We start from the raw sequence: 137,228 nt of genomic DNA on the forward strand, positions 1-137,228 counted from the left end.
AGATGCCTAGTCCACTGCCAGGCCCACCGAGAGCTCAGGATAGGTGGGAGCTGCTAGGGTCATGGTGACATCTGTTCTTTACAGTCTGTCCCCGCCATCCCCAGGGACCCGGGTCATCAGTCCAGGTCCTCCGCTTAGGCCCTGCTGTGGTTCGTCCCTAGCTCATCCCTGGGCTCCCTCTCACCCCATACCCGGGCTGCCTGACCTCCTGCAGCTCAGGTGAAACAGCTGCACCTGCTCCCTAATCAAGATACCAAGCCCCACCCCCACCCCCTGCAGGGCCCTGGGAGGCTCCTCGCTAATTCCTCTTCCTCAATCAACCAGTGCTCTCATGGCCTCTCAACTGATTGCCCCTTTGTTCCCTGCCAGGCCAGTGCCACCTCCAGGGCCCAGCTCTCCCCAGACCGCCCTCTGGGTGCCCTGCCCCACTGGCTCTGTCTCTTAGGCTGTGTCTAGAACTGCAGGCTGCTGAGGGGGCTGGGGTATGACTGGGGCATGTACAGACAAAACCACTGGGAGTGTATGATTGTGTACACACACACACAAGAGAACTATCACCTCATGAGCAGGAAGCAAAGCGCTCACATGCACATCCTTTTAAAGAACATCCACAGAAACCAGGAAAACACACACACTTTGGGAGACAAAAGGGCACAAATACAACCCCCCCCCCCCAGGGACCCACATACAAATCCCGCCAGGGACCCACATACACACTCCAGCAGGTGCTCCATCCACTCCAGACTGTGTTTCAGCTCCTGCCACCCCTCTGCTTCCTGGCCCCTCTCCACTTCTTAACTCCTTGGATGGGTAAGTTAACGCCCAAGGCCCTCGGCCTGAGCGAGCACAGATAACGACACAAATCTCATTTCCAGAGCTGGCTGTGTCTGGCTCCCGCCCCACACCGCTGCCTCGAGGCTACTCTCACACACCAGGCCCCAGACCCACCCGAAACATCAATAGGTGCTGATGGTCTGGCTGTCTGGACCTTTCCATCCCCCAGAGTCACTGTGCCCCTTCCTGGGAAGAGGAGGTGGAGGGGAGTCCCAGGGCAAGGCCAGAGTGGGCAGGGGATGGCCCGTCCTGCTCAGTGACCCCCGGCAGAGCCTCAACTCTCGCCATTTCCCATGGAAAGAGCTGGCCTTGCTCAGGAGGCCGGATAATCGCATCCCAGCCGGCTGGCTGTGTCCACTTCCAGCTCAGTGCTCAGGGTGCAGGGGGGTCCCCTGAGAGCTGGCTGAGATGGGGGGATGCAGGAGGAGGCAGGAAGCCTCTGGCACTCTGGGCTTGGTGAGTCCCTATGTGCCCTTCCTGGACTCACCCCCTGACTCAGTGGCCTAAAGGCCAGCGGTCATGCAGGGTCTTTGGGAAGGGGACCCAGACAGTGCCAGCCAGAGGGGAGAGAGAGGGAGCACGGGGCACTGGGGACCTGCTGCTGCCTCAAACCCTTGCTCTCCTCCAAGACTGGATTCAGCTGGAACACACCATCCTGCTATAGGGGATGTGAAAATACTGCACGGGTCCATTTACATGCAGATTTTTTTCAACAAGTGCATACTATGGTACCACCCGATCCACGATTGGTTGAATCTTTGGATGTGTCTTGAATATGAAGAGACAACCATAGTTATATGCGGATTTTCCGCTGCATAGACAGCGGGCGCTGCCAACCCCCACGTTGTTCAAGGGTCAGCTGTACTTCCAAACATATTGGTAACTAGATGCTGCCCCAAGCTCTCCAAGGACTGCCTCCCCCCAACACTGGTCCCTTCCCTGACTCTCTCCTCATCCCCAGAAATGAAAGAGTTAACACCTGGCACAGCAGGGGGGCCTCCAAGGACCTGCCCCCTCCAAGGGCCCTTCTGATTGGTCCCTGCACATGATTACAGGTGGGCAACTAAAGTTGCAGAACATCATCCAGGACCTTGGTCTTGGCCCTGATTCTGTTGCCCACACCCCTCACCCTGGACCGAACCCCACCCCCACCCCCCCATCCATCTGCCCTGTTCAGCTTGCCTTGCCTGTCTCTCTGACTCTGGGAGTCTGGAAGCACAGGTGTCCCAGGGCCTCCTCACAGCTGAGGGTCCTTTATCCCATTCTGTGGGTAAGAGTCTAATTGGGCAGGAGGCTTCAAAAGAGAGTTGGAGGCAGAGATGGGATAGAGCTGCCCCACACCAACCAAAGACCTGGGAGGGAAAGTCAGCAGGGTCCCCTCCCTGGATCTCAGCCAAGTGGGAGTGGCAAAGGCCCTCCCACCTGAGCCCCAGCTTCCTCTGGCCCTGGCACCCTTGCTACCGCCCACCCTCCCAGTGCTTCCATTGTTGTAGATTTATTTCACGATAATTTCATTTCATCCCTGACTCCAGCAAGATGGATCAGCCAGCGAGGTGATTGGGGAATCTGTGTTGGGCTCATAAATTTACTGCCCCGCTGTGAAGCCCCCATGAAGTCCCCTGCACTGGGGGAGGATGGATGGAGGGGAGTGTGTGCCGGGCTATCGTCCATCTCTCCCTGCCACCCTCGCTGGGGGCAGGAAAGGGGGCAGCACGTTCCTGGGGAAAGGGGAATTCCCCTGCCCTAGAACTACTGCTCCACGTTTGTTACAAACAAGGCTGATTGTCACTTGGCTGGCAGGATGACCCGCCTTCCCCTGCCCCTCACTAGCCCCCAGCCACGAGGGGAGGCCCGTCTCCTGAGTGGGCACTGGAGCTGGCCGAGGGGAAAAGGGGCAAGAAGCAGGGTCTGGTGCCCTCTCCTCTTTCTTTTCACTGGTCAGCAGGAAGCTTTGTGCTGGGTGGGAGTGGGAGGCTTGTGAACAGCTAGCCCCTTTCAGGAGGGAAAAGCACACTCATACACATACATCTAGCATACACACACACACAGAATAGTAGCACGCCCACACTAGCACCTGCTAGAGAAGAGAACACAAACGCAATAGCAGAATCAAAGCCTCATAAGAGAAAGGAGCATGGGATTTGGAATCCAGGGGAGCCAGAAATTGGATACGGGCTGTGCTGTGTTTCCTTGGGCCACTCACTCAGCTTTTCTGAGCCTCACCTTGTTCAGCTGCAAGGATACCTATACCCTCTCAAAGAGCTGCTGTCAGGATCAAATGAGATCATGTGTGAGAAGTGCCCAGCACATAAATGGAAGAATCACGATGACTACATACACACACACACACACACCCCACCCCTACCCCTACCCCTCTGCATTCTCCTTTCTGCATCTCCCCATAGCCTCACCTGGGACCTGCAGGAGCTGCCCAGAAGAGAGCCCTATGGGGCCACATTCAGGTCTTCTTCCTTCACCTCCCCTCCCCTCCCCTCAGCACACTCCCCACCCCCCCACCCCCCACCCCTGCCATCCAGAGCAGACACTCATAGGAAACTAAGGTCTAACCAGTGGTTTTCAGGCCTGGTAGAATGTTAGAATCACCCGGAAGCTCTTTAAAAAAATACAGACACCTGAACTACTACCACCCCAGCCCCCACCCCACGGACATTTTAATTTGTCAGGAATGAGGTTTGGGTCATCCTCAGGGTTAGGAACTCAAGCTTGGTAGCTAAGGAGGGCTGAGGCCAGCTCTGCCCCCCCCCCCCCCCCCCCCCCCCGCTGGCTCTGATCTGGGATGAATCGCTCATTTCCCCTCCCCCAGCCTCAGTGTCCCGTGGCTTAGATAAGGACCCTGCCACCCAGGAGGGCTGCCGTGAGGATTGTGGGCATCCGTCTTTAGCACAGGGTCTGGCCCTGGTAGCTCGGGAGCAAAGGGGATCCTCCTGGGAGCCAGCTGGGTCCCCGCAGCTCCAGGTGGGACTGAGGTTTCTTGCCGTCCACCCCCACCCCGGCACATCCCTCCAGGCACTGCAGTGCCCTCCTACATCTCTCCACCGGAAACACTAGTCCCCTGCCTTCCTCGGCCCCGAAGGCTCAGCATTTCATGTTCCCCAGCCCCCACCCCTCACAGTAACCCTTCCCAGGGTCCAGGATGGGATAGGGCCTGCAATTAGATTCACACGAGGGTTCGTTTCTCCTCCGGACCCCGGCTTCCCGGATGGGGGCGGCCAGGAGAGGCGGCTGCGTTCCTGATTTGATTCCGGCACTCCTGCCTAATTAATATTCCAAGGAGAACCGGCTCCACAGGCCCCAGGATTTGTTTGCCAGCCGGCCAGTTCCCTGTCTCCCCAGTTCAGAGTGAGTAATTCTGTCCCTCCCAGGCCCATTTAAAGGAGAGAATAATTAGTTACATTCAATTAGGCCTCGCGCTGCCACGGTGGCTCCTGCCTGCCTCACTTGGGGGGACAGGCTCACTAATGAGATGGCACATGTCTGACACGGGGGAGCCGGTGTTAACACAAGCGACCACCCGCCCCTCTGCAGGGGGCTGGAGGCTTGGAGGGAATGGGGAGAGCCGGGTGCTGGGGATGAAGGCAGGAGGGGAGGGGACAGTGAAAGAGGAAGTGGAGGAGGGGAGATGCCGGGGAAGCCGGAAGGGACTCAAGAGGAAAAGAGAGAAGCCACCTACATGTCCATCAGTACGGAGCCCTCACCTGAATCAGGTTCCAGCCAGACAATGGAATCCTATGCAGCAATTAAAAAGCACCCTGGTCGATCTATAGTTATTGGCATGGAGAGATGTCTACCGTACACAGCTAAGCAAAGAAGGCTGCTTACAAAACAGTGTATGTAATAATAGCCCAAGTTGGAAAACTATTTTTGGAACAGAAATCAAGGCTGGAAGGACCCGTAACTCGCGGTTGGTGGGGGTGGTGGGGAGGACTTACAGGTGGACTGATTTTCCCATGTATTGCTTGGATGCGGGACATGGGGACGACGCACAGGTATGACTTTTGTGATTAGCCAAAACAGTAACGCTTGTTCAAAAGAGAACCCGGACAAGATCTGAGAGCTGGGAGAAGGGAAAGGAGGTAGGTGGTCGGTCAGGGAGGCAGAATGCAGGGAGGGGGAGGGGGAGGGGCAGAGACTGTAGAGGGTAGGAGCGAGCGCGTCCTGGAGGGAGGAGGAGGCAGAGAACTAGCTGGGTGCCAAAGCCCAGCAGGATGTGACAGTCAGCAGGGAGAGAGGCAGAGAGCCCCCAGGGACTGGGAGAAGGGGATTAGAAGAGAGAAGCAGGGGGTCCCTCCGCCCCCAGTCCCTCCACCACCACCCACTGGCCCCGTCTGTCTGGGCAAAAGCTGCTCACGGACTTCGCTGAGCATGCCCCCCCCCCACCCAGCAGCAGTGCTGCACGTCCCAGAGGGCCCCCTCCCCCGCCCCAGCCTCATCTCATGAGCTTCTCGCATCCGCCAGACTTCAGGACCACAGCATGGTTTTTTTTTTCTTTTTTTTTACAAATTAAAACTGTATCTCCCCACCCCTGCAGGTGGGTTTGTAATTTTCTGTGCCAGAATCACTCTGGGGGAGAGAAATCCTTCGGGGCAGAGTCTTTAATAACTTCTGCTGCCCAAGGAATTGACTGCAGGGCCCTGAAGGCTTAAGAGGAGAGAGTATGTGAGTGCATGCCTGGGGGGCTGGGATGGGGGGTATCCTAGGATTAAGAGGACATCTACACCCAGCTCAGCCCTGGCCCCTCAGTCCTAGAGTCTCAGTGCTTTAGACCCAGTTAACTGGGGTCGAAGGGTGGAGCCTAAGCCCCTGGGAGCTCTCTCCAGCCTCCCGGATGGGGTGCAGAGAAAAGAAACAACCTGCCTAGGACATGTTGTCTAACTTGGCTCTGGACCCTCAGTTACCCCATATAGAAAACAAAAGTGTCAGACACAATGAAATTTCCAGTCTCTCTCTTTTTTTAAAAAATAAATTTATTTATTTATTTATTTTTATTTATTGGTTGTGTTGGGTCTTTGTTGCTGCGTGCAGGCTTTCTGTAGTTGCGGAGAGTGGGGGCTACTCTTTGTTGTGATGCACAGGCTTCTCATTGCAGTGGCTTCCCTGGTTGCAGGGCACGGGCTCTAGACACGTGGGCTTTAGTAGTTTCGGAGCAGGGGCTCATTAGCTGTGGCTCGCAGGCTCTAGAGCGCAGGCTCAGTAGTTGTGGTGCATGGGCTTAGTTGCTTCACGGTCTGTGGGATCTTCCAGGACCAGGGCTCGAACCCGTGTCCCCTGCATTGGCAGATGAGTTCTCAACCACTGTGCTGCCAGGGAAGCCCTCCTAGTCTCTTTTAATTCCAAACCTCTGTGACATGCTTTCTTGGGCTCTCACAGAGGATTTTTTCTTTTCTTTTTTTTTCTTTTTTCTTTTTCTTTTCTTTTTTTTTAATTTTTGGGATTGGTAGCATTTAAACAGTGGGAGATTTCACAAAGAAATATGGATCCCCAGCAATACATAACTCTCATCCCTGGAGGGCAACCATTGAAAGGAATCCATAGACACTGCCCCCCCAAGATGGGCAGAGCCTTGCCCTTTTACCAGAGTCTGTACCATCCTGACTCCTCCTGACCCAGCCTGCCTCGTTTTCCAGCTCCTGTGTGCTCCCATGAGTTTGCAGACCCTGCCCTCAAGGTTAGCTGCTCCTGCCCTGGGCTTTCCCTCTGCCTGAGCAGTCATACTACTGCCTTTTAATGGCCTGATAACATGTGCCTGTTTTTTAAGTCAATAAGTAGGTAAGAACCACAGGCTTTTGGATCAACCTAGTTAGGTCCAAATCCCAGCTCTAATTCTTCAGACCTAAGCTAGTCATTTAGCCGCTGAGCCCCATCTGTAAAATGGGTGTTAGAAGAGATGGTGCCTTATGCAGGGTTGTCATACTGACAGACAATGCACGTGAAGTTCTTAGCACTGTGCCTAGTACATAGTGAGCTCTCAGTCCACGTGCATTCTTAGTGCTGTCATGCACCACCCTAACTCTGGGAGAGGCCACAGTAGGAATGCAGCTGATGCTTGTTGAAAGGAAGGAAGGGAGACCTGGGGAACGGATGAAGTTGTAGGGTAGAGGTTGCAGGAGATGCAGGTGAATGGATGGAGAAGGGAGGAAATCAGAGTTGGCAAAAGCCAGACGCCAGGGTCTTCGAATGTTACTTTGGCGCCACCTTCTGGCTAATGTGACCCTCACACCTACCCTTTCATCCACAGGCCAGAGCAGACCCTGCTGATCGTCTTATTTTTAGAATTGGCAAGATCCTTAGAACTCGTGGAACCCCAGCCCTTCAACACATCTGTGGGGGAAAATGCTCAGAACAAGAGAGCAACTTTCCCAAGGTCACATAGACCGTTTCTGGCTGAACTCCAGAACCCAGAAATTGCTACAGCTGCCAGGAATAACAACCCCTTCTCTTCGTCGGGAATGCCAAGGTATACAAAATTGTACCTTCTCATGCTTGACCTCTGCTGACTGTTAGAGAGGACTTCTCCAAAAGCAGACTCTACACAAGGAAAGAATGCAGGTAGTTTACTGGGGAGTTGAACCCAGGAAGCACCAGTGGGGCAGTGGACAACGACACAGGGAAGGGAAGATGCCTGTGCAGAGGGCACCTGTGGCTTGAGTCCTCCAGGGAGCCTAGAAGACAATATAGAACACACCTCAGATTTGTCCCTCCCAAGGGCAAGGAAGCTGGGGCATGTATCTTCCAACGTTCACTCCTATTTGGTTGAGAGTATTTGGGGCATTAGCTCTCCCGGATACATCTGACCTGCCCTACACCTGCACCAAGCATGTTTTTTTTTAATTAATTAATTAATGTATTTATTTATTATTGGCTACATTGGGTTTTCATTGCTGCGCGGGGCAAGCAGGGGCTACTCTTCGCTGCGGTGCGCGGGCTTCTTATTGCAGTGGCTTCTCTTGTTGTAGAGCACGAGCTCTAGGTGCGTGGGCTTCAGTAGTTGCAGCACGTGGGCTCAGTAGTTGTGGCTCATGGGCTCTAGAGCGCAGGCTCAGGAGTTGTGGTGCATGGGCTTAGCTGCCCCGTGGCATGTGGGATCTTCCCAGACCAGGGCTTGAACCCATGTCCCCTGCATTGGCAGGCAGATTCTTAACCACTGTGCCACCAGGGAAGTTTTTAAAACCAAGGAAAGCCCCAAGGCAAACAACCCCAAGGGCTTGCAATAGGAAACTGACTGCTTATCAAGAAATGTGAATGCCAAGGGGGGTCGTTCTCAAAATGTGATCCCTGGACCAGCAACATCTCCTGGGAAACTTGTAGAAATGCACAGTCTTGGGCTCCATCCTGGACCTACTGAATCAGAAACACTGGAGGTGGGGCCCGGCAATCTGTCTTTTAGCAAGTCTTATAGGTGGTTCTGGTACGTGCTCAAGACTGAGAACGAAGGACCTAGGAGAGAATGAAGGAGGCATTCATGGCCTCTGCCCGTTGTGTTGTCTCCATTTGCCAGATGAGCAAACTGAGATGCTAAAAGGTGAAAGTGACCTACCCAAGGTCACACAGATAATAGGTGGCAGGGATGGGCCTTTTGCCTCTTTCCACCATAGTCATGTACAGAAGTAACACTAGCATTTAGACTCTAGGTAGGGGATAAAGGTGAGGTCCCAGAGGTCCCCTCCCCTCACCCCACAACACGACCACTTTGCCCTGCTTTCTAAACCAGACGTCTCCCCCACCGCCCCCCCCCCACCCTACCCCTGTACACCCAAATGGTTCTCGAAGCTCTTCTGGGAAGGTTGAGAAGCCAGGTGCCCCTCTCTTGGCCCCCTGCTGCCCTCACAGCCTCCATTGGGGACAAGACCTCTCCACCCCCACCCTCCAGGCAGCAGGACACATTGGGAAATCCAAAGCAGCTTCTTGTAGGGGGTGGAGGGCGCGGGCAATGCAATCCCCGGGTTAAACCAGCCTGGCCTCATCCTCACCAGGAATCTGTGCTGGGGCTTTGCAATCCTCTTCCTTCTCCTTCCTGTCCTACAACCTTCCCCTCCTCCCCCTCCCCTCCCCTCCCCTGTGCTCCCACTCCATCTGCTTCTCCTCCTGGCTAGGCTCCCCCTCCGTTGGCACAGCAGGAAAAGAGAACAGGACGGTTTATTTTTATCCTAAGATACTGCTTAGGGGGAAGGGGGCACCATCTGACCGAGAGGCAGCAGCTCCTGTAGCAGTTGGGAGGTCAAAAGGAGGTGGGAGGCCCAGGAGCTCCCCGGGGAAGGGGCTACAGATGTAGCCTCCAGAGAGCAAGCGGGGCTGGGAGAAGCAGCATAGGACCAGGAGTGGGGAGCTCTGAGGGGCACCACTCTGAACAGCTGTGTGACCACGGGTAAATTACTTCACCTCTCTGGGCTTCCATTTCCACCTCTGTTAAAGAGGGAGAGAGGGAGGGATGCTGGCCCTGCTTGCCCCGAAGGCTATTGTTGTGAATGTGAATCCAATGGGGAAAACCCTTTGCAAACACGATGCCTTGGAGGGGCAGCAGCCTGGGGATGTTCTTATTTATCCTCAGAAAGCGCCCTCATTCTGTGAGCCTGACAGCATGTGAAGCAGCTCATGTCACCCAGCACGTCCACCCCCATTTTTCTTTTTACATGTTTGATGACTTTTTAATTACATAAGCAGTGTGTGAATTCACTCTCCTTTTGGGGAAAAAAAATGAAGCATTATGGGAAAGTCAAATCTTTCTTTAACCAACCCTCCCCCGGATGCTTCTTCCCCAAGCAAGACGTGACAGTTCTTTGAGCTGTGTATGTTCCGTGTGTCCTTCCCTCTGTCATACTGATATATATAACATACTATGTTTATACACATATCCATAGATGATATATTGTTTTGGGTTACATGCTTTTAAAAAAAGTTTCCGTGCCCACCATTCTGCAACCTGCTTTTGTTTTATCCCCCATGACAGTGTTTTCAAGATCCTGTTGCATAAATATATTACAATTTTATTTAGCCAGTCCCCTGTGGATGGACAGTTAAGCAATTTCCAGCTGCTCACTGCCACAAACAATGCTGCAATGCATACCCGTGTACATGCCTCCTGGGCTCGTAGAAGCCACCGCGTTACATCTGTCGGCACGGAACCCCTGGGTTGGAAGGTTTGGTGGATATCGTTGTGTGGCCTCCCCCACGTTTTGTTACCATCTTTAAAAGCAGGTTGGAAGACGGAATGGGCCCCGGGGCTGGGGTGAAAGGGGCCCCGAGGTGCACTGTTTCTGGACTGCAGGGGTGCAGGTAGAGGGGGCCTGTCACCCTCACCCGCAGCAGCCCCAGGCTCTCCGACTACGTGCCAGTGCCGCCACGCTCCGGGGCACACACAGCCTCACTCTCTCTCCTGCACGGAGATGCGGCTCTCTTTGCCATCCTCCTGGGCCACCGGCTGACACCAGTGTAAGGTCTCCTGCACTGGAGGGGTGGGGTGGGGGCCGAGAAAATCCTCCGGATCAATTGTCTCCACAGGATCCTGCCTTTCAGTCTTAGGGTGCGGGGCCTGGGGAGACAAGGCTTGGGGTTACCCCTAACAACACTTCCAAGCCCTTCCCTGGAAGCCGTCTCACCACTCGCCCATCTCCCTTTCCCAGAGGGTCAGTGCTGATTCCATAAGTGCGTCCTGCCCCCTGCTGGCCCCACCGAGGGTGTCAAGAAGCTTCCATAGTAGGAGCCAGTGGGTTTAAGGAAATGTCCCTCCATCACCCGCCCATGGACCCCACGCCAAGGCCCCAAAGATGCAGTTCCCCCCTATATCAAATGCCAGGAAAGAAAAGCAAATGTCAGACTTTGCCAGTGGTGCTGGGGCAGCTCTGTGGGAAGGTGAGCTCGGGAGATGAAAATGGCCGGTGCTGAGGGAGAGAAGGGGAAGAGCCCTGGGGCACAAGGGAAAGGGGGAGGGAAGAGACCCTGAATCAATTGTGCTGCCATAAAGGCAACAATGAATCATTCTTTCTCTCCAGTCTGCCAAAACTCTGAGCCGGTTCCCCAGGGCGACCTACCTTAGTCTCCTGCTTCTTGGCCATCCTCCCTAGAGAGAGAGAAGAAAAAATTGGATGAGGAGTCGATGAGGCCAGATCAGGAAGCAGGTGACCCACCCACTGTACCTTCTGCCCCCTCCTCCCCCATCACATCCCCACCTGGGGACTCACTGATACAGGCAGATATGAACAGGACAGTGAACAGGATCACCATCGTGACGGGGACCACCACCAGGGCTCTCATCCGATTCCGGAAACCTGGAGAGATCAAGACTTCAGTGATGCCTCCCCGCCCCCCACCCAAAGCTGCTGGGCCTTGCTGGACTCTAAAATCCTTCAAAGCCTAAGCTCATCCACATCGGAAGTTTCAAACAGGTGGCCCCTGGTAAAATGTGGCCAGCAGATGTCTTTAGTGTGACGGGCATGGTGGGTTTTGGTGGGGTTTTTTTTAATATTTGCCAACATTTTTAAATTGAGAGATTGCATATTTAAAATCTGGATTTCTGATTTCTCTTGCAAATTTGGAAGATCTGGCGCGCACTGACCAGAACTGGGTGGTGACAGTTGTCTCCACTGGCTTACCACACTCCCCACCCCTCCCTACTCTTTGCCCAATACAGAGGCCCAGCATCAATTATGTCTGCACCATTGCCTTTGTTATAGAAGAATGGAGGGGAAGGGAAAGTATTTCTTGTGCCTAAGTGTCTATTCTAAATGGGAAAATGAAAAAAAAAGACCAAGAGGCAGGGAGAGGACTAGGGTAAGGCAAGTGAAGCAAGTGCCTCAGGATGAAATTTAAGGGGACACCAAAAAACTCACTTCCCTGGTGGTCCAGTGGTTAAGACTCCGCACTTCCAATGCAGGGGGCCCGGGTTCCAACCATGGCCAGGGAAGGTCCCACATGCCACAACTAAGAGCCTGCATGCCGACTTATATGCCGGAACTAAAGATCCCACGTGCTGCAACTAAAACCTGGTGCAGTCAAATAAATAATTTTTTTTAAAAAAACTCAGTAATCAAGATGTTATATTTTAATGTCATGTTTTGAAAAATCATATCAGCAAACTTTGGCCCAGAGGCCAGCCACCTGTTTATTTTTTTTTTGGCACACGGGCTTAGTTGCTCCACGGCATGTGGGATCTTCCTGGAGCAGGGATTGAACTCATGTCCTCCACATTGGCAGGCAGACTCCCAACCACTGCACCACCTAGGAAGCCCACCTGTTTATTTTAATAAAGTTTTGTTGGAACCAGGGCGGGAATTAGGGTGAGGCAAGTGAGACAAGGTTGTACAAATACAGGGTTGGATCCTGTCTTTATTTTAAAATGTTGCTATTCTGTTCCTTATGGATTTTTTGCATTAATTTTGATTTTCTTATATTGCATCAAATATTTATCTTTTTTTAAACAATTATTTATTTATTGGCTGCATTGGGTCTTTGTTGCTGCATGCAGGCTTTCTCTAATTGTGGTGAGCAGGGGCTACTCTTCATTGTGGTGCATGGGCTTCTCACTGCTGTGGCTTCTGTTGCGGAGCATGGGCTCTGGGTGCGTGGGCTTCAGTAGTTGTGGCAAACAGGCTCAACAGCTGTGGCTCACAGGCTCTAGAGCACAGGCTCAGTAGTTGTGGCGCACAGGCATAGTTGCTCCATGGCATGTGGGATCTTCCCAGAGCAGGGATCAAACCCGTGTCTCCTGCATTGACAGGCAGATTCTTAACCACTGCACCACCAGGGAAGTCCCCAAATATTTATCTTGATTATGGCATTTTTCTGGCACCCCCTTAAATATTGTGCCCAAGGCAAGTGCCTCCCTTACCTCATTCTAGTCCCAGCCCTGCCAAGAGGAAAGTGAGTTTTAAGAAAAAGCAAAGAGTATATTTTTATTACCCCTGATCTTTTTCACTCTTTAACATGTTCCTGCCTAATCCCTGTAGTTATGTGAGTCTGTGATCTGTGCTGTAAGCCATCCTTCTCATTCTAAAATTAAAACTGAGGCCCTGGACTTCACTGGTGGCACGGTGGTTAGGAATCCACCTGCCAATGCAGGGGACACAGCTTTGAACCCGGTCCAAGAAGATCCCACATGCTGAGGAGCAGCTGAGCCCGTGCACCACAACCATTGAGCATGCATGCTGCAACTACTGAAGCCTGCATGCCTAGAGCCTGCGCTCTGCTACAGGAGAAGCTATCGCAATGAGAAGCCCACGTACCACAACTAGAGAAAGCCCACGCCCAGCAACAAAGACCCAACGCAGCCAAAAAATAAATTAAAAAAAAATTAAAAACAAAACAAAACTGAGGCCCCGAGGGAGTTCCCTGGTGGCCTAGAGGTTAGGATTCTGGGGCTTTCACTGCTGTGGCCTGGGTTCAATCCCTGGTCAGGGAACTGAGATTCCACAAGCCGGTGGCACAGCCAAAAAGAAAAAACCTGAGGCCCTGAGAGGAGACAGTGTGACACAATATGCTGGTCCTCCACATGCAGGGTGGCAGAATAGCACTGAGGAATCACCTCCAGAGTGCCAGAATCCATGCCAGCTACTCCCACCACCCCAGTAAGGGAGGGGGTACTATCCCATTTTATAGATGGAGAAACTGAGGCTCAGAGACGGGGAGTAACTTGACCAGGCTCCACAGGTAAGTGGCAGAGCTGGGTTGCCACCATTCCAAACTGCCTCCTCCTCTTGCTTTACCTCCCCTCCCTCCTTCCCCACCAGTGCTTCTGGGTGCCCCAGTCTTCCCCTCAGCTCCCCACCTTCCCAGCCTCCTGCCGGGGCCCGCTCTCCAGGACTCACCACAGACGACATCTGTCTTGTTAGTCCCTGCGTGTTGTTCCACCAGGCCTTTGCTCTCACAGCTGTGTACAGACACGTGTACACACACACATGCATGCGCACACACACAAAGAAAGAAAGAAATATTAAGTTTCCCCAGCCATGAGATTTCCAACCCCAGAGGGAGACAGCCAACAACTAACAAGTCCAGGTTCACTGAGCACATATTATGTGCACCCTCCCGCGCTGCTTATTATGGGAGTGGCACAAACTACAGAGGAAAGATGATCTCACATCTTGAAGGATCAAGAACAGGAGAGTCTCTGATGAGTGCCAAGCTTTGTGATATAGGCGCATGTGAACTGGGGATTGTTTGGAGAAAAGGAAACAGAATCCACAATGGCTGGAATGGAGGGATGACAGGGGCTTCTCAAGCTCAGCACTACTGACAATTGGGGGCCACATAGTTCTTCTTCTGTGGTGGGGACTGTCCTCTACATTGTAGGATGTTTAGCGGCTTCCCTGGCCTCTACCCACTAGATGCCAGTAGCCTTCTCCTTCCCAATTGTGACAACCAACACGTCTCCAGATATTGTCAAATATCCCCTGGGGGAGAAAACTGCTCCGTTGAGAATCTCTGGTTTGAGGGTTGTCCAGAAAGACTTCCCTGGGGAAGTTAGAGCTGAGTGGGCCCTTGAGGGATGTAAAACATAGAGCATCAGTGTATTCTCTTTAAGCAGGACAACATGCTACAAGGGATTAGGTAGGTGACGTGCCAGATGGTGTAAGGAAAGTCTGGAAAATTGGGTCTTTAGAACCAGATCACTGATAATCAGCCACAAGGGTTTCAACTGGATTCAGCTAGTGGATCATGTCAGCATCCAACCAGATGACTTCAGTTGTGAGAGGACCTAGATGGGCAGAGAGCTCCCAGGAGGAGAAATGACAGTAAAAATGGCCAGCCAGGAGGCCACTGCCAGGGTCCAAACATGAGATGATGAAGACTTGGGCCAAGGCGGTCCCAGGAGGAATGGAAAGGGATGGACAGAGAAGGACATTGCAAAGGAAAAAACATCTAAAGCAGGAAAAAGAGAGAGGCTTCAAAGACAGCACATACACGAGAAGAGTGCTTAAGAATTTTCGAAGCACATTACATGTCTTTTCCTCGAACCTTGTAAATTGAAGGTCATTCCCATTTCCCAAATGAGGACACCGAGGCTCGGATGAGGGTCACACATCCACCCTTTCTAAGCTGAATGAGTTTGGAACCCAGTGCTCTGGTTCTACGACACCAAGGTGCCTCCCTTTCTCATTCAACATTTATCAGTAAAGATTTATTGAGCACCTACTCTGCATCAGGCACTGTTCTAGGCATAAGGGATGCATCCATGGAATAAAAAAGTTGTCTCTATAGTTAATGAGTTTGCCATCTACTGGAGAAAGGCAGGCAGTATACAAATAACAAAGTATATGTGGGATGCTACTATTTGTGTGAAAAATATGTTTGCGTGTGTGTGCATTTATTTGTTTGTGCATAGACTCTCTGAAAGGACATACATGGTCCAGTGGCTGCTGGATGGTTGAGAGTGAAAGGGAGACGTATCACTAGAGCCCCTTTTGTGCCATCTGTCCCTGTCCTGACTCCTGTCTTACTCATTTTTTCAAATTAAATGTAAAAGGTTAATTAGGCGTGTGTTTAAGAGTATCCCAGGCAGAAGAGATTGATGCAAGAGAATGAGTGATGTGTTGAGGGGGTTGCAAGCAGCACGATGTGGGAAGAGGTCAGGAAATGGACCTAGAAGGTCGGAGGCCGTGCACAGGAGTCAGGGTTTTATCCTAAAGGCACAAAGAGCCATGAAGCATTTTAAACAGGGAGTGCCGTGATCCAAAATGAATGGTGGCAAGTTTACTTTGGCAAAGGGATGGAGAACCAGCTGAAGGGGAGAGAGTAGAGGCAAGGAGGCTGGTGAGGAGGCTAAAGCATCATCTAGACCAAGGGATGAAGCCCAAACTAACATGGTGACAGTGGAGATAAGTGAGAAGGAGGCGGAATCCCAAAACATTTGGAAGGTCAGATGGACAGGACATGGTGACTAATTTGGGGATGGGGTGGAGGGGACCCTGAAATGGGTGCCTGAGGCATGCTTGTGCCTTTCCCAGTGGGTGTGGGGAGCAGGCAGGTGCCTGTGGGTCACCTGCATGGAGGTGTACCCTCAGCAGTTAGATACGACAGTCTGGGACCCAGGAGACAAATCTAGACAGGAGATATTGATTGGGAATCATCCAAGGGCAGTGGTAGCTGAAGCCATGGGTGTGGATGAGATGGTCCAGGGGATGCGGGCAAAGTGATGGGAGAGTAGAGCCTAGAACAAAGGCCTAGAAAACAAGTTACAGAGGAGGAAGGAGGAGCAGAGGCGGGGTACAAGGAATGGAAGAGAGGTGTTATGGTACCCCCAAGAAGGGAGGGCTTCACCAAAGATCAGAGAACAGCGGTGCCTATTACCATAGAGAGCACAAGCAAGAAATGTTGAAAAGTGTCTTTCTAGTTGGCCATAAGGTCACTCCAGAACTTCTACAGGTGTACAAGTGTATGTGGACATGGGGAGCGGGAGCTGAAGGACAGGTGGCCAAAGAGAATGGAAGCAGGTCCCATGCCCCTCTTGGGGCACGAAACACAAGAGATGAGTCCGTATACCTTGTCCAAGGGTAACACTTTTCGAAAGCAGATGACACATTGGAGAAGAAGCCGACTGGGCAGGGTTCACAGATGGTGTCAGAAACCCCTGTAGCTGAGAGGGAGGAGGAGGCGTTAATCATGATGGTGGACCACCTGTCTGGCTCTCAGGAGAACTGGAGGGCAGGTAGGACCGGGCTGCTTTAAGTACTCTTCCCCCCAGCATATACCTTTCCCTGCTGCAGGCAGCCCCTAGGAAGACTTTTCCCACTGCCCTCCCAAGGCAGATCCCCATGGCAGGAGGCAGAGGCAAAGGTTCTATTTCCCACCTGCTCTGGTGGAGATATCAACATAGGCTGGTCCCTCCGCCATTGGGGCTGAATGCCCACTGCCTAGCCCCTCTCCTTTGGCCCTCACTCCCTCTCTTCTGCCTCTAGAGCTGATTCCCAGACAGACCACTTACCGATCTGCTTGACCCCAAAGCCAGGAAGACACAAGCTGTGAGGGGTGCAACTTTCGCAGGTGTGACTGGTACAGTGTTGGCCTTCAACACATATGCAAGTGGTATCTGTATTCAAGGTGCCCTCTGTCTGGATCCGGAGCCCTAGGTCTGTGTAGAGATGGCCAGGAAGGATGGGAACCCCTTACTGGCCATGCGAGGGGACCCCCGATCCTCATACTTCCTGTTCTTTTTCTCTTTGACCCTATTCCAAGTAGGGATGCAATCAAGTTAGGTAACAACCAAGGCAACCCAGAGTCTAACCAATCAGAATAGACCCTGGCTATAAAAATCAGAATGGCTGCACTGTCGGCAATGAGCTGGAATATCAGCCCAGCTCTCAAGTGCCCCCTCCCCAGCAGCCCACGCACTGGGGTTGCAGTATCTGTGCTGGTGACAGTATTTCTCTCGGTTCCAAGTGGCTAGGAATTCGTCTTTACTGCAGGGAATGCATTCTGTTTCGGTGAGCTCTCTGCAGTCGTTCACCAGTTTCTGTCCTGGAAAACAACAGGAAATGAGGTAGCTCCAGCCAGCTCAATAAGTCAGACACAATTCAAAACTGATGAGGCTGGGTTTTATGGAGGGGTTTCAAAGATGACAGTCTCAGACCCTTCCAGCCTTCATAGTCTGGTAAGGGCCATAAAAAAGATAGGAACCCCAGTTCTGGGTAGGCAGGGAGGGACCCCAGAACATCCTGGGGGGCAGAGATAAGAAATCCCAGGAGTCTTTTAAGACACAAGTTTATAGTTGACACATGTGGTCTGCCTCTGCCAGCAAACCAAGAGGGGTCCCACTACGGGGCTAAAGAGTTGGCATCTCACCTGGCGGGCACATACTACAACACCGACTATTTATAAGGTACTGGTTTTCTTCGCAGACAGTGGGTGGTTCTGGGTGGACCTAGAAACAGAATTGAATTGGAAGAGATCCTGAAGTCTCTGATGTAGCCTCCTTGGCAGACAGGTGCAAATCAGCCAGGACAGAAGTTAGAACTGAAGTGAAGGTCCAAAGTAGAAAAACAGGGCCTGCATATTATTCATTGTGTTTGCTTTTAACTAAACTGCCAACTAGTAAGATTACAAAGGCACCCAGAGAATCATTCTGGTATTTTACAAAGTAAGTATGCTGGAAACTCACAATATTCACTGAACTAAACAGATCTTCCTTTTGGCTTGGCTCCCAAGTCCTTCCTCTACCCTAAGACCCAAAAGCACATGAGGACTCCACCATCTCCCCTGGAGTCCTGAAGCTGGCTGACTCCAGCCGGTCCTAGTCCCAGCTAGGGCTATATTTAGCACCTGGTCTCTTCCTTCTATTCTTTTGCTCCCCACCCTCTTCCCCTGTCCAAGCCTCATCATGTTTTCTCCCTCCAATCCCTCATCATCTGATCATCCACCCCCTCCCTCATGAAATACAAGGACTGAGAAGCTCGAAGGATAAAATCCAACTCTTCCACTTTACACATGGTGAGACTAAGGACCAGAAAGGCTGGGTCACTTGCCCAAGGTCACACAGTGATAAAATCTGAATGAGAACTCAGGTTTCAATACTCCCTCCATCAACTTGGGTCTCATCTGCACTATTTTCACTACATCCAGGTACCACCCATGCTATTCATTACTTCTGGTTCATTTAAATATGTTTATTTTCAATGTAAACCTCATGTCATTGCCATGAGAGGAAAACCAGTATCACTTCTCATAAGTAAAAGGCAACCCTAAAATAAATTCAACAGAAAGAGGACAACGTTATTAAACCCCAGCTGATTGTTTTGCTTACTGGCAGCCTCCACCCCAGGCCTGCTCCTGATTTTTGTTTAAAAAGAAGGATTAGCAGGCATTTGAGAGGTATTAACTATATTCTAGCTCCAGTGACTTCCTTCTTGAAAAAATGCAGAGGATTTTCAACAGAACTGTAAAGTGAATCTATGTTAATTCTATATCCGTGTGCTCCCTAAAATCATCCCACACTTTGGGAACAGCCAGTGAAAAGAACACAGCTTTAAGGGTCAAACAGCTTAAGGCTCTAATCTTGACTTTGTAACACTTAACTAGTTATTTTGCCTCTCTTAGCCTCAGTTTCTACATCTCTAAAATGGAAGCAATAATACCTGTCCCACAGATTAGGTTGTGAAGATGAGCAAGAATAGATGTGTATGGGCTGGCATAGTGTCTAGAACATAGTAGGTGCTCATTAAATGGCAGTTGTAACTATCATACGTATATGAGTATCTGCTGGGATGCCCAGCACCCTGGTTAACTGGCTGGCTGTCCAGGATCCTGCCTAGTTGGTGGCTCTCATTCAGCCTGGGTAGGCAAATTACTTACGGAAATGTATCTTACCCCAAATGGGGAAGGAAACAGCAAAGGCTACTGCTCCCACCATCACTTCACAACACACCATCCTGTGAATGTTCTCCCCACAAGCGTATGAACCTTCCCACACACTCCCAGAGCAATGAAAGTCCTTTACATCATTTTCAAACACACAAGAAATACAGCGCCTCCTCTGAAAATTTGTCAATCCCCAGTTCCCACTTCACAGCTTTGATCCTTCTGACACAAAAGAGCTCAGAACCAAGGCTTGGAGACTCTCACCATCTGAGAGGCAGGCTCAAGAATCAGGCAGATGTAGATTTACATGCAGGTTCCACCTAGCTATGAGGATTGGGGCAAGATATTGTCTCTCTCTGAGCCTCAGTTTGCTCACCTGTATAATGGGGGAGTTGAAAGAAATCAGGCCAAGAATGTGTTAAAGCATTTTGCTCAGAGCCTGACATACATGAAGCTCTCAATAAATAGCTCCAGTTATTGTTGTCACAGCCTAATCTCCAGCTGGAGCTAAAATTGGGAGTTTGCTCTTGAGAAACCCAGACCACCCTTCACCCTACCTCCCCTGGCTTTTCCTCCACTCCCCCTCCAAGAGCCCTCTTCCTGCCTCCTTTCCCCCTAAGAGCCATTAGCTTAGAGTGAAAATGAAAGCTCTGGAACCAAAGCAGTTTCCCCACAGAATTTCTTCCCTTGCTGCCGACCCCCTACTTCATGGGTCATTCCTGCCCCACCTTCATGCTAGAAACTACAGCCCTTGAAAGTTAGGGGGAGACCAGAGGGGTTGGGATGAGAGTGTCAGGTACTTGGGGGATTCCCAGCCTCCAGAATGAGGAACTACAAAAATACATTTGAACTAAAAGCGAGTCTAGTGTGGAACTCTGAAAATCCCGGAGATGTGCTTGGTTGGGCATATCTGAGCCCTTCTGGTGCCTAGAGAAACCCCTGCTGGTCTACTGACCCTTTCATGGTCCCATGAACTGTTCAGCTCCCCCGAGAGTCCCCTATGTCATCTTAAATTCAGAAGGCAGAGACACAGCCTTGGGTACTCCTCCTAAGTTGGATCGCCCAGGATTTGGGCTGGGGCTGGGGGTGTTCAAACCTCCCTGCCTTCTCAAAGAAGCACCTGGGCCTCTAAACTCATCCCTTGTTCCCACAAGATGCCCTGGAAGAAGGCAGCCCCAGCTGGCAAGGAGATGATAACCACACACAGAGGCTGGCATCTATCCACAATGGGAAGAGACAGGAAACTGGCCAGACCCGCCCCTTCCCTTGGTTGGCCTCCCTTCCAGCTTCTAAAACCCCTCACCGTCTCTTTGTGGCCAGCCTCTGAGGCGGACCCAGACTCCAGTCTTTCTTGTGGCTCCCAAAACCCCAACTGAGCTGGCTAAGCACGTTTCCTGCAGCGATCCCACTAGGCGCCCTCTGAAGGCTACCTGGGACCCCAAACTGGGAGGAGAGAGAGGCAGCCCACCTCATTCAGCCAGGAACAGGACCCAGCTTCCACCCACCCTCCTGTCCCCCCAAAATCAGCTCGGAAGGTCCGCTCCCCGAAGCATTGCTTCTTTCCCCATTCCCTACTTTCTAATCTCAAATTCCCGCCTCTGGTCGGAAAGGAAATTCCACTTACGGCGGTCAAAAAGCAGCCCCAGAGGAGACACTGCAGAGGCAGACGAACCATGGCGAGGCGAGAAGCAGGCGGCGGGAGGAGAGGGCGCCAGGACCCGGCTTCTTCCAGTTCCCCCGTCCCAGCCCGTGGACCCTCCCAGGAAAGGGGCGGGGTCTTCGGGGACCAATCGCTACCAACCTCGCTGACAGGGGGCAGAGCTCCCGGCGAGTCCCCTCTCTGGGATTTCCCCCAGGACATTCCCGGGTAGTCTAATTCCCCAAGGAGTTTAGGGACGCGCTTTGGTCTGGTGTGGGGGGATGTGGGGGTGGGGGTGGGGAGGCGTGGTTCCTAGGAGAGCCTTTCTTCGGGCTCCTCGACCCCTGGACTACAAAGGCTGAGCTGAATTGGGCCAGGAGGCAGCCCGCTTCCTGGTGTGTGTGTTGGGGGCGGGGGGGGGGGGGGGGGACGCGAAGGGAGTGGAGAGAGATCCCTATGGGTATTGGGAAGACTCCGCCCGATTCTTCCCCGCCGCCTCCGGCAATCCTCCGGCAGAACCGAAAGCGTCCCTCACAGCCATGGAGAGGCCTGAGGAAGTTCCCAGAAAACGGGAAGGCCACAGCTGGGTTGTGGGAGGAGGGCTGGGGAGGCCTTTCAAGGAAAAGAGTTTCCCAGCTTACAGTTTCGCTCTCTTTCAAAGGAAATTCCCTCGCGTGGGCTCAGCGTCCCAGCCTGCCCATCCATCCATCCATTCATCCATGCAGTCCCCACCAGATTATATTCCATCCCAGTTCCCATCCGCCCCCTGAAGACAGGCACTTAGGGTAAATCAGCCTTTCGTGGGATTGTAGGACCCGTTGAGAATCTTAGGACACTGGAGACCCCCTATTGCTGCAGAAACCCACGCACTTTTACCTATTATTTCCCCAGTTCAGATGCTCCAAGCCCTTCTTGAAGCAGTGTTAACACTCTCTGCTCTGCAACAGGAAACACCTGGGTTCTGGTCTTGGCTCTGCTTCTGATGGGCTGAGTTTCCTTGAGCCTCAACTTTCTTCAAGGAAACCTGAGAAGCTTCAGATAGACAGTGGTTGGGGTAATGCCCCTCCAGGCTCCGAATTTCTGGGCTGGGCTAAAAGGCCAAACTGCACGGATCAGTGAGGATGGGAGAGGAGAGGGCTGCTAACCCCATTTCTCCTGGCTTCTGCTGCAAAGGGCGCATTTGCAGACCTGTAGATTCTACCTCCAGAATCCATCCCCCCTTTTCTATCCCCCCTGCCACTACCCTAATTCAGAGGCTCAGCATCTTTCACCTGGGCTGTCCAAACAGCCTCACTCATTCCATAAGTATTCGCTGAGCCTCTACTATGTTCCAGGCAGCTCATTCCCAGCTCCCTCTCTCTTTCTATCTCTCACTCACTGTTTACATTGCTGCAGTTCTCTTTGTAGGCTCTGGTCTTATTGGGGCACTTCACTGTTTAAAAACCTCTTTGCATTCCCCTATGCCCTCGGGATGGTCCAAACTTCTTCTCCTGGCACAGCTGAGTCTCCACTCAGCCCCATCCTCCCTCCCCACACTCACACTCACACCCTGCCCTGTCCTCCCATGCACTCTGGCTTCAGCCATACTCGCCTTCTCCCCACTTTCCAAACACATAGTAGTTTTTTCTTACTGTGTCTTGCTGTTTTCTTCCTTCCTTCTCCTTCCCTGAATGAGTTTAAATTTTACCTCCTCTTTAGTTAAGCCTCTTCTTAACTCCCTGAGACAGAGATAGATACTCCACCCCACCTTCACCCCTGCCCCCATGTCCCCACATCATTAGCATGCTGGACTGTCACCCCCATCTGCCTGGCCCCGTTTGGTGGTGAGTCTGTTGAAGGCAGGACTGAATCTATCCCAGTCCTGGGCACCAATACACATTTGCTAAGTGAATAAATAAGTGAGCAGGTTCAGTAACTTCTCATTCTAAGCACAGCCTCCATTGGGAAGGAGGTACAAAGCTGATAGTCCCAACACAGACCTCAAGTTGATGGTTAGACACCAGTAGTCCCAAAACACTTGAAATCAAAGACCAGGGGGCTTCATGAAAGCCACACAAGCATGCCTGGGATGGAGAGAACATTAAAATATTTTTTCCCTTTTTAACCCACTTCGAAAAAAATAAGCACAGTTTTCATTCCTGGGGGGGGCGGGGGGGGGCGTTACTATAATAACTTCAGCCATTACTTATTCTTTATTTGCTTGATTCTAAAATTGGGCCCTTCACAAAACTGCCTTGGAAAGCAAGTACACAGAATTAAAACATTAATTATATTATATAAAACATATCATAGCAGCAATTAAAACAGCTCAAATTGTGTGAAAGAATAAATAGAAGCCTTTGGGTGGCCCCATGGGGCGAAGACCAGATGAGATAAAGAGAAGATATTTTAGTGTATGCATATCCCGAGGAGACATGGGCTGGAGGGCATGGGCCCAGAGAAGGCATCGAATCTTCTTGGGCTGCAGGAAGAAAGAGAGAAGATGACTTATGGGGAGGCTGGCAATATTTCAGAGTCCCATCAAAGGGTGGAACTATGAAGGGTTCAGTGATGGGAGCAGGGCAAAGGACATTCCAAAGAGTGGGGACCCAGGTTTCTGGCATTACAGAGGAAATGGCCTTTCTCAGGAAGTGGGGGTCCCAGGGCCAGGTGAATGGATGAGAAGCATGCCTGGAGTTCAAGTCCACAGCACTGCCAGAAACTGGCTACTAGATGGTTCTAAGATGCAAACTGGATTGCGCTGCTCCCAGGTTTAAAGCAGCTCCCCAGAGCCCTCCCTCCTTGAGCCCACAAGGCCTTAAGGCCATGAGTTTCCTGTCTGCATCTCTATCTGTCCTCCCTGTCTTCAACTTACTGTTCCAGACTGTGCTGTCGTCTCCGCCTGGAAAGCCCTTTCCCACTGCCCTTTCATTGAACCAACTCTTTCTCATCCTTCGAGGCTCAACTTAGGTGCCCCTTTTCTGGAAAGCTCTCTCCATCAGCCAACCTGGGATGTGCACATCTTACCTTGCCATGCCCACTCAGAACCCTGGAGCTGCTTGCCTAAGCAGGACTCCAGCCCAATCGTACCATATTTCAATTATTCTGTTTATTTACAGAACCAGTGTATTAAGGCAACTCAACTCGATGGGGTGTAATAGTGAGGCTTTTTCCCCCTAATTTCTGACTTCAGTCCTGCTGTGCTGAATCTCTGTTTTCCATCCCTTAATGACATCTTGGGCAGATTGCATTACTTTTGGATCACTTTCTGTTGTTAAACCTCCATCCTTGAAAGCTTTAGTCTCAAACTCAATTTGAATCTTATTTTATCTTCTCCCTTACTTATCCGAGGATTGACTTGAGGCAGGACCCCAGCTGTTTGGATAAAAAGCAGAAGTGGGGGCATGGCCTGGCTAAGAGACAAACCCTAACCCCCCCCCCCCCCCGCTTTATTGAAATTGGGAGGTGGGAGCTGGAACAGCCCTCTGCAATAGCCCTCTCCCTGTTGCCTGGCCCTCCTCCCCGGCCAACCCAGGGAGGCAAGTGCCCATACATGGTTCCTCATGGGGCACATAAGTAAGTTTCTTAGGGGCTTCTTCACTGCAAGGTTGTCTGACAGGAAGCATCTAGCTCAGACTCGAGCTCTCCTACCTCGCCCCACCACCAGGGCCCCTGCCACTGATGGGACCCTCTTGCTCAGCAGTCAGCCTGCTTGAGTGGGGTACGAGAAAGCCTAGCTAACTACTGCAGCATCCACTTGACCCATAGACACTCACACATCCTGGCCAGCTACCCCATTCCCGCCCCCCCCCCATCTTTCTTCTCCCCTGCTCAGAGAAGCATCAGCAAGTCCACTAACAAGTAGACCACCCCCCCACTGGGGAACAGCATCCTAGCATCCCCTTCTTGAAGTCACCCTTCAATATCCAGGAGGAACTCCCAATTAAATGTGTGGGGGTAGGAATTGTCTTCTGCCATAGACACTATATTCCTCAATAACACCAAAGAATTCCTCCCTCCATAGGATTATTATATGAGCAAGGGAAAGGAGAGCGAGGTTTTGGCTAGGGGGTGTAGGACCAGTTCTGCCCCTTTAGTAAATCTTGGAAAGTATCTGGCTCCCATTTGGAATGCAGGGTATATAGGGTCTGTGGCTTTTACCAGCTCCTACGTAACAGGGGACTCTCACTCAATGATATTTGGACTGGGCCATCCCTCATACCTAGCTTGGTTCCCGGAGAAAAGGATCTTTGTAGCCTGAGGCCCACATGGAGCCCACGCACATGCTGGATGCTGAACAACTGTTGAATGAATGTGGGACCAGGAAACGAGACGGAACAGGTCCATCAGAATCCACCTGCTCGTTCCCACACGGTCCAGTGTAACTGCCCATCTCCCCCAGACGACTGGGCTCTCTGGCTGGGATTCCCAGGCCCACCTGTGGACAAAAATCTTTCCCCTCAGTTCAGCAGAGCTGGGTTGGAATTTATCAAAGGGAACTAAGAAACTCAGGAAAGAACGCAACCAGAAAGTGAGGAAACCCACAAGCTCTCAAAACAGACAGGTGAGCTGACAAAGAAGTTCTTTATCATGATCTGGTTAAAGCCCCTTGTGGGCTTGGCTGATCCTGATATCCAGACAAGGGGACCTCAGGTCTGATCCTCAGCCTCCTCGGACTCTGGTGTGTGGAATAAGAGATGGCTTCGGCTGGGGGCAGGGATCCAAGTTCTTTACCATGGCCTCGAGATCCTGCGTGATCCGACTTCCGTTGACCCCCTCCCTCCACTTGCCCGCTCGCTGGCTTGCTACACCCCAGCCATTCAGACCTCTCAGCTCCCTCCTCAGAGCCATTGTCTGTGCTGCCCCCTCTGGCTGAAATGTCTGTCCTTTCACTTGTCATCAGCTGCCTATCTCAGCATTCAGCTCTCCGGGTAAAGGGCACCTCCTCAGAGAGGCCTTCCTCCTCCACTACCAACTCACCTTCCCCGCTGTTGTCCTCTCCTCTACCACCTGTGCTCGTCAGGGTTGCCGTTGCAAGCAAAAGAAGACAGAGTTGGCAGACTTAAATAGAAGAGAGTGTTGGAAAGTCATCGGGCGACTCATAGAATTGATGATGGGAAGGCTGAGGAACCGGACTTAGGCAGGAACCATAGGAGGCAGGATGGGTTTTACAAACCAGCTCTGTGCTAGCCCAGCTGCAAGAGCCCTCAATGATCCTGCTTCCTGGTCTTCCCACCCTTGGGCAGTCTCCTCCCTCGTTGCACCAGGGTTGGTCTGTGTGACCAACAGAAACCAGAAGTGATGATATGTCACTTCCAAGGTTAGTTTCTAAAACTACTCAGGCTTCAGTGGCATGTGCTCTGTTGCATATTCTCTCTGTGTCTCTCCTTCCTCTCTCCTTCTCTCTTTCTATCTCTCTGTCTCCCATCAGACCCTCTGGGAAGCCAGCTGCCATGTCATGAAGCTACTCAAGCAGTCTATAGAGAAACCTGCATGGATGGCGAGGAACCGAAGTGTCTGGCCATCAGCCACATAAGAGAGTTTAGAAGTGGATCCTCTAGGCCCAGTGAAGCCTCAGATGATTGCATCCCCAGCTGACACTCTGACTACAGTCTTGTGAGAGACCCCAAAATCAGAACCACCCAGAAGCTGCTCCTGGATTCCTGACCCACAGAAATGGTGAGATAATAAATGTTTGTTATTTCAAGTCACTAATTTTAGGGTAATTTCTAACACAGCGATAGTTAACTAATACAGTCTCTAAATGCCCCTGATGTTGAGCATCATTCCCTCAAGGTTCAAGGTCTTGGGAAGGGACATCAGAGTGGTCATCATGGCTTACGTTCCATATTCTTGTCACCAGGAGGTAGGAAAGGCTCTCTGTGTCCTCTTGGTCTCCTTGGTGGGTCCTGTCCCTTCCCCATTCCCCTCAAATAAGAAGGATGTTTAGAGGCTGAGCATCCAAATCAACCCATTTGTACTGCCACGGTCCTTCAGAACATTTATATTGAGTTGTAGTTCTCTATGAGGAAAGGCATTTTCTCCTTTCCCCTTCCTCCTCCTAAGTTTGGGCACACACCAGACCCCCCAAAACAAAGAATGCAGATACTTTCTTGGCCCAGTAATGTGGAGAATATCTCCTCAAAAGTCAAAAGTCTGATTGCCTTCAAAAATGCCAAACCCTGAGGAGAGATCTCTTCTTCTCAGTGAATTAATAAGGGAAGAAAAAAGTTTGGGAATCCGGATGAAGAAATACAGTTCTGCATCTTTTCATATAGCCAAAGCCCAGTGACTAATCAAATCTTTCCTGCTCACAGCATATATATGAAGCAGACACTTTAAAAAGACCAAAAAGGGGAGTTCCCTGGCAGTCCAGTGGTTAGGACTCGGCGCTTTTACTGCCATGGCCCACGAGTGTGGCCAAAATAAAAAAAACCAAAAAATTATCTATGGCCCCATCCTGAAATTAAATCAATATTTTTATTTATACATGTCACCTTGTTGTCCTTGTCCACAGATACCTTCCGACTTTTCTTTCCCAAGGATGTCATAGATAAATTTCCTGTTTTATACTTTCCTATAACATTATACCATACGTATTATTTCCACTTTCGTAAATGTCGGTTTTTTTCTCTCTTTACACCTCCTCTCCATAACAGCCTGTTAAGTATCTTTCTATGTATCTAAGGATATGTTTGCTTATTTCATAGAAAAAGAAATCTTCATGACTTTTCTGCAACCGCTTTCTCGCTTAACCACATATGGTGGAAGTCATTCCAGGCTAGGAGACACATTCCTTTTTTAATAATTGAGTAATAGTCCATGGTGTGGACTTGTCACAATTGATTCAACCATTATTCTGTTGATGTACATACAGCCTGCATCCAAGTTTTTACCACTGCAAAGCATGTGCCAATGAACATGCTTATACACATATGCTTCGGCATTTGTACTTTTATTTCTATAAAACAGATTTCTAGATGTGGAATTTGTGGGTGTGTGTATTGTAAATGCTAACGGATATTTTCAAATAGTTTTTTTTTAAATAAATTTATTTATTTATTTATTGGCTGCGTTGGGTCTTTGTTGCTGCACATGGGATTTCTGTAGTTGCAGCAAGTGGGGGTACTCTTTATTGCGGTGCGTGGGCCTCTCATTGTGGTCGCCTCTCTTGTTGCAGAGCACGGGCTTTAGGCACTCGGGCTTCAGTAGCTGTGGCACATGGGCTCAAGAGCCGTGGCTCGTGGGCTCTAGAATGCAGGCTCAGTAGTTGTGGTGCACGGGCTTAGTTGCTCTGCGGCCTGTGGGATCTTCCCAGACCAGGGATCGAACCCGTGTCCCCTGCATTGGCAGGCAGATTCTTAACTACTGAGCCATCAGAGAAGTCCTCAAATAGTTTTTAAAAATCTATGTGAAGGGACCTTTACTTTGCATTCTCACCATCACTAGATATTATCATTCATTTTACTATTTGACAGTGTGACTGAGGAAGAGATATCTCATTGTTGCTTTAATTTACACTTTCCCAGTTATTAGTGAAACTGAATACCCTATCAAATGTTTATCAACCATTTGAATTCCCTCTTCTATGAACTAACTGTATATATTCTTTTCCCACTTTTCTACCAAATTGTCTTTTTCTTATCAATTTCATTTATTCATTCAACAAATATTCTTTGAGTACTTACTATGTGTCATGTGTTGAAGTTATACTACTAACTAGGCAAAGTCCCATCCCTAATGAAGATGAAACTGCACAACTCAGATGGGATTTGAACCCCTGGGCCAAGACTCAAGCCCACCCAGAACCCAGACTGGGACTTGAACTCATTGTCTTTTAACCAAGATCACACATCTGGCCTCAGGACTTAATGAAACTCAGGTTCTTTATGTTTCATCACAGAAAGAATTCAGTGAGAGACAAATGGTAGGTAAGAAGTGGATTTATTTAGAGAGATACACATTCCATAGACAGAATGCACTCTGTCTCAAAAGCGAGAATGGCCTTGGGAGAAACACACTCCACAGACAGACTGTGGGCCATCTCATAAAGTGAGAGAGCCCAAAATATGGGATGGTTAGTTTTATTTATTTATTTATTTATTTATTTATTTATTTATTTATTTATTGGCTGCATTGGGTCTTCGTTGCTGCACGTGGGCTTTCTCTAGTTGCAGCGAGCATGGGCCACTCTTTGTTGTGGTGCGCAGGCTTCTCATTGCAGTGGCTTCTCGTTGTGGAGCACGGGCTCTAGGCCAGCAGGCTTCAGCAGTTGTGGCATGTGGGCTCAATAGTTATGGCTCTCGGACTCTAGAGTGCAAGCTCAGTAGTTGTGGCGCACGGGCTTAGTTGCTCCCCGGCATGTGGGATCTTCCCGGACCAGGGAGCAAACCCGTGTCCCCTGCCTTGGCAGGAATATTCTTAACCTCTGTGCCACCAGGGAAGTCCCAATGGTTAGTTTTTATGGGTTGGGTAATTTCACAGGCTGAGTAGGAGGATTGTTCCAACTATTTTGGGGAAGGGGCGGAGATTTCCAGGAATTGGACCACTGCGCACTTTTTGATCTTTGATGGTCAGCTGGCAACCATCATAGCGCTGGTGGGTGTGTCGCTTAGCATATGCTAATGTATCACAATGAGCATATAATGAGGCTCAGAGTCTACTGGAAATGGAATCTTCTGCCACCTTGGACCTAGTTGGTTCTAACCAGTTTACGTTGTATACTCAAGGGCTCTGTCATTCTTTTAGAGGTTGTGCCCTGCCCTCTTCCCTCCCATTTCAAAGAGGTCTTTTTATATCAATATTAACCCTTTACTGTGTCATCCATGTTGAAAATCAGCTCAGATGTCTAATTGTACCTCCAGGCTTTCCCTGTAAACATTTTCCGGCAGACTGTTAATCACTATGTTTTCAGATTTTATAATGTAAAAATACCTAATGCCAAGCTCAACTAGCCATTAGTTTGCTAGAGCAGAGAGAACACTCAGTCCAGTCTCCTATGTAGCATCTTGTTGGTACCCCATTCACACGCCCTCCACATACATGTTCCTGTTTCCTACTTCAAGCACCTGTGGCCTCTGCCTGGGGGGACTTGTATGGTTACAGAAGCTTGTTTAGCCCTTGAGGAGGTCAGAAGTGCCAGAGTTAATGCCGTTGGGAACAGCTATCTACCAATGACAAAGATTTCATGGATGAATATCCAGCTCCCTCAGTCCTTAGGTGAGATAACTCAGAGGTGTATATTCTGCACTGTCTCCTCCACCAAGATTAAGCTCCATTGCTCACAGCGGAACCTGGTCCTTAACCCACCCTGTAACAGCTTCCTTCCCCTCCCTGTTTCACTTCTCCACTACCTTATCTGTACTTCCTGGGGCCACCTCCCAAATAAACCAGTTGCACTTATGTCCTTTTCTCAGTTTCCGTTTTAGGGAGAATCCAACTGAGGGGCCTTCATTTGCATATGAGGAACCAAGCAGCAGAAGGTGGAGTAGTTAGGTTGGGTAGGAGTGTGGCCTCTGAAGTCGGAGGCCTGAGTCCAAAGCCAGGTTCTGCTCCTGACCATATGGCCTTGAGCAAGTCCTTAACCTCTGGTTTCTCCTCTGTTAAAATGGGCCTAATAGTGCACATGGTTATCATGAGAAGTAAGTTAATTATGTAATTTTCCTATAATATCTAGTAAAATATTTATATTAATCATTAATATTAGAAAACTGAGTCCTAGAGAGTATATGTGCCAGGTCACACAGTGGAACCTGGCACTTTTAAGTCCCACTTTAGAAGATTCTGCTCGTCTTCCCATGGGCTGGGGATGTTACAGTCACGGGGTTCTACTTGTTCTAGGCTTTGAGTTCTCCTAGACTTGTAGGTAGTAGTGGGTGTTTATTAGCACTATCCAATAGACCTTTCCAGGAGGAGGGAAACATTCTGTATCTGCACCACCCAATGTGATAGCCACTAACTACATGTGCCTATTAAACACTTGGGAGGTGGTGAGTGCAGCCGTGGAAGTGGATTTTTTATTTATTCCTAATAAATGTAAATAGTCACATATAGGTAGTGGCTGCCATATTAGACAGCTCAGATCTAGAGAACAGGGGTTGGGTGATGGTGGGAAGAATCTCTTAGTTCTTTTCTCCTTCTCCTATTTTCTCTCCTCCTGTCACCTTTCCTAAGCCCCAGCTATTTAGCCCCTTCTTCATAGCACTCTCCGCCTTTCCCTCCTTTGTACAGGCTATGTTCTGTAGAAGGAAGCGGTAGGGACTATGACAACCGCTGTATTTTCATACACCCAGCAAGGTGAAACAGACTCCTTTGTGATCCCCATGTTGAAAGACAAGACGAATACCTGCTATAAATAAAGCTGAATAAAGATCCTTTTCTAGATGGCTTCCATTGTTCTCTGTTCCCTTATGGTATTCGCGCTGAGATAATTTCCAGCTACTAAGATCCTCAGTAGCTATAAAACATACCATTACCTCATTTTCATTTCATAGATTTACAGGTCACAAGACTACTTTGATCTTTACCAAGTTCATCATTAATGGTTTCAAAATAATGGTTCTTCCCGTTTCAGCGTGAGCCCAATACGGAACTTCCTACTTGTGTATTCTTTTATCTCCTGCTTGCTACTTTTAACTCTCTGTCTAGACAATAGCAGCTAATGGAGTTTTCCAGATGCCAGTGTGCATTTCACATCCATAAAGATGTTCCCCACAGCGCTCTGTAACCCCATAGCAAAAGCAGTAAGAATAATTTCTTCCCAAACCATCTAATCCCGATGGGTGGCATGAAAATATCTGCCTGAGTCATATATCTGATAAACCATCAGCTCCCCAAGGCTACATTTCCATGGTACCTTTCATTAACTCTGCAGGGCACAGTGGGACACATGGGCTTTGGAGCCTGACAGACATGGGTTTGAATCCTGACTCTGTTGTTTCTCTGCGAGAAAAACATAACTTATCCTCTTTGAGTCTCAGTTTCCCCATCTGTAAAATGGAGGAATAGGATACCTACTTTGTAGGGTAGTGGATTTATATAGGAAAGAGGATGCTGAAGTCATTAAAAGCATGGACTTCACCACTAGTATACTGTCCCATGACCTAGGGTAATTTACCCACCTTTCTGAGCCTCAATTTTCTCGTCTGTAAAACAGGAATAGTAATACCTACCTACCTATTAGGGTGTTGCAAGGATTAAATAAGGATATGTATAAAGTCCTCAGCAAGTGACTGACTCACCTCTTGGTATACCCTGAGGAGAGCTCCTCATCCCAGTCATTGACTACTTTCTTTTTTTTATTGAAATATAGTTGATGTATATGTAACAGGTGTACAATATAGCGATTCATGATTTTAAAGGTTATACTCCATTTATACTTATAAAATATTGGCTATATCCCCCGTGTTGTACAATATATCCTTGTAGCTTATTTTATACCTAATAGTTTGTACCTCTTACTCCCCTACCCCTGTATTACGCCTCCCCCTCTTCCTTCTCCCCACTGGTAACCAGTTTGTTCTCTACATCTGTGTCTGCTTCTTTTTTGTTATATTCACTAGTTTGTTGTATGTTTTGGACTCCACATATAAGTAACATCATACAGTATTTGTCTTTCTCTGTCTGACATTTCACTTAGCATAATACCCTCCAAGTCCATCCATGTTGTTGCAAATGGCAAAATTTCATTCTTTTAATGGTTGAGTACTATTCCATTGCATATATAAGCCACATCTTCTTTATCCACTTATCTACTAATGAACACTTAGGTTGCTTCCATATCTTGGCTGTTGTAAATAATGCTGCTATGAATATTGGGGTGTGTGTATCTCTTCAAATTAGTTTTTTGGGTTTTTTGGATGTTTATCCAGGAGTGGAATTGCTGGATCATGTGGTTGTTCTATTTTCAGGGTTTTTTTTTTGGGGGGGGGGTTGTTTGTTTGTTTGTTTTTGGCTGTGCTGTGCGTCTTGTGTTCCCCAATCAGGGATTAAACCCAGGCCCTCGGCAGTGAGCGCACGGAGTCCTAATCACTGGACCGCCATGGAATTCCTAACTTTTAGTTTTTTGAGAAACCTGCATACTGTTTTCCACAGTGGATGCACCAATTTACATTCCCACCAACAGCATATGGTGGGTTTCCCTCTTCTTCACATCCTTGTCAACATTTGTTACTTATACTCTTTTCAGTGATAGGCATTCTGACAGGTGTGAGGTGATATCTCATTGTGGTTTTGATTGGCATTTCCCTGATGATTACTGATGTTGAGCATCTTTTCATGTGCCTGTTGGCCATCCGAATTCCCTCTTTGGAAACATGTCTACTCATGACTTCTGCCCATTTCCTTAATCAGGTTGTTTGCTTTTTTAATGTTGAGTTGTATGAGCTGTTTATATATTTTGGATATTATCATTTGTGAATATTTTCTCCCATTCAGTAGGTTGTCTTTTCATTTTGTCGATGGTTTCCTTTGCTGTGCAAAAGCTTTCAAAGTTTAATTAAGCCCCATTTGTTTATTTTTGCTTTTATTTTCTTTGCTTTAGGAGACAGGTCCAAAAAAATATTGCTGTGATTTATGTCAAAGAGTGATTGACTACTGTTTTTAGATCAGGATTCTTTAAATGTATTTATTTATTTATTGGCTGTGTTGGGTCTTCGATGCTGCACACGGGCTTTCTCTAGTTGCGGTGAGCGGGGGCTACTCTTCATTTTGGTGTGCGGGCTCCTCATTGCGGTGGCTTCTCTTGTTGTGGAGCACGGGCTCTAGGTGCACAGGCTTCAGTAGTTGTGGCACACAGGCTCAATAGTTGTGGCTCACAGGCTTAGTTGCTCCTTGGCATATGAAATCTTCCTGGAGAAGGGCTCAAACCCGTGTCCCTTGCATTGGCAGTTGGATTCTTAGCCAGTGAGCCACCTAGGAAGTCCCAGAATAGGATTCTTAAATTGTGTGTATGTGTGTGTTATGGACCCCTCTGACCAACTGGAGAAGCCTATGTATGCTTCTCAGGAAAATGTTTGAAGATGCATAAAATATGATAGAGTTACAAAGAAAACCAATTATATTGAAATACAGTCATCAAAATATTAAAAAGACGAAAGTGTACTATAGCACTGTATGTGCTTCTTTATTAATGGTTTAACTAATAAGATCTAGTGGCAAGTCTAAAATTTACATAATTTCAAAGTAATATGTGCAAACAATAATTCAAGACATCTCTAATAACTGTAATGCAATATGAAATATCTGTGATTTCTGTTGGAGACAACATAGCAGACTCTGCTAATACTATTGTTTGTTGACTACATTCCTAATTGAAAGAAATGCTTAATTTCAGTAAGAGGTAAATTAAAATAAGGAAGTAGGTTTTTCCCAGTTCATGAACCTCAGGTCAAGGGCCCCTGCTTTATAACCTCCCAATTTTTTTCACATCCCATTGCATGGCCTCTGATTGGAAAGGTAATTTTAAGACAGAAGAGCACAGTTCTATAAGTGTGCGATAGTCTGGCAAACTACTACCAGCTAATGCTCAGGGGGCAGTACATGACAGGCACTGTTCTAAGTGTTTTCGATATGCTAACTCAGCAACATTCACAATAAATCCCTTGAGACAGGTCTTTTTACTGTCTCCGTTTTACAAAGGAGGAAACTGAGACACAGAGAGGTTAGGCAACATGCCCAAGGTCACACAGCTAGTAAATGGTAGAGTGAGGATTTGGACCCAAGGAGTCTGAATCCATAGTCTGTTCTCCTAACTACCATGCTGTACTATCTCTCTACTCTGAATGGGGAGGGGGAGTGAGATTTAAATTAAAGCCCTCAGGATGAATAGGAGTTTAAGAGTTGGCAGAGAAGGGAGGAGGGGAGATGAGAATGGAGGAATGGGTTGGGAAAGGGAACGGGAGGGTCAAATTTCCTGAGGTGGAAAGAACACTGTGAATGTAGGGGCTGAAAGAATACCAATGGGGCTGCAGGTTGGAAAGCAAGGGAAACAGTGGCATAAAATGAGGCTGGATGGCAGCAAGTTTCCAGATCTTGCAGGGCCTAGAAGGCAGTTTTATCATTATCCTAAGGACAATGGGAAGTGACAATCAGATTTCTTATAAATATGTATATATACAAACTCCAGCTGTAGAAGAGAAGGAATTAGAGGGAAGAAAAAGTGGAAGCAAGGAGCCTAGTTTGGAGGTAAGCTAGGAGTGATGATAGATTGGACTGAGTGGTGGCCAGAGGGACATAGAGAAGTGGACAGATTTGAGAAAGACTTGGGATCTGGTACACTGGATGTGGAGACAAGGGATAACTCTGGGGCAGACAGTATTTCCCAAAGACAGCTACAGCTATATCTCCATCCACACACTCTTCTTCTTTTTCTAAATTTTTTATTTGAGTATATTTGACCAACAATGTGTTAGTTTCAGGTGTGCAGCAAAGTGATTCAGTTATACATATACATGTATTGATTCTTTTTCAAATTCTTTTCCCATTTAGGTTGTTACATAATATTAAGCAGAGTTCCCTGTGCTATACAGTAAGTCCTTGTTGGCTATCCATTTTAAATATAGCAATGTATACATGTCAATCCCAAACTCCTAACTATCCCTCCCTCCACCCTTCCCCACTGGTAACCATAAGTTCATTCTCTAAGTCTGTGAGTCTGTTTCTGTTTTGTAATTAAGTTCATTTGTATCATTTCTTTTTAGATTCTGCATATAAGTGATATCATATGATATTTCTCTTTCTCTGACTTACTTCACTCACTATGACAATCTCTAGGTCCATCCATGTTGCTGCAAATAGCATTATTTCATTCTTTTTAATGGCTGAGTAATATTCCATTGTATCTATGTACCACATGTTCTTTATCTATTCATCTGTCAATGGACATTAGGTTGCTTCCATGTCTTGGCTATTGTAAATAGTGCTGCAGTGAACATTGGGGTGCATGTATCCTTTCAGACCATGTTTTTCTCCAGATATATACGCAGGGGTTGGATTGCAGGATCATATGGTAGCCCTGTTTTTAGTTTTTTAAGGAACCTCCATACTGTCCTCCATAGTGGCTGTACGAATTTACATTTCCACCAACAGTGTAGGAGGGTTCCCTTCTCTCCACACCCTTTCCAGCATTTACTGTTTGTGGATTTTTTTTAACTTACTTCTTCCTTCCTTCCTTCCTTCCTTCCTTCCTTCCTTCCTTCCTTCCTCCCTCCCTCCCTCCCTCCCTTCCTTCCTTCCTTCCTTCCTTCCTTCCTTCCTTCCTGGCTGTGTAGGGCCTTAGTTTCGGCATGTGGCATCTATTGTTGCAGTGCTCGTGCTTCCCTCTAGTTGTGGCACATGGGCTTCTCTCTAGTTGTAACGTGTAGGCTCCAGAGTTTGTGGGCTCTGTAGTTGTTGCGCACAGGCTTAGTTGCCCTGTGGAATGTGGGATCTTAGTTCCTAGACCAGGGATCGAACTGGTGTCCCCTACATTGCAAGACAGATTCCTAACCACTGGACCACCAGGGAAGTCCCCGTTTGTGGATTTTTTGATGCTAGCCCAAAGGTGAGGTGATATCACATTGTAGTTTTGATTTTCATTTCTCTGAGAATTAGTGATGTTGAACATCTTTTCATGTGCCTCTTGGCCATCTGTATGTCTTCTTTGGAGAAATGTCTCTTTAGGTCTTTTGCCCATTTTCTGATTGGGTTATTTGTTTTGATGATATTAAGCCTCTTCACACACTCTTCTTACAGTGGGATCATGCTATTCCTCTTATTGAGAGGTGGGCCTACATTCCCTCCCCTTGAATCTGGCCAGCCTTATGAAACTATGTGACTTCCAAGGCTGTGTCATAGAAGGCGATACAGCTCCTGCAAGGTTCTTTCAGCCACTCTCTCAGAGCCCTGAGCTCCATTTAAGCAGCACAAGTCCTCTGAGACCGCCATGCTGTGAGGAAGCCCAAACTAGCTCATGTGGAGAGGCCACATGGAGATGCCCTGAGACTATGTGAAGAGAGAGAGCTGTCCAGCCAGACTGCAACTGCTCCATCCCCCTGCTGTTCCAGCTGCAGCCACTGTCTCACTAACTCTGAGCCAGAACTTCTCAATCAGCCCCTTCCCAAATTCCTGATTCCCAGAAACTATGAACAAGGATATAATAGCTGCTTTACATCACAAAGTTTGAATCTGGAACACTCATCCTTCAGATTCTGTCTCTACTGACTTGGCCAGTTATCCAGTTCTAACCCTAGTAAGAGAGATTTAACATTCTCATTTGGAGTTATTTGTGAGGGACTCTGAAACTTGCTAACTAACATTTACTTATGTTATCTCTGCAATTTTAATTACCCAGCCCAGTGGTTTGCAAACCTGGGAGAGCTTTTTTAACAAAAATATGGATTCTCAAGGTATACCCTAAACTCACTGCATCATAATCACCAGGAAAGAATGAGCCATTGACTCAGCTGAACTGCCTACTCTGTGACATTATCCTTAACCTTTTTTATGATTATTATACTTATATTCTGTTTCTATACCCCAACCTATGTAGGCAAATTAGGAGATGGATCCTTTGAGAATTTCAAGGGAACAGGGGCATTAATTAGATTCCCTGGTCATCTGAGCAACACAAACAAGATTCAATTACCTACATCAAAAATAATTCTCTTTAAATGTTTTCACAAGTATATTTCACATGGCTCTGGAAAGAAATATATTCCATGTAGAGTAACAATAACTGAAATGGTGCGAATTGCCCCAAAAAGGAATATTATGAAAACAATGAATAGCCTTTAATTTAATCCTCCTATAGAAAAGAATGTTATATTGTATAGTAAAGATATAAAAATGGCACCTACCTATGATATCATACATCAAAATCAATCTTAGTTGAATTAAAGATTTAGTTTTTCAAAAGGGGAAAGTAAATCATAGTAAAATTAGCAAAGGAAAATATATATTTATTAAGTTTCCGGAGGGAGGAAAGTCAAAAGTCAAAAATGGGTCAGCAAGGCTGTGTTCCTTCTGGAAGCTCTAGAAGGAAATCTGTCTTCTCACTCTTTCCAGCTTCTAGAGGTCTCCTGCATTCCTTGGCTCATGGCCCCATTCTCCATCTTTGATACCAGCAGTGCAGTAACATCTTCCAATCTCTCTCTCTCCTCCTCCCTCTCTCTATCTCTATCCATCTCCATCTCCATCTCCATCATCTCCATCTCCACCTTTATCTCTCGCCCCTGCTCCTGCTTTTGACATAACATCTCCTTCTCTGTCTCTGACCTTTCTACCTTCCTCTTATGAGGATCCTTGTGATTACATTGGGCCCACCTGGATAATCGAGGATTATCTCCCCATCTGAACATCTTTAGCCTAATGACATCTGCAAAGTCCTGGTGCCATGTAAGGTGACATATCCACAGGTTCCAGACATTAGGACGTGGACATCTTTTGGAGGACATTATTCTGACTACCACAGTTGCATAGAGCTATCCTGACGTGAATGGGTGTGTCATGGAGGCCAGGCTCCCTGATGGCTGGGAGGGACCTTAGGGTGACTGCTCTGCAGTTGTGGCGCCACCTCTTTAACTGTACAAGGGCACTTGCCAAGTGGGGGCAAACTCATTCTGATCTGCTTTGTGGGCAGAACCTTGCTTTGAGGAGCTGTTAGCTCTGTTAGGCTCACCAGGAACTCATTATCATCACAACAAAGTCCCCTCCACCCCCATCCCAATGTCCTGGGGAACAAGGACTCACTGACCAGCTTCCAGTGACACTTATTCCATCTGTGAACAGAGTAGTCCATGAAAAGCCAAGGGCCTCTGTTTTCTGGGGATGGTCTAACAACTGTTAGCACAAGCAAATCTACAGACAGGCATAAACCATGATGTCATAAAATAAACCTAGATGAGATCTATGAGCTGATGAGGCAGAGTGATAAGCCAGGCATGATTCTAAGAGCTTTATGCATGATATGTGCTAATTCTTTTAATTTAACTTACTTTATACTGACCTTATGAGGTATGTCTTATTGTTATCCCCAATTTACAGTTGAAGAAAATGAGACGGGATGCAAACTATTATAAACAGAATGGATAAACAGCAGGTCCCACTGTATGGCACAGGGAACTATATTCAATATCCTGTGATAAAGCATAATGGAAAAGAATATGAAAAAGAATGTGTATATATGTGTGTGTGTATACATATATATATATATAACTGAATCACTTTGCTGTACAGTAGAAATTAACACAACATTGTAAATCAACTATACTTGAATAAAATACATTTAAAAATGAATAAGAAAATGAGACATGGGAGGTTAAAGAACAAGCTCAAGTTTGCCCGCCTAGGAAGTGGTGAAGCAGAGTAGTGGACGTGGAACAGTCTAAGTCCACAGCCTGTGTTCTGATACAACAAGACTTCGTAAATGGTAAGCTCCTCTAATAGACAGGTAGATCTGGGGTGGGCCAGGGAGAGGGGTGTTGTGAAGTTAAGCTGCAGGCCTGTCTGCCCCCACTCTCAATGCCTCTCTCCCTGCCTTTCTGAGAGCATTTTATTGGCCAAGGACTCCCACCAAGACCAGCACAGAGGAATGAAGAATTTCTGGGTCTTTATTAGGTCATGTGAACCCTTTGAGATGTGGAAATAAGAGATATTAATCCTTTTGCCTGGAAAAATGCGTTTATGCACATAATACTGCAGAGTGTTCTAGTCGAAAGAAAATTACTGGCTGAGAAGGACACAGCATCACTTCTGTGTATTCCTGCTGGAAATGTATAACCTGAATCTAACAATGAAGAAACATCAGACAAGCCCTGATGAGGGATGTTCTATAAAATAAACGGCCTGGAATCTTAAAAAATGTCAAGGTCATGAATGACAAAGAAAGACTGAAGAAATGCTGCAGATTAAAGGAGACGGAAGAGACCTGAAAACTAAAGGCAACATGGAACCCTAGGCTGGAGCCGGGACCAGAAAAAAGAAAATTGTTTCTTTTGCTCTGCTGAACATTAGTGGGACAACTGGTGAAATTCAAATAATGTTTGATAATGCAAAGATACCACAGAGATAATATAGAGATACTAATAATTTAATCTAACACTGTGGATTAGATAATACAGAGATAATACTGAGAAAGTTACAAATTAAACAAGGCAAAATGCTCAGCATTTGAGGAATCTGGGTGAAGGACATTCAGGAATTCTTCATTCTACTTTTGCAACTCTATTGTAAATCTGAAAATATTTGAAAAATTTCAAAATACTTCGAAGAATCTTGAAGTCTAGAGCCAGGGGGTTTTGTGATGTAGTAAATGAGAATTGCACTTAACCTGCAGCCTGTCTGAGCTCTGCCCATCCTCCACATCTACAGAAAAAGACTCCAGGGGCTTCCTAGGTGGCGCAGTGGTTGAGAATCTGCCTGCCAATGCAGGGGACACAGGTTCGATCCCTGCTCCAGGAGGATCCCACATGCCGCGGAGCAGCTAAGCCCGTGAGCCACAACTATTGAGCCCATGTGCTGCAGCTGCTGAAGCCCAAGCGCCTGGAGCCATGCTCCACAACAAGAGAAGCCACAGCAATGAGAAGCCTGCGCACCACAGCGAAGAGTAGCCCCCACTCACCGCAACTAAAAAGAAAGCCCATGCACAGCAAAAAAGACCCAACACAGCCCATAAAATAAATAAATAAATAAATAAATTTAAAAAAAAGAAAAAAAAAAGAAAAAGACTCCAGAACTGCTCTCATGAGACAACTAGCAGAACAGGGTGGCAAGAGGTTCCTCAGCTGTGGAGTACAGTGCAACCCAGGGGGTCAAGAGCCCAAGTCACTCACCTCCAGTGTTCTGTGACCTTGGGCAAGTCATATAAGCTCCTGGTGCCTCAACTGACTCACCTGTAAAATTGACATACTAACAATATTTACCTATGAGAATAGCTACATGACATCATGAGAGGGAAGGAATCCTTAAACAAAACTATCCTAAAACAGAATGTTGCAAGCCATAAAGGGAAAGGCTGAAACATATGACTACATTAAAGTTTTAAACTTTTGAATCATGAGATATCATTAACTAAACTGACAAACCACAGAAAGAAGACCTAACTAACACAAGATCAGTATCCAGAATATATAAACTCCTATGGATCAATAAGAAAAACATAAATAAACCCATTAGGAAAATGGTCTGGAAATATCAACAGGCAGAAACCTAGATAGCCTGTAAGAAAAGATACTCAATATCACTAAATTCACGAAAATTAAAACTAAAACAACAAAGATATCATTTCACACCTATTGTCATAAGCAAAAATAAATGAATAAAGTCTGAAAATATCAAAAGTTGGCAACAATATCTAGAAATGGTACTTATACTTTGCTGGCAGGAGTATATATTAATACTTCTTTGAAGAGCAATGTGGCTATAAACCTCCTAAAGTTCAAGACGTGATATACTACAAAGTCATCAATTCCACTCCTAAGTGTGTATTCCAGAAAACTCTGACATGTATACACAAGGAGATATATACCAATGTGTTCAATGCAGCACTCCTTGTAATAGAAAGGAAATCTCTAAGTGTTCCTTAGTACAGATACATAAACTATGACTGATTCATACAATAAAATACTATGCTGCAAATAAAATGAATAATTCAGAACAGCAGTTCTCAAACTTTAGGGTGCATCAGAATCACCAGAAGGGCTTGGCAAAGGGCGAATTGCTGGGTCCTATCCCTAGAGTTTCTGATTCAATGGATCTTGGGTGGGGCCAAATTTTTACATTTCCAACAAGTTCTCAATGTTACTACTGCTGCTTGCTGGTCTAGGGACCACGCTCTAAAAGCTACTAAACTAGCTATATGTTTCAACACAGTTAAGTCTTGAAAACCTAGTCCAGTTTCCAGCAAGCTGTAAAAAGATATCTCTAAACATAGTAAACAATAGCATGCAAATTATAATATATATATATTATCTATCTATCTATCTATCTATCTATCTATCTATCTATCATCTGTCTATCTATATCCCTTTATGATAAAAGTACAAATATACCTGAAAATGTATGGAGCATATCTCTAGAAGAGACGGGAAGGAAATGGAAGGAGAATCTTAGTAGTGAATAGAAAGGTATACATTATGTTATTTTATGTAATTTAACACGTTTGAAATGCTAAGGAATTTTTAAAGTTTAAATTATATAATATCAAAACAGAACAGAGAACCCAGAAATTAAAATAAAAATTTTAAAATATATAGTATGTATCACACAGAGTTGTTGAGAAGAGTAAATGAGATAATGTGAAACTTCTTAGTGGGTAAAGACAGCAAGACGAAGTTGAGCCACAGAATCTCTGTCCCTGTATATCTACCTAAAAAGTAATAAGAAAAAATTAGGTTAAAGAATACCCCCTAAAATTAAGCGAATTCAACCAAACAATGAAAAGGGTACAGCTTTATGGCATAAGCATCAAAAAGGGGTAATCAAGGAAAGAAACAAGATTCTGAACTGAGTCAAGTGTGGTTTTTAACCTGACCCAGACAAGGATATCAGGAAAAATATCTACAAAATCCTGAGACTTCTCACCTAGAGTGAGGGAACAACCTGGGATAAAGAAAAGGGAAAATTCCTGGGAGTAGAAGTCCCTATCTGCCTTCGGAACCTCTCAGCGGAGGCAGGAAAAAACACACAGCTTCTGTTTTCCCAGGTGCCGTGATGAATTATGGGAAGGGTCTGAAGGCCAAACATATCTGATCACAGGCCTCGGACACACCCTATACTATTCACAAGGCGAAAAACTAAACCTGGGGTCAGGAGCCTTTTCTAACTAATAAAAAAGCCTACCTGATTCATATAGCCATCGCTGTGATTAACAGGGTGTATTTAAAATTGTGTGGGCACATTCCACTCCCTGTGACAAATATATTCTACAGATTAAATGAACAATGCCACATTTTATATGCTTCACGTTCAACAATTACATTCTAGGAAATTTATTTTTGACATTGAATGAATATTCCATGAAGAAATAACTCAAGAAGAATCTGTGACTATATCACCAGAATCCTCTGGCCTCTTGTCAGTGAAACTTATAGGATACACAGTCTCTTTAAAAATAAATTTAAATAAACCATTTTCTCTGCCTCTGCTCTCTTTGTTGCTTGTGATGCGGAGATTACGGGATATACATACTAGTCTCCAATACGCACATCTACAGGTGCTGAGTTTTATGTAAGACGAAATCCAAGTATTCTCGGATTTAAATGATCTATTGCCATAGTTAGAGAGGAAAGAAGGCACTCTGAAAATCAGAAGAAAGGCAAAGGCCTTTAGGGTGGATGGGACCAGGCCGGCGACCCATCCCCAGCCGGGGACGCCGTTACTAGGCAACCCCTCGCGTTCTCAACAGCCTCCTGGGCCACTTCCCCCCCGCCCTCATTGCTAAGGAGATCGACGCTCCAAATCAGCCCTGCCGCAAACCCGCGCGCTCTTGCGACATTGCCGCGCCTGCCGCTGCGTGCGCGCCCTCTGCCCCCACTCCCCGCCCCGGCCGCCATTGCCTCGTGCCCGCGCCGGTCGGTTGGTGGCGCCTTTGTCCTACGGCGGGCAGGTGGGCTGAGGCGGAGGCGGCAGCGGCGGGCCTGAGGCGAAGAAGCGGCCAGGAGCCCGCCGCGCTGGTAGCGGTGAGTGCCGGGAAGCGGTGGCCGTCCGCCGAGGCGTGGGGTTGACGAGCAGGCGGTTGAGGGGGGCCGGGGCCGGATGGGGAGTCTGAGGCGGGAGGGCCCGCTCGACGCGCGGCCGCGGCCTCGTCTCCTCTCCGGGTGCGCGCGGGGCTGCGCATGCCCGGTGCGGGGCGCGGCCTTCTCTGGCTCCTGTCGGGCCCAGGCCTGGCCAGCCCCGGGCGGCCGAAGGTGGGCTCGGAGCCGGCGGCGCCGCCCCGCCGCCTGCAGTCTGTTCGACCCGCCGATAATAGTCCTGTGGGCTCCTCTGTAGGCTAGGGCTGCACACCCCGCGCCCTCTTTTCGAAACGTGAAGTCGCTCGCCTGCGGCCCCTCAGCGCGTCGGTGGCGCAGCCGGGATCCGAACCCGGGACGAGGCGGCCGGCCTCACTGGGCGTTCTGCGGCGCGCGCGGCGCCGGGCGGCGAACCGAACGCCCTGCGCCCTGTCGCCGCCGCCTCGCTGCCCCTTGACAGCATCCTCGAGGCGTCTCGTTACGTGACACCCCCTCCACACACACACCCTTTTAATAACGCGGACCCGGGCCCAGAAAACGGGGAAAGCGACCGGGCCCGCGGTTCCCCTGGCAACTAGCGACCGAGCCAGCGTCCCCACCGGTTGGCTCTCTCCGTCTCTGGACTCCGGGCACTTTCCGCACCCGGACGACCCGCCGGGGGCTTTTTTTAAGGACGACGTTTCCCCAATTTCAGTTTCTCGCGTTGCACTTTTATGTCCGTGTACCCGTTGTATAGCTATTTATTTACCAAATGTTATTTTTCTTCTTTAAACTGATTCTTTTTTTCCCCCTCCTTTTAAAATGCATTTGTTTAAGGTGGAAACGTAAATCACCAACCGTATAATGGAAAGCCAGTTATTTTTCTAATGCTCATAAAGAAATAAATACTTGTGTATTAAACAGTGCGTCCTGATTCCTCCTGAAATTATTCTGCGTTCCACGTTTTGGGAAACGCTGCCCTAGGAGCGTGGGGTTAATTGTGGTCCTTCTGCCTTTAGCTCTGTACACAGAATTTTTCGCTGAGGCATAGCAGAGTCCATGAAATGCCCCAGGGTCTTCGGGGATAATAATTAATGTTATAAGCTTTCTCGTTGTAAACTGTTCTCGTTATTGACTTAACGCGGGATAGTCCTGGGAAACTGCAGGAACTGTGCGGTCAAGGGCACCCGGTGTGCCTCCTCGGTGTTCTTGTAGCATCGTGGTGTGGTAGCTACCAGACGGTTCAAAAAAGATGTTTCTGTAAACGCCGATGGATTTGGTTTTTGACAACTCTAGGTTTAATGTTTTCTGTATGAGTCAGTCTGGGTGTGAAAACTAACTTTGGTGTTGACTTTTTCAAAACAGTAAATAAAGCCCAAGCTTTGCATTGAATATTGAAGGTCACTTGGCTGTATGTCGACATCACTTTCTTCCTTCATTCTGGTTTCTTTGCCTTTCTTTTAGCTCATCTATCACCCTCCAGATATTCTTTGAAACCTCTGACAGCCTTAACCTAAAACAGAGAAACGGTGATTTTCCTTGTAGACTATGCTGGAGAAGGCCCAGTGGAAGGAATTTTTCTAGGAGCAGGCTGTTCAATGGCACAGGCCTCTGAACACCACGCTTTGAAAGAGGCATTGACAAATTAACTTATTCATTAGTTAACAGTCTGTTCTATCTGTAGTCTGTTCATAAGCTCTGATTTTGTGTGTAAGAGAACAGATTTACTTTAACTCATTGAGAGAAAACTTAGAAGAGTCAGCAGAGGCCATTCGAGGGTTTTTTCCTTAAGGCTGTGTGAAAAATCCATATTCCTTGGGATTACTTTGTATGAACACATTATAGAACTTACCGAAAGCTAAGGAAGTGTTCTTCACATTTCTAAGCAGCAGTCCTGTGTGGAGAAGAAATGAGAATTTTATTTTACTTCAGTCAGTTTCAGAACTTCAGCAAATGGAGGCTCATCTACCAGCGCTCAGAAGCTAAGAATAAACATTTTTCAGAAAGGCTTTAGAAGTCTGATGAGAAAGAGCACCTGATGGTTTAAAACTTCATTTTAAGTAACCATTGCAAGCACTCATTCTCTGTGGCCTGCAGATGGCAGTGCCTTTGTACAGCTTATTACTATTGTGCAAATTGTTGAAAATTCTGTTGTGCTTTTAAAGAATGGAAAACCTTTGGAGGAAGTTTATTTAATGTCTTGTTCAATTTACATTGTTTCTTTGTTTTTGACTCTCCACAAGAGGAATGAAACATCTATTCTTTACACTCACTATTACTTTTGGTAGTACTGATAACATACAACCAGCAGTGCTGTGGTTCACAAAGCAGATTTACAAATACCAACTCTTTTTCTCCCGCCACTCATCTTGTGAGATAGGTAGACCAGTCTTATTATTATATCTTTCTTGCATATGAGGAAACAGTGGCTCAGAGAGGTTAGATTTCTTGCCCAAATAACATATTGGTAGAATATATTCAAGATATTATTGAAGATAAAAGATTTTTTGGTCAAGCAAAATTGGGAAATGTTGAGGTAAGGCATTGTCCTTACTCCAAAACTTCTCCGAGGCCTTAACACACTAAACATGTGCAATGTAAATGTCCCAAGAGAGGAAAGTATTGAGATGCCTTTCTCTTGCTCTCCTCTCGTGAACATCTTGTGGTAGTAGTGTTCCCTCAAACTGACTACTCTTGTTACTCTCGGTTTGCTGTCTGTACTTTGCCGTTAACTAATGATTACTGTATGTCTTTGAGAGAAATACTTTTAAAGCTCCATCAGCCTTTTTGTGCTGAAAGATTTGTCCTGTGAACAACATACACATTTGTCTGGACTATTCAGTAATTTGAAGTAAACTATCAAGAAGTTAAAAGGGCAGTGACCAACAGAAAATTACCCTCTGAGTACTTCTCATTAATGAGAGGCATTAAGGAAAGGATCAGGATAAGGCCACTGTCTGAAGCAGCAGCACATTAGGGAAATGTGAACTATACTGACAGCTAAATATATAATGCCAGCATGCCTGCTGCTTTTTAAATGGTGGTTTTATTACACCAGATATGAATATTTATAGGGATGGTCATTTTCATTCTTTATCCTATCACTAAAAAATAAAAGATAATAGGTCAACTGGACTAATTACTTTTGTGTTAAGAAAATAATTCTGCTCAAAGAATCAGAACTTCTCCAGACCATAAGACTCTTTTCCCTTTATTTCATGTTCAAAACAACATTATTGTTGACCTATGCAAAGGTCAACAACTTTAGGCAAAGAGCAGGGGAACTTAAGTTGAATTAGTGAACAGTTATAAAGCAGAGTGTTTTATAACTTTAGCTCTAAAAAATACCTTGAGTGGTCCCGTGTTTTAATCTTAAATGATTGAATTACTGAAGGTTAGGTTGATTCTGCAGCAAGTGGGCAAGCTTTAAAGAACTTTGAATTATAAGTAATTTGGCTTTAACTTGCATACTTAATTATGCAGTTGGAGATTGAGATCATAGTAACAAGTATTTAAGGTCAGAGATGATACAAGAAATTTATTTTTAATCTCTCTTCAGAAGTGACTTTTGACAGAAAGAGAAAAACAAATATTGTGTATTAACACATATATGTGGACTATAGAAAAATGGTACAAATCAACCGGTTTGCAAGGCAGAAATAGAGACACAGGTGTAGAGCACAAACACATGGACACCAAGTGGGGAAGGCGGGGAGGGTTGGGGGGGGAATGAATTGGGAGATTGGGATACCAAATTGTACACTCTAAATATATGCAGTTTATTGTAAAAAATAAAAAAATAAAAAGTTAAAAGAAAAAAAAAGTGACTTTTGATATCCAAAATAAAAAAATAGGAAAAACATGATTTTCATCCAATTTTAAAACTTAGAGTTATAAATATGTAACTATTTTGCAGCCTTTGGAAAACACGTTAGGACAGCATCAGAGTCACTAGAACAACTTGTTGGAAATGCAGATTCTTGGATGCAGCACCCCACCCCCACTCCCACCTGACCAGTCTCTGGAAGAGGGAGCTAGAGAATCTGCCTTTCAGAAGCCACTCATGCAGTTTTTATGTACAGTAAAGTTTTGAGAACCCCTGATTTAGGACTTTAGAAAATGAGTTTTCACTGGAAATGGAAGGTTGAAGCAGGTTCTAGTAGTAATCTATTTGTATAAGATTACTACTGGGAATTGACAGCTCTGGTTTATGGTTAGGTTTCTGTTAATGAATTTGTTTTAAGCAAGACCTGATTTTAACTAAAATGATTTTTTGGCTTCATAGTTTGAACTAAAGGTAAGAAGAAGAATTCGAATGTCTGGAATTTTCAATATTTTAATTCCTTCCATTCACATCAGTCAGATGCTTTCACCTTATTGAGAAGAAAGCAGACCTACTGTGATTCCATGGTCTGCTTAATAACTTTAGATTTGCTCCACTTTGCTTGTAGTAGTGTGAATGTGAAATTATATGTGTGTGTGGCCGCTTTTCTCTTTTTGCAGAGTTGCATTTAGATATGAAAACAAAATACCTTGAAAGTTCTAGCCCCTACCAGCAAAAGCATACTGACAGCTCTAGTTTGCAGAATTTAGAGAGAGCTTTAGTGGGTAGTTTGCCCTTTTTTAGACAAAGAAGTGGATAACATGCTATTAAAACGTGGCAGGCTTGGTGGTTAATATTTTTCCTGCCAGTTTATAACTACAGGATTGGAAAAAAGCTTAAATTTTCAGGATACTTTTAAATGATCAGATGAAATTTAAGGAAAGTGAACTGCACACTTCTTGTGGGGGCAGTGATCTTAAAATTGGATATTATAATTATTACCTTTAGCACTATGGAAACTTGGGTTGATCCCTTTGCTTTTGGAGGTTGCTGTGTGATTATGTTTTCTGTACTGTTTTCAGGGATTATATATTTACAGATTTTAGCCATTATTGTGACATGTTCTTTGTAACATGTTTATGAGCTATTTCCCCTTGAACAAGCAGTTCAGAAGGGTTTCTAAATGGAGGACCTAAGTATATGTTATGTATAAACTACAGGGATAAATAGATAATGGAGTAGTACTGTAGTTCCCAAATACCTGCCATGAATCACCTGACAAACTAGATGAACGGCACATTCCTAGGCTTCATTCTCAGGTTCTGAAAGTTTGAGAAGGAGTCTGGGAATCTGATTTTTAAACATCTCAGGTGGCGGTGATGTGTCTTCATTAAAGAAATGTAATGTGGAGAATGAAAAGAATATATATATGTATATAAATGGGGGGAGAAGATGGGGAGTTGGTTAATGGGTATAAAAAAGTTAGTTTTGCAAGATGAAAAAGTTCTGAAGACCTGTTGTGCAACAGTGTGAATATATGTAACACTACTGAACTGTAAACTTAAAAATAGTTAAGGTGATAAATGTATGTTATGTGTTTTTTATCACAATTAGGTTTTTTTAAATATAATATTAGAAAAAAATAAGGAAGGGTGGTTTGTTGTCTTTTTCTTCCTGATCATTGGTTTGTTGGCTATTAAATACTGATTCCTCTGGCCATCAGTTCATTTCATATCCCTTTATTGAAGGTAAAATCATAACATTTTAAGTATTTTTCTCCTGCCTGGTCCCTTCAGTGTCAAACCAATGATCCTTAAAGAACATTATTATAATGGGCAATATTCTGAATGTCTTAGGTTTAAATACTCCCTTCTTTTTTTGAGTAATAAACATACAGTAAACCTTCATTAATTTGGCTTCACTGAAATTCTATTTATGGTAGTTCAATTCATAGCCTCCTAACAGGCCCTCTTGCCACCAATTTTTTCCTTTTCCATAGCAGTTTTTTGTTATCTAGTCTACTCTGGCTTGCATCTGTAATTCCTCTCTTTTCCTGCCTTTATCCTCCCATCCCCTACATTAAACTTCCTACAGTATTTCTAAATTATTATGTCCTTCACACCATTCCTTTCCCTTTGCATGTGCTGCAATGACTTCTTTGTTTCTGGTAAACTTCTCTTCATTCTTCAGGACTCAGTTTAAATATTCCTTTTAGGCCTTCTCCACCTCCTCCACCTCTCCCTTGCCCCCTGTTCCTCCCAGTCTTCTCTCAGCCCTGCTCCTCTGCCCTGCCACGCACATACACATAGTTAGGCCTTCATTATCTCTGCCATAATCCCTCCTTAAATTATATTGTGACTTGTCTATATACATGTGCCTCTCTCCTTTATTGAACAGTGAACTCCTTTAAGTTAGAGACTTTAGCTTTGTTATTTCCATATGTCTTAAGACCTAGTATAGAGTGTTACACATGGTATGTGTAGAAGCATTTGATGTACTGATTATAAACTGTACTTTTTAAGTTCATTAATTTAGTTCTCTAATAATCTCTACTTGTACAGTTTAGTGAAATTTTATCTGTTTTAAATAAGCCTGTATTTTGAATTTTTTGTAGCTCCAACTTTTTTAGTAGTTTAGATTAGCTCAGCCTTTGTCAATCCAAATTAGTGAGCTTTTTCTCTTAGGTAATATGCTCCTTGAATAACTAATACAGGTAGAATATCTACTTTATCAGGCTCAGAGAAATCAAATGACTTGACTAAATCCACTCCCCCAAAGTAGGACTGGAACTCAAATTTGCTGATCCCAGCTAGTGTTCTTTTCTCAAAAGAAGTAAAAAGGGCTGGAAATTAAATGTTGATAGAGAATTTTCATCTGAGGGGTTGAAGTGAATAGAATGTCAGTAGCAAAACCCAGAAATATTGTGGTTTGAGATGATAGAAATAGAAGTTGTAATTGCCCTGTTGAGTGTCTGGGGCACTTAAACATTGGAGTGACCAGCATAGACTGTGCCTTTCCCAGATTTCTATCAGCATTTGATCAGGGAGTCCTCACCAGCGTTCAGAATGGAAGTCAGGTCTTTCTACTCCCTGTTGGAGGTAGCATAATGTGTTTAAGCACCTTAGTGTCAGACACACCGGGTTTTGAGTTCTAGCTCTGCCTTTTGATCATCCTGTGACCTCAGATAAGTCACTTAATTTCTCTAAACTTCAAATTTCCTCATTCTCAAAATAGAGATCGTAATAGTACTTAACTCCAGGAGTTGTAGAAAGGATCGCATGAGATATTGCACATAATGTTCTTAGTGCAGGCTCTGGGACAGATTAAGTATTCTGTAAATATATTATATTGTTTCCCCCATTCCTGTTCCCTGGAATAATACTCTAAAACCATTAAGGATATGATTATTTTAATTAGAAATTGAAGGAGGTAATCAAATCTGGGGGAATGTGTAGTTTTCAAAGGGAACTTGAAGGGCTGATTTAGAAACAGCAAGCAGAGCATTCTCTTATCCCTGATTCTTTACAGTATAACTCATTATAATGTCCCTGACGTTACAATATACCATCAAAGTCATCTTCATAAATATAGTTTAAGTGAGAAGTCCTGTCCTTTCCCAGTTTGGGGAGTTACTGTGTGATATCCACTGTCTTGTCGGTATGGTTTTCCAAGTAGCATTATTTTTGTCATCGTGTATTTCCAATTTAATAATTCCTGATTGTTGGTTGGTTTTCAGCTAGACCTTTTGGCACACTTTATTTCATTTGTAATCACTTATTGAAATTGTAGGGAATTCCCTTGCAGTCCAGTGGTTAGGACTCCACACTTCCACTGCAGGAGGCCTGGGTTTGATCCCTGGTCAGGCAACTAAGATCCTGCAAGCTGCACAGCATGTCCCCCAAAAAAGGGGAGAAATTTTATAGGGTTCTGGATTATTTCAGCAGCCAGTGGTGGTACTGTCAAATGTTGTGGTTCATACTGCACATGTTTAGAATAGTCCTCACTGTTTTCCATTGCAATAGTCCTTGAAGTATAAAAATTGGTTTTAAGGTGGAAAGAATTGTCTTATGGTGGTACAATTAAAAAATAGAGCAAAGCAGTTCCTGATACTATGAACAAAACATGCATTTTTATTTATAGCATATCCAAGGACCATTGTGTGAACCGTGTCTGGCATATTAGCCTAAAATAAAATTGTAAATTAGGCATTGTGTCTTCTTTGGGAGTTCTTTACCCCGTTCTTTTGTGATTTAAAACAGCTCTGCCACTTCCTGTATAACATTATGTTTTCCATATTATTGTCCCATTTTTTCCTTTTATGTAAAGCCCTTCAGTCGGTGCTGTTTTTCTTGTCTAAAAATTCTTACCTGAGAAGTGCTTTTAACTAGTTTCACCCCTTGGAAATTATAGATATTCAGGTGAGGGTTAAGCACCTCGTGATGATGGTAATTTTGAATGGCATTCACATTGCTAATAAATTGACAAAGTATAGAACTACCAACCAAGCTGAGGCGGAAGAGACACTAAAAGACTGAGTTGGCCCAGATAAAATAAAGCAGGAGGAAAAAGAAGCACCATTTCTCCCCTTTTCTCTGCAAAGGAGGCATCCCCTTCTCCTTGGAGATTCTTAAGTTACCACTACCCTCTTGTTAAATTCTCTCCAATATTGGTTCCCTCCTAATGTCCAGAAAGATTCCCAAATTGTCTTTCCATCTGTTTTCCCTTCTCCTTTACATTAATATCATTTCTATTTCCTTAGTGTAGATTATATGTCCCAGTAAGGATTTAAAAAGAAAATAATCTAACTCAACTGATGAATACAAAGTCCCCTTTACCAGTCCCAGTATTTGCATTTTCAAAGAGAAATTTGTTCAAATGAACCTCCAGTTGATGGGTTTTCAAACTGTGTGACAGAAAATTGGGATGGGACAAGGTTTTTTTCTAATTCTGTAAGTCTTTGCTGTATTGTGATAAGCTCCCTGAAGTTATTTGTACTTTTGGTAGCTTCTCTATTCTTCCTGTATTTCTGAACTCCTAGGTTTTCTACAAGTTCTGTATGCACGTATGTTAGGATTTTTTTTCTGTATGGAAATTGATGCTGATGATAGTTTTTCATAACTCTCACTGAAAACACTTCCACCTTAACCCTAACCTGAGCAGTCCTTTTAGATGGCAATGAGACTATCAAAATTTTCCAGGTCTCATTTTCTCCATATCTTACTCAAGGTGAAGGTTTAAGGAACTCTTAAATAGGAATGAATAAACAAACACTTGACATACCACGCTAAAAGTTTGCTAACCCCTAAAATTAAGAAAATGGTCTAAGAGTTCTCTTTTTTGCAAAAGAAACATAAGCCACACCATCCAAATAGAATTACTTTGGACTACTTTATGAAAATAGATACTAGGAGGCAAATTACAGTCAGAATGGTTTAAAGATATAATCTTGAATTTTTATATAATCTTTCAGTGATTGCAAAAAAAAAATTTCATCAACTTCAAAGGAAAATATTTATCTCCTTCATTCTTACTAGAACCAGTTTTGCCCCAAAGGTATATGGTACATGACTACTTTGGTCTCCCCAGTCCTCTATGTAATGGCCCTCACAGAATTCGATATAATTATACAATGTAGTAGTCCTTTTCCTATGATGAGGGCAAAATTACATAGTATTTATTGACACCAATTAGAGTAGTACCATATGTTCCATACTCTCACCTAAATGTTTGCCAGGTCAAGTCAGTGCTTAGATGAGTTTTCTTCATTCATAAGACCATTTAATAATACATGGACTCCTGCTGGGAAATATGGCACTTATTTAAAAGAAATCCGTACACCACTAACCAATCCCTATGTATTCCAGCGATACTTTCATAACTATTTAAATAATCAAAGACATTACATTTCTCTCTGAATCATAGTCACCCTGTATTAGAAAGCAGTACAAAGTAAGTGAGCAGACTAGGTCAGTAGGCCCTTCTAAACCTGAGCTGATACTCTTCACAATTACATATAAAAGGAACTAGGCACTCTCTGTAAGACCTGTCATTATGTAACATGTGAACTTGCAGGCCTTAGTGAACTTTAAGGGTTGTAACTTGTGACATGCAGTTCCAAACCCATGGTCAGATATTACTGGCCCAGTCCTGTATAGAATGTATTTCGTAACCGTCAGTTTGGTCAAAAGCCATTCTCCTAAAGATAATGGACTTTGGACTTAAAATGGAATTGAAGATCATTCTCACTTGAACAGGAACTCAGAAGTTGGCAGCATAGCAGGATAAAAGCTATACAGGACCTCTTAAGTTTTGTTATTACTGTGGTCTTTCACATGATAAGACTGGTTAGAATTTTTCAAACACATAATTACTATTTTAAAGCACTCTAATTATGTGAGTGCTTAATACCATTTAATGTCATCAGATACACTATTAATTGCTTAATATGGAACAAGGGGAGTAAAATTACACAGCAGCAGAAAGCAGTTTTATTTCTCCATTTACTAAACTATGAAATTTTTAATGTACTTATTTATCTTTAAGGCATATAAAAATTGTCAGGTGTTATCTTTGGGCATAGATTGATACATTTCTTTAGTTACTTCATCAGCTCTTACTTTCATATGGTGTTTTTATTATTCACCTCAGTTTTTGCAAAGCAGGTTTGTTTTGTTTTTAGCAGGGAGGCTTTAACTGCACAAATTCACTTTCTGTAAGTTTGTGTGTTTCCACTGTTCTTTATCTGGTTATTATGCTAGGCTTCTGTAACAAAAACTTACGATGAGTGTTTTATTACCTAACCTTACTATACCAAATGCCAGTTCTTGTTGTTAGGTACTTACCTATGAGGGTAATAGATGTTAACATGTCATATACTTTGTTTAGAAAAAAATTAGTTTCTTTCCTACATGTCATCCTGGAAGATTCTGTCCAACCGAATGCAACACAAGGCAAACTAAAAGTGGGCCCTGCTTCATGGAATATTCAAAGTTTTAAGACAGTTGATTCCAGCCATTACTTCTTTGTAACATAAAATGGAACTATTTGCCTTTGCTCTTTTCTTTTTTCTTTTCTTTTCTTTTCTTTTCTTTTCTTTTCTTTTCTTTTCTTTTTAATTCTCTTTCTTCCTTTCTCTTCCCCTCAGAAAAGAATCATACAACTGGCTCTCCCAAGAGTTTGGAAGACAACCTTTTCCCCTTTTAGAGGGGGCAGTTGTTAGGTTTAGGCTTGGCAGAGTGTTAAAGCATTGACATAATCAGTTTTACACAAATTATGTGTTAGCCAGAAAACTGAGGGACATTCCCTACCACGCCATGACAATGTACTGCCATAACTTAATAAAAATTGCCCAAGTGACTGCGCCTGCTGAATGGATTTTCTTACACCATCTGGTTGTCATTGTAGTTTTTTTGTTGCTGCTTTCATTTGAAATGTGCTGATGATCTTGTTTTTATTCCGTAGCATTGAACAGATGGGTTGATTATTCTTTTCAGATATTAATAAGGCAGCGGAAAGAAGAAATATGAATACGGCTCCGTCAAGACCCAGCCCCACACGAAGGTAAAGTACCCTGAAGCAGTGAGTTACCTTGGGAGAGTTGGGCTCTGGGGAGTTAAGCCCAACTTCGTACATCAAGGGTCTTTTCTTCCCCCCCAACAAATCAGAAACGCTCAAGCAAACAATAAGAACATGAACCTTGTGTGAAGGGCCTTGCTGCTTTTTAAAAACATACTTCAGGAGATGCAGAGGAAGCTTTGTGTTTTCCGTGGCAAACCCAGCAAGTTCAGCTTGCAACATGAGTTGCAGGAGGTTGGAAGAGGATAAACCTCTGTCTGTCCCCAGCTCTCGAGTCAACGGGAGCCTCCACAGCAGGAGGAGTGCCCGAGGGTCGTTGGTGTGTGCTGTGCTGCACTGCAGCAGGCAGCAGAGATTCGACTCTTCATTCCAAATGGCTGCCGGTCCAGATGTTAACCCAGGTTTACAGAAAGTGCTGCTTGAGAGATTGCTCCTGTGCCTGTGCTGCAGATCCCCTGTGTGCTCGCATGCTTGGGTTACCTATCGAGGGGAAATAAAAAGGGCAAAACACCCCACCTCTCAGAAGTCTCCCTTTTTCTTAGCTTTCCTGGAAATAGAAGGCATGTCCCCAAATATTCTTCCACTATTTACAAAAGAGATAGTCCTGATGTGTACCCTCAACATATGCATGAAATTGGTCTGTTCTCTCAAAGAAGAGCCTTATTAATGTTACCATTTATACCAGAGATGAGAATATTGTATTCAAACTGTCTGGCCCCATAAACAGCACACAAGTGGATGCAGTGTGTGCAGTTTTGTGTGGAATGCAGACATATATATCTCATATCTGGTGTCTCTTCATGGACCAGGTGGATATTCAGTATGGATTTTGCCTTTGCCTCTAAGTAAAACGCCAGTTTTCCACAGTAAACTATGTACCTAAACTATGTACCACAGTAAACCACATTTCATATGATGAACTGAACACTGCTGAGAGCAATGAATCCTAGTCTGTACTGGTAGCTCCGCAGGTCACTTGGGGATATACCTGATTAACTGGGCACTTACACGTAACATACAGCTGTCCTGCTTTGGAACAAAAACACCTATAGTTTGCTACCTACTTATAGGAAGGAATGGCTGCTGTGTGTTTGGTGTATATGCCCCCACTTGGATGTGAGGATATTTTCTAGCTACCAGGATTAAACTAAACGTGTCTGTTCTACAGAGTTCAGGCAGACCCTAGGGGCAAAGTAATGCTGCTGATTTCACTTAGATTCTTTGAGCACTCTGCCTGCACAGAGAAGTTGATTCTGACACCACAGCTATAGCCACACCACAGCTGTTAGGTGGATGCCCTGGTCATCCATTGGTTTCACTGCAGAAGTGAGCGTATACGTTGGTATTCTGTTTGTTTGCTCTAACGACATAAGGAATGCCTGCAGCGTGCAGGTAAATACTGTATTGGTTGATTTTGTGTGTGTGTGAGTATCCTAAAGAACATAAATGAATCCTGTAGAACTTTAGCAAATCCATAGAATGTCTACTTCTGTTGTGCTGCATTTAACCGTGCTGCAGATGTTGGGCAGTCCCTTCTTTGTTGCTCCTCATTGCCCCAATAAACATGGAATATAGGTGGCTAAAACGTTGCATCTAATGGTCAGAAATATGGGCTCCACGGGAAGTTCTGGCTGCTAAATGACTTGAAAGGAGATATGGTGTATATCCAGTTTCTAAGGAGCTCTCGTGTGTGTTCTGAAGTAGGTAGCTTACCAGGAGTGTGGAATTGGTCACTATAAAGACACTGCACTAGTAAAATCCTCCTGCTCTGTTGTCCCCATAATATTTATGATCTCTGGATGATGTTTGTGTGTTTCCGCAAGCAAAAAGGGGCAGGAGGTGCACATCGCAGAATAGAGAGTAGTTCCCATTTGTGCTATGGATTCAGAAGAATATTTTACGTCATTCCATTAACAATATACCTAACCAGATGCTTTTAACATTTCCAATTGATTGTAGATATTCAACAAGCATTGACAACGTTGGGGAAATAACCAACTCCCCTGGTTGGAATCCAATATAGGCATTGAAAGGGCATTAAATTTAAAAGATTAATTTCATCCCAACCTAAAATGCAACTCCATAATTTCATTCGTAAGAGAAGAAATATCTTTATGCTTTTTTTCTTTTTTTAATACCCCCCGCCAAAGAAAAACATACAGACAGCATTGGAGGGGGCCTTTTTAAAATGTTCTCCTTACCAGATTATAAATATATGTCACTTTTATATACCTCTTAATATATCATCTTCCTCAGAAATAAATTCTAAAATGAGGTTGTTCGGGATGTGGATAGGGCTGTAGCTTCCCGCTTTATTTACAGTCAGTAGGAGGGGCAGTTAGGCTAATTCAAATTCCATTAAGAAGCAGTCTTCCCCTTGTTGATCTGTCCCTAACTGGATTCCTCAATGTGTTGTTTACCATGATTAAGTTTCATATAGTCATGCTTAGTAAGTTTTGGGGAAGAGGGATGTTCACATTTAGTAAAATCTATTCTGAGCCCCATCTAAAAATCTAAGCAGAGTCCCAGTTTTTTTACATTAAATAATGTGATTTTTTACTGTAATTTTCAAACCCTAAAGCCAGATAAATTGAATATTGTATTCAAAATAGAATACAAACCTGCTGATCATTGCCCTGATCGTGTATTATCTCTTAAGATATACCAATAGGGCAGAAATAAAATACAACAGGTAGGCAGGGTGGGTGGTTAGTCTGGAAGAGGCTAATCATTTCTCTGAGGGTGAATACTAGATAGCACTCTCTTTTGGGGTGCATGTTTCCAGTCAGAACCTTGAGATAATTCTAAGCGTACCAGTATGTTGACAAGAATCCAACTGCCTTCATTTGGCAACCCTCATCATTTTATGTGCCCGCAGCCATAGGGGAATGCATTGTTCACAGAGAAAAAAAACCAAACCACTACTTAGAGCAAACATTTCCCTTAAGTTGTAACTCTGAGTCTTCAGTGTTGCTGCTTTTTATAAGAAAAATTGTTTTTAAGCATGTTGGCAGGACCTTTGTAACACCTTGTTTTGCTGGACTTTAACCTTGAGTGTCAAAACACCTCAGTATCTTTGGGAATTTTCACAGGATTATCACCTCTTCATATGTCTCTGTAAGCCACAGTTCTACTGGCATTGCTCTCCATTCAGTAATATGCCTCCCTAATGACTTCAGCTGTCAGAATGTGGTTTTGACAATATTGGCCCAGCCAGGCACAGAATTTTGCATCAGGGATCCCTGTCTGGATCAAACTCCAGCCTGAATTCTCATCATTTAACCTTTGGACCACTTCATTGGACTCCATTGTACGCATTGCCTAGTTACCATGCAAGTTGTCTAGCATTGGTGCTAGGCATCAGTCTGTACCTTCCTCAGAGATTGGACCATGACTCTAGTTGTACCTCAGTTGTTCTCAATTTCCATCTTCAGTTCAACACTTCGGCAGTCTAGGTTTGGAACATATCCTTATGCAGATGTGGCCTCCAAGTGAGACTGTATTTCCTTAGGTCTGCATGACCTAAGGAACAGCAAATAGAATTAACTTGTCAACATCAAGAACTCTGCAGAGAATTTCCCTGTGTATTCGTGAAGGATGTTAAGCCTGGTGCCTCTTTGGTGAAAGTCATCAAGGATTGGTTCATCAGAAATAGCCTCACCATCGTCGACTGTATTTCAGTTTTTTAAAAAAGAAAAGAAATAACCTGACTGTGGACAAGTTTCTTACGTGGCCCGAGGTGATTTCCATGTATCCACAGTGTTAATTCCTTTGATAACTGCTTGCTTCTTGGGTATGAGACAGCCCTAGCTCTAGGTGGGCTTCACAATGAAAAATTCCAGGCTGTGATTACCTGTGCACGAACGCTTAAAGAAGAGCCGTCAGTTCTCAGCAAGTGCCACCTCTCTACCAACAGAAGAGTCATATTTGTGTTTGAGAAAATCATCAGTGTGCTTCCTAGAGAGAAGCCTGGGAACTTACAAAATTTGGATCTGTAAGGTGTGATATCTCATTGCACCCCATTATCCTACCTGCAACTAATGGCAAAATTCTGTACAAGTCTGTTGTCTCTGTTTCTTAACAGAAGCATGGAGCTCATGGTGGGGGATCAACATCACACAGCAGCCAGCCGTTTAGAGAATGGTATTTGTGGACAGTATCTGTGACAACAGGAATACGAAGAGCTGATGAAGGATTTTTTTTCAGGAGCCAAAAAAAAAAGGCTGGCTTCCCAAGGAAAATATTCCTGTGAATAGAAAGAAAAAAAAGGAGATGCTGACAAACAAAAGGACAGAGGCCTTCCTCCTTAACCTTCTGTACAGCCAGGGCCAAAGAACAACCATCCTGGGCTTGAGGTCGCAGTCTCTAGACAAAGGGAAGCCCAAAGTCCATCAGTTGTCCAAGATAATCATCTTATCAGTAAGCTCTCAAATGCCTAATGGTCTACATACCCCTGTTGTCCCCAGGAAGAGAAGCACTTCTACCAGAAGCACATCACTTGCCATCTGAGCCATGGTTTTTCCCTTCACCCATCCCTGCTTACCTCTCAGTAGTTTCCATATGATGTGACTATATTTCTCTCAAGGCAAAGAGCATTTGGCTTTTTCCCCCTCCTGCTGAGTAGCTGAGGAATTTGCAACAGAATTTTAGTGGTTTTTATCAACTGCCTTCAGTTTGTGGACCCTGGTTCTGAAATTTATTTAACTACTGTTCAGTTTCTTTTTAGCCTCTGGTGACCTAGTACCTGAGGGTACAATGCGTTGGTCGCCAGTTAAACACCTTTGGTACCGTGGGATGATATAGTGAACTTTATTCTCCAGAAACTTGTTCTAACCCACTTGTTATCTGAGGTCGAGCATCTCATTCAGCAGGCTTCATCCTTGCGACACTCTGAATCCTGCACACTGTACCACCTTTTTGTTACCTGGTTCTTGCTTTGAGAAGGATGTTGGGGCCAGAAGCAGAAGTCCTTTTGTTCTGGGGAATTCTTTGGGTCCTAAAGTGATCTTAAAGAGTTTTTTGTTTTTGTCTCCAGAAGAACAGCAGTCTACCATACTGCTCATCTTTTGGAGAAAGGAAAAAAGCTTTGCCTTTTCATTTTAGAGAATTACTGTCCTCTCTGTCCCTGCTTCTATCATTCTTTTGGTTTTTCTTCCCCTTGTGAATATCGTCTCTTCTACATTTTTACCCAAAAGGCATTTGAGGGGGAATTTGCAGTTTTGTTACATACAGACTTTAGATTCATTGAGGGGAGTGGAGTGCTTGCCTTGTCAAACTGGAAGCACGAACCCAGACTTTGGGAATCTAGGGTGTTATGGTCAACCTCCAGGGATAAACTCTTGACAGGTGAGTAAGGTATTTCAGTGGATTCAAGAGAATGAGCACCAAATATGGCATTTATAATTATCCTAAGGCTGTGAAAAACATGCTGTGACATGGTGTTCTTGTCCCTGGCCCCACCCCCATTTTCACCAGCCCACGGCTTTATATGTGGTCTGTGGTCTCTCAGGTTCATGATCTCTTTCAGCCTTGTTTGCCAAAGAACACTTGAAATCTGATTCCACCTCTAATGACTGTTTCTAACTGCTCCCCAAGGGAGGTTTATCTGCTGATCATTAATCCAGAAATACTTTACAGTTGTCCCTTCCCATTGGATCCTGGGTATTTGCCCACGTTATATACTATATCAGATGTTACACGTGTTAGCAGTATTATGTGACATAATAAAAGTTGAAGTAAGAATCTTGGTTAGTCTGCACTTAATTCTAATAGGAAAAATGTTTAGCTGTCTTCATTTAAATTCTCTGGTCTCCCATATGTTTGCTTCCACAAATCAGGAGTATTTGTGAGCCTTAAAACATATGACAAGGACTTTTCATAGAAGCAGAATTGTCATTTAAATTGTTTTTGCTCTGTCCATGTGGATGAAGTGAAATTGAGGTTTTCTTCCAAGCTGAGGGCATCATGATGAATGCCTATATGTGTAGTCATGGTAGATGACAAAAGTATAAAGAAAAAATGATTCCTGCTTTTGAGAGGCTTACATTTTAGTTGAATAATTCAATTCGTTAAACATTTACTGAACTCTCTGCTGTGTCCTGTGGATACAAAGCATTCAGAAGTGTTTACTGTTTGATAGGGAAGCCATGTAAACAGATAACTACAGAACAGTGTGTTAAGTGCAGCAGTAGAAATATGTGTACAGAGCAAGACTCATTTAATGTATTCATGGAGCATCTGCTACATGCCAGACAGTATACACCTATGTAGTGGATTTATCATGGAGAGAGAAACTGACAGTCCTTGTCCTCGTGGACTTGCAGTCTAGTAGGGCAGTTAGACATTAAACAAGTAAATTGATATGTGACCTCAAATTGTGATAAATGACATGAGTGAAAACAAAGTGCCTTGAGAGAACGTGGCCAGGATTTAGGGACAGAAGATAAACTTTTAAACTAACAGAATCAGGGAGTAAGGGATACTTAAGGCTGAGACCTGGAAAATGAGCATGGATTCGTTCCTGCTGCTCAAGTAGAGGCATCAGGAAAAACCTTGACTAGTTATAGCTGAAAGGCCAGTATGATAAGAAAGTGGTGAACTAGGGAGTGGGTGAGACTCGGTTGGAGAAGACAGAATCCAAGGCCAGGCAGAATCTTAGTAGCCTCAGTAGAGAGTTTGGACTGAATTCTAAATACTGTGGGAAACCAGTGAAGGGTTTTACATATTTAAAAGATCACTCTAGAGTAATCTTGAGGAAGATTAGGAAACAGACAAAAGTAGATATGAGGAGACTACTTTAAAAGGCTCTTGCTGTGGTTTTGGGGAGAGATGGTTTGGGGTTGGCCTTCAGTGGTACCAATGAAGGTAAAGAAACATGGGCAGAATAGCTGTCAGTTTCAGAGAAAGGGTTAACAGAATTTAGAAATGTGGAAGAGTGGATGGAGCTTTAAGGAAAGGATGACATCCAGTTTCCTGGCTTGAGCAATTGAGTAGGTAGGTGAGATGGAAAAGAATTGGAGGAGGAGCATATTTGTTGGAAAAGATCAAGAGTTCAGGGCGGGTTTTACAGAGGAGGTAATCCTTAAAGTGGGTCACACAAGAAGACGTTGTAGAAAGGTAAACCAGATCAAGATGAGTAATAGAATTAGTAAGTGCTCTAAGAGTTTAGCAGGAGGAGAGATCAGCAGTTACTAGGGAGATGAGAGAAGATTTCTTGGAAGATGTGGGACATGAACTTGCCTTTGAGAATTGGGTGATACTTGAGTTAGTGCAGGAAAAACGTTCCACAGTGAAAAGCCATGTGAACAGAAATACTGAGATATGCCATGTGAGTTGTCCCTAAGAACAGGTTAAGTAGAACTAAGGTGATTGGATCAGGAAATGGGGGAGAAACAATAAATGGAAAGGGGCCAGATCTGTTAGGGAAGCGTGCCCAGAAGCATGATAGCCAAGCTGTAGTTGGTAACAGGTGGAAATTCAGATGGTTAATCTGGTATTTGCTGAATGAATTGAAATCTGGAAGATTGGTCTTTGGTTTTGTTTTTTGGAAACTCTTGGTGGTGCCAGCATAGAAATAGGAATTTGGATTGAACTTACAAATCCATTGAGAAGGAACAAGAAAAACAGGATTCAAGTGATTTAACAGGGCTAGAGAAGAAAAATCAGAGTTGATGTTCAAGAACTTAAACCATGGTAACCGGAAAGATGATTTTTGGCAGAAGTGAGAAAGTCAGAGTGGGCCTGATTGGGTTGAAGTTTAACTTTAGATATGTTGGGGATGAGTTCCCAGTGTGGGGGAATGCCTCATGAAGAATATTGAGGCAGATCAGGCCAAACATACCTGTGACTTCAAACACTGTTTGTGTATTTTTAAACAAAAAATATGGCAAAACAGAACCAAGTTCTACATAAACCTCAGACTGAGACCACTACTCAATAACTGTTAAGAAGGTAGAGAAACTGAGTGTTCCTATACTTGACTGTATGTCTCATGTTGTACTTCTTTCTTTTTTGCCCTTAATTTCATTAATCCTGCTAGATGTTTTAAGTGACATTTTCTGTACTTGAAGGACAACTCCTTTGATCACCGTTACTTTTTATGAGATTGTGCTATTTGCTCATTTCTTCTTCATGAGTCTTGCCCCTTATTATGACACGACCTCCCCCCCCCCCAACCACCAACTTTTCCCCTCTATTAAAGTCTCTTTCAGACAAGTCTGATGGGAGGAAATAGGTTCTGGGGCGAAACACTCACTTTGAAAACCTGTTGAGATCGAGATGATAGTTTGACACATGTACAGAATGCTGAACTACTCCCTGAAGCCTGATAAACACTGTGACCCCAGTCAAAACCTTTGACTCTGGATCATACGTTCTTCCTTCAGTATCCTAATCTTTTGACATTCTGGAACCTACTAGTCTTTATTTACTGACCGGATGGGTGACTGTCCTTAAAATTTTAATCATGTTCTCACTGACTGTTGTGTTTTAGAGAAAAATGCTTGGAGGGTGGGGGCTTCCTCCAGTAAAGAGCTGAAGGGTTGGCTCCTTCAATTTCTTTGTCTTAGCATCTTCTTGCTACCTCCCACAGAGATCCATATGGCTTTGGAGACAGTCGAGATACAAGACGTGATCGGTCCCCCATTCGAGGAAGTCCAAGGAGAGAGCCCAGGGATGGCAGAAATGGCCGGGATGCTCGAGATAGCAGAGACATGCGAGACCCCCGAGATTTGCGGGACCACAGAGATAGCAGAGACATTCGGGATCACAGAGACAGCAGAAGTGTGCGTGATACTCGGGACATGAGGGATCTTAGAGACTTTCGTGACCTAAGAGACTCTAGGGATTTTCGAGAGCACCGGGACCCCATGTACGACAGATACAGAGATATGAGAGACTCCCGAGATCCCATGTACAGGTACCTGTACAGCTGTTCTGCTTGTCTGGTTTTTGTTTGTTTGTTGTTGTTTTTGTACCATTCTTTTTTATGCTGAACTAATTGAAAGCTCTGTACAGCAGTGACTATCAGCCCTATATTTCCAATGTCTATCAAATGGTAGGTGTGCTGCTTAATGAATATGTGCTGAATGTGTGAATGATGATGAATTGTGCTTAGTGAATGAATCTAGGTCTCTCCCTGTGGCCTATGAAAGGTAACATTGTGCAAATGGAAAAAAAAGATGGCGTGCAGATTTTTTTGGCCGTGCAAAACGACAGGGAAGATGCACAAATGGCCAATACATTTGTGAAAAGTTGCTTGATGTCCTTAGTTATCAGAGAAAAGCAAAGCCAAGCCACAATGAGATACCACTTCATACCTACTAGGATGGCTATAATAATTTATTTAAAAAAACATTGGTGAGGTGTGGAGAAACTGGAACCCTCATACATTGCTGGTGGAAATGCTACTATGGCTGCTGTGAAAAAGTTTGGCATTTTCTCAAAAAGTTAAATATAGTAGAATTAATGATCCATCAGTTAGTTCCACTCTTGAATATATATCCAAAAGAATTGGAAAGAGGAACTCACACAGGTGTATGTGAATGTGCATAGCAACGCTAGTCACAGTAGCCAAAAGGTGGTTACAAGTCAAATGTCCATCAGTTGATGGATGAAAAAATGTGATATATCCATACAATAGAATATTATTCAGCTATAAAAAGAAAGGTGATTTTGATACCTGCTATACCCTTGATGGACCTTGAAAACATTATGCTACGTGAAATAAGCCAGACAGACACAGAGGATACATACAAGTTACAGAGATGGGGGATGAGTTTCTGTTCAGAGTGTTCTATTCAGGGTGATGAAAAATTATTTTATTTATGTATTTTTTTTTAATTTGTTTTGTTTTTTAACCACAATTTTTAAAAAGCACAGGGAAAGAGGCTTGAGGTGGGGGCATGGAATGGTTCCTCAAAACTAACATCAATAATTAGTACCAGTTACTTTATATTTACTTTAGGCAAGGGAGTTTACTTTATGCTGAGAGCTTTCTGTATATCCTCCCAGTCATTTTTGGAAGGTAGGTTAACTCAGTCCCAGCAAGAGAGCTGATAAGCAGTGAGTCCCAGTACTAATTCGTTTGTCTAATCCCAAAGTCCTATGCCTTACTATGCTTACTTCCTCACAAACAACTGGGTCCTGAATAATTCTCTATATTTGATTTTTGCAGGGTAGGACTTTTAACTGTGCACATTTCTGTAACTTTTCAGGAGAGAAGGCTCTTATGACCGATACCTGCGAATGGATGACTATTGCAGGAGGAAGGATGACTCTTACTTTGACCGTTACAGAGATAGCTTTGATGGACGAGGCCCTCCAGGCCCAGAAAGTCAGTCTCGTGCAAAAGGTAAAGTAGCAGAAACAGTTTATTCTTATCACTGGTAAGACACTTTACAAAAGAAAGAGGAAACTAATAACCAACTGGAAAGGGGCTAATGACTTGGCTGAGCAATTCACAAAAAGAAGAAATACGAACAGCCTATTCATGTGTAGAGAGCATTCAGCTTGAAAATCATTTTTAAAATGCAAAGTAGTACCATCATCTGGTTTAGTCATCTAACAAGAAGAAATAAATATGAATTCCATCAATAAGAAAAGAAATGGACAGAAGATTGGAGCTGAAGAGGTTAAGTGTTTGCTTTTTGCTCATTGACCAAGTAACTATAACTATCTGCATTACGTGTGTAGTATGTGGGGTTTTTTGTTTTATTTATAATTTTTACCTAACAGCATCTACTTTTTAGGTAAAGACAGACATGTTTCTTATTGATAAAAGCCTTGATTTTCTCAGTATATTCAATACATCTTTAAAGATTTTGAAATTGTTTGATACCTGGTCAAGTTGAATTAAGAACCTCATTTTTAATGTGTTACAAAACTTACACTTTACTGCCTGGTTTTTTTGGTTTGTTTGGGGGCTTTTTGGGTTTTTTTTTTTTTTTTTAACTGCCTAATTTTTTTAAAAAACAAATTACAGTTAACTGTCAATAAGCGTCTTAAATAGTTGTCCCCAAGATGAAAATTAGAATAATTTTCAAGTTGGTGAGAGGTTTTCTTTTGGATTTTGGGGGTTTTGGTTTTTTTTCTTAATGACAGTACTCAATGTTGACTAAGATGTGGAGAAATAGCACTAGGTGATCCACCCCTATGAAAGGATAAATTAGTAATAGCCTTTCTAGAGGGCATTTTGGCAGCATGTATCAGATTAAAACAACCATGCCATTTAATCCAGTCATTCCATTTCAATGGATTTATAATAGTAAAAAATAATAATGAGGGTTATTTTTAGGAGGTAGTCTAGAGGATTAATTCAGAGAGAGTATGTGTTATGACCTCTGCCTATAAGTAGTTGAGGATTGAAAATAAGGCCTGTGACTTATTTTTATAGAAAGGCACGGTCCATGTTTCAGTTTTACCTGGTGTCATCCTGCAGAGCGTTTGAAACGTGAGGAACGACGTAGAGAAGAGCTTTATCGTCAATATTTTGAGGAAATCCAGAGACGCTTTGATGCCGAGAGGCCTGTTGATTGTTCTGTGATTGTGGTCAACAAGCAGACTAAGTAAGAACCCTTTGGATATTTTTCCTGAGTGAGGAGAAGGATCAGGGGAGAAATTCAGGCTCCTTCTTGGCAGCTGTACCCACTTAACTTGGGCTGTGTACTCTGGCATTGCTGTACTGTGTTAACCAGAGTTCTTTCAGTTGTAGGTGACAGAAGACCCATTGCAAACTGGCTTAGGCCCAAAGAGAAATTTTTAGTTTGCTTGACTGGCAAGTTCAGGCATGGCCACATCCAGGGTCAGACAGTCATGAAGATTTGCTCACTGTATTGCCTTCACTCTCAGACAAGATTTCTACTTGAAAAGGCAGAACAGCATTGGCTTTAGACATGTATCTTCTTAGCGTAGCAAACCTGTGGGCATAGAGCTGCTCTTTCCCATTGCTTCCACCTGAAGTCCTGGGATTGTTTCTCATTGGATTGCCCTGGCTTACTTTCCCATCCCTGGACTATCACTTTGACCAGCGGTGCTGGGATGCCCTGATTGGCCAGGGCTAGGTCATGTGCCCTCCCCTAGCGCTAAAGGTGGGATTAGCCCTGTGGAACCATGTGGACTGAGTGGGAAAGGCGTTCCTTCCCAAAGGAAAATCAAAGAGGAGAATATATGCTGGTCAGGCAAAGCAGTAGATGCCCCCTTTGTGAGGCTATCCCGAATCTCCAATACTTTGGAAAGCATCTGTCTCTGCATTTGTCAGCCAAGAGCCAGGCTTTCTTTGTGAAGTGCTCTAGCCTTGCAGAGCTGTTAGGTGACCATACTAGCCAAGTTGGAGTTCACAGCACTATTTTACTCTACCTCTGTTTCACATTCTTTCCTTGAAGAAGGAGAGCAGAGATGCAGAAGGGAGTATAGCAGCTTGCAAGTTTGACAGTAGCTATGTTCCCTTTCCCCAGGTGGTTAGTAAATAACTTCATGTATTTTCTAGCAGTTTGAGGTTAAAGAGCTAATTTGAAGGCAGAGACTAGGGAAATAGGTGTTGAGACACCAAGCAGCAGGCAGAGTTCACAGGCTCAGGGCTGCCTTGTGTAGAAATAGATGCTGCTTTAACTTGCAGATAGCTTTTTTTTTTTTTTTTTAACGCATGATAGTAGCTGTCATTTTCTGAGCACCTACTCTGTACTACTCCATGCTAGCCACTTTAAATTATTATTTTAATCTTCACAGTAATCATGTTTCATGTTTATTCATTCATCAAATTTTTTCTATGTATAGCAGGTGGTAGGTCCTGGAGCTGTAATGCTAATAAGCAAACACACATGGCCCCTTCCTCTTGTGAAGCTTATACCCTAGTTGGACAGATGACAAAAATAAATGTATTGGTGATGAGTCCTATAAGAAATATATCAAGGATCTGATTTAGATTGGAGAAAAAGTCAAGGAAATGACATAGGAGCTGAGCCATGTTATTCCTGTCTGGTAAAGAAACTGAGGCTTGTAAGAGGTAAAAGGACTTGCTTAAAGCTTCAATTTTGCAAGTAAATGTTAGGGCTAGGATCCAAGCCTGTCTTTCTAGCATTTAAAACCCATGCCTTTCCCACTGTGTTGTGCAGCCTCTACAAAGACAGGCGTGCTACAAGTCTTAGGTTGCAGGATAGTGTTTAGGAATGACCATCGGACTAGAGAATCAGGAGAAGAACCTGGGTACTAAATACTGGGCTGTTGGCAACTTCACATGTGACCATTCTGAGCCAATATAAAGAGAAGGAATTGGTCTAGATTCTTGGAGCCTGAAGAGGGTTCTAGGAAGGCACTGGTAGAGCTAGGATTTGAAATCTTCATAGGAGCACACACAGCTGGCTGAGGTGCCACAGTGTGCAGATTGGGAGTTGGTCAGGGAGTACTCACCTGGATCCTGTTTTTTCCTGCAGAGATTATGCTGAATCTGTGGGGCGAAAAGTTCGAGACCTGGGCATGGTAGTGGACTTGATCTTCCTCAACACAGAGGTGTCACTGTCACAAGCCTTGGAGGATGTTAGCAGGGGAGGGTCTCCCTTTGCTATTGTCATCACCCAGCAACACCAGATTCACCGCTCCTGTACGGTCAACATCATGTTTGGAACCCCACAAGGTATGGAGGCCCAAGTGAGTCAGAATTCCAGAAGTTGTCACTAGTCCATTAATTTTTTTATGTCTTGCTCAGAGCAGCAGGTTTTAGGTAAGTGTATTGCAGCTCAAATGTGGTAGGGCCCTTTTATAAGTGCCCTGGCAAAGACTTGCATAGTCATTTATTCACCTGATATTGTTCACTGGGCCTGCTGTGTGTGACATTATATTTAGCCCTTAGGTATATACAGTGATGTATCGGCAAATGTTTAACAACCATTTCTGGGGTGGGGGGCGATGTGGTTTATAGTATTTGCTGATTTCCATGGTGTAAATACTCCCACTGTGTTCTGTATCAAGCCACCAACGTGAAGTCACTTCAGGGCAAGTTGGGAAGAGATGCGCACAGTCAGCTCTCACCAGTGAGGGCCAGCTCTGGCACGTACTACACTGCATGCAATAGAGTTCTTGCTTTCACCAAACTTTCTAATGAGGCACAAAGCATAGAACAGGCAATTAGGATACTCTTTGTGTGCTAGAGAAGTGGGTAGAGGGGCTGTGAGAACAGGGAGGAGGCCCTGACCTCCTGGAGGCCCCGGGTAGGTTCTTGAAGTCCTTCCCTGAAGTAGCTTTTAGTCCTTTGCTCCCAGATTGTTGAGACTCAGCCAACTGATGGCCTGTTCATTGCTCTCACAGCATAAACTTTTCCCTTTTCCCACCGCCTGGGGCTATTTGCCTGACCAGTTTCATGCATAAGCATATTGTAGAAGCCGCGCCAGCAGGTCATTAGTCTTTCTGAGGAACAGTCCTCAAGATGCGTGAAGAACATTTATATCAAGTGCTGAGAAGTCTTCTCACAACCCTGTAAATCATGTTGCCCAAGGGTGAAGAGAGGAGGTTATTTAGGGTCACAGTTTGATCTTAATCTATAACCTTTGAACTGATGAATTAAAAAACAGCTCTATCCTGAGGAGCACAGTGGAGAGCCAGGCTTTACAGAAGGGCGTTTTGGACCCCCGTGGCCTACCTCCTGTGGTTATTCTCTACATGGTCTTTTTGAAGCTGTGAGAGACTGTCATGTTTCTTTGGTTTTTACTACACGTCTGTGATCTAAGAATTTCCCCCAAAGAGCTAGTTCTGTACAGGGGTGTCTGTTCCCCACCAAAGAAATCCATTCACCAGTCTTCCCAACCTTCATCCCCCTCCCCTCCCAACCTCTCCCCATCCCCATTCCAAGGCTTTTTGTCACTGAAATGGTTTTCTTGCTCTTTTGAGGTTAGGGAAGGCTTGGTGGAATCCAGCAGGTGGGCACTCAGATCTGTCATGGGAGAAAGTAACTCATGTCATTTCCTCCTACAGAGCATCGCAACATGCCCCAGGCAGACGCCATGGTGCTGGTGGCCAGAAATTATGAGCGCTACAAGAATGAGTGCCGGGAGAAGGAACGCGAGGAGATTGCCAGACAGGCAGCCAAGATGGCTGATGAAGCCATCCTCCAGGAAAGAGAGCGAGGAGGCCCTGAGGAAGGAATGCGCGGGGGGCACCCTCCAGCCATCCAAAGCCTCATCAACCTGCTGGCAGACAATAGGTACCTCACTGCCGAAGAGACTGACAAGATCATCAACTACCTGCGAGAACGGAAGGAGCGGCTTATGAGGAGCAGCACCGACTCTCTGCCTGGTGAGCTACGTGGCAGGGCCGAGGTGAAGTTCTGACTCTGCATTTCTCTAATCCCCAAGCTCTGATGGGAGGGTGGCAGGCCCAGGGCTCTTTGGGGTGGGTAAGGGAAACGAGCCCATCTCTTGGATTCTCCTGTGGGCCATCCATGCTGGTGTAATGATAACAAGATTTGGGTACTGAATTCTGATCCCTCTAGTTAATGTGGTGGTGGGCGGGCTAGTATTGCTGGCTCCCTGGAAACCAAGATGGATGCCCTTTTGTCTTTAAGTAGTTCTCTGGGGGAACAAAGCTGTTTCTGGAAACAGCACATACCATGAGGTGGCCCCTTTGGGAAATTGATGTTATAGTCTGTGTACCGTGTGATTGATGTGATCTGTGATTGTTGTTCTTCCCTGGGCTGCTAAGCCTCCTGCCCATGGAGGGTACTTTTCAACCAGATACCTCCTCCTTCTGTCTTCTAGGCCCGATTTCCCGTCAACCACTCGGGGCGACCTCGGGTGCCTCGCTGAAGACACAGCCAAGCTCCCAACCGCTCCAGAGCGGCCAAGTGCTCCCCTCTGCTACACCCACTCCAGCTGCACCCCCCACCTCCCAGCAAGAGCTTCAGGCCAAAATCCTCAGCCTCTTCAATAGTGGCACGGTTGCGGCCAATAGCAGCTCTGCTTCCCCCTCAGTTGCTGCCGGAAACACCCAGAACCAGAATTTTTCCATAGCGAACAGCCAGCCTCAGCAAAGATCACAGGCCTCTGGCAGTCAGCCTCCAAACATTTTGGGACAGGCAGGATCTGCTCGGAACATGGGTCCCAGGCCTGGGGCTCCTTCCCAAGGGCTCTTTGGCCAGCCTTCCACTCGCCTGGCACCTGCCAGCAACTTAGCTAGCCAGAGGCCCGTGTCTTCCACAGGTATCAACTTTGACAATCCAAGTGTACAGAAGGCTCTGGACACTCTGATCCAGAGTGGCCCTGCTCTCTCCCACCTGGTTAGCCAGACAACAGCACAGGTGGGGCGGCCCCAGGCCCCCATGGGATCGTACCAGAGGCATTACTGAGGCTAAATCTCAACTACCCTCGGTCCCCTCTTCCCCTGGTCTCCCACCTATTGCGTTCTAAATAGAGTTATTTGGAGGATGTTCTCTGCGCCTATCCAGGTCCACATCGAATGTCATAAGTTTCTACCATCTGCTCTCTTCTGCCCAAGGCTGTGTTGCTTATTCCTTCCAGAGTCAGAATTTATACTACATTGGAGGTGTATTTTTGTTGTTGTTGGGGGTTTTTGTTTTGTTTTTTGGTAGAAAATAAATATCTCTGGGGTCATGGGCAGTATAGGTGTCTGGGCTCAGTTTGTATTTTATTTGTCTATGAGCTGAATGTGGGGGTGGGGGAGGAAGAAGCCAAGGCCCAACTGGCTGAATTTGAGGTAGCATTTTCATGTTGGGAGCCACTGCCTTTGTTCATTTTGAACCTACCAGGTTTTTCAGCCTCGCACAGGCTCACCAGAGCTCAAGCTCCTGCCTGCAGCTTCCGTGTAGGGTTGCAGAGCAGCAGGTTGGGCTTGGTGGGCACGGCGTCATCATGCCCCATCCCACGTACGTGGGGTCTGCTTGAGGATTCATAAGCCGGCCGGTCAACAACTGGAGTTGTTGAGGTGTGGCCAGGGCAGCCACTTTTCTGCCTGACCCAGGTTGTTTTCTGGTTTTCTCTTTCTTTTTGGCTTTCATTTTGATGGAAGATCTCCCATGGACTGAATAGCTCCAGTCACCAGCAGTTTAACACAAACTGTGAATCTGGGCCTTAATCACTCTTACCCCCTAACATTTCTGTCAGCCTCTCCCTCACCAGTGGTAGTTTCATGGAGTCGGCTCTGAGAAGGCAGCTCTGGACTCTGGCAGTGAACACCCATTTTTTCAGTGATTGCTTTGGGCGGTTGGCTCAAAAATCAGGCTCTTGTTCTGTTTTCTAAGCAGCAGGAGGTAGGGACCATTTTGATGTCAGACTTTTGGTAGCTGGACATGTTCTTGATATAGGCGGCTCTTCATAACTTTTGATCCAGAGTGAAATTACTAGAGGGAGGGTTTCTGGCTGCTGCTCTAAACGGAGCCAAAGGAAGCTGCCCTCTCCCTAGGGATGGTGTTCATTAGAGCCTTGTGGATCAGTCTCAAGGGGCCCCTGGCAGAGACAAGGGAGAGCAGTGACTTCAGCTGAGTCCCTGCCAGTGGCTGAGTAAACAATGGTTTCAAAAATTCAAGGTCCCCAGATGGCAGCATTTTATGTTCTGACCTGTTTGTGTTATATAGTGTTTTCTTCCTCTTTGAAACTTTTGTGTTGTTAATAAGATGAGATGATTACTTTTTAATTAAAATGAAAAAGTGAAAGGTGTGTTGTCTTTCTTGGGTGTGAATATCCACAGGCCTCTTTGTGGGCATTCCTTCCCAGAGTTTGAAAGTGAGGTTCCCTGGCAACACTGATTGGTTTCGGTCTGCCGTGAGTCTGCCCCCTCTTGTCCTCAACCTGCAGTTAAATCTCTTTTAACCCTAGCTTCTCTTCTTATGCTGCTCACCTCGTTAGATGCCTTAATAACCGTTCAGAGCAAAAGCCTGCTGGTTAATTATAATGCTATGTAAACGTCCTTGTTTGTGGCAGACTTTGTGTGTCAGAGGCTTATCCTCTTATTCTAGAATAGGAAAACAGGACTGTGAGGAGGCTATTTGTGGCCAAAGGCCAGTGGAGAGTGGGGTACTCTCCTGTTTTGATTTTGTCTCAGTTGCCACCCTCTCTCCAGCGTATCATGCAAGGAGTTGGCAGAACCAGAGTCAGGTAGGTGTCCTGGAGAGCATTTAAAAGAGCCCATCAGGAAACTTGGGGTGGGTGTAGTGAAGCGACTGGCACAAAGCCTCCAGTGGGTTAGGGACCAAGATGCTGACTGCTGAGCCTGCCCTAGAAGTGCTCACCATCTCATAGGAGATGTGGGTGCAGTGCCCCTGCTGCCAGTTCCTTTGTCCCCCTAGGACAGCACCCCAGAGCTATCAGTACACAAACTGGACAGCCAGGCCTGGGGGATCAGCCCACCTGACTCTTCTGTCAGTGGTGGTCAATGTTTCTGATTAACAGCCTGGGATCCTCCTGGAGTGCCACCTTTAATACCCCTCTTCCTACCTTATTCTCCCCCTGGAGTGTCCAAACAGCACACCTCAGGCTGTAAAGGGTATAATAAAATTATTTTTATTGCATTTTGTGCAGACGGGAATCTAAAAAATTAATACAGTAAAAGCTGTAAAGCATTAAATGGGAGCATTCAACAATAAAGGAAAGAACCAACCCTCTCCTTTTCATTGGCACAAAGAACACAAGATCAATACTGAGGCAGAATGCGGAATACTGAAACACACTGAAAATTAAAGGCAGGCCTAAGAATAGTAATAAATACTCTTGATTTGGTTTGCAACCTCTCCTATTTACAAGGGTTTTCAACTTCATTGCATTGCCCTGCACATAGATCATCTAAAACAAAAGCAACACTAGTTATCACTACAAGGCTATTGAAATATTGCACTCAGAATAAAAGTCACTTGAATGGACATGAAACATCTAGCTACATGATTATAAAGATAATTTGATGAGTGACGTGTGATAACATTCATAACAAATATTGCACATGTAGTACAGAAAACTTGGGGTCGTGTTGTGGGATGTCTGTTTTCATCAACGGAAACTTTGCTCTTGCCAACCAGACAGTCTGGGCCCAGATAGTGCAACTTTGGTTCCCTAATGGATGTTAATACAGCCCCCTTTCCTTTCTGCCTAGCCCACCACTTCAGCCCCGGAGTGCTCAGGCCCCCAGAAGGCTAGACCCAGCTGTGGTTCTCAGAGGGAGGTCTTTTGGAGGATGGGGGTGGGGAGTGCTGGTGTCTAATACCTCCAACTTCTGATTACTACCTGGAAGAATCTATCCAGCCCCTTGATCAAATTTCAGAGGGGCCTTGACCTAACCAAACCTACCTCCAGCCTCACGTGACCCAGTCTAGATGGCACCAGCTCCAGCTCCGCCTTGGGCTCAAAGGAAAGGAGGTGGTGAGGTCAGGAGTACCCAGTAGCCTCAGCTCTGGGAGGTGGGCGGGATGTCTAACTAGGTGTGACGTTCAGGGCCCTGGGGCTGGAGGTACTGTACCCAGTCCCAGAGGGCGCTGGAATGAGCATGCAGTGCCTGTCCCCCTTAGTAACGTGCCCTGGGGGAAGGGAACCCGGCCAATGCGGTTTCTCTAAAGGTAGAGGGCACCTCCGACCGGGTTGGTGGAGCACAAGCGCCAAGGACTGGTGTTGGAGAAGCCAAAGGCCTTGGGTCCTAAGTTGGAGGAGGGCAGAGAGGCGCTAAAAACAAAGCACATGGCGACTCCAGCCCTCCCCCAAGCCCAAGTGCCTGGGAGACGCAGCTAGAGGCCGCTGCTAGGCAGCGAGTCCCGGCCCTGGGACGCGGAGAAGGCGGCTGGGTCCCCGAGGCCAGAGCTGCCAGACGGGGACAGGAGAGGGAACATCAGGGATAGCGCTGGGGCCTCCCCTGCGGGTCCGGCCCCGAACCCAGTACAGCCCCCTCCTCCCTCACCTCTCTCAGGGAGGAAACTCCGGGGGAGGGGACGCCCTCCAGCTCCCCGATTTCAGTCTTTGGCGAAGAGCCATGGGATGGGGGGAGCAGACGACAAGCCGATTGAGGAGAGACGCCTGCTCCCCCAGCGAAGGCACCGGGGCGGGGCTTCCTCGGCGGGGCGAGGGCCTCTCTCGGTTTCTCTCCCTTGAGGAGCGCCCCTCCCCTATCCTGGCCCCAGCTTGCATAAGAGCCGATGAGAAGGGGCTGCGAGCATCTCTGCAGCCACGGTGGAAGCTCACATCCGCTGGGAGGCGAATCCAGGAAAAGCTGGACATTTGTCTCGCTTCGTCTCCGGAAAGAACTATAGGGAAGGGTCGGAAGCCAAGGGTGCGCGGAAAGGGTGAGGAGGCGTCGAGGAGGTGTCGAGGGACCACGACTCCCGCCTGGGCCTAAAGCACTTTTGCTCTCAAACTCTCGGACGTCAAGGAAAACCCAGCCTCCCGAGGCCTCCGCCTTCCCTTGGCGCCCCCAGCGGGAGAGCTCGACAGTGGCGAGAAGTCCGTTGCGCTTCTAGTCACAGAAATATGGGGACGTTAAAAATACACGCGATGTCTCCTGTACACTATGTATAGGCTCGGCCGGCCCGCGCCAGCGGCCGCGCGAGGAAAGGTGACGCAGACGGCGGAGCGCGGCCTCCCCACCCACGCCCTCGGGGCCGCCGGGGGAGGGGCGCAGAGCGAGGGCGGGGCGGGGCGCGGGAAAAGAGGGAAAGGGCGGCGCGGACTACCGGGGGTCCTCAAAGCCCCAGCTCCGCTCCTCTCCGCGCCTCCTCCCACCTTTATTGCAGCGTCTCCTCCGGCGGGGCCAGGTCGGGCTTAGAAAAAGGGCAGCCGGGGCCGACAGGGCGCCAGTGGGGCGCCCGGGGCTCTGGTCTCCGCGCGGGGCGGCCCTCTCCGAGTCAGCCCCGACCGACGTGGCCTCCGGGCTTCAGGCAGCGGGGAAAGGGGCCAGGGCGCGGGCACAGGGTCTGTGTGTAAACGGTGACAGCGGCGGGGGGCGCGGCGAGGGCTCCGGGGCCGCGGGCCGGACGCGCTCGGGCCCGGGTGGCAGGTCCTGGCTCTCAGGAGTAGATGGTGATGACCTCGCGGCCGCCGCCGCGGACCAGCATCACCCGGTCCAGATGCTCGGTGAGGACCTCGAGGAACTCCATATCTGAGCGCCCGTCAAGGAGAAAGATTGTCCCCTTCCCTCCCGATGGAATCAGGGCGCCACGGGAACGCCGGACTCGCGTCCCTGTCCGCGGTGCTGATTCCGAAGCCGACCCGGCTCAGCTCTTCCTTCCCAGGGCTAGGACCCAAGTCTCCTGATGTCCACCTCCCCCTTCGTCCCAATTTTAAACCCAGGATACAATTTTCGTCACCGTTGCGGTTGCGGGGAGGCCCAGGCATGTTGAGCAAAACAAGCTTGGCATCCCGGGATTTCTTCACGATGACCTCGTTCAGCCGCACGGCGGTGTGCATACGCCGCACGTTGGACTGGTTCCTGCGGGGAGGAAGGGAGGGAGGAGGGCACGTAAGGCTGGGAGAGGGGAGAGTTGGATCCAGTCGCCCTTCCAGCACCCCCACCCCAGCACTGGGCTGCTGGGATCTGGTCCTTGCAAGCCAGGGACCACCAACCCTAGACCTCACCAGGCTGGGCTATTCAGAGACCCCAGAGGTCAGGGGCACCAACTGAGTGTTCATAGTAGAGTGAGAAAAGTAGGGACCCTGGCCAACCTAGGAGGGAATTTAAAAATTCTGAAGCACTTACAAGTTCTCCCACTCCCTTCAGGAAACATAAGAGAAGCAAAGAGAGGAAGAAAAAGAGAGGGGTCAGAAAAAGCAGGAGAAGCTGAGGACTTGAGCCACCATCAACCACCCTGTGTGCAAACTGGTCCTGTTCTCCCAGCCCCCAGGCTTCACCTTCCACTGCCTGCAGCTGACAGTTCTGACCCTTAGCAATCAAGCCCAACCTGAGTCCTCAGATGGGGAAACCAAGACAAAGTCTGGGCTGGGTATTCCAACTACCAGGCCAGGACCCCTTCTGCTCATTTGTTCTGCCATGGGGAGCAAAGACCCATAGGCTCACCCCAGACCCTAGCCCTTAGCCCCCAGGCTCATACGGCTTCATGCTGAAGAAGTCCTTGATGCCCTCGGAGGAGACAGGACTGGGTCCCTTGTTCTTCTCTGCCACCGATTTGTCCTTGGTCCAGGTGAGATGCACTTTCTCTGGATCTGCCTCGCCCTCCCCCTCAGGCTCCTCCCCCGGGGATGGTGAACTGCTAGGGCAGCTGGGAGCACTCTGGTCATGGATCAGCTGCACCTGAGGGATGAAAGTAGGGACAGCATGTGACTCCTTTGGAGGCCAAAGGTTCTGCTCCCACTGGCTGGAGCCAAACCACCCCAGCTTCATACCTCCTCTTCCGGCTTCTCCTCACTGTCACCAGCTGTCTCTTCTGGGACGTTGAGGCGGAGTCGAGTGTTGGCTGGATTCTTTCTCCGGATGGAGCCACGAGACTCATCTGTGATACTCTGGATCTGGGGAGTGACAGAGGTCGGTGCCAGCTCTGCTGGAAATCACTACCCACGCCCTGCAAAGAGCTACCCCCACAGCTGACGTTCAGCTAGGATGTACACTTTCGGGACCTGTACCAGTTGTTAAAATACTGCGATGTTTCCACACCAAATAGCTATTGCCCCACTGACCTGGCCACTCCAACTCCTCTCTAGTACCTCTGACCTCGCCACTGTCCAACAACCAAAGGGTTAACACCTGGCCCAGATGGGCTCTACCTTAGTATTATGGTCCACTGCCAGTTCTGACTGGTCAGTGAGCATGCCATTTCTTAAAATTTTACTGTCACCTACCTCCGAGAGCTCTTCTGTCCCCAGCCCCAGTGTGCCATCACTCATTTTCCCAAGGACCCCACTCCCTGAGGTGGGGCTTTCATCCAAATGCCAGAGGGCTAGTGGTCCCAAATGACCCACACTGGGGAGCTCTTACACTTGTACCACATGAGAGCTCATCATCATTACCCCTGAGAACTCACCATCCTCACCCTAGGAGGTTTGCCCCCAACTCTCATCAACAACTATATCCTGAAATATCCATCTGTTACCCACTCTCTAAGGGTCGATCACATGATCCCTTGTCCCCCACACTGGCAGCCCACACCCCTGAGGAATCATCACCCATACATATTTAGCATCCACTATTCTCCCTTGGGCCCCAGAAGTCACATAGAGAGAGGAAGATCCGTCACCCACGCCAAAGGCCCTCTGTATCCTGGCTGGGAGGCTTGATAGAGGCAGCTGCAGTGTGAATCCCTGCTGCTGGGGAACCCAGTGCCAGGAGATGGCAATGCCAATGTGCCAGGAGTGGGCCATCCCAAACCTGTGCAGACCCAGAGCTGGCAGCAGCTTGAGACTCTCTGAGCCCAACCAGGGCAACCTCACCTCCCGCTCCCGCTCGTTCTTGGTTAAATGCATCTGCTTGAGGATCTGGGAACGCTGCTCCATCACCAATGTCTTCTCGTAGGTGTAAGCTGAGATGTCGCTCTCATGCTGTGTGCAGGTAGGGGTGGGGATGGGGTGGGGGTGGAGCAAGGGAGGAAAGTATGAGCTCTGAGCTCAGGTGCAAGGCCAAGGGAAGGGAAGCAGGCCCCCTTCCTTCTGCCAGCCTAGGGCTTCTCTATCCAATGACCTAGTTTAATCAACAATTGTGGGAGGCAAGGACAAAGCAGACAGTGATTCTCTTTAAAGGCAATGCAGCTCATTCCCTCCTCAGCCAACCATGGGACTAGGCCAATGAATAAGTGAATTAATGAATGAGTGGATTAATTAATTACCTGGGTGAATGGAGAGCGGGAAGAACTTTTAAAAGGAACACAGAGATGAATGAATACATACATGGATGAATGGATGGCTGAGTGAGTGAATAAACACATTAACGGGTATATGGGTGGATTAATGAATACACAGAAGGATGGATAAGTGGATAAATAAGCTCAGGGGAATGGATAGATGAGAGGCTGTAGAGGGTAACTGCTAGGAGCATGGACTCTAGGGCCAGTCTGCCTGGGTTTGAATCCTGGCTCTGCCACTTAGTGTGTGTTTGGGGCAAATTACTTAACCTTTCTGTGCCTCAATTTTCTAACCTGTAAAATGGAAATGATGATAACTGTATCTATTTCATTGATTGCTGTGAGAAGTAATATATATAAAGTGCACAGAACAGTGCCTTACATGGAGTTAGCATTATCAGATATGGCTATTCTTATAAAGGAGAAAAGGGTGGGTAGATGGATGGATGGATGGATGGATAGATGGATGGATGGATGGATGGACTCTCTGGTGAATATGTGAGAGGCTGAAAAGTGGATGGGGGGAAGGCATCCAGCATCACAAGCTGATGGGAGTTGGGTGTCCCCTATTTTGTTCTGGGCCAAGGGGAAAGAAGCCAGGTGGAACTCCAAAACGTCAGAGGTGGCTCCTGGGGACTCACCATCTCCACCACCTCGACCTCGGCAGTGATACGTAAATGGTACAGAAATGTGGTCAAGTCCTTCTTCATCTGGATGCTATTGTCGTCCATCTGGGCCACAGTGAAGATTCGCATCTTGCACTTCCGCCAGACCTGAAGGGGTGAAGGGAACCCAGAAAGGTCCAGCCCAGGTGCAATGTGGAGACACAGGGTCAGAACGTAGACAGAACCCTTTCCCTCACCCTTCCCACCCACCTACCCACACAAACATGCAGCCTCCCAATCCTCTCAGTGGCCACTCCCTACAAAAACACCTCTGCTTAGGAGAGGGTCCCCCCCTAAAGCATCACACGCTTGAGTTAAACATTGCTCTCCTTTATAATTCAAGGACACCTGCAAGGGGAGACACAGTCAGTTCCCCACATCTCAGAGTGAAAGGCGGGGACTGCAGCCCTTTCCCAGGAGCTCTCACGGAGCCCGGCGCCAGTCCGGAGCCCTGGAGCCCCACCCGTGGGCGTGGACACGTGCACGCAGACACGCGCACGCTCGCGCACGCGCACCTTGTGGTGCCGCAGCAGGAAGGGCAGCAGCATGAGCATGCCGCCGTCGTGCACGATCCACCAGACGTCGATGCTGCCCTCGGAGAAGCGCTCGGGGTTCCCGGGAAACATGGAAACGTTCTTGGTGACCAGCAGGGCCAGGTGACCGGCCGTGGTTTCCCGGACCAGCTCTGGAGGAGACCAAGGAGATGGCCAGACGGTAAAACAGGGACCCTGCTCCCCTTCTGGCACCCAGTGCCCCGCCCCGTCCCATCTCGGCCTTGGGCTGAGGAGTCAGAAAACCCCCATCTACCTGGGCTTCATCACTTGTTTGAATTTGGGAGAGCCTCTCTGGGCCTTCGTTTCCCCACCGGTCAAGTGGTAATAACAACACCTGCCCTTTCTGATTAAGAACTTGACCATGCAGGGCTCACTTAATCCTCTCAGCCACCTTCTAACGAGGATCTACCGATAAAGCAGCCTCAGGGTTTCCCAGCTGCGTGACCATCATCTCTCTGTGCCTCAGGTTCACACCAATAAGATACAGCAGTGCCTAGCCCCTCACAGGCCTGCTGAGAGAATCAGAGAAAGCCTGCATTTATGTCTGGCACACAGAACACAGTCTGTGTTAGTTACTGTATTACTTCTTACCCACTACTACCAAGGAATGTGATGCTCAGAGAGGGTGAGGCACTTGTGAACAATCACACAGCGAGGAAGAGCCAGAGGTGAGATTTAGACCTGGGTCTCAGCGACTTCACAGCTGTCGCTTTTCCCACTGCCGTGCACTGTCTTCCTCCCAGGGTTGTGAACCCTGCAGGAGCCAAGACAGTCTCCTTCGCACCTGAGTCCCCGGGCTCCCAGCACAGTGCCTGGCACCTGGCCGGCTTTGGACACCATCACCTGCATGTGCCGAATCTATACTTGTTATGCCTGGGAAATGGTCCCCAGGCCCAAAGAAGAAGAGCCCACCCCCACTCAGCCCTCCCCCACCCCCAGCCCACACAGCTTTACCAATGAAGTTCCTCCACGTCTGATGATCTTCCTTCTGCCTCCAGTTTCGGGGCCAGCCAACGAGCACCGTGTTGTGCTGCAGCCCCCCGAGGCCCCCGGACTGAATCAGATGGGACACACCGTCTCGCAGGTTGGAGGAAATCACTACCTGGCAGAAGCCTTTCACTTTCTCTGCCTCCATCAGGCGCCGGATGGACTGGGGGGAGGGGAGGGGTCAGAAAAGGACCGGCCTCAGGCCTCCCGAGCCCCGCCCGGCCCCTTGCAGCCTCCCTACCTCCCATCTCTCCCCTCTGTCAGCCCCGGCTTCCTAAAGCTCAGCTCTGATCATGTCAGCCTTTGGCACCCCATCACCTGTGGCCCCCATTCCTCACTGCTCAATCAAAGCTCTTCATATTCGGACCCCACACTTCCCACCACCCTGCCGTTGCTCACACAGGCCCCCGGCAAGCTCTCCCCCACCCCCCAGCCCCCCTCCCCCTGTTGTCCATAACAACCTGCCTGGCCCAACTCAACCATCACCATCTTCAGACACCACCCAAACCAGAATGAAACTGGGCTCCCCTGCATAGCCAGACAATATGGTTTTAACAGTTTTTAAAAGTTAGCATAATGGTAAGCATTTCAAAGGCACATTCAATCTGCACAATGAGGGAAGTGTTCTTATTACTCTCACTTTATAGGTAAGGAAATTGAGGCTCAGAGAAATTAAGACCTGCTTCAGGCCATACGGATAATGGATGTTACTGTAGAGGTTCAAGCCAGGGGTCTGACTCCATCCTTCATACTCTTAACCAAGCCTCTGTTGTGAAACAGAAAGGGCTCCTATTTCTACCTCTGCCCCCTCCTGCTTAATTCAGCACGCGGTGGCTGAGAATGTGCTGTGCGCCAGGCTAGGCCCCAAGGGAGACAGAGAGGCACAAGACCAAATCCCAGCCCTCAAGCTGGTCACGGGCCGGTGGGGAAGATAGAACATACACTGAAGGCTCTCAAGCCCACCTCACGTTGACAGGTGCTATGTTAGCATTAATAACTGCGGAGTAACCTTGGGCAAACCACCTCCCTCTATGAGCCTCAGATTTCTCATCTGTCAAATGGGCATCGTGACAGCTACCTTGTTTAGGAAGAGGGAGGATGACATAACATGATGTGAGTAGAGCTTAGTATACAGCCTGAGAGATCATAAATACTCAACACATTCTATTACTCTGCAGTTAATTAACGCTAACGTAGCACCCATCAACCTCAGATGGGTTTGAGAGCCTTCTGTGTATGTTCTGTCTTCCCCAGAAGACCACCTGGAGGGCTGAGATTTGGTCTTCTACCTCTCCATGTCCCCCAGGGCCTAGCCCAGTGCCTGGTACACAGCACATGTGCAGCCACTGCATGTGGAATTTATTTATTTATTTATTTATTTATTGGCACACGGGCTTAGTTGCTCCGTGGCATGTGGGATCTTCCTGGAGCAGGGATCGAACCCATGTCCTCTGCATTGGCAGGCGGATTCTTAACCACTGCGCCACCTAGGAAGCCCCTGCATGTGGAATTAAACTGACCAGTGGAGGCCTCCAGCCCTGGGCCCTGACAGATCAGTGTGAACAGCCCCATGAGGCAGAAACAACAACTGTCACAAGCCATGAGGGGTGCCCCTCCCTGTCTCATCTCACCTCCCTCAGGCCTCCTTTCCTCTCTGCACTTCTAGCCATGGCCCCAAGGGGAGAGAGACCTGAATCACAGACAGAACCCGCTTCCTCTGCCACCCACCGGACACCTGTTAGTGCTGCTCATTGCAGGCCCCGGCCGCCCCAGCCCACACGGGCTCTGTACAGTGTTCTGTGGACGTGGACCCGTGGATGGGAATGACAGCAGGGGAGCCGGAGTCAGGGACTGGGTTCAAATCCTGACTATGCTTCGGTGCCAGCTTTGTGACTTTCAGCAAGCTGCTTTCCCTCTCTGGGCCTCCGTTTCTCCCTGGGTCAAATAGGGATACTCGCCCTGCCGACTCCACGTGGTGTGAGGACCAAAAGAATCCACTCTTGAAAATGCTTTAAAAGATTTGCACTTCGGCAGGAAGAAATCTGAAGAAGTCTGGAATAGGAGTCTAGCAGTTCTAATGTGAGTCTCCATTTTCTGTCCTTAAACGAATGACCTGACTTCTCTAAGCCTCAGTTTCCTTATCCATAAGATGGGCCCTTCCGGCTCTGATCATCTTTGGTTCTGCGAGTTGGAGTCTAAGGAACTCACTCGCTGAGCCCTTGGACTTCTCTTCTAAGGAAGAGGACAGAAAAGCCTGAGCCCCAGTTGATGGCAAAGGTGGTAGGAAGGCAAGTGGAAAGGAGCAAAGACTGTCTTCCTGAGGGCTGCGTCCTTCCCCCTTTCCCCACCAGGGCCTCTACTCACCTCCTCTGCCCGCTGGGCCTGGGGATGGTTGTCCAGAAAGGTGCCCTCAAGGACAGAGCCCACAATGGTCAGGCCTTTCCCTGCCTTGAGCTGGGAGGTCAGCGAGAGCAGCTGTGGATGTACCACATTCTGGTCTTGGTCCACACGCACCAGCACCAGCAGCTGTGGCCTGAAGAGGGTGCAAGGTCACATGACCCACCCACCACCTATGCACCATACACTTATACACCCATATGCCATATACAGGTGAATTCACTCTCCACCCATCCTCCACACTCCCATCCACCTATACACCCACCACCAACCCATCCACCTACACACCCATCCATTTCCTTGAATATCAGCCCATCCAGCCATCTCCCACACATCTATCCATCCATCCACCCACCCATCTCTCCATCTACCTCACTCACTTATGCATCCATCCACCTACCTATCCACCCACCCATCTATTTTATCCTTCAGTTATCTACTCATATCCATGTTAATTTACCTACACATGTATTATTCACTCAATTACCCACACATCCACCTACCGCCATACACTCACACATTCATCTATTCACCCAGCCACCCTCCCATACATATATACACTCAGCCATCTACCCATCTATTTACCTGTTCATCTCCTTATTCGTTTAGCCTCCCCAGCCAGCCAGCCACCCATCAATTTAATAGCATTCTCTAAGCACCTACTCTGGACTAGACCCTGTGCTAAGCATTTGAGGATCCACAGACAAATTATGCAAAGCCTGGGTCTCTGGAAGCCCAGTTTAGTAGACATTAGCAAAGGACAAGCCAACGATGTCCTAGGCTTAGTTCAGAGTCCCAGGCCTTACTCTTAGCAAAATGAACCTGAGGGAGAAGAAGGAGGGACTGGGCTTGCAGAGCAATCAGTTAGAAACCACCCTGGGCTGAAAAGCAGGAGGTGAAGATTTCGGGTCCAGTTCTGCTTCCATGACCCCTGAGACCTTCTCTAGGCCCTGATTGTCACGTGAGTAAAATGGAGAGATTGTTATGAATCTAGAGATTTCTAAGAAGCCCTATAATTCTCAAAGCGGATGATTCCCCCTCTCCCAGAGCAAGTGCTACATGATACTACACTTACCTGTCTGTGCGCGTTGCCTTGTCCACGGAACTGTGAGGTCACTACATCCCCAGAGACCAGAAGGGGGCGGGGCATAGATTATGCGTTCATATATTTTATTTTTTAACAAACGATGGGATGAATGGATGGATGGATAGATGGTCAGGAGACTGGCGTGGCAGGCACGGTTTTGGAGAACACATGTCTGGAGCTCAGCTCAGCCTCGGTGTTGTAGGTGGGAAGGGTTCATATGAGGCTGAACGCCACTCAGCAAAAGCAGAACAAAGCAGGCGGGGAGGGTCAGGCCCTGCTCCCTTCCTCTCCCCCTGCTGAGCCCTCACACTTGTGCCCCCACCGCTCACCTCCAGTTCTTGGTGTGCGGGGGTCCTTCCTCCAGACGTAACAGGGCATAGCGAGCAGCGCTGAGAGACAGACCTCGGATCCCATCGCCCCACTCCTTCTCCGCCCTGGGGGCCAGGAGGGGGGATCGCGAGAGACAGAAAGCCAAGGCGTGTCAGGGAGAACCGTCCACCCTGGAGTGCCCGTCCCAGCACAGAGCTGTCTACCTCAGGCTCAGAAGGGAGGTCGCTCCTGCTGCCTCCACTTCTCAAAGCTTCAGCCCCTCTGCTCCTGTCATGAATCTCCCAATCCCACCCCATCATCCTTTCCCCTCCACTCTAGTGCCATCTTCTCCCACTTCCTGCCTCATCCCCACCCCACCCCCAGCACCATCACCCCTCTCTCCTCCTCACCCCCTCCTATCCCTCCGTCTCACCCAGCCCTCCCCACTTCCCATGCTTACCCGCGGTACTCGATGTACTTGTAGATGAGCCCAGCAATGAGCATGGCCACCAGGGCATAATACCAGGAGCAGATGAACATGAGGGCCAGGCAGAGGCTCATGCCCAGGAACGAGAGTGTCCTGGACAGTGGGAGGGAGACCCGGCCTCTGAGTCCTGGCGGGACTGTCACTGGTGCTGGGGCTCAGACAGCAAGAGTTAGATGGGGCGGGGCCTGGGCAAGCCCTGAGAGGCTACAGCCAGGTCTAGGGGAACTCACACTATCACCATCATCTCCATGAGCACCCCGGGGACATGGGGCCTTCTGGATGAATGAGCACCACAGACAGGGCACCACCCCTTGCCCCACCCAACTCCTAAGTCACCACACTGCCCTGTCCCAGTGCCTTAGACCCTGCCAGACCACCCTGCCAGGTGGGTTCTGAGACAGGGATCTCTGGGGATAGTTGGAGGCAAGATCTCCCAGGAGGAATGTGACTCCAGGAAGAGGCGACTGGCACAGCAGGAGCACTGAGATGGGAGGCAGGCAGCCTGGGTTCTGGCCCAGGTGTGCCATAGTCTTGGTGGGTGGCCTTGGGCCGGTCCCTTTCCCTATTGGAGCCTCCGTTTCCTTCTGGTAGAACAAGCACCATCATTGCTGCCCTGTCTGCCCCACAGGCCTTTTGTGAGGATAAAGAGCCATCCAGCAAAGTGATCAGAAGTCTAGCCCAACCTGAGGAGCATCCTCTGTGCACCGAGCACTGCAGTGCTCCCAAGGGCCTATGAGGTAGGTGCAGTTATTGTCCCATTACATAGCTGAGGAAACTGAGGTTTCCTCATTGAGACTGGAAGGTGTCGAGCACTATTGACAGGAGAGGGACTCTAGCTGAGACTGTTTATACTCTGTTATGTTATTGCTTGTGATTATAAGGAGACCTTTTCCAGGACTTTTCTCATGCTAGCTGGGCTACAGAAGCTGGAGCTTGGGATCCTGAGACCTGGAGGGGATGAGGAGGAGATGAGAGGATGGTCCTGTGGGGCGGGGAGGGGGAACAGGCACCCACCAGTGGTAATAGCGAAAGCGTGGCCGCCAGTTGGGCGTCCTCAGTAGCGTCTGTACTGCACAGGCCAGGTTCACAAACATGTAGCACATCAGGAAGAACCTAGAACACAGAAAGGCCCCGGGAGAGACAAAGATGCAAGGGGAGGCAGTGACAGAAACACAGGGAGAAAAAGGGGGGAAAGGAGAAAAAAACCGGGGAGATGGCCGAATCATGTTCTGGTGCTTAGGAAGAGGTTCAAAGGCCAAATCCCCTTACAACATGCCCTGATGCATGTGGGGATGAATCTCTGTATAGCAAAGGACAGGTTTCTGTGACAGTGGGGTTGTTAAAGTGTTTGGGTGGGCTGTCCAGGCTCACAGCTGGAGGATCCAGGTGGAGAGACCCCCAGAGCTGATGGGAGGGCAAGAAGCCAACACGCACATAGAGAGGATGGGGGCAACTTCGTCCAGGGATGCAATGAGGATGCCAATCTCGCAGATGCAGGCAGTGAGGAGCAAGGCCCACGTTGGCTCTCCGTTGGCTTTGCCATGGCCGAAAACCTGAGGACAGAGCAACCAACCATCACAGGGGCCTGTGACCTTAAGGACTTCTTGTCTCTCTCCTACAGTCTTGGGGACCAGTACAGTAGAGGCAGGGAGAGGATGCTGTATCTCTCATCCTTTAAAAGTACCCAAGGGGATGCCAGGTTTTTGCTGTATCTTGCCCACCCTGACATTGGTACCCCAGTGCAGTGAAGTTCAAATGATCCCTGAAGGGAGAAAGGAGGAGACAGATGGAAGAGGAGCTACAGGGGGCCAGTGAGGAGCCATGACTGAGTCTTTTTTTTTTTTAAGCACCACAGAGAGCACCCTTCTCTTTACTTGTGCTTTAGCTGCCTCCTGAGCCCCTGCCCAATCACGAGGCCAAAGGAGGGCCATTCATTTTTCCCCTAAGAGCAGACAACCCAGCCCAAAGAGATGGCCCTGATATTGCACCAAATCCCAGATAAGGCACAGCCCATTCTCCTTAGTGGCAGCACAGAGCAGCAGGGCCCAGAAGGCAGTTCAAGGCTTGCCATGGCCCCTGCTCACTGCGTGGCCACTCTGGGCAGGGGCCTGGCTGCCTGGTGCAGGAGGTGGACTGTTGTCCCCACACCCTGCCCCCCGCTGACCTGCAGGAAGGGCACTATGCCGTCTCGGGAGATGGCCTGCAGCAGGCGTGGGGCCCCCGTGAGGCTCTGCAGCCCAGCCCCACAGGTGGAGAAGAAGGATCCGATGACAATAACCCAGGGGGACGGCCAGGCCAGGGTGCCCACCACCAGGTTGCCATTCACAGCTTCGCCAAACCTGGAATGAAGCAGCAAAGGGACAGGAGATGCTGGGTGAGCAATGCCACCTGGATTTCCAAGGTCTCCCATGCCAACTGCAGGACCAACTGTCTGTCCACCACAGGGCTAGGCTGTGCAGGGACCAAGGGACAGACAACGCCCCTGATGACCTGGGCACTTTCTCTCTGTGTGACCTCGGGCAAGACGTTCAACCTCTCTGTGCCTCAGCCGTGAAGTGAGGATCATTATAAACCTAACTCATATGATTGGTGGGAGGAATAAGGAGAAAACATATGCAAAATGCTTCGCACAGCGCCTGGTACGTGGTACTAATAGTGACTCTTTTTTTATTGAGGTAGAGTTGATATACAAGATTATATAAGTTTCAGGTGTACAACATAGTGATTCACAATTTTTAAAACTTGTATTCCATTTACAGTTATTATAAAATATTCGCCATATCCCCTGTGCTGAACAGTATATCCTTGTGGCTTATTTTGTACGTAGTAGTTTGTACCTTTTAATCCCCTACCCTTATCTTGCCCCTCCCCCCCGACAGTGATTCTAGTACATGGTCAATTATATAATGTCATCCTGGGCAGTCACCTTAAACTATTAGAACCTCAGTGTCTGCATCTAAAAAAATGGGGGTTCTGGCCTCATCCTGTAGTGATGGTATGTGGTGTGAGGATCAAGAAAAGCATTTTCTAACAATGACACTCTCTTCAAATGGAAGACGCTGCCTCAGTAGGTAGAGAGAGCCCTGTCCCTGCAGTGTGCAAGCAGAGGTGCTCTCAAATGGGCCGTTGCTGAAGGATTTCAAGAATCAGGTGAAGGGTTATCCTGAGTACCTGCTGAATCCCTTGCAGTCTTGTGGGAGGTCTAGGATGAAATGAAGTGAGATAAATGGAGGTTAAGGTGCCCTAAAAGCTGACAGGTGTAATATATGCAAATTGCCCATTTGGCCAGGTCACCTCCCTGCTTAAAATCCTTCAGGGTTTCCCCCATGTTTGATAAAATAAAGCTCCAATTTCCTGGTGCCAAAACCCAGGCCTTCAGGACCAACCCTAGCCTAGGTCTCCAGCCTCATGTCTCCACTTCCTGGAAGCCAGAATGGCGCCTCGGAAACTGACTTCTGTGACAGGAGCTCCTATTTCACCCTGCTGATTGTGTATGCACACACCCTCCAGAAGTGTGTGCTCCAGAAGCTCTGAATGCTTATGCTGTAGGCACCCATACATGTGTGTACGTGAACACATGCACATACACGTGCACACACAGCTCTTCATCTCCTCTACCTTTGTCCATGTTGTTCCTACTGCCTGGAGTGCCCTTCCCCCTCCTGTGCTAGGTAGTCTCTACCACTCAGCTTGTAAAGCAGGAAGGAGAAATGAGAAAGTGTGTGTAAGGCACTTCCAGCAGCATCTCCTCTTCCCCGACCCTCTGGGACTGGATCGCAACCTCCAAAGCCCCCAGGCTTTGCCTTATCGCCACCCCTACCGCTCTGCATTTCAAGTCTGTTGACAGGTATGGTGACATCTCCAAAGAGCTCCTTCAGAACAAAAATCATTAGTTATTTATCTTTGTTATTTATCCCCCCCAAACCGTGAACAGTAACTAACACATAGACATCCAGGAAATAGTAAAAGAATTAGATTTTAAGGAAAAAGGAAAGGAAAGTATCATTAAAGGAAATCAGATACCACACATGCTTCTCGAGCTGGAGCGACAAGAAAAAGATGAATTATAAGAAAGTGAGTCGACAAGCAAGCCCTGTGGCCTCCCTCCCACAAGGTCCCTTGCCCAGGTTTCAACTCCCCTGCCAGGCCTGTTTCCCAGAACCCGGCCCCCCGTGCCCACCCCACCCCACCCAGAACAGCATCCTCCCTGATCCCCTTACTTACTTGTCACGAAGGACAACCCCCTCGATGCATGCCCCAAACAGAACAACGGAGCTGATGTCTGCAGCAGAGGATGAAGAAAAATTCCCAGCGTGGTGTTCTCCTTCCTCCCCACCCCTCCTGAGCCAGCCAGGTGAGGCAGCAGCTTCAGAAGCCCTCCATCTAGCCCTCCCCACCCACGGTGGTCCCAGCCCAGCAGTGAAGGATACAGACAGCGGAGGTGGTGGCAATGGCCAGGATGGTGCCAGTGGGAATTGACTTCTGGGCATCCCGCAGGTCCCCAGAGCGGTTAGAACCAGCCATGATCCCTGTGAACAGAGGAGCAGCTAGGACAGGAGCCACGGGAGACCAGACAGACTGGGAAGAAAGGACATCGGCCTCAGAGTCAGGAAGCCGGGGATCTAGTCCTGGTCCACTGACTCAAATGAGAACTTGGGCATGTTACTTGGCTTCTCTGGGCATTAATTCCCTCACCCGTCCAATGGGAATTGTTGGCTCCTGCCTATGTAATGGGGCTGCTGGACTAAGAAATTCCCCACGTCATGACTGACTCTCCCTACCCATCCACTCCCCAGCAGAGTCCTCCCTCTCTGAGCTCCCCTTCACCTGTGACTGAGGGGAAGTAGATGCCAACCAGCAGGGTGAAGTAGGAGGTCATATCACTGAAGACATAGGGATGGTCCATGTCGACAGGGGTACCATCTGCCAGGCCTACCGAGGGCATCCCACGCCTTTCCACAATCACCCCCTTGGTCAGGTAGGAGCTCCAGAGGTTCTCTGTGGGGGAGACAGGATGCTCAGGGAGAAGACCAGACATCAGGATGCCAGAGCTCTGGGGCCAGGAGGTGGGGTGGGCAAAAAGAAGGGTCAAGGGCAACCACCTCTCACTCCCGCTGGCCCTTATTTCCACTACCATTTCCTAAGCTCCCATTTTGGGCCAGGTCATGTGCAGGGGCTTTGCACACGAACCCGATCTAGTCCTTGCCCTCAAATGGTCCAACCTACTGAGGGACATAGACATACAAAGATCTATCTCAGGCTGATTCAGTATCTCCCAAACTGATGTTACCACCTACTCACCCCACGTGGCTCCCTTCCTGTATCCCTTACCTCAGCAAATGGCACCACCATCAACTCAGCTGGACATGACCCTCAACTGCTCCCTTTCCCCATCTCCGTCTCAAAACCATCTCCAACTGCTGTCCGTTATTCCTCCTAAATATTTCTCAAATATGCCCCTTCTTTCCTTTCCAGGGTTCTTCCACTTCTGCACTAAATGGCAAATTTAGTGATGACTGTGATAAAAAAAAAAAAAAAAAAAAAAGGCAATTCTTGTGGGGAGCGCTGTCCCATAGCATTGTAGGGCGTGTAGCAACATTCCTGGCCTCCACACACCAGATGCCAGTAATAACCCTTCAGTTGTGATAGCCAAAAGTGTCTATAGGTGTTGCCACATGTGTCCTGGGGGGCAAAACAGCCCTGAGGGAGAACCATGGTGCCATTCCCACTGCTGTCACTCCATCACTCTAGGTAAGAAAACCGTCATCTCTCACCTGGACTCAGCATCAGCCTCCTCCTAGACTCCCTGACTCGGTTCCCTCTCTGCTTGTAGCCCATCCACATTAGCAGCCAGAGTGAATCTTCAGAAACAACAAGCTGACCATGTCCATCCCTTACTCAGAACCCTTTGGTGGCTCCTCATTGCCCTCAGAACACTGTCCAAACTTCAACATGGCTTCCAGGGCTGACCGCAGTCTGGCTCACGCCAGCCTCTCCAACATCATTTCTTGCCCCTCCTTCCTTTGCACTTTATGCCCCGGTCATGCCAAATTACTTGCGGTTGGAAGGACACAATATGCTCTTCTGTGTCTGCATGCTTTTAGGCAAGCTGTTCTTCTGCCTGTAATTCCCTTATTCCCCTTGTATAACTGAAAATCTCTTATTTGTCCTTCAAAACCCTTCTCAGATGAGTCTAGGAAGCTTGTCTCACCACCTGATACACATGACCACTCCCTCCCTTGGGAGGTCTCTGTTCATTGAGTGCACATCTACACATGTCATAATTTATTTGCTATTACATCTGTCTCTGCTATTAGACTCCTTGAGGTCAAGAGCTGTGACTTATTTATGTTGTGTTCCTGGTAGTCAGCACAGTGCTAGGCATTTAGCAGGTGCTTAGTGAATACTTGTTAAACTGATGGCTTTCTTTCCCACCAAGTGGTAAAATACACAAAGGCACCCTTTCATCTCTACTTCCTGCCCCCACCGTGATCCCAAGGATAGAACATGACCCAGAGTAGGTGCTCAATTAAAACTGATCGAATTTAACTGAATCCCAAGGAGAGTCCCTTAATCCTAACTGTTTAAGCCACGATCCCTGCAGCGTTCCCTGGGCACCAGATCTCTTCCCTCCCTCAGACCTTTGATGAGGCCACTGGCAGCACCAGGAATGCCCTGGATCTCCGTGACATTGTTTCGGGTGAAGTACTCATCACAGGTGGCATTGAGGAATCGGGACGAGCAGAAAAGGCCCCAGAGCCGTGTGGTCACTGTCTCATTTCCTTCCCAAGCCAGCTTGGCACAGACATCAAAGCCATGGCGAGACAGTGTGCGGTTCCCCAGGAGGCAGATCCTAGGGAGAGAAACAAAGGAGGAAGGTGGGGAGGGACGTAACCTTGCCCCGGTTTCACAGTGGAACCGCCAGGGGAGCAAGAAAAAACACAGATGCCCGGGCCCCCTATCCAGAGATTCCAATTTAATTGGGAGGGAGCCCAGGATCAGCGTTTTTTTTCAAAGCTCCCCCCAAGTGATTCTTTTTTTGTCCCAGGCCCTCGGCAGTGAAAGCGCTGAGTCCTAACCACTGGACAGCCAGGGAATTCCCTCCCCCCAAAGTGATTCTAGCAGGCAGCCACGGCAGAGAACCACGGCTTTCGAGCGATGCTGTTTCAGCACCGTGGACAGCAGTCTCCGTGTGCCGTTCTTCTGGGCAGTGGCATGTAGGGGAATCTGTCCTAGGGAGAAGGCAGAACCAGCAGGGGTCTGAGCCCCTAGACCCTGCCTTCTGTGTCCTTCCCCATGATACAGAAGGTGTTTAATATTAAGAGGCTGTCCCATTGCAGAAGGTTGTCCCCACCCAAGAAAGGTTTCCCTAATACAGGCTGGTCTTCCCTTTAGAAATCATTCCACTTGGCTCTTCCTGAGTCCTCCTCACCAGCAAGCAGTTGATCCTCACAAAGGAAACTGTGCCTACCTCCAGAAAATGTTATCCCACCCTAAAGAGATTTCCTTTAAAGCAGGAGAGGTTTTTCCTCCCAAGGACGTTTGCTCTAAATCCACAACCACTCTGATTCTGAGAGATGGGGGCAGGGGGTTTGGCAGAGACTAGTGTGAAGACCCTGAAACCAGGCTGGGGAGGAGAAGGAGGATGCCTGAGGCTCAGGACAGCAGCACTTACGGGAAGTTGGGTGGGTCGAAGGCAGATTTGATGACCCCAGCATAGATGGCCAGGATGGAGAGGATGACACAACCCAGGAAGACAAGGGCAAACTTGTTGACATACTTGACGCCCACAAATACCACGGTGGCCATGCAGGTGAGCACACAGGTGCCATACACACGCATGTTGTTCAGCATGGCTGCTGCCTCCCCACTGGCATCTTCTGCCTTGAAAATGGCCATAGCTGGGAAGAGGTAAGCCTGTGGGGAAGGGGTGAGGAAGTCAAGTAAGTAACCCAGTGAGAGCCAACTAAGAATCACCCCAAGGAAATAACCTGAGGTGCAGGCAGGGCTTTGGAGAAAAGATAACTCATCACAGCATATTCACAATAGTATCAGACTGGAAATGACATCCAATGATAGAGGAATAGTTAAGGAAATCATGGTCTATCCTGCAAGGACTATTATACATTCATTAAAAGATGTTATTGCAAAGATGTTGGGAGCAATTATTTCCATTATTTTTGTTATCAACTATGATTCTTAATGATTACCTATTGTTTTTGTTATTTCAATTAGAACGGCAGATATAAATTAGACATTCGTCCCTAGAGGATTGGGTAAACAAATCATGACATTTCCGAATAGACTATGTAGCTGTTAGAAAGGACAGCATAGAGTTATATCCATGTTCTATTAGGTAAAAACAATCAATTTTTAAAAAGAATGTGTCATCTCATTTTTGTAAATATATATATGTACTTACATGTGAATATATACACACATATGTGTATATATGTCTGTCTGTGTGTAGATACATCAAAATGTTAACAGTCGTTTCCCCTGAATGGTAAAAATGTGAATAATCTTTATTCTTTTTGCACATCTGTATTTTCCATAATTTCTATACCAAATATTAATATATTTATATTCTTACAAAAGTTATTTTCACTTGTAAGTGATATTTGCAAAGAGAGTTTTGCATTATTAGAGAAAGCTATAGAGTTATATTTTATAAAGACAGAATACAGTATCACAAAGAAAAACAAAAACTAGAAGGATACACCAAAATGTTAATGATGATTTTCTTCAGGAGATCATTTCCTTTTTTACATTCTTTGATTTTTTCCAATTGTATGTAGTGGGTAGAATTGCTTTCATAATAATTTTTTAATTTTTTGATTTTGTAAAAGCCACATAGGTCTATTATTCTCTCATAATTTGGCTTCTTGGGTCCTTTATTCCCCATCCATCCTCCCTTCCCCTGGACTCCTCTATTCTGTCCCCAAACCAGAAGCTGTCCTAGTTCTCTGAAGACTTGTGGTTGGGTAGACAAGCATGGCCTTCAGGGGCAGAAAGACACAGGTTCATATCCCTTCCACATGTCCCTTAAACTCTCTGAGCCTTGCTTTCCTCATCTGTAAAACGGGGACATCTTCTAACTCATGCAAGAGTCGTGAGGATAAAACAAAATGATACATTGCAGGCCACAGGGCCTGGGTAGAGGAGGGGTTTAGGAAATAAATGTCAGCCCCACTATCTGTATACCAAGGAACCTTCTTTGGCTCCCACCTCCTCCTGCAGGGGCAGGAAGAACCAAGACCAAAGTCAGCAGCCATCCACTTTGAACACTTCTCATCAGCCACTGCTAACATCTCTTTCTCAGCTCCTTCTTCTCCTGTGCAATCCTCTAGCCATCAGCCCTCTACCACTAAGAGCCACAGAGTGCCTAGCACTGTCCCTGGTGCACAATAGGCAGTCATCATGTGACATGACTATTATTATTTCTACCATGATTGTACTCTTCCCAACCCACCTCTGCCACTTGGTAGCTGAGTGACCTTGAGCAAGTCATCTCACCTCTCTGAGCTTCTCATTTGTAAAATGGGCATAATAATACTTAAACCTTGTGAGGATTCAAGCTAATGACTGTAAAGCACTTGGAACTCTGCTGAGAGCACAGTGGGTGCCTGATAAACGACAGCTGTTCATGTTACATAATTAGTGTATCCTGTCTCCCCAACTGGAATGTGAACTCTTTAAAGACAGACCCACGTCTGATTTTCCCTTGGCCTTATTGAGTGACCCGGCCTACAGGAGGTGTCCAGGGAGTATCAGTTAACTCACTGACAGCCTGGGACCCACACCCACGCCTCCTCGGCCCCTCTCACCAGCAGGATTTCGATAGTGCCCAGGATGTACATGGCCCCAGCAAATGTAGTGCCCAGGTAGAAGCAGAGGCCCACGGCGCCCCCAAACTCTGGACCCAGAGACCTGGAAATCATGTAGTAGGAGCCGCCAGCTGCAGAAAGAACCCAGTATCAGCAGGAGGTTCGAGGGGCACTGGGCTGCCGTAGGGGATGAGGGCGGATCAGAGAGCGTGGTAGAAAGGGGGTTTCTCTGGGCCTCACAAGTAGAGGCTGTAGCCCTAGGACCAGTGGGAGACCCAGCCAGACACTCTAAGTGGCTTTTACGGCACTAATTACCATGTTGCTAATTACCCCTCTAAGGAGGTCATGGCTCAGAAAATAGGATGATAGAAAGGGGGTCTCAGGCAAAGGGAGGAGATCTTGCCTTGCCCTATTCAACACCACAGCAGCCTCCCTCCCCTCCCCTTCACAAGGCTGCCCCCTCCTACCCCACAAACATCATAGCCCAGCCCCCGGATCTGCCGTATTGCCTCCCTGGAGTCCTGATGGCACCCAAAGCCCAGGACACTGTCCCTCCTTCCAATTGTCCAGGTCTCCCTCCCAACCATCCAGGCCCCTCCCCCTCCAAGAAGCCCCAGTCACATACCAGGCACAACACCATTGGTTGCAATTGCACTCATGGAAATGGCCGTGAGCATCGTCTGTGAGGAGAGAGATCATCAGAGTGGTGGCTACGGTGGAGGCCAAACCTTCCACCCCATAAACACCTGCCAAACCCACAGGTCCTCTTCCACTGTGCTTCTCCTTGGTCCTGTTCCAACTCCTTCTCCTGCCAAGTCCTTCTTGTCCAGAAAACCTCTTCTTCACCAAGCACGTGGGAGAAACGCAAGCTATAGCATCAGAGAGCTCTGGAAGCCCCAGCTTGGCCTCTGACCAGATGTCTGACCGGAGACAAGTCACTTCAGTTCTCTAAGCCTCAGTTTCTTCATTTATTAAATAGGCAGGTGTACTAGCTTCAGCACTTGTTACCTCACATGCAGAGGGGGCTTGAGGGTCACGTGTGAGGAAATGTAAATGTCACGAGAAGTAGATGTTTAGTGAACACGTGGTTTTTTTAGAGAGGATGGGAATAATTCAGCTACAAAGCTGTTTGGGACCCATAAGTCCATTTTTTTGTGAGTCAAGACCTACCAAAATGTTCACTATTGTGGGACTGTAGGTAATTTTATTTATTCATGTATACCTATCTTTTTCCTCAATGAGTCTGCAGTACCTGTGTAATTACACACACATGCACATATCCAGGTGAAACCTGGTTAACAGCCATCAGGGACTAGCCTGTGAGATGGTGGAGGACCAGTCAGACCTAATTTACTCTCAAAGATTATACGCAGTGGTTCCTATAAAAAGCTCAGGTCTCATGCTTCCCCCTCCTCCCTGTCCCACCCCCAGGTCCCTGCTCAGCCCCAGCTGTCAGGGAACAGGAGAGGGGAGGGTGTCACTCACACAGGAGCAGCAGATGAAGACCATGCAGAAGGACTCCATGATGCCTGCGATGCCCACCACCCAAGTGAGTCGCAGGAAGAGGATGACACCAAAGATGTTCTGCAGGCATGGTAGGTACACGCCCATGAAGGTGCCCATGCGGGGGGCCTGCCAGGGAGGCCAGCATCAGTTTCTGCAGCCCTTAATCACTACCAGCAACCCAGGCCCACTCCTCCTCCCCAGTCCCTCCATCCCCCACTTTCCTCTTCGCTCTATCCCCATCCCTTCATCCCTCTTCCCTCTGATTCTCATCCTCCTTCCCTTCCCCCACTCTGGCTCCCATCTCCCTTCAGGCCTCCATCATGTATCCTTCAAGCCACCCCTCCCACTCCCCTCCATTTCTAGCCCTCATCTCCCATCCCTTCCCCTCCCCCAGCCTCTACCTCCTATCCCTCTGCCTCCATCATCCATCCCTTCATCTGAATCCATTTTTCAATCCCCTACCCTCTCTCCCCTCCAGCCCTCCTTCCTCCCTCAGCCTTTCTTCCCCAAGGCCCTCACCTGCACCGGCTTCTTTTTTCCACCCTCATTGTTTTCTGCCTCTTCATGCTCCCTACTTCCCTGGGGCAGATTGGTGTAGTTGGCCAGGCCACTAAGCAGGGAGGACACCATGGGGCTGGTGTCCATCTCCTCCTGCGGAGGGAGGTTGTCAGTGTTGGGGGTCTAGGGCCGAGAGGGGCATGGGGTGAGCTAGATGGTGGGAGGCTGAGAGAGATGGGGACCAGGAGTGACAACCATCAAGGCTGGGATGAGGTGAGCAAGGAGGAGGAACAGGCAAGGAGAACAGGGAGAGAGGGGGTTAGCAGGGATAGAGGGGAGGAGAAGAAGGGATAGGAAGGTTCGAGGAAGAAGCTGGACCTGAGGGAGAGACAGAGAGGAGGGGACTGTCCCCCAGGGAAGGAGGGAGGAAGTGGCTGCTGAAGGGGGAGGTGAACTGTGGGTGAAGGCTCAGCACCCCAGCCACCCACCTCAAACAGGGCCATGTTCTTGCCATCATACTCCTTCCCCTTCTCTGTGTCGGTGCTGTTGATGAAGGGGCTGCTCTCCTTGGGGTTGCCATCACCTGAGAAGGCAAAGGAGTCAGGGGCCTGCCACCAACTGGTTGTCACCCATCTGCCTGGGCATCCAGCTGGGTGACCACTTTAACTCTCTGAACTTCAGTTTGCACATTGGAAAGCTGGAGTTAATACTACCTCCTTGCAGAGTTTTAGCTGACAGCATGTATAAAAGCCTAGTGCACTCCCTGGCATGTATGGCATATTTAATGAATGTGGAAGTGCTTCCTTGCTCTTGCAGGTCCTACTTCATTAATCAGGACACCCTAGACTCTCCAGGGTCCCCTTCTTGACCATAACTGGCCCATCCTGCTGTTTGGGGGTGGAACCATGCTCTTTCCTAGAGGGGATGGCAGAGAACACTGCAGCTGAGGCCCCAAGGATATGCCACCTCTTGGAATAAGTGACCCCTTTTGGCATCTCCTGTGTTCCTCATTCATCTTCAGTCAATATGTATTTACTGGATGTCTCCTGTGTGCCAGTGTGGGCATGGGGGAGTAAAACACAGAATAAGACACCATCCCTGCCCTCAGGGAACCCAAAGGCAGGGGAGATAAACCAGTAGCCAGGAATTTCCAACCCAGAGTGGTAAGGTCTGTGGTACAATATGAACAAAAAACTATGGGAACACGGGAGAAACATTCAGCCCAGCCTGGGAGGTCACGGAAGGCTTCCCAGAGGAAGTGACATGTTGGCTGAGAACTGAAGGATGAGTAAGAGCTAAACTGGGAGGGAAGCAGGAGGGTGTTCCAGGCAGATTGACCAGCAGAACAGCGTGTTCGATAGCCCAGAGGTGAGAGTGAGTGGCGTGGCTTAGAGGAGCTGGAAGAAGCTTGATCTGGCAGGAGTCTAGGGAAGGGGCATGGGGGTTGGGGAGGGGCATTGGAGGATGAGAAGTAGCATGTGAAAAAAATGAGGCTAGGAAGGTAAGTGTGGGCTGGGTCCTTAACCGACCAGCCGGCCATGTTAAGGATTTTGGACTTCATCCAGAGGACAATGGGAAGTCATTTGAGTGTCAGGCAGAAAAGCACCATGAACTAATTCGTGTTTTAGAGCCATCGCCCTGGCCTTTAGATTAATAATATAGAAGCTGGTTAGCACTTTCAGAAACCTGGGCAAGGGCCGGTGGTACCCCAGACCAGAGCAGGGTGGGACAGTGAACAGACTCCGGAATTATTGGCACACATTTCTATGCCAGATATTTGAGGATGTGGGAAGGAGAAGTCTAGGATAATGCCTGGGTTTCTAGCACAGGTAAATGGGTGGATGATGGTGCTGTTTAGTAAATCAGGAAGAGAAGGAGATTGGGGGTGGGGAAGATGCTGAATTCGATTGACGGTGAGGCACTATAGAACACTCAAGTGAATATGTCCAGAAGCACTTGGATATACAGAACAGTCTGTGGCCCAGGAGAGAGGCTGAACAGGGTAAAGAGATGAGGGCAACCCAGGAAAAGATGTGTAGGAAGGATGTGAAACTGTGTGCCTGGAGGAGGTCGCCCAAGGAGAAAGTCTCTAGAGCATTAAGGAGAGGGTCCTTTCAAAGAGATATAAGAGGCCCCCACAGGCACACAGTGTCAGGACTGAATCCTAGCAGTAGAAATCTCTTTGGACTCTGGAGAAATTCTCCAGTGACCGAAACAGAAGTGAAGTCGAGGTCCTACGTATTCTGAATTTCCTGTCCCCTCATCTCCTGATCTCTCTCTCTCTCCCCCACTTCCCCCACCCCCTCCATCTCCCCAAAGCCTCCCCATCCTCTCCTCCTGGAAACCTTCCTTAGTCTCTCAGCCAGGGTTCATTCCCAGAGCCTAACCTGCTATAAATCCAATCTCATCCTGACTCAAAATTGTGGAAGTGATGCCTCACATCCTCAAGGGAAACCCACCACCCACTGTCTCCTGCCACCACCTCCACTTCAGTCATCAAGCCAAGAACTCCTGATCCCCAAACAGGAGCCTCCACCAGCTCACTCTTCTCCTCACATATGTGAGTTCCTGGGACTAGTAGAGCAGTCCTCCCAGTGGGAGCCTGGCACGTAATAGGTGCTCAGGAAGAAGTCTGTGGAGGTGAATTCCCCCAGGCTCTCTTCCTGGCCCCCAAGGTCTCAGAAGAGCTGTTTGGGGCCACAGAACAGGAGAAATAAAAGTGAGGTGGGTCCCTCCTCCTTTTAAAATGCTGACAAGATGCTTCCGTGTTCTAACCACACTATGGTGGGAACTAGAAGGGTTGAAGGGGGATGAGATGAGAAGAAATTTCTTAATGGTTAAGAAAACAGGCTGGAGTCAAGGAGATGTAGGTTCCAGTCCCAACTCCGTTGGCTGTGTCCACATGTTGGGCAAGTCACTTAAACTAAGCCTAGGTTTCCTACTTTGCAAAGGGATGATAATCGTGTTTAACTCATATAACTGTTGTGGGGATTAAGTAAAATAATGCCTGTGGGGCGTGCCTGGCACATAAGTGTAGCTATCGCTGGTATAGCTAATATACGTGGTACCCCACCCAGCCTGGGCTCCCTATCACATACCCCTTCCCCAGCGGCAAGATTTAAGGGCCCTGTCTCCTGTGGGACTGGGTCCCTCTCCCCGCGGCGTCTGCTCTTAGGGGCAGGACAGCCACACACGAGAGCCTCCCGTTTCTTTCACACCCCTTCCCCCTCCTTCGTGGGGGCGCGGGGCTTGTGCAGGTTGGGAAGGGGGGCGCCCTGGCCGGAGACCCAGCATCTAAGCAGCCCCACGCCGGTCTCCATGGTGACCGCGCGAGCAGAGAGCGCGGCGCGGAGCAGCGCCGGCCACGCGCCCGCAGCGGCTTATGTAACGCGGCGCGCCTCGCGGAGCCAGACTCCGGGCAGGATCCCAGCCAGGAGATGAGGGCAGGGGAGGGGGCGGTTCGTAGGTTTGTCCTGGGTCCCGCCTTTGCACCCGCCTTCTGGATGGGATGCCAGGCCCCCGGCCTTGTCTGCCAGGGCTGATTTCGTCCCCTCCCTGGAACACCCGTTGAGGGGGAGGGGTGAGCTTTATGAGTTCTCAGAGAAGCAGGACCGCAAAGGGGGAACTCGCCCCGATTCCCCAGAGCCAGGAGTCAGGATGATGGGAGAGCGCCGTGTGGCCGCGAGAGAGAGGCAGGGCCAGACTGAGGCTGAGCCCTTTCCGCCCCCGCCCCCGCCCCCTGGGAGCTCTCAGCCCGAATCGGCTTTCAATTAAGCTGCGGCGGCCAGAGCTCCCGGGGAGGAAACAGGCTAGCTGCGCGGGCTAAGGAGCCTCCCCTGGGGGCCTGGGGCCAGGCCTGGGGGAATCCCCAAGCCAAATTGGGGGAGTAGGGGAAGGCGTCAGACACCAAGAGGAAAGAAGACCCGGGGGCCAGAGACAATATCCTCGTGTTCTTTAGTCCAGAGGAGCCTGTTACTCTGGACTCATCTCCCCGAGGTCAGGACCCAGGTCCCCCCCTACATTTCCAAGAACCTAAGTTCAGAGATGCCAGTGGTTCGCTGTCTGGTGGTCTTCCCTCAAGCCCAGCAGGTCCTTAGGACCCCCATCACCGTCTCCAGGCATCACTGGGAGGCCTTCTTTCTCTCTCTGGGACCCAAAATGCCTGACCCAGGTCCTGGCTACTCTAGTTCCAGGTCCTGAACACTTCTATAGAGAGAGAAAGTCTCCAGATGAGCCTGCTACACTCAGAGTCCGGAGAACTTATGGGGAAGGGGTAGAACTGAAGGGAGTTCCTAGTTTGACTCCTGCTCCACGCACAGATGCCTATTTTCTAGGCCACCTGAGACCCCATGGAGATGCCGTGGCCCAGTAAGGAGCCATCGTCAGGACAGAGAAAGCAGGGACTGGGACACTGGACCATACCCCGTGTCTGAGGGAGCAGAGCTCCCCTCCTCAGAGTGGAGACACCTGAAGGGGATCCCGAGTGGAAATGACCCCCCTTCATTCCCTAGGAACCGCGACGGGATGCCTGGCTCTGCTGCAGACTTGACTTTGCCAAACCCCCCTCCCTCCCGCAGCCTAAGCCTGCTGTGGAGGAGGGCGCCTGCAGATTGAGGTAACCCCAGGGTCTTTAGGGAGATGGATGAGTTAGCCAGCAGGTAGTTCTTACCCCTACTCAGCCTTTGGGAGGAAGAAGGGGTGTCAGAGAATCCGGGAACCTGGTGTCCACAGCCTTCCCAAGCGGCCACTTGGCTCTGACTTGGACCCAGGATCCGGAGGACTTCAAGTCCAGGCTGCCAGTCCCTGGAAGAGCCTGCTCTTTCAGCCTTTAGGGCTCTTGGGCCATCCCTGGGGGAGGTCTGCAGGAGTCTTGGCCCAGAGGGTCAAGAAATGCCCAGGGGAGCGTTCGAAGGCGCTGAGCGCAGACAGCCAGAGCGGGAGGCGCGCTAGTGCGCAAGGGACGCAGCGCCGCTGGAGGGTGGGGGGTGGGGGCGGCTGACAGCCGTGATGGATGGCTGAGACCGCTGGGGGGCGGCGGGGGGCCTGGGAGCCCGAGGGGGTGGCTGGCCTCGAAGACCTCGGAGCAGGGAAACCGCGGAGGAGGGCGGGGGAGACCGGGAGCAGCGAACGGACTCGCTCCAAGACCCTCTGCTCCTAGCGAGTCTCCGCACCCACCGCAGCGCGTCCGCAGTGTCCGCGCCACGGCGCCGGGGATTCAGCCGCTGGGACCCCATTCCTGAGGCCTCACTGGGGAAGCTAGCAGAGCTGACTAGAAAGACTCTCCCCTGCCCCGCCCTGGAAACCTCACTGCTATCCCAGGGTACCCAGAGGAAGGGGAAAGGGGGAAGAAAGCAGGGTGATCTTGCTTCCCGTCCTGAATAGAAACCCACGGGAACGCGAGAAGGAGAAGGAGATTCCGCAAAGTAGAGCTGAAAATCCCCGGAGGGGTACGCTTCAGTCTGAGGTCGGACCTCGGGCAGCTTTGGGGGAGGGGGCCTGGACTGCATCAAGTGACCCCTTAAGGAGACACCGCAGCCGGACGGGGGCTGTCATATGGCTCCAACCCCCCCATAGGCACCTTCCCCCCACCTTTCAGCTGGAAGTCTCAGAGCGAGGGACTGCAGCAGACTGCGCCCCCCCCAACCCCCGCGCTCTGCGCCAGGACTCCAGGGTCCCTTCTCGGGAAAAGGAGCCCTCCTCCCGCCCGTCGAGCTCCACGTCAGCCCATTCTAGCTCTTCCAACCCCTTCCCACCGCCTCCCCCGCTTAGCTAACCCACGTCTGCCTTCGGGCCGTGGGCAATGGCAACCCCTCGGCCCCCAGCCCTGTCCCCGGGCGCGGCGCATTCCAGCGCCTGGTACAGCGCCTGGCACATTCCAATGGAGCTAGGCTCCAGGCCGCCCAGGGCGCCCACCGACCCGGTCAAACCCAGCCTCTCCTCCGAAGGAGGCGGCCCCCGCTCTGTCTCTAACCCCAGAGCTGCTTCCTCTCCTCGCCGCCCCCGGACCGCTGCTTACCAGGGTTGGCTCCCCCATCGCCGTCCTCGCAGTCCGTCAGGTTGTTTAGCATGGTGGCGGCGCGGCGCCGGGCCCGGGGATGGCTGCGCCGCCTCGCCCGCGCCCCTCTGCCTGCCTTCGCCGCTCTCGCTCGCTCTAGCTCTCTCTCGCTCTCCGCTCCACGGAGGAAGAAGCTGCAGTGCCCGCCCGCCCGGCGCACACACACTCGCACACGGACACACGCTCACACCCGCGCGCGCCCCCTCTCAGCGGCGGCGCTGCTCACCTCATCCCGTATGCAGGAGGCGTGAGCCACTGGCGGGGTTTTGGGGGGGAGCGCGGGAGGGAGGAAGAAGAGGGGAAGAGGGGCGGGCAGTGCGCTCCAGGAGGCCCCCTCGCACGAAAACTGGGGGCTTGCACAAGTGGGATGGAGAGGGTGCTGCGGGGGACCGGGGCCTCGCCTCCCTTCAGCAGACGCAGCTCCGCCCGCCCCCCACTCTCCGGCGCAGGCGGGGCCGGCACGTGGGCAGGTGCCATCCCGCGCCCTAAAAATAACGGCAGGGAACTAGGTCGCGGCCGCGGGGAGGCGGCCCCGCAGAGGCTGCCTGGCCGGGGGTCTGGGGTGACCCCTAGAGGGAAGATGAAGGGGACTGAGGCGGCAGGGGTAGGGCGCCGTGGAATATGGGTCCCTGAAGAGCCTGTCTGGAAAGCTGGGGAGGCCAGCCCTGAAGAACGGTGGAGAACCAGACCCTCTCCCATAATCGCTCTTCAAGAGGTTGGAGCTAGAGATGTGGGGAGGCCAGAGCCTTTAACTGAAGCACTGTGCTGCCCCCAGGGGGTTCAGGGTCACTGGGCTGAACGGTCTGGCTCATCCTGTCTTAAAATGGGAGGCATGAGTCTGAGGAGTTGCAGTGAACCCTTTCATTGTGCTTAGACCGATAGAAGTCTTAGCATGTCACCTCCACGGCAAATCATTAGAGTCCAAAGACAAGGACCCTCTGACTGTGGAATGACCCTGGGAAGGAGAGGTGGTGATGAGGAGAGAAAGCAGCAATGAGGTTCCAGGGAGCACTGACTCCCCACTGGGGATGGTGCAGCCTCTAGGGAGGGCAGGCTGGTCAGAGGCTGGCCAGGAACAGAGTGGGGGAGGGGAGAATGAGGCCGCCAGTCGGTTTGGGACCAGATTTTCTCCTGGGGCGGGAGTGTCTAATCCCCTAATCCAGGATTGCTTTCTGAGGATTCCAGAGCTGACATGCTTTCTGTGTTTCTCCTCCTCCCCTGACACCAGTCCCCTAGAAGCTTGTCCTGGGACCCCTCGGCACCCCTATAATCCTGGTGTGAGCAGTGATGGAGAGATCTCAGGAAGCAGCATCAGAGGTTTGGACCCTGTGAGTCCCTGGAAGATCTGAACATCCAAGGAGGAGAGCAGATCAAGGAGAAATGATTTTCACACTCACCCAAGCCCCCAACACTAGCCCTCTAAATTCCAGGAGAGTTCCAGGGTTGGAGAGGATCGCGTCAATCATCTTAGCTAATGCACAGCTTTCATTTTACAGGTGAAAAGGCTAAGGCCCAAATCGGGGTGGGAAGGGGAGGGGGACGAGGCAGGGGTGACTGCCTATGGACACGGTGCCAGTGAATGGCAGAACTTGATCTAGAATCCAGTTTCCTTTATTCCAGTTTAGGACTCTTTTCCTCAATATAACCTCTTCTTAAATGGATCCTGCCTCCATAGAAGAAGGGACAAGAACGCATCATATCCAAACTGCTCAGTGGCCTCTATTCCTTAGCTAGTAAGAAAGGAACAGGGACTGGGTCAGACATGAGCTCTCTCCCTTTTCTTGTGCTCAGGTTTCAGAGGCGCAGGGCTGGAGTGGCCTCTCAGCTTGCAATTGGAGGTGGGCCCAGAAGACTTTCAAGGGTCCTAAAAAAAAAAAACAAAACAAAAAAAACCGTCCACAGATCGGAGACCCAGTTCTACCTAGGACGGGACTTTTCAGAACCATGGACAGGGCCCGCTGCTCAGATTCTGTTGTCGCACTTTTGTCAGTGGCTTCCGATGGGTGGGAGTTTTCAGCAGCTGACTGAAGGCGGCCTCTGAGGGATCCACCAGTAAGATACCCCAGCCACTGGGTTTTACAGACACTGAAAGGACTCTTTAGGGTGGAGAGCTAGCTATTCAAGACAAGGTATGAGACTTGGTCCTCTTGGCTTTCCCAGAGAGAAAACCACAAAAAAAAAAAAAAAAAAAAAAAAGTGCAATGAGTTTGGATTGGTGACACAGATTTAAAGGGTTGCAGGTGGGTAGGCCAGTGTTCAAGAATTTCTAAGCACTCCACTCCACAAACCACCACCACCACTACCACCATCACCATCATATGGTTTTCTACTACTCTGTAGAGACAGGTAATATAGTGAAATGTGTAGTATGTTTGTTTGGGAAGTACTGTGAAACAAATGCTGAGTTTTTTCAGCAATCCCGGGTCTGGGATGTTCCCTTGGGGGTATTTCCCTTCACTTGTGGTCCAGAGCTCTGGTTGCTCAGGGACTGAGCCCACCCATGGAGAAAACCTAGATCCCAAGGGACTATATGTGAAGGCAGGAATGATCCTCTGCCCCTGGGTATCCCATCTGTGCACCCTCACCAGACCTCCTATCTCATAAGGCATCTGGAATTCAGGAGATAGTGCTGCTATCCTGTCCTCTGCCCCAAAACTGCATGTGTCCTTGGGCAAAACAGTTTCTCTCAGGGCCTGAGTATCTCCATCTGTAAAATGAAAGAGTTAGGCTGCATAATCTATGGGCCTTCTTCCCACCATGAAAACTCAGTGCTCTCTGCACTTACCTCAGACTAAAGCCACGGAGGCCTTCATGAAGAGCCAAGACCAAGTGAGGAGACAGCCACAAGGGGAGACCCCAGCCCTTTGACTCACAGCCCCCACCTCTCAAGAAGACTGATCCCTATTCTGGCCTGAGGCCAACCCTCTGCAGTGAGGCTTTCAGAAAACACATTGCAGGCACCTCTGGCACTGCCAGCCTGGCCTTGGCCAGTAAGGTGACCCTCAGCTCTGAGCCCCAGCAACATGGTTGCCAGCTCAGGACCCCATCCCCACCCAGAGCCCTCAGAAGATCTAGGGCCAGGGGGATCCTCTTATTAAAGCATCACAAGATGCAGAGCCACGCAGGGTCTTATTTCTAAACTCTAAGTGTCTAAAATTCATCTCCCCTCCCACCTTATGCTTCTCAGAGAGAAAAAAGCTCTCTCCTAAGTATCAGGATTTGGGAACTGGAAGGAACTTTATTTTTCAACCAGTCCTCATTTATGGGGAAATCGGAGTCTAGAAATGGAAAGGTATAAATTTTCTCCATAGGGTGAACTTGTGGCAGGTTGGAGACCAGAATCTGGCTCCCTGACCTCCAGTCCAGGACCCCAGCCACTGAATCAGGAGCTGTTTGGAAGAAACTGGAGCCACCTGACTGGATCCTCTTTCCATGAAAGGCAGGCATAGCGTCCCTCCTTATGGCTCAATCCCTATCCATCCTTGTCTCTATGTCATTATCCCCACGGCCTAACCCACCCACCCCCAGCTCTGGCCTCATTGAGCCAAGGCTCTGAACTCCGTTCTCCACTCTTCTCTCCCTCACATTCAGGCCCTGTCCTCCAGACCCCAAACCCTTGCAGTGAATTGATGAGTCTGGGGCAGAACATACCCCACACACACAGGGCTCGCCACAGACACGTCAACCACCATCGTCTCCGTGGTAACCGGGGGCTTAATTAACAGGCTGCAGCCCTGTCACCATGGAAATGGCACCCCAACAGCCCCCCATTCCTCTACAGATTCAGCCCATCTTCCCCCTTTCTCAATCAGGACCCCCTTCTCACTGTACCTACCCCCATCACCACCCCACCTGGAGAGCTGGTGCCCGCAGATCGCTCTGGTTCATTGAAAAGAGGGGAGGGGAGGTGAGGGGGATGAGAGAGAGAGAGAGAGAGCAGCCCATCACCATGGCAACTACAGCCCCGTTCATAACCAGTTTGTTGCCATGGAGATTCCCAGGGCTCACCTTGGGCTGAGGTACTGGGCAGTGAGGTTCTGAGTCCTGGCTTGAGGAGTGGGTGACTGGAGAACTCCTTGATAGGCTGGAGATCTCCAGATCAGATACTTATACCAATAATTCAGTGTCATTCTTCCCAATTTACAGATAGACTGAAACACGAGGTTTGGGTGTGAGGGAGAAAGAGAACATCACCTTTCTAGATCATCAAAGAATCTGAGCATTTTTATGGCCAGAAGGACCTTCAGATAGCTTCCTGCTCAACTTCTTTATACTACAGATGGGGAAATAGAGGCCCAGAGAGGGGAAGCAATGTGCCCAAGGCCATACCACAGAGCCTGTGCTAGAGTGTGGATGGGCTACATTGTGATCTTGCTCCATCTCCCTAGCATAAGTTGACTCCCTCTCACTCCATGGGGACACACCCCAACTCTTGTTAGTTTTAACCAGGCCCAGTGCCCTTCTCAGTGCCCTGTCTTCCTCTGTGAGAAACTGAGGCACAGCAGGGAGTGGTACAAAGGGATGGGGGAGTCACTCAGAGTTGTAACAATTGGTCCCAGGTCCACTTCTGTCCAGCCAAGTCACCATTGATCTTCCCATGGTACAGATGAGGCAATTGAGGCATGCGGGCTGCAGACCAGTGTTAGTGGTAGATTCAAGCATCAGCTTCTGACTTGCTTCTTTCCTTCCCCGTAAGTCCTAAGCTATATGCCCACCCATAACTGATCCCCTGGCAGAAGGAAACACCTCTAGGGGCAAACTCCACTCCCTGGATCCAGAATGAAAGGCAATGCTTGTTTGTAAATGACCTACAAAACCTCCCCCAACCCTTCCTCCACTTCCACATCCTGCCATCTCTCCCCAAGGTGCCTGGGTGAGGACAGCAGGTGGGGAGAGCGTCGCCCTGGGGCCAGAGCACTGGCACAAGAACAGCTGTGGGAAAGATACCACCAGATTTTATGTTTCCCTAGGGAGCCCTTGTCCACTTCCCTATGTAGTAACCTACCAAGGAGAGGTGCTGGAGGGTGTCTCAGGGCCTAAGAGGTTAAAAATGTCCAAATTACTTTCAAGATGGAACTTCAATAAACTCATGCAAATGGGTACCCACCCCACAGATAGACACAGAAATATACACATCAACATGCCAATCGACACTCTGGCATACGGTGACACACATAAGCACTGACTCACTGACTGCCCCACGGGTCAGCAGAGCTAGTGTAGGATGCTTCTCCCTCAAGACATGCAAAGACGCGCACACCCACCGCCTCTGCACAGTGTCCCACATTCACATCCAATTTGCACACACACCTGCACACCCAACACTGGGAGCCACATTTTACTTCAGTGTGCAGGAGCTTGGAAATGGGAATGGGAAGATGGAACAGTCACCTTGGGATAAGAGAGAGAGCCATCTTATTCTCAGGCCAGGAGTGTGGAATGACAGGAGGGAAGGCAAGGGTAGGGGAAATAGGAGCCTACAGCCACTCCCCCTCTCATCTGATGAGCAGTAAGCACCTACTAAGTGCCAGACTGTGGGCTTGGTACTCAGAACACAAAGATAAAAGGATGTGGTTCCTGCCCTTGAGATGTAGGAGACACACAAGTAAATAACTTCCATCCACTGGGACATGCGCTATAATGGTGCAGTGGGCGGGCAGAAGAGGAATGTCTGCCTCTGCCTGGAAGCAGGGAAAAGTGAAAAAGATTTTCAGAAAAGGTTAAATGAGCTATAACTTACAGAGTGAGTAGGAGTTTCCCTGGCTAATGGAGGTGGGGAGAAGAACACGGACAGGTATACCAGGAGCAGATGAGGGGAGAGTTTGAATGACAGACTAAAGGGTTTGCCATTTATCCTACAAGTGATGGCGGGGGGTGGGGTGTGGGGGACTTGTGAACAGGATTGGAGACAGAGAAACCAGTGAGGAGGCTGTGGTCATGGCCACGTGAGAGATGATAGAGGTTTGGACCAGTGTGATGATGACAGGAGGAGAGAGATGGCCAGATTCAGGACAAGTTTTAAAGGTGAAGTGGCCAAGACATGAGGACCAATCAGATCTGGTGGGAAGAGGAAAGGGGGCATTGAGAATGGCTCCTGTAGAATTCTGACTTTTAAATCTCTACCGATGGTAAGGACATTCCTGAAAATAAGAAGAGGGGCAGACATTACAGGAAAGATGAAGAAAGAGCCCCAAAAATCCGAGTGATGACATCCAGGAGCCGGTTGGTTCACGGGACGGAGCCCTGCGTGAATTTAGGCCTCAGTTTGGTCATCTATCCAATGCAAAGGTTCGCCAAATAAACCCCTAAAGGGTTTTTGGTGCTTTATTTTGCTGGGGTCAGGGTGAGCTCACCTGCGGCTCGGCAGCGGCCCCTGGCGGCCCGGGGAGGCTCTTCCTCCTCCCCACTCAGGGGCCACTTCCAGCGAATTCTCCACGTTCCTTCCAGACCTAAGGGGCCCAGAGTCAGGGAGAGGACCCCTGACAAGTGGCTCCTGCGAAGAAGACTGTGTGTGCATCCAGGATGCTAATTCTTCACCGAAGGCTAGAAGGATCCCCTTCCCTTCTCTCTCTTCTGAACCCCTCATGTAACTTTCATTATAAGACCACTGTACTGAGCTCTCCAGGAAGACGCCCCCAATCCCACCTGAGCTGGTTCCACCCACCGCTTGTGGAGCTGGAGCAGAAGTTAAGTGAATCCCCCCGGGACAGGACTAGAGTCCCCGCGGAATCCTCCCAGGATCTAGCTGCCGGGGTCCAAATTTCTTTTTCTCCTGTCTCCTTCTCGGGATCCCCAGGCGCTGTCCGCGACGTCTCCTGGGTGACTGAGGATTGGAGCGACCCGAACTCATTTTCCCTCCCTCCCCCAACCCGACCCCTGCACTACTGGCCCAACCCCTTCGTCTCTGATCCTGTCCTTTTCTGCTCCCAAACCGAGATAGTCCTGCCTCCTTCCATTGGCTCTGGACCCACACAGCCCTCCCGTTCCTTGGTTCCACCTTCTCCCCTCTGGTCCCGCCCCCTGCCCGAGATGACCCCGCCCCTTTACTGCGCTCCGGCCCAGTCCCCTTGACCCTAGCCCCTTCATCATAAGATTCGCCTCCTCATCATAAGACCCGCCCCTTGGCCTCTAGCTCCACCCCTTCCCTGTGTCCCCGCCCACTCGAGTATGGCCCCTCCCTTCATCATTTCCCCTCCAGCTTTCCCGCGGTCCCCTAGGTTCCAACTCCTCTCCCTTCTCTGGCCTTCTGCAGGACCCCTCTCCCCACCAGTCCTGGTCCCTCCCCTCCCAACACAAGGCCCTCCCACTGTAGCCCCGCCCCTTCTCTCGCCCCGCCCCCACTCCAGCAGGCCCCGCCCCCTGCGGCCTCTACCTTTGGCGTCTTCCCCTGAGAGGCGGCGGAGATCAGCTGCTGAATGCTGGTGGGACTCCGGGTCAGAGGTCCCGGCAGGCCCTGCGGGGGGCAGCGAAGTGACAGTGAACCTGCGGCTCATGGTGCGGAAAGGGGCCGGGAGGCCGAGGTACAGGCCCGGATCGCACAAGTGGCCGCAGCCGGGCTCCAGGAGGCTGAAAGAGCGGATTCCCCCTCCCCGCCGGCCGCCCCCCGCCGGACGCGGTGCCGCTCAGGGTCCTAGTGCCCGCTGTGCTGAGCCTCCGTATCTGGCCACTTGGCTTTGAGGCCCTGGGCTGGCAATTCCACTGGCAGCGCTTGAGGATCCAACCTGCTGCTGAGAGCCGTCCCTGCACCAGGAGCCCGGGCCCTCCTTGGCTGGGGTCTTCTTAACGCTTGGTTTTCATTCACTTATTCAACACATCTTGATAGAGCCTGTGTTTGAGGCATTGGTGCTAGGCACTGGGAATACAGCTTCCCGCCTTCGTGTGGCTTAAATTCTAATGAGTGAGAGGAGAAAGACTACAAGTGAGCAAACGCATAGACAAGACAATTTGAGACGGTGGTATATGTTAAGAAGAAAAAGTAGCACGAAGGGAAAATGACTGGGGGAAGGACTGCTTTAGGGGATGGTCTAAGAAGACCTCTCAGAAGATGTGATATTTGACCTGAGCCCTCATTGATGAGAAGGAGTTGGCTAAGCATAGATCTGGGGGAATAGCTTTCTAGCAGAGAAAATAGCAAGTGTAAAGGCCCTGGGGTGAAAAGAAACCTGGGCTTTTCCAGGAGCAGCAGGAAGGCCAGTGTGTCTGGAGCACAGTAAGTAGAGAGGAGAGTGATGGAGAGGAGATGAGGGAGGAGAGGAGGGCAGATCATATGATCTCTTGAAGGCTGCAGGGAGGAATCTGGATTCTTTTCTAATCTACAAGGGAAGTCGTGGGAAGTTTTTGAGTAGGGGAATGATGGCTGCTGGGTGAAGCCTCAAGTAAGGGCAGGGGTGAAAGCTGGGGGTCTAATTAGGAGGCTCCTGCAACCCCCAGGTAAGAGGTGATGATAGCTGGCCTAGGGTGGTGGCAGTCTTCCAATTCCAGATACATGTTTGAAAGTAGAACTTATGGGACCTGCTGCTGGGTTGGACATTGCATGGAAAGGAAAGAGGAGTCAGGGGGGACTGCTAGACTCTCATGCAATGCTGGTAGGAGCATAGATGGGCAAAGTCACTTTGGAAAATTGTTTGGTCAGCTAAAGCTGAACTTATACATACCTGTCTACTCAGCAATTCCACTCCAAGGTATATGTCCCAAAGAAATGGCTGCCCATGTTCACCAAAAGACATTTACAAGAATGTTTATAGCAGCATTATTCATACTAGCCTCCAATCAGAAACTACCCAAGTGCCCATGAACAGTAAAATGGGCAAATAAGTAGTGATATGTGAATTCAGTGAACACAGTAGTGGGAATGAACACGCTATAATATGGATAAATCTCAAGTATAACATGAAACAAAAGCCAGTATTTTACACTATATACAAAAGCATATGTAGTGTAAAATACTATTTAAATAAAGTAAAAAAATAGCCAAAATCTTTTTTTTTTAATCTATCTTTAAGCTGTTAGAAGTAATGGTGGTAACTCTTGGGGTGAAGGGGTAGTGATTAAAAAGGGGCATGAGGGGGATTTTAGGGTGCTAAGAATGTTTCGCTTCTTGATCTGGATGTTGGTTAGGCAGTCATGTTCAGTTTGTGAAAATGTACTGAAATGTACACTTATGACGGGTCGACCTGTCTATGTTTGTTACATTAGAGCAATGGTTCTAACTCCAGGCAGTTTTGCCCACCAGGGAACGTTTGGCAATATTCAGAGACATTTTTTGGTCCCCACAACTGGAGGAGGGTAGTACTGGCATCTAGTGGGTAGAGGCCACCTGTGCCATCTAGTCCTGCACTGAGACTGTCAGCCATGAGCCACAGATTCACCATCGCTTTCCTGTACTCCGCCCCCACGTTAAGGCCCGTGATAGAGGGAGGGAGACTGGTGCTGAATGAGTCTAGCATCTGTCCATGGGTCAGAGGAAGACATCAAACATCCTACAATATATGGACAGTCCCTCACAACAAAGAACAATTTCATCCAAATTGTCAATTGTGCCGAGGTTGAGAAAACCTATGCCAGAATAAGGAGTTTAACAGATCGCTAGATTTTAGGACTGATCAGGTTTTAAGCTTGACTGAGGCCAGCTGTTGTTGTCTTTTATTAAGGTGGTGACAACCAATGGAGGAGTCTGTTTGGAAAGTGGAGACCAAGAGCTCAGTTGGACCCAGTAGATTGAGATGCCTCTTCGGCGCCTAAGGATCATTCAGAGTCAGCAGTTGAACATCTAAGTCTGGAGCTCAGGGGAAAGGGTAAGGCTGGGGATATAAATTTTGGAGGCTTTAGCAGAGAGATGCTATGTAAAGCTGCGGGGCTAGACGAGATCACAGGGAATGAGTGTACAACAGAAAAGACATCCAAGGATCGAGCACAGGGGCACGGCATAATTTAGAGGTTAGAAAGAGGGAGATACAGCCAGTGAGAGAGGGGAAGAACCAGGGGGAAGTGGTGACCCAGAGACCAAGTGAAGAAAAATTTCAGGACGAAGGGCTGGGTCAGAGAAGTACCCACTGCATCGGGCTCCAGGAAGATCACAGGTGGCTTAGAAGAGAGTGATTTCAGTGGAGGAGTAGAGTGGGAGCCAGGCTGCAAATGACTGAGAAGAGAATGGGAGACAGTGAGGAGAGACTGCACTTTAGGGAAGGTTTCCTGTGGGTGGGGGCAGGGAGTAGAGAAATGGGGCAGAACCGAGAAAGACAGGGGTCCAGGGGGATTTTAAACAAGCCATATTAAGGAATGTTTGTATGCCAGTGGGAGCGGGTCATTCCTGAGTGAGAAATGGGTAAGTTAGGAGAGAGGGGCTGCACCCACAGAAAGCTTAGGAGGAAGTTCTCTGACCTCCTCAAACTCCCACTTGGGCCCTGGGTATGGAAGGTGACCAAAGCTGACCAAGCCTATCACCTTCACTCACCTGCCCCGACCCTTCAGACAAGTCCCTCTGCTATACAGGAGGGTCAAATCCACCCTCCTCGGCCTGCCATTTCGACCTTCTCTCATCTAGCCCAGACCACCATTACTATCTCAACCATTCCAGAATCCTCTCTGCTCAAACCACACACTAGCGTTCTGAGCCATTTCTAGTTCCCCCAAATGCCTGCTTGCTTTGTCTCTCCTCCCAGCATTTGCCCCAAGAGCTCACATTCCAGTCCCACGGGCACCACTCACCAGCTAGGAGACTGCAGGTGAGCTGTGTAGTTCTGTGCACAGTTACCTCATTCATAAAGCAGGGGGAGGGAGGTACGGCATTAATAATAGTACCTCTAAGGTGAGAGTAGTACTTGTCTCATAGGGTTGTTTTAAGGTTTAGCTATGTTAACGCACAAAAAGCTGATGCAGCAGTGCCCAGCATGTAGTCACTGCTGTGCTAGGGGTGGTTCCTGTCATCAGGTATATAATCCATATTCTATTCATCCACTGCCTTGCTTCTGCACACTTAGGTTGTTGCCAGTTTCTCACTATATGAACAATGCTGCAATTCACATCCTTCTAGGTGCTGTTTTGTGCACACGTGGGTGAGGGTTAGGGAATAGGAACATTTTTAGGTTTAATGGTTCTTGGTAAATTACCCTGTAAGAAGACAGTCCTTCTTGCACAGGAAGAGACTCTTGCTCACCCTTCCAGAATCAGTTCAAGTTCAGATGTCATCTTGGCTAGGAATGTTTCCTGACTTCAACAACAACATGCAGAATCTCTCTCTCCCCCACTGCTCTCTCTCCCTCTCTCTCTCACACACACCCATTATTCTAGAATAAAGGATCACACACTGCACACTCTCAAAGTGTGACCCCACCCCCACCAGCCACAGAATCATCACCCTTGTCACGAAGCTGGACTCTCTGGGCATAGAGGAGCCTGGAGCCTGCATTTAAGCAAGTTTTGAGGGCTCTCTCATGTACCTGAAAATTTGAGGATCACTGAGTGGTTCTTGAGGACAGAAACACAGTCCAACTCATTTCTCTATCCCCAGTGCCCAGCACAGGGCCTGGCTCCATGTGAGGGCTCAATAAATGTTTGATGAATGAATAATAGGTTGGCCATTTCCTCAGCTATAAAATAGGAATAATTACATTATACCTTCCTAATAGGAAGGACTGAACGTTAATATTTATGAAGTGCTTAGAACGCCACTTGGCGCATAGTAAGCACTCTGTCGGTTACATACATACATGCACGCGTGCACACAATACGTACAAAATCTGCTCCTCGAGGTTAAAGAATCCAAGTTTATTAAAAACATTCCAACAGGAAAAGAAGGTGGGAAGAGAGGGCCCAGCCCACCTCCCCTCCTCCTTGTCCTTCAGAACAGACCCACCAGTTTGGATCTGACAGACTGGCTCATTCCCTATTGGGATGGTCCCTGTGGGGACCCCCAATGCAGTGTTGAAGCAGGCTGGGGAGCCCTATTCCTCAGGGCACTTCAGGAGGTCGAAGGTCACATAGCCCACATAGTCCACCTGATTCACCTCATCCTCGGAACTCACGCGCCAGTAGAAGCGATCCTGGCAGAAGTAAGCTTTCTCTGCAAGGGAGAGGCAGGACCAAGAGCAGTGATTCCAACCCTCCCTCATACACGTACAGAAACAGGAGTGAGATCTTTACAAGCATCCCTCCTGCCCTTTCGAGATCTTTCCAAGGTTCTCATAGGACACCTCTGTCCTCCTCCCCCGCCCAACACACACAGAGGTGCTGGAAGGCACAGAGAGCCTGGCACACAGATGATACTCGGAATAATTCATTCAACAAATCCCATGCATCCATCCAACAAGTATTCATCGTGGCAAGCACTATTAGAGGCACTGGGAGTACAGCAGAGGAAAAATGCAGGCATGATCTCAGTTCTTGTGGTGCCTACACACTAGTGGGGTAAGACAGACGATTAGCAAGCAAATGCATGAATAAATGAGATTGATTTTGACAATAGAGAAAGCTTTGAAGGAAATAAAAGCGGGTGGGTGAATAGATAGTGATGGTCAGAGAAGGCCTCTCTGAAGAGGTGGCCTTAATGCTGAGACCTGAAGGATGAGAGGGAGGCAGCCCAATGACAATCTGGGGAAAAAACCTTCCAGGCAAAGGGAACAACTGGCACGAAGGCCCTAAGCTGGGAATGACCTTGACGTGTTCAAAGAACAGCCAGAGGCTGGTGTGAGTGGAACAAAGCAAGGGGAATGACAGGGGTAGTGGGAGGGGGAGGAGGTCAGTTCAGGTCATGTTAGTTTCTTTGACCTTGGAATGGGTCTAAAGTCACCCACAAGACCGTCGCCCTCCGCTCCTAGCCCCTCCCTACTCTCACAGAATATATTAAATGTATTGGACAACCAGTATGGCTTGGACTAGGGTGTTTGCAAAGGAGGTTGTGACTATTTTGGCGGCTGAGTCCACAGAACTTGTCAGCTGATTGGAGTTGAGCAGTGGAAAAGAGAAAGCAAGTGTAACTCCAGCTACCATGCCCACTTTACAGATGGGGAAACTGAGGCTCTGTGAGTAGCCCTGACTTGCCCAAAGAAACACAGCTATGAATTGTCTGGGTTATCACTGTATCTCCAGTGGCAGCACAGTGCCTGGCACTTTATAGGCACTTGATAAATATTATCTAATAAGCAATGAACCCCCATGCAAACCAGGTGTTCTGTACTTGCAGGGGAAAGGGCTTCCAGCTGGGGAGGCAGGAAATCTGGATCCTAGTTCTGGTTGTGCCCCTGTGTCCCTGAGTGATCCCATAGGATCTCAGCCTCTATAAAGAACTCATCTGTGCTGAGGCATTTGCCTCAATCTTCCCGGGGCTTTCTCTTTCTCTCTCGGAATCTGACCCATCACTAAGGCAGGGGAACCCACGGTGGGAGGTGTCTCAGAGAGGCATCCTCCCCTGACCCTCGTCTTCAGTGCCCACCTTGGTACTGAAAGATGTCATGCGTGTTCAAGGGCACCCCGGGGAACATCTGGTCCACTGGGGTGGCGCTCCGGGGATCCACCCGCTGTGTCTTCACGTCGAACCTGCAAGGACGGCAGCGAGGAGATGTGTGCTGAGCCGGCGGGCAGGCGGATGGCGCCTGGGCTCCCCCTGCCGGCGGTCCCCCGGACTCTCACCTCCAGAAGGTCTGCCTGCTGAACAGCAGCACCATACCCCCCGCGCGCGGGAGGGCCCCGGTGACTTGGGCCACATGCGGGCCCAGGCCCAACTTGTCCAGACGCCTCGGGCCTAGCACCGACGCGCCTGTGTACACCCACACTTGGCGCCCTGCAAGAGAGGGGGGTCACATACTCTCCTTGAGTGTCAAGAGGGAAGAACGCAGCGAGGCCTTCCCGCGCCCGCCATGCCCGCAGTCTGTGTGCCCAAGGCGCAGAGCCGCTCGGTACCACTGTGCAAGGATGCGGTGAGGGGCGCTGAAATCCAGCCCCTGCTAAATTTGCTAAATTTGCTAAATTGCATCCGCCAGAAGGGGACTTCTTTTTCTAATGCACACAACCTTTTAAGGTTGTCGTCAGTCTCTTGGTCCTTCTGGTTGGTGTGTGTGTTTGGGGAGGGGGGGGGCCGGGTAGGGGAGGGAAACAGGAGGAAACTAACCAGAGAAGAAGAAAATCTTCTTGCTGAGCGGCTCCTCAAAGGCGGAGTCCAGCTTGCGGGGCAGCGCAGGCCACGCGTTCTTGATAAGGAAGGGACCCTGCACCCGCTGTCCCCCGCCCTCGGAGAGTCGCCAGTACTTCCTGGGGACGCAAAAAGGGAACGGCGGGCACTGAACCTTGAACCAAAGGCCAGCGGGCGGGGAAACACAGGTAGATTCCGCCTCCAAGCCCCCTCCCGCAACCACACAGCCCTGAGCCCTCACCCATCTTTGAAGACATGCAGGCGATTCCCGATCTCCGCGATGGCGTCGAAGATGTCCACGTTGCAGACGTCCTCTGCGGGATTCAGGGTCAGTGTGGGGTTCTCAGAAGGGCCAGCAGTGGGAGGACCCGTGGGGCCCGCTGAAGGGGGGCCTGTGGGGCCAGCAGTGGGGCGCTCAGTGGGAGGCCCCGTGACGCAGACCGTGGTGGGAGCGGTGGGCTGGGGTTCAGCTGTGGTGGTGGTTGGAGGCCTTGGTTCAGGTTCAGGGCGAGCACCTAAAATGAAATACCGCATAAGACACCGCCTGTTCCTACATATCTCTGTGCCCATGGAATACCTGCTCCCCTGAAGTCTAGCAGTGAGTCCCCTGGCACTCACTCTCCCCACTTTAGATGTTGGAGCCTGCCTTCCCCTAACCCCAAGCAGGCAGCTTCCTTTCACCTACTCACCCCCACCCCCAGGCTGGTGGGAGAGAAGTGTTTTTTGAGCTCTCAAACTGAGTGCCAAACTTAGTGCTTGGAGTTTTATAAACTCACATTAGTTTGTTTGATCTTCAGAGAGAAAAAAAAAACCTATGAAGTAGATTCCTTAATATCCCTATTTTTTTAAATGAGGAAATATACTAACGATAACAAGTGGTGATAATAACAAAAATATCAAACATTTATATGTTGCTTCATACATGCCAGGCATTATTCTAACTCACTTAAGCCTCCTAACAACCCCACCAGGCAGGTATTAGCCCCACTTTACAGATGAGGAAGTTGAGGAGTGAAGTAACAAATTCACAGTCATCTAGGAAGTGGCTGGACTGGCTTTTGAACCTATGTCTCACTCTAGAGTCTGGGCTCTTTAACACCATCTCCAAGCACTGACCCGGCAACAGTTGTACCCACTAGCCCCAGAGTCTCCCGAAGATAGATGTTGGGATCCTAACTTTCCCCTCCTCCCCGTTCTCCAGGTACTTGGGGCTGGCAGAGCCCAGCCCTTCCCTCTTCTTCCTACATCCCTGCCCCACGCCCTCACCATACAGATGCTGGATGCCCTGCACATCGTCCTTATGCAGGGGGTTATCTTCAGTGAAGCTGTACATGGGGTACATGAGCGCCTCTGGCACGGACGTGTGATCTAAGCCCAGCGCGTGGCCAAACTCGTGCGCGGCCACAAGGAACAGGCTGTATCCTGGACGAAAGAAGGAGCCTTGAGACGTGAGCCCTCGGCCGAGCTCCCAGCCCTGGCCATCCCTCCCGGACACCGCTGCCTTGGCTGAGGCCCCAGCCTCGGAACCACGCCCACCTTGATCCGGGCAGAGGCCCCATTTCTTGTCTCTGTCGAAGTTGGAGGTGGTGGCGCACCAGAGGCGCCCATCACTGCGGCCCTCTCTGGTGCAGGCTGAGTACTTCTTGCCCAGGAAGACAAAGGGGAAGACGCACAGCTCCCCCTCCGAGTTGCCGCCGGTCACCGTCGCGTCAGCTGGAGAGACCCAGGGCCTTGGGTGAGCCAAGTGGGTGGGTCCAATAAAGAACCAGGGGCTGGCCAATCAAGGAGCAAGGGAAATTTGCAGGCGTATTTTAAAAGCCTAGGGGGCGTCGTGGGGCACAGCCGACACCAGGCTAGGCTGGTGGGCGGAGCCTAGGGGTCGGAGACCGAGGGAGAGGCTGCAAGCTGGGCTAAAAGGCCAAGCCTCCGCGGGTGCGGCGGCGGCAATTGGAAGGCAGGGGGAGGAGCTGTGGTGATGGCGGGCAGAGTCAAGGCTGTCCTGAGGACCGACGAGGAGTGGAAAGACAAACTGATGGGTGGAAGAGCCACTCTCGGGGACCAACGCGGAATTTGGGGGCGAGGCTGAATCAGGTATGTGGGGCAGAGGTACCTCGGGTCGGGCAGAAGCCAAAGAGCTTGTCCTGGTCGTAATTGGCGGTGGTGGCGCACCAGCGGTAGCCGTCGGAGCGACCGTCGGAGGTACAGGCGGAGTAGGAGCGGCCCTCGAAGGTGAACGGAAACACGCAGGGCTTGCCGTCCCCATTGCCGTCCTGGGTGTAGAGTCCTGGGAGGCCCACACGATTACCCGAAGGTGCCACCAGTTTATCGACCCTGTGTCCTCCACCCCTCCTCGCCTCCTTACAGATGAGGGAACTAGGCCCAGAGAACAGGACAGTGATTTTCAGGGCACACAGTACTAGCGGCAGAGCTGGAATAAAAACCCAGCGTCCTGGACTCTCGAGAAAGGTGGGCACTCACTCTCGCTGGGGCAGAAGCCGAACTGGCGGTCGGTATCATAGTCGGCCGTGGTGCTGCACCAGGGTATGTTGTCGGAGCGGCCGTCCGTGGTGCAGCTGGAGTAGGAGCGGCCCTCGAAAGTGAAGGGGAAGTGACAGGCGGCGCCCTTTGAGTTTCCGAAGTAGGTTGGAACCACTGCAGGAAAGGGGGACAGGGGTCAGGGCGGCTGGTGATGCGCGTGAGAGGAGAAGGGAATGGGGGCCGGGATGGCTCAGGATCTCACCAGCGCCTTTGCCCAGAGACCACAACTCATCATCGTCGAAGTGGGCGTCTCCCTGAATGCCTGGACCAGGAGGAAAGGCGTGTGCCAGGAGCCCGTCCTTTCCATCGAAAGGATACCCATCTCCGTGCTCTGAAGAAGCAGGTGGAGAAAAGAGTTAGCCGAGTACGGTTGCGCAGGTTGTGCACTGCCCAAGGGCCCTGGACTGAGTGCGGGATGAAATTCGCCTACGAGCCCCTGTCCAAGATTTGCGTCCCCACGCTGTGAGGTGTCGGTCAGCAGGGGGCGACATAAGGGCGAGCGGCAGCCGGAGCTGGGGGGACAGGCAAGAGGAATCCAGGTCCAGGGCCCCCTTTACTCTCTCCGCGGTCCTCCCTCCCCTATCCCCGTCTCAGATTCTCCTGGCTGTCCCCTTCTCGCATTCTCACCCCTAACACCAAACCGGATGACGATGTCGGCCTCTGGGCCGTACACGCGAGTGAAGGTGAGCGGCGTCACAGCGCTCCAAAGCTCGAAAGCGCGGGCAAAGGCGTCGTCGATCACCTCGCGCGGCAAGTCTTCCGAGTAGTTTTGGATCCTGCGGGGGGGAAAGGCAGGAGGTCGGAAGTAAGAGGCGGGAGCCGGGGCAGCAGCGACACCCCGTGTCTCAGCGGCTTCAGATACACAACGCCGCCTGCGCCCCACGCTTTCAGCTATAAAGCAATTTCAGACGCGTTTTTCTCTTTGGATACTCACAAGGGCCCTGACAGAAGAACTCAGATTGAGAGATCGATTTCCCCCGATGGGGAAACGGGGGCTCAGAGGCGGGGCCGCTTGCCCCAGGCTGCACATTTAGTGAAACCCAAGGATTGGCCTAAAATGGGACGTGTTCACCACCGGGCGTGCTCGGAGATCGGCCTCTCCCCTCCACGCCCGGCTCGCCCCCGGGGCGCCCAGCCGCGCACCAGTAGGTGATGTCGCGATGGTGCCACTTGAGGTCGCCCTCAAAGGTCTGGAATCTGCCCACGTCTGGGACGCCGCAACGCGGGGCACGTATGGCAGTCAGGGTGGTGCTGTCCAGCTCGCCAGTCTCCGGCAGGGCCAAACGCCGCTGGAGACGCTGCAGAGCCCGACGCAGGGACTGATCATCGTCGCTCATCTCTGCCGCATGAGTGTACCCGTAGCGGAACAGATATTCCTGTGGAAGGAGGGGCAGAAACATCCCAGAGCCCTGACTCTTCCTTTCTCTGCTCTGCTGGGCAAGGACTCCATCCCTCCAGGCACTCAGGGACTAGCAACAAGGCATTGTATCCAGGACTTGGTACCCTGCATACCAGTGCCTGTGCCCACCCAAGAATCTCCTCTCCCTGTAGACATCCTCAGTTCTTTCCACCCCCGGATGCCCCTGGCCCACACCTACCTCAGGGCCCCCTAGGGTTTACCCCTGTTCACCCCCAGCCCATCCCCACTCCAGGACCATCGAATGCCCCTTCACTATTTCCCATTGCCCATCTAGGAAACCCTCATTGGCCCATTCCTGGCAATCACTGTCCAGAGCCTCCCAGTGCCCGATCCTGGACACCTCTGTTCTCCAGAGTTGCCCATCACCAACCCCCTGCCAACGTGCCCCTAAGTATCTTATCTGAGACCCCATGCCCTTCCCGGGACTCCTGGCCAGCCCGTCCCAACTCCAGACTGGGGTGTGTGCCTACCTCTGCCAGCTGCTTGTCTGTGAGATTGCTTTGTAGTTCTCCCGGGAAGACCACAAAGATGGGCTGGCGTGGTCTGGGGGCAGCAGAGCAGCAGCCCAGCATCAGGAGTGCCAGGACCAAGGGCTGCCAGGGGCTCATGGTGAGGGTAGCAGTGTCTGGCTGCAGCTGCCCTTGCGGGGGCTTTAAAGAGGCGCTGTCAATGGAATCAGTGACCCCGCCCCTCCTTGACAGGCCAGGGCAAGAGCTGACTCAGGGGATGGGGTGGGTGTGGGTGTGTGTGTGTGTGTGTGTGTGTGTTGGGCAGTCCCAGCATGAGAAGGCAAAGAAAGGGCTTACACCACCTCCTCCTCTCCCTCCTGCCCACAGTCCCCATTGCCAAGTCAGGCAGGACCCCAGACCCACAGGAAACCACAGGCCCATAGGGGAAGGATTGGGTTTTGCAAACTGCAGTGCTTGTGAGAACTGTGTGAGAGGGAGGGAGGGAGGCAAGGCTGGAGGACTCCCTGAGCCCTCCATCTGAAGGCCCCAAGTGGTCAGCCTAAGAGAAAGGGATGGAAAATTCCTTGAGGCTTCTTTCTGAACCTAATGATCCCCCTTCCTGGGCAGACCCCCTCTGTGGGCCCCTCCCCACACTCCCAGGCTCTGTCCTCTTCTCCTTCCTGGAAGCCTTTTTTGACTCAGCTTCCTGTCCCTGCTCTACCTAGGGGCAGAAGGAGTGGGCTCAGCTCAGCAGGAATCGGGGAATTCCACGGGGACTAACCCCTGTCTTCGACAGGCTGGAGCCTTCAGGATAGTAAAGGGGGAAGTTTGTGGCATTTGGAAGCCAGCAGACATGGTTTCGTTCCTTCAGTGCCTTGGGCAAATGTCTTCACCACTGTGAGTTTCTTTCCACAGATGTAAGAAAAGGGCCCTTTTGAACTTGACTCCTCTCCCGTGGTCGGCTGGGTCCAGCCATCCAGAGCCAGCAGCCCTCTCAGTGGTCTGTTGTGTCCCAGGCCCCGGGATATTTATTGTAGCTGAGGGCAGTGAGGCTGGGGTGGGAGAGGAGGGTCTGGGTAGGGACTGGAGAGGTGGGGGTGGGGTGGGCCAGGGCACATCCTGTGGCAGGGGTCTTGTAATGATGTGTAAATATCTGTACTGCTATCTGCGTTCTCTGTCCACTGGGTGTGCATTGATTTAGGCTTCTCCACTTGGGGAGACTGTGAAATCGTCTGACGGTTTGTGTGAAAGAAAAGAAAAACCTGTCTCCCCCCAACTCCCTGTCAGTGTCAATTGAATAAATGTATGTGAACTCCCAAAATAAATTAATTAATTAATTAAAAGGGGCCCTTTGTCCCTAAATTGATGTGAGGATAAAATGAGATCAAACACATACAATATTTAGAACAGTAGATGCTGCAAGTATTCAAGAAATGGCTGTGAGTGCTTTTAATTATCTGGGCTAAGACCATGATGCTGACTTGGTATCGGGAGATGGGATCTTGGACTCTAATCTGCTGTGTGACCTAGAATAAATGCCTTCCCTTCTCTGGGCTTTGAACTCTTCAACTGCAAAATAGAGAGGGGGTTAGGGGGCTGGGGGCAGGGAGTGATCTCCTGGAGCCCTTCGCTTCTCCAGAACTGCTCAACCAAGCACAAGCTCTAGCCCCAATTATCACCACCTGTGCCAGTCACTAGCATCCTCCCTCCCGCCCTTCTTCCCAGCCAGCCAGAGTTAGGCAGGATCTATATTTGCCTTCTTCAAAGCATTATTTGGGAAGGACTACAGCAACAATTTGATTGTCTGTATTTAAAGGGCTTACTATGTGCCAAGCACTTTATATGCTTATCTAATAAATCGGTCTATGAGATGGAGACAGTTAACTTCGTTTATAGGAAAGCTGAAGCACTAGAGTTCATGAATTAATGAGCATCCACTTTGGAGTCACACAGTTCTGGTTTTCAGTCCCAGCTCTGCCATCTCCTGGCTACGTGACCCTGGGCAAGTCACTTCACCTCTGAACCTAATAATATTGCATTCTTAGAGATTTACTGTGTTGAGTACTGTGTTAAGTTCCCTATAAGCATCTCATTTCATCCCCACCACTCTTTGAGGTAGGTTTAATGAGTACCCCTCCCATTTTTAGAGGAGGAAACAGATTGAGTAGTTAAGGAGCTTGGCTATGATCACACAGTGAGTTAATACACAGAATCAGGACTCAAGCCTTGAGCTATCCGGTTAGAAGCTTTCCATCTTTATTACCATTTATAGGAAATGAGATGAGCAAGGGTTGGAGGGGAGGAGGGGAGTGGATGGGGGAGGGGAGACTTAAAACCAGGACCCTTCTCCCTTAGGGGTGCACCCACTGAAGATCAGAGAGGAGGCTCAGGTCTTTGGGGAATCAGAGGTTAGGACAGGGGACTCAGGAACTATATTCCAGACTTGAGAGCATGGGGTCAAAAAGCAATATGATTTTAGAGATGGAAACAAACAGACCCTTCAATTCAGGGGCTCTTTATCCGGTAGCAGAGATGGGTTTAGGAGAATCCACGAACCACCCTCAACTTGCCATCAATTATACAAAATGCCATACCTATGTGTATATGTCACATTCCTCAAATTTAATGGTATTGATGTTTGGGGCCAGATAATTCTTTATTTTGAGAGACTATCCTATTCACGGTAGGATGTTGAGTAGAATCCCCAACCTCTACCCCATGCTGGTGGCACCTCCCCCTGCCAGTTGTGACAGCCAGAAATGTTGCCAAACATTACCAAATGTCCCTTGGGTGGGTGGGAGGGCACTATCACCACCAGCTGAGAACTAATGATATATGTTGATTTTTCTATGTAAAGGGTCCAAAACTTTCATCATATACTCAAGCCATTGATGATGATCCTCAAATCCTTAAAGATCATTTACTCAAGAAATATTTTTTGAGTTTTTATGGGCCAGGCATTGTGCTAAGAATTGGGAATATAGAAGTGGCCAAAATAGGTTTTGTCCCCAAGCTCATGGAGCTGAAAGTCCAGTAGGGGAGAAATTGAACGAGTAATTAGTAGCAGAGAAGCAAACATCACAAGAAGGAGGTGAATTTATCTGCTCCAATTACCCCCGCCGTGCAGATGAGGAAACTGATGCCCAGAGGGGAGAATTTACCTCTCTTAGGTCACAGAGCAAGCCAGGGACAGAATGTTGGGGGGCAAAAAGGAGTGGTAGCTAAGAGCTGGAAATCAGCTGAGAAGTTCAAGTCTCTGCTCTGGCACCGACTTCCTATGTGATCTGAGTCGTTGACACAACCTGTTGGTGCCTCCGTTTTCCCATCTGCAAAATGGGGCAATAATAGTGCTTCCCTCATGGGGCTGTGAGAATCAAATAAATTCACAGATATAAAGTGCCTGGCACATGGTAATAAGTACTTGCTGCTACTCTAATTGTGATTGCCTCTGGGCCAGCTGGTTGTTTTTACCAACTGGGGAGCAGGGAGAGAGCACCTCACCAGGAACCCCAAAGATTGATTACTGGAGTCAATCCAACCCTCCTTTCCTCACCCCCTCCCAACTTCCTCCTTTACCTCTGGGCTCCCCAACCCCCATCAAGGGGAACTTGGGGGAACTTGGCTTTCAACATAGCAATGGCAGGAAGTGGTTCTGTCACCACATCCCTTCCCTACTTCCCCCAGCCCCTCCTTCCAACACCACAACAGAGTTTAGCCAAGGCACTGGGAGAGCAGGATATACCCCCCAGGTGAGCACCGCCTAACCCTGTCTGGAGTGAGAACTTGGACTCTAAGCCCCTCATCCAGGTGGAGGCCCCATCAGGGTGGGGAGGGAGCTGACCCTGGAGCCGTGAATCACCAGCTGGATGACACAGCCCTGCAGGCTGCTATTAGTAACTCCAGGCCCCCAGGCCGAGGTCAACCTCACGGGATAAGGATTCCCTCCCTCCTCTCTAGGCTGGGGGAACTCCAAGCCTGTTTCTCCCAAACTTGCTCCAGAGGGGAGGGGCAGCCAGGCCTGAGAGGCCCCCGCAGGATGTGAGGAAGACACTAGTGTCTGGGACAAAGCAGGACAGTATGTGCTCTGCAAGACACTGCCTGGGGGGAGAGGATCATTTGAGCACCCACCGCCCACCCACAAACACACCTACCATCCTAGCCCCAGGGTGTGGGCAATTCCCATGCTGACTTGCACAGGCCCTAATAATAATAACACCATCATGCCTGCCATCTACGTATTTTGAGCTCCTTCCGTAGGAAATCATAGAGTATAGACTTTGGAATCAGACCTCCTGGGTTCACGTTCCAGCTCCTACTCCTGGCTGTGCGACCTTAAGCACGTCACTTTGCCTCTCTCGGCCTCCCTTTCCCCATCTGTAAAATGGGAAGGTGAACAGTCCTTACTTCGAAGTGTTGTGGAGGGATTAAACGAGATTAGACACTGCAAGTTTTTAGCACATCATAGGTACAGGGGGGTGAGGGGGGCCGAATGGGAGCTATTATCATTGTTACCCTAGGGCTCTCACCTGTACAAATTAGGACTCATGATCCCAGTTAACTTTACAAATTAGGATTCATGAGCCCATTTTACAGGTGAGGAATCTGTAAGGCTCAGGGGGTTGCCCACACAGCTAGCAAGGAGCAGGCCTGGGGCTCAGCCCACATCCCACACCAGCACTCTGTTCTGTCCACCGTGTTGCGCATGTGCCCCCAGCCTCCTCAGTCTGTGATCATTCTAACAGTCAATGCTGGGGTGGTGGGGGGGGGGCACTTGACAGCTTATCCAGCACTGTCATGTACCTCATCACCTCTGATTTGTACCTAAGGGTGGATCTTCTTAACATCCTATTTGAATCTGAGCTTTCAGAATCTCTTGGCATTCATAGGAAGCAGAGATTGGAAGCCATGTCTCAAGGTGATGGCCCAGAGACGTGCTTCAGGTTGCTCACTGTCACACAGCTGATGAGTGACAGAGCTCCTGCCTAGGCCTTCTGACTCCACATCTCGTGCTAAGATCAGGTCACTGGATCTGGCAAGAAGGAAGTTGATGGGGGAAGCAGCCTGGGGGGGTGGGGGGTGGAGAATGCCCAAAAGTTAGGCTGGAGGGGGTTAAAGCCTAGGAACCAACAGAGAGAACAGGTGTAGGGTATTTGACTGGGCCAGGAGGAAAAAAAAATGGAGGGGGGTGAATAAAAGAGGGAAAAGAAAAGATCAAGGTAGCTAGAAGAAGAGGAATAGTGACGTGGAGTTTCCTTTAAGGTGAGAGGTTCACGTCCACAAGAAGCAATGATGCTGTGGAGGGAGAGGTGTGCGAATTGAGGGGGGTAAGAAGATGCACCTGGGACCAGTTCTTCTGGCACCGAATTGTCCACTGACAGGTAAGGCCATGCTTGGCATCCCAGTAAAGCAGGTATAGCCCCCAAATCCACATTTAAAATGTTGTTTGTATTTTTTAAATTAAGACTATTTTTTTAGAGCAGTGTCAAGTTCATGAGAAAATTGAAGGGGAAGTACAGAGATTTACCATATACCCCTACCCCCACCCATGCACAGCCTCCACCACTAACAACATCCCCCACTAGAGTGGTACCTTTGTTACAATCGATGAAACTTCCCTGACACATCACCATCACCCAAAGTGCATAGTTTCTGGCTCAGTCTTGGTGGTACACATTCTATGGGTCTGGTCACATGTGTAACGACATGCATCCATCATTATGCTATCATACAGAGTAGTTTCACTACTCTAAAAATCCTCTGTGCTCCTCTTATTCATCCCTTCCTGCCACAAGGATTGTTTTTGATATTTGAAAAAAAAAAAAAAAAAAACCCTTAAAGTAGCCAGTATGGGAAAAGTCAGATCTTTGGTGAATTTCCTTATATAGTCATTTTAGGGTTTAGTGTTGTTTTACTTTGGGTAACATAAAGGGAGAGGGGAACCATAGTCTCAGTGCTTGCAGCCTCTAAAGGTCTAAATCTGCTGCTGTTCACAATGTGGTGGGATTGGGGGTGGGGGGGTCTAGTTCTCAGGAAATCACAGGTTAAACATTCAGTTGTCATTCAGCATGCTGGCCAGATATGTGGAGAACCCTGGGGAACAGAGCAGGAGAGAAAAATCCACACAGCGCATGACAACTGGCAGCTTCGTTGCCCCTTTTACACACCTGGGTGGCACCCCTACTCTTGACCTGGCACACTTTCCCGTGCATCTTCTAGTTCTAGGTTCTCAAAGTGTGGTCACAGAGCCAGCTTCATCAGCACCACCTGGAAACTAGTTAGAAATGCAGACCCTAACCTGCCCCTCCCCCACTCCCACCCAGAACTATTGAATCAGCACCTCTGGGTGGGGCCCAGCAATCTCTGTGTTAACAAGCCTGCCAAGTGATTCTGCAGTATGCTCAAGTTTGAGACCTCTGTCCTAGAGGGAGAGTTTTTGACCCCATTTGCAGATAAGGAAACTGAGACTCAGAGAGATGAAGCCACTTGCCCAAGGTCACACAGCTAGTGCCAAAATGAAGTGGGAACCTAGGCCTTTCTGCCTGCAGAGTTGATAATCCTCACCCCAGTATTATAATGAGGACTGATGTTCAAATAGTTAACAACAACTAGGCCCCCCGCCTGCACCAATCACAAGTGATTCCATCTGAAGAATTCCAGGAGGCCCGTTGGGGAGTGGAGTATTAATAAGACCATTATTAACTCTTTCATTCCTGGATCTGCAGTCCTAGGGGGCTAGAGGAAGGGGCTAGGGCTCTGGGGCACTTAAAATGTTCAAAGCAGCATCTGTTACCAATGGGTAGGGAGATATTTCAATATTTTAACAACTGGTGCTTACTAGCTGAACTTCAGCCCTGACTACCATCCCCTTCCTAGGAGAGGCTCCTTCTTATACCACCGGTGGAGAGCCTGGAGTTAAGTTTAGCCCCAAGAGAACACAGGTATAACAAATGTCTTATGAGAATGCCTGATCAGCAGCACTTCTCAAATCCGGCTGCACACTGGAGTCTCTTGGGATTCTCTTTTGAATAGCAATGCTTGGGTTTCACCCCCAGAGATTGTGACTGAATTGGTCTGGGGTGCGGCCTGAGCACTGGGTTCTTTTAATGCCCCCATGATTCTCATATGCAGCCAGGGATGAGAGCAATGCTCTGCAGAACCCCTGAAACCTGTAAGAGACTCCAGATTCAGAGCTCCTAGTTTGCATCAGTATTTCCCAAGGCTGGGGACTTGAAAAAAAAGAAAAAAAAAAACATGTTCTCAAGAGACTCTGATTCAGTAATCAGTGGGGCCCGGAATTGGATGTCAGCAAGCTCCCCTGATTTCTAAATCAGTGACCCCCACAGGCTGTGGTAACTGAGAGAGGCTCAGAGATTCCACCCCCCTCTCCCCCAGCCCACCCCCAACACAGTTGAAGCAATTGAGAACATTTTGCCAGGAAGTATCCAGAACCAATTTCCGCAGCTCTTCCTTCCCCTGTGCTGCGGAGACGTTGCTTCAAAGAATACGCTGTGAAACGCAGCCCAAGACACCCTCCCGGGAGAGCCGTTTTCTGGCTGCTCGGCTGCAGAGCCCCGGGCCTGCTGATTGCCTTCCCTTCACATTAATCCCGGGACACCCTCCTTTAGATGCGATCTGCATACATTTGCATATCGCGCTCCAGTGCCTCCCTCCTTCCCCCGCCCCACACCTCCGTGGCATGTTGGGGGAAAATAAAACTAATGCAGTCACAAAGCCCGCTGAGATGTGTTCGAACCTCACACAGCTCTGGGACTGTGATACACCCAAAGCCGGGGCGATGGGATGAAGGCAAGATGGCACAGGCGCGGCGGGGATGCAGCGGGAAGGCCGGTGGAGAGGACGTGCGTTAGAAGCCTCCTGAGGTCTGGAACCACAGTCTAGCCCCTGATGAGAGGCAATGCGGGATTTCTCCAGCGGGAAAAGGCAGGGAGCACCAGTGGAAGGGGTGAGGCAGCTCCTCCTTTCAGAGGGGTGGGTGAGAATCCTTCTGAGCCTCAGAAGGCACCTGGCTTGGGGACCACTGCGTGGGTCCTTCCAGCTCCAATGTGCTGCATGAAGAGCCTGCCATGTGACAGCTGGTGCAGTGGAAGGGTCTGAAATCTGACAGTCCTGGATTTGAACTGGGGTAAATGACTTTCTCTTCCTGAGCCTCAGTTTCCTCATCTTTAGAATGGGAATAAGTTCATTACATGGTGATGGGAGTCATGTCTTTATTTGGTTGCCCAGTAATGGATTATCTTTCCTAGGTCCCTTCTGAGACTGAGAAGGAAGCTGCAAGTGGGTGCAAGTGGCATTGCCAGTCTAGCAGCTCTGAGAATTCTTGAAGGCTATCCCTGCCCACAGCTGACCAGCTCCCCCTACCTCCAGCTCACTTTTCTAGTCTGACCTCACATGACTGCTGGGAGGCTCCAGAAATCTTTTTGATACCTTCCTTTTTGCCTAAGTTAGCCTGAACCAGTTTTGAGACCTTGCAACCAAGGGCCCCAATTGACACAAGGACCATTCCCTTCCTTCTCTTTAACCTCCTGAGTGTCTTTGATTGTAAGCACCACCAGCCTCATTTCCAAAAGCCTCTTCCAGTACAACATGGCCCCAATCCACTTCTCTCCAGCCCTGCTCCTCCCTCTAGGCTCCCCCTTCTGCTTCTATTCACAGCACTCTCTCCTCTCCAAGCCTCCCGATTTTCAAACCATCTGCATGTAATCCTATAGCGCTGCCCTCCCACTCTCATGTCATCCAAAGAGTTGACAATCTAGATAATCCTCTGAAATCCATTCCCTCTCTATCAGTCTGCTAGGGCTGCCATAACAAAGTACCACAGACTGGGGAGGCTTAAACAACAGAAATTTACTTTCTCACAGTCCTGGAGGCTGAAAGATCAAGATTAGGGCGTTGACAGTGTTGATTTCTTCTGAGGCCTCTCTCCTTGGCTTGTAGATGGCCATCTTCTCACTGTGTCTTCACATGGTCTTCCCTCTGTGCATCTGTGTGTCCTAATTTCTTCTTCTTATAAGGACACCAGTTATACTAGATTAGTATCCACCCTAATGATCTCATTTTAACTTAATCACCTCTTTAAAGACCATCTCTCCAAATATAGTCCCAATCTGATGTGCTGTGGGTTAGAACTTCAACATATGACTTGGGGTTGGAGGGTGGGGGGGAGTTCAGCCCATGACTGTCTCCATCCTCTGCATTCTCACTGCCCCTGCTCCAGTCAGAGCCCTGCCACATCTCACCTGGTAGTCCAATAGCTCAGCCCCTCTCGTACTGAGCACTGACACTCCAGATTCATCTCATTGATCAGGTGTCCCTGACCTCGCTCAGAAAGCTTCCATAGCTCCCTAGCATCTCCAAAATAAAGACTGAACTCCTTAGCCTGGCATCTAAGGTCCTTCAGAACCTGTCTCCAACCTGTTCTTACAATCATCATTGCAATTAAGGTCGGGACAAATGGCAATGTTGTCTAGTGCCTTGCTATTCAAAGTATAATTCATGGACCTACAGCATGGGTGTCACCTGGGAGCTTGTCAGAAATGCAGAAACTCAGGCCGGGCCCCAGACCTGCTGAATCAGAACCTGCATCACTTGCACAGACCCCAGGCCATCTGTATTCACACTGAAGTTTGATAGCTTACAGACACCAAAGGTGTCCAGAGAGGGACCCATAGGAGCAGGGCCTGTGGTCACCTTGGGGGGTCAGAAACTTGACTTTGTCCCGACAGAACCATCCAATTGACAGGAGTCTGGGATGCACAGCAGATGACAATTCCAAACACACAAATGAACTTGACTCTGCAAGGCTATTAAGATACCCACAAGTATAAACAATGGAAAAGGTTGCTGGAGATGCCGCCCTGATGGGAAAGGCAAGGTTCTCATCTCTCATTTCCATTTGGCAAACATTTATTGAAGCCCTGCTGAGTGCCAGGCTGGGTGCTGGGCGTTGGGCAGATGGAATGAAAGGGGATGTGAGCTTTGTTCTGTAGGAGCTCACAAACCAGGAGGCAGACAGAACATAAAGACCTGCATTCAATAACCAGTGTACATGCCAAGCGCACCCACCCACCCACTGTATCCCCCTATTCCTCCAACCTCGTGCTTTGGCCTCTGGGCCTTTGCACTCTTCATCCCCCTCCTCCCCCATCTAAAACCCTTCCTACACCTCCCCTCTCTGTCCTCCCCCCTGTGCTGGCTAAATCTTATTCATCCTGTAGATTTCAGCTGAGATGTCATTTCTTCCAGAAAAATGCTGCTGACCTCCCCAAGCTGGGAAGGGGGGCTCTTCTGTGCTCCCATGATTCCCCTCAACCCACCACTTCCCTTATTGTGGCATTTTTCATAATTCAGAGTGAATTTCCTGTTTATTCATCTATCTCTCCCCACAGGCTGAGATCATTGTGAAGGCAGGACCCTTATCTGCTGTGTTCACTGTACTCACAGGTATTTCTTAAGCATAGAAAAATAATAGTAATAGTGGTCAGCTTTTTTTTTTTTTTAGCTCAGGCACTGTCCTAAGTATTTCTATGTATTAATTCATTTAATCCTACAACTATATAGTATGCTGGGTGCTGTTACTTTTCCCATTTTACAGATGAAGAAATAGACACAGAGAAGTTAAGTAACTCGCCTAAGGTATCACAGCTATTAAGTGGCTGGCTCCAGAGTGTGCATGTTGGAAAAGAGGGTAATTAACAATATGGGAGAGAGGTCAGAGGTCAGGGAAGGCTTCAGCAGGAATAACACCCAAGCTGGGTTTTGAGGAGTGACTAGGAGTTTGCTGTGTGTAAAAGGAGCAGGGCTTTGCAGCCTCCAATCTGGGCTCCACCAGATGCCAGTGCTATAGGTCCATAAATTATACTTTGAATAGCAAGGTGCTAGGTAACAGTACCATTTTTCCTGGCCTTAATTGCAAAAGTGCAGAAGCATTTTCCTGAGGGCAAGTGGAAGGCAACTGACAATTCTGTAGTTACTGTCCAAGGAGGCTTAGACAGAGTGAGTGCCTCAGACAGCATCCAGTCTCAGCCTGAGTCACCCCTGGGTGGGTGAGGCAAGTTACACAAACCCTGGGGCTCCAGTCCTTCAGTCCCTGCGTGGGTGAGAAGTACACTCCCCTCCCTTCTTGCCCCCAGATTTGAGGATCATTTCCCAAACCGCACCCCCATTCCTTGCAGGGATTGGATCATCATCTCAGAGGGAAGGTCCTGGCAAGCACACCTTCAGGCAGGTGCAGGCCCAGAGCAGACCTGGAGAGCCAGGGAGTTTCCCCAAAACCATACTCAGGCTGTCCTGAGTCTGACCGTACAAACTCTGGAAGCCTCCTCTGGCTCAGGAGTCCCCCAACTTTTAAAGCCCCTGAACCCTTTTAAGGAACTGGCTGTCAAGGGAATCCCAGCATATAAAATAGATTAAGAGGAAGTGCTGTGCGGCTCCCCATCTCTGCTGGCCCTGACCCTGAGAGGAGCCCTGAGCCCTGATCTTAGCCCAGCCACCTCCTTTTACGGCTAAGAAAAAACTGAGGCCCGGAGGAGGGAAGAGATTTGCCAAGAATACAGAGCAAGCCCGGGCCAGTACCCAGACAGGAAGTCCAGTCTTCTGAGCCGAACCAGCCTCTTCTCGATAAACAGCACCATCGCTCATGTCCTTTCTGTCCTGGCCTCTCGAATGCAATCTGGAAGATCCTACCCCTCCACCTTCATTCATGCCATTCATTCATTCAGCAGACTGTTACCAGGCACCCAGCTAGGCCCCTGACCTCAGGAGGTAGCAAACAGATGTGTAGGACAAACACATTCACAGACATTTACGATCTACTCTGACAAAACCATATCAGAGAATGTTCATCCCTTATTCTCAGGGCCTAGCACAAAGCAGGTGTTCAATAAATCTGTGTGGAGCACTGAGGAAGGAGTGATACGGAGATGATGGGCTGGCAAGGTGGGAGGGCCACCTTATACCTCAGAGCCCCTCCCTCTCCCTCCTCCCATCACTCAGCACCTCCATGGGGATGGACAAGAGAACTCAGACGCAGGTTCTGCCTGAGCTTTGTGCTCTGGTTGGTCTAGACCCCGGGCTGTCTGAACTGATGGCCACGGGGCCCATGTGGCTGCTTTTTTTGTTTGTTTTTTGTTTTAATTTTATTTATTTATTTAAAATTTATTGGCTGCGTTGGGTCTTTGTTGCTGTGCACGGGCTTTCTGTATTTGCGGAGAGCAGGGGCTACTCTTCATTGCAGTGCGCAGGCTTCTTATTGCAGTGGCTTCTCTTGTTGCAGAGCACAGGCTCTAGGTACGTGGGATTCAGTAGTTGTGGCACACGGGCTTAGTTGCTCCGCGGCATGTGGGATTTTCCTGGAGCAGGGCTCGAACCCATGTCCCCTGTATTTGCAGGGGGATTCTTAACCACTGCGCCACCAGGGAAGCCCCCATGCGGCTGTTTTAATTTAAATTAAATAAAAATTGAAAATCCATTCCCTGGTTTCATTAGCCACATTCCTAGTGCACAGAAGCCACGTGTGGCTCTCGGTGACCATGCTGAAGAGCACATGTTACAGAGTACCAGCATCATCACAACAGTTCTTTGGACTGTGCTGCTGGTCTAGAGCAGGGGCTCCAGGACCAGTGCATTTTGCAAAGTATTTGGGAATTGACATAAGGTTGTCAACTCTTCATTTTGCCAGAAAATTTTAAAAGCAGTAACGATCTTTAAAAAAAAAAAGAACATGGACACTGAGTGATATGAAATTCTTGATTAGGTTCTCCGTTTTAAAAACCCACATTAAGGGATATTCGTGGGACAACTGTAAAATTTTGAATATAGATTGCATATTGGATAATTGTATGTGCTTATGTAGGAGATTGCCCTTGTTCTTTGAGGATTAGTGGTGGAGGTTTTAAGGGTGAAATAGGATGTCTGCAACTCACTTCCTTGTGGTTCAGAGAAAAAAGTGTGTGTGTGTGTATATATACATATAAAGAGACACACACACAAAGGGAAAGCAAGTGTGACAATGTGTTAACAACTGAATATGTGAGTCTAGCTCAAGCTTAGAGGATTGTTCATTGTACTATTCCTGTAACTTTTCTGAAAGTTTGAGAATTTTTCAAAAAAAAGGTTGAGGGAAACATAAGTCAAGATAGTGGTTACCCCACTGCCAGGCAGAGTATGATGGATGTTGTGGGGCTGTGCTGATGCTCTAGTTCTTAATACGGGATGTCGGTTACATGATGGTATGGTGGGTTGAATTGTTCCTCACCCCCTCTCTGTCCCCTAAAAATGATATATCCACTTGAAATCTGTAAATATAACCTTATTTGGAAAAAGGGTCTTTGCAGATTAAGTGAGGGGTTTTAAGATGAGATCACTCTGGATTAGAGCAGGCCCTAAATCCAATGACTGCTGTCCTTATAAGAGAAAGGCAGAGGGAAATTTGGGACCCAGAGATACAGGGAAGAAGGCCATGTGAAGATGGAGGCAGGGACCTCCCTAGTGGTGCAGTGGTTAAAACTCTGCACTCCCAATGTAGGGGACCTGGGTTCAATCCCTGGTCAGGGGATGTAGGTCCCTCGTGCATGCTGCAACTAAGAGGTCATATGCCACAACTAAGGAGCCCATGAGCTGCCACTAAAGGAGCCTGCCTGCCACAACTAACACCCAGTGCAACCAAATAAGTAAAATTTTTTAATGAAAAAAAAAAAAAAAAAAGATGGAGGCAGGGAGATTGAAGTGATGCTGCCACAAGCCAAGTAACTTCCGGAACCACCACTGGCTGGAAGAGGCAAGGAAGGATTTTCTCCTAGAGCCTTCAGAGCTAAGTGCATCCCTGCCCACACCTTGAGTTCCGACTAAGAAACTCCAAAACTAAGAGAATAAATTTCTGTTGTTTTAAGCCACTAGCTTTGTGGTAATTTGTCACAGCAGCCCTAGGACTCGAACACAGGTGTGTTCACTTAAAGAAAATTCATCGAGCAGTACACTTGATTTGTGTGCGTTTCTCTATGTACGTTACACTCCTTATGTACTTTAAAATGTACTTAAAAATAAAGAAACCAGAATGACTCTCTGCTATCGGCATTCATTTATTTTAAAAAATTTTAAAGAAGAAATTCCATAAAGGCATAATCTCAAAATAAAAGATGGGCCGATCAAGTGACATTTAACTTTATGACACTTTTTTTCCTTCATTTTACTAAGAATCCGAAAACATATCTCATGGTAGATAAGCACAGCTGCAGATGGGCTGTACCAGAGTCACCTGGGGAGCTTTAAAAGATACAGAATCCTAGTCAGAGAGGTCACTGGGACAGGATAAGGAGTCCAGGAATAGAGCTGAAGACATGTGGGAATGTAGTATCTGCTAAAGGTGGCATTTCAAATTAGTGGAGGAAGACAGATTATTCAATATGGTGTTGGTTCAACTGGCTAGCCACTTGGAAAAAAATAAAGCTGTATTTCTACATTCAATCACCAAAATAAATTCCAGATGGATGAGAATTTTAATTAAGAAAAAAAAAACCCTTAAAAGGACTACAAGAGAATGTGAGACATTTTCTTTTTATAATCTTGAGGTAGGAATTGCCTTTAACAAACATTCACCGAATATTTATTCTCTAACTTTGTGCTAGTTGCTAGAGATGGCGACCAGCAGAGACTCTTGTTCTCCGGGAACTCACACTAGTGAGGGTTGTTTAGAATAGTGGTTCCCAGGTTCTAAGATTTCACTAACCATTCATAATAATTTTAAAATTATTTGCCTTTTAATAATCTTTGAGTGGGGAAAGCATTCCTACACACAATACAAAATCACAAAGCTATTATGAAAAAGATTAATAAATGTGGGGAATTCACAGGAGGTCCAGTGGTTAGGACTCTGCTTCCACTACAGGAAGCACAGGTTTGATCCCTGATTGGGGAACTAAGATCCCACAAGCCTTGTGGTGCTGGAAAAAAAAAAAATTAGTAACTTTTAATATAGAAAAATAGATGGCCAAAACCCAAAATGGCCCTAATGGGAGGGAAGGATAGAGCTAGATTGCTTAGTGAATATGAGGTTTTCTTTTGAGGTGATAAAAAAATGTTTTGAAACTAGATGGAGGTGGTGGTTGCACAATATTATGAATGTATGAAACACTATTGAATTGTAAACTTTAAAATGATTCATTTTATGTTATGTGAATTTTACTTCAATAAAGATAAATAAGAATACAATTTTTAGGGGTTTCCCTGGTAGTGCAGTGTTAAAAATCCCCCTGTCAGTGCAGGGGACATAGGTTTGATCCCTGGTCCGGGAAGATCCCACATGCCACAAAGCAACTAAGCCCATGCACCTGGAACCCGTGTTCAGCAAAAAGAAGCCACTGCAATGAGAAACCCATGCACCGCAACAAAGAGTAGCCCCGCTCGCCGCCACTAGAGAAAGTCTGTGCACAGCAACAAAGACCCAATGCAGCCAAAAATAAATTAATTAACAAAAAAAAAGAATACAAGTTTTAAAATCAACTAAAAAAAACACCCAAATTCTCCAATGGGAAAAAATTTGCAATGCAAAGGGGAGACAAAGAATTCATTCACAAAGAGTGCTTACAAATCAGTAAGGGCATATAGCGCAACATACAACCTCATACATCATTGCTAAGAATGTAAATAGGTGCAAACTTTTGAGACTGTAATTTGGAAATAATTTAAATGGACATACCTTTTGACCTAGC

At 48.5% G+C, this 137,228-nt stretch overlaps 4 protein-coding genes across 10 annotated transcripts; 1 reads left to right on the forward strand and 3 right to left on the reverse strand.

Moving 5' to 3' along the window:
• Nucleotides 1–9,757: 9,757 nt before the first annotated feature.
• CD40 (CD40 molecule) lies at nt 9,758–20,870 on the reverse strand. The gene is made up of 9 exons (XM_057702557.1): nt 20,762–20,870; nt 17,626–17,704; nt 17,176–17,301; nt 16,769–16,915; nt 16,327–16,420; nt 13,653–13,714; nt 11,031–11,117; nt 10,881–10,909; nt 9,758–10,381 (listed from the first exon to the last, which is right to left on the reverse strand). Exons 1-9 carry the CDS (start codon nt 20,810–20,812, stop codon nt 10,214–10,216), a joined length of 843 nt encoding a protein of 280 aa, XP_057558540.1. The 5' UTR covers nt 20,813–20,870; the 3' UTR covers nt 9,758–10,213.
• A 22,384-nt stretch (nt 20,871–43,254) lies between these two features.
• On the forward strand, nt 43,255–73,341 carry NCOA5 (nuclear receptor coactivator 5). 6 transcript variants are annotated; one of them, XM_057701677.1, is made up of 8 exons: nt 43,255–43,410; nt 54,757–54,823; nt 63,429–63,755; nt 65,053–65,189; nt 66,231–66,402; nt 68,266–68,465; nt 69,800–70,120; nt 70,582–73,341. In XM_057701677.1, exons 2-8 carry the CDS (start codon nt 54,786–54,788, stop codon nt 71,166–71,168), a joined length of 1,782 nt encoding a protein of 593 aa, XP_057557660.1. In that variant the 5' UTR covers nt 43,255–43,410; nt 54,757–54,785; the 3' UTR covers nt 71,169–73,341. The 6 variants fall into 6 exon arrangements, with proteins under 6 accessions (XP_057557660.1, XP_057557661.1, XP_057557664.1 ...); XM_057701678.1 differs by having other exon boundaries at nt 66,276–66,402; XM_057701681.1 differs by having other exon boundaries at nt 66,276–66,402; nt 69,800–70,143; nt 70,582–70,780.
• SLC12A5 (solute carrier family 12 member 5) lies at nt 73,323–110,464 on the reverse strand. 2 transcript variants are annotated; one of them, XM_057701676.1, is made up of 26 exons: nt 102,933–103,137; nt 97,405–97,499; nt 96,938–97,069; nt 96,398–96,544; nt 95,538–95,592; nt 94,913–95,043; nt 92,761–93,002; nt 91,727–91,938; nt 89,913–90,083; nt 89,516–89,614; nt 89,310–89,367; nt 87,250–87,424; nt 86,520–86,638; nt 86,100–86,198; nt 85,059–85,178; nt 84,619–84,723; nt 83,170–83,338; nt 80,773–80,968; nt 79,780–79,949; nt 79,241–79,372; nt 78,193–78,300; nt 77,152–77,274; nt 76,860–77,059; nt 76,508–76,522; nt 76,107–76,240; nt 73,323–75,910 (listed from the first exon to the last, which is right to left on the reverse strand). In XM_057701676.1, exons 1-26 carry the CDS (start codon nt 102,982–102,984, stop codon nt 75,819–75,821), a joined length of 3,351 nt encoding a protein of 1,116 aa, XP_057557659.1. In that variant the 5' UTR covers nt 102,985–103,137; the 3' UTR covers nt 73,323–75,818. The 2 variants fall into 2 exon arrangements, with proteins under 2 accessions (XP_057557659.1, XP_057557658.1); XM_057701675.1 differs by lacking the exon at nt 102,933–103,137 and adding an exon at nt 110,344–110,464 and having other exon boundaries at nt 75,819–75,910.
• A 4,255-nt stretch (nt 110,465–114,719) lies between these two features.
• On the reverse strand, nt 114,720–121,669 carry MMP9 (matrix metallopeptidase 9). The gene is made up of 13 exons (XM_057702042.1): nt 121,525–121,669; nt 120,778–121,010; nt 120,262–120,410; nt 119,837–119,965; nt 119,575–119,748; nt 119,207–119,380; nt 118,633–118,809; nt 118,363–118,518; nt 117,338–117,611; nt 117,076–117,215; nt 116,598–116,748; nt 116,401–116,504; nt 114,720–115,032 (listed from the first exon to the last, which is right to left on the reverse strand). Exons 1-13 carry the CDS (start codon nt 121,660–121,662, stop codon nt 114,914–114,916), a joined length of 2,118 nt encoding a protein of 705 aa, XP_057558025.1. The 5' UTR covers nt 121,663–121,669; the 3' UTR covers nt 114,720–114,913.
• Nucleotides 121,670–137,228: the final 15,559 nt, after the last annotated feature.

This window comes from Hippopotamus amphibius, chromosome 12, assembly GCF_030028045.1.
Source record: "Hippopotamus amphibius kiboko isolate mHipAmp2 chromosome 12, mHipAmp2.hap2, whole genome shotgun sequence".
Taxonomy (NCBI): domain Eukaryota; kingdom Metazoa; phylum Chordata; class Mammalia; order Artiodactyla; family Hippopotamidae; genus Hippopotamus; species Hippopotamus amphibius.

Bases quoted from the DNA above. Each gene is read 5' to 3' on its own strand.
- CD40 (XM_057702557.1), bottom strand. From the start codon at position 20,812: ATGGTTCGTCTGCCTCTGCAGTGTCTCCTCTGGGGCTGCTTTTTGACC. The intron at 17,302-17,625 runs GTGAGATGCCAA...GTTGTTTTCCAG, and splicing joins TTGTAGTATGTGCCCGCCAG to GACAGAAACTGGTGAACGAC. The intron at 10,910-11,030 runs GTGAGTCCCCAG...CTCTCTCTCTAG, and splicing joins GTTCATATCTGCCTGTATCA to GGAGGATGGCCAAGAAGCAG.
- MMP9 (XM_057702042.1), bottom strand. From the start codon at position 121,662: ATGAGCCCCTGGCAGCCCTTGGTCCTGGCACTCCTGATGCTGGGCTGC. The intron at 118,810-119,206 runs GTACCTCTGCCC...GGGTCTCTCCAG, and splicing joins TGGCTTCTGCCCGACCCGAG to CTGACGCGACGGTGACCGGC. The intron at 116,749-117,075 runs GTTAGTTTCCTC...CCTCTCTTGCAG, and splicing joins GAAGATTTTCTTCTTCTCTG to GGCGCCAAGTGTGGGTGTAC.
- SLC12A5 (XM_057701675.1), bottom strand. From the start codon at position 110,464: ATGAGCCGCAGGTTCACTGTCACTTCGCTGCCCCCCGCAGGGCCTGCC. The intron at 86,639-87,249 runs GTCAGCGGGGGG...CTCTGTCCTCAG, and splicing joins GCATAGTGCCCTTCCTGCAG to GTTTTCGGCCATGGCAAAGC. The intron at 85,179-86,099 runs GTGGGTGCCTGT...CCCACTGTCCAG, and splicing joins CGCTTTCGCTATTACCACTG to GACACTCTCGTTCCTGGGCA.
- NCOA5 (XM_057701677.1), top strand. From the start codon at position 54,786: ATGAATACGGCTCCGTCAAGACCCAGCCCCACACGAAG. The intron at 63,756-65,052 runs GTACCTGTACAG...GTAACTTTTCAG, and splicing joins TCCCGAGATCCCATGTACAG to GAGAGAAGGCTCTTATGACC. The intron at 68,466-69,799 runs GTATGGAGGCCC...TTCCTCCTACAG, and splicing joins CATGTTTGGAACCCCACAAG to AGCATCGCAACATGCCCCAG.